Here is a 133,840-nt window from a genome sequence, read left to right on the forward strand (position 1 = left end):
TGGCTATAATGGGTTATGCATTTTCCTAAATATTTATAGCCATGTTTATAATGCCTTATTAATGCATTATAATATGTTATGAATGTGGTTATAGAGTCTTATAGAGATGACATTCATAGAAAGTGTTACCAATCTTTTTTAAAGTTCTCCAAAAGCTCCATTTGTGCTAAAAGTATTAAAAATGGACGAAAAGGTCTGAAAAGTTGGAAAGTCAGTAATCTTTTGTTAATATCTGAAGCACAGTTGGACTACAGAGGCCACAGAGAGGCCGAAGCCTCGCAGCTCCTCCTTCAGTGTTTATAAAAACATTCCAGCCAAGCGAAAGAGCCAGCGAATCCGAAACCCAAGACTTTGTCCTGCTTCTCAGTCACTTCCTCTCCTGTGCTCACTTTTCCCCCTCTCGCACGCTCTCGCACGCTCTCGCACGCTCACACAGGAGGAGGTTCAGACCCTGTGCAGAGGCGTTTCAGCGTCCCGGACTTTTCTGAACATTTTGCAGAGCGTTCCTCGTCTGGATCCACCATGAAATCCGGCTTCCTCTTCTCTCTTCTTCTCAGCTTTCTGATTCTGATTTCTGACTCTGAAGCTCAGTATCACTACCAGGGCCTGATGAACTACCTCGAGAGCCGGATGGTTGCCATGGAGGTAATGATAATCATCTGTTTTGTTATGTTGTTATGTTGTGTTTTAACAATAATTAAGGATTTTTGCAAGGAAAGGATAGAGCATAGCAGCCTGTAAAGGTCTCCTTCTTTTAAAATCCACTTTTTTCTTGTCTAATTTTGTGAAATACAGTAGTATGGAGGACCGAAACCGCCAGAATTAAAAATAAATAAATAGGTGCATCTTAAAAAATGTATATCATTGAAAAGTGTTCTATTTTAAGAGTTCATTTCTTTTTTTGTTGATGATTATGAAGCTTACAGCCAATAAAAAAACAAAAATCAGTGTCTCTAAAAAATTTGAATATAATATTATAAGACCAATTGGTACTTTTTGGAGCAGTGTGGGCAGTGTGCCAAGTCCTGCTGGAAAATGAAATCTTCCTCATCTCTATAAAAGTTAAAAGTCAGCAGAGGGAAGCTGTAAGATATGAAGTGCTGTAAGATTTTTTGGGAAAACAAAACTGCACTGACTTTAGACTTGATAATAAAACACAGTGGATCAACACCAGCAGATGACAGACATGTCTCTTCAACCCATTAATTTATGCCTCTTTCTGCTGAGAACAACTTTTATGGAGATGCTACGGTGGCCGAGAAAGCCCAACGCAGTGCAAATTGAAAAGCGCTGCAAAAGCACAAAACACATCTATCAAAATTACAACACAGGCGCAGCAAATAGAAAAACGCGCTGCAAATACAACCACAACACAACGGAAGTGAGTCACAACACAACGGAATTTTCCCGGGGGACCTTAAAAGATGCTGTACCAGCTAAGCTGCGTCTTCAGTAACGTCTCGGACATCACTATGTGTACAAAGGACAATAAGTGGCAAACAAGGCGTTTTGTGAAGCAGAACTTTTAATAATATGCACACAACCGTGGTAATCACAGGTAATAAATATAACTTACTTTTCAGAAGCTTGTTTGCCTCTTATTGTCCTTTGTATACAGCTGGTACAGCATCTTTTAAGGTCCCCCGGGAAAATTCCGTTGTGTTGTGACTCACTTCCGTTGTGTTGTGGTTGTATTTGCAGCGCGTTTTTCTATTTGCTGCGCCTGTGTTGTAATTTTGATGGATGTGTTTTGTGCTTTTGCGCTGGGCTTTCTCGGCCACCGTAAGATGCAGATTTAATTTTCCAATTCTCCAAAAGTACCAATTGGTCTTATAAAATATTCCAATTTTCTGAGACACTGATTATTGGTTTTTCATTGGCTGTGAACCATAATAACAATAAAAGATAGAAAATAAAGACATAAAGACTTAAAATAGATAATTTTCCACTTTTTGAGATGTACCTGTATTTACTATTCTTTCATACTCAGTATTACAGCAAAAACAACACCTCAGCCTTGAGCTTCAGATGTGTTACGAGTTTTAAAAAGCGCTGTAGATATTGCTGAGTGAACAGATTAAGCGTTCTCTCTGTGGTATTTGCTCAGTCATGGTGAAGTAATCTCTCCTCTCTGCATGAAGAGATCTGACATTACGTGATAATTACAGTCTTAAATCAGTAGAGCCATTGCTTAATTAATCTTTGAGCTCCTCATGCTGAGTGTCTTTATAATAGTGGTGTTTTCCAGGAAGTGAAGTGAAAATAATGACCTTTAAATACATGAACAGAGTATTTAACTGTGATAAAAAAAATACCTTAGTCTCTAGACGGTTGTGTTACCTACTAGCTCACCGCTCTCCGCAAAACTAGCAAGCTGATTGGCTGTTTCTCCTGAAAGGCGGGACTTTATCCTTGAACTGACTCCATGATTAGCATTAAATTAGATTTAGATTTTCCATTCACACAGCAGACAGTGGTCTGTCTCCTCATTAATAACACAGCTGAGCTGATCAAAATGATTCGGGGCTACTGGAAAATGATTCGGGGCTAAAGCCCTGGAAGCCCATGCTAGGCGACGCCCCTGGCTATAACTATAAGCTATTTTCAAGTGGTGTACTCACTTTTATTGAATACTGTATACTGTACACACTGTAATACACTCATTGTATCTACTACAGCTCTGGAAAAAAGTAAGAGACCACTTCAAAAATATGATTTTCTTTGATTTGACCAAATTAAAAACCTCTGGAATATAATCAAGAGGAAGATGGATGATCACAAACCATCAAACCACCAAACTGAACTGCTTGAATTACTTAAAAAGTATTTTCGCACCAGGAGTGTAAAGGCATAAAGTTATCCAAAAGCAGTGTGTAAGACTGGTGGAGGAGGAGAACATGATGCCATGATGCATGAAAAAAAACTGTGATCAAAAAACAGGTTTATTCCACCAAATATTGATTTCTGAACTCTTAAAACTTTATGAATATGAATATTTTTTTATTATTATTTGCATTATTTGAGGTCTGAAAGCACTCATCTTTTTTTTTGTTATTTCAGCCATTTCTTAATTTTATTTTCTGCAAATAAATGCTCTAAATGATTCAATCAATATTGTTTATTGAGTTAATAAGGGGTTAATAAGTCACTAATACACCAAGATGTGCGCCATATTCTAAAGTGAGGTTCTGTTCATCACTAATTAGAGACTAAAAAGAACTGAATAAATATTTAATTTAATCAATCACAGACCCCAAATTAAGCACCAATAGCACTTAATAACACAGAATAAAGCCTAATAAGTAGTGAATGAATCATTTACAAATGTCTAATGAAGGCTTTATTAAGCAAATAATAAGACATTAATAAGCGCCTAATTTGTGGTCCTTAAAATAAAGTGTTACCGAACATTTTAGTTTTATTCTATAAACTACACTCTGAAAAACAGAGGTACGATATGAGTATTTTTTTAGTACTCAAAGGTACACTCTTCATAATTGTACCCTCAATGGTACAATATTGGTCTTTGCAGAGTCAGATTTGTAACAGCAATAAGTACAGATTTGTACCATTTAACCTAATTAAGGCTTTATTAAGCAAATAATAAGACATTCATAAACGCCTAATTTGTGTTCCTTAAAATAAAGTGTTATCAAATGTTCATTTTACTCAAACATATAACTATAAATAGCTAAATCCGAATGCAGGGGAAACAGTTCCTCACTAATGCTTCATTCATTTTGATATAATTTGTGTTCTTTTGCAGGAACGCATCGCTTTATGGCACGAGCAGAACAACCGCTACACCGCGGACCTGAAGAAGTTCAGGCAGCAGGCCTCAGACCTGCTGGAGAAACTGGGAAAAGACCACTCTAAACTGCGTCTGGACCTGGAGGGAGCCGGAGCCCGGGTGGACCGGGTCGAGCGAGAGATGGACTACATCGAGACCAAGAACCCTCCCAAACCGTGCGTGAAAGCAGCGGATAAGATGGTGGAGCAGGAGGCGGTGGTGAAGGAGAAGAAGAAGAAGGAAGAGTTCTTCGAGCTCTCGGGTGAGAAACGAGGGGCAGGGAGGGGGAGGGAGGGAAAAACTGAACGGAAAAGGCAAAGACTTTTGATCATGTACCTTCAGTCTCAGGCCTGACGGGTTCTTGGCCCTCAGACCTCAGGCTATATTTAGGAGCTCATTAAGTGCTACAGCAGTGTTGGCAGCATCCTCTCTGGAAAATCACTCTACTGGAAAATGGAGATGTGGAGAAAGAAAAGAAAGTAAAGAAAGTGGAGAAGACACCCTGAGCTGAGTCTTAGCCGTGTTTGTTCAACGACTACATTCATAGAAAACCAGGGAGCATCTTCTATATATATGCTTTAGAATATACAGATCTGAAAAAAATGAAGAGAGCACTTCATTTTTTCTGCTATTTATAGGTTTATGTTTGAGTAAAATGAACATTGTTGTTTTATTCTATAAACTACAGACAACATTTCTCCCAAATTCACAGTTTTTTTTTTCATGTATCTTGGCATCATGTTCTCTCTCCTCCACCAGTCTTACACACTGCTTTTGGATAACTTTATGCTGCTTTACTCCTGGTGCAAAAATTCAAGCAGTTCAGTTTGGTGGTTTGATGGTTTGTGATCATCCATCTTCCTCTTGATTATATTCCAGAGGTTTTCAATTTGGTGAAATTAAAGAAACTCATCATTTTTAAGTGCTCTCTTATTTTTTTTCCAGAACTGTATGTGGGCAAAATGACAATTATTCTCATAGATTAGATTCTCATACACTATTGCTATTAATCAATTCATTAATTATTTATTTTTAGTAATGTTAGTATAAAGTGGCAATAAAAATATTTGAACCTTTTGGGTGATCTCCATTCAAGTGGCTGGTTGACCCTCTGTCGGCAGTAACGTCAATCAGGCACCTCATGTAGCTGTGAATCAGACCTGTGCATTATTCAGGGGGAGTTTTAGCCCATTCTTCCTGCTAAACTGCTCTAGCTCTGTCTTATTCCTTGGACACCCTAACTGTACATCTCTCTCTTTAACCCAATCCATAGCGTCTGAGGTCTAGGCTCTGATTGGCCTCTCCAAAAGCGGGAGTTTGTTTTTCTAAGGCTATTCTGTTGCAGAGCTGTTAATGAGGTTCTGGGTCATTGTCCTGTTACAATACCCAACTGCTAGTAAGTTTTAGCTGACATACTGTACAGGCTCTCCCTCGTTCTAAATTAATCTTCTCCTTAATGATTGTAATGATTGCTGGCCAGGCAGGTATAGGTCTATGTTTTAATGGTGAGGGGCGGGGCTATTTTATGCCAGATGTGGTGCAGCAGTAGCTCAACCTTTGTTTCATTTGTCCACAAATTATTTTGCCAGTATCATTGTGGAGTGTTGATGTGCTCTTTCACAAACTTTAGGCTTCCTTCATGGTGTAGAAGAATTACTTTTGCTTCCTAGATGAACATTTCAACTGATTTTTTAGATATTTAAGACATGTGTGACGAACCTTTTTTAAAGCTCAGAAATGGATTGGGAGAAGCTCCAAGTAAGTCTAATGTGGTAATATCTCCAAATATGTGGTGATATCGACCCAAAAAAGTGAGCTCAAATCGTTGCTTCAAATGTATTTAAGTATATTGAGTCTATAGTTGTTGTTGTTGTTGTTTTTTTTTTATTCTAGAAATAGGTAACAAGACGGTGCTAACGCCTTGTAGCCTCCGACCAAAGAATTCAAATTATATTTAATTAAATTAAACGTAATATTTGTTTGTATTTTTAGTATACCAGATAGACTATAGTCAGTGTTGGGCACGTTACTTTGAAAAAGTAATTAGTTATAGTTACTACTTAGTAACTGAGTTACTAATGGAGTTACTTCACTATAAAAGTAACTAGTTACCAGTGAAAGTGACTATTGCGTTACTTCGCCCCGTAAAAAAATAAACCAAAAAAATAAATTATGTAATTACTATTATTATTAAAAAAATAACAAACGAAAATAAACCCAAAATTTTGACAAAAATTTAATCTAACGAATTTAAAAAAATAATAAACGAAAAACTCCACAGGACCAAAGAAAATTACTTGTAAAAGACTTGTAATATTGAAAAAAAACCCAGAAAAAACAAATAGCATCTGGGGATAAAAATGAAACAAACGAAACCACACTCAAAGGAAAAATGTATATATAAACAAAACAAAAGAATGGAAAAAAACAACAATCCATTAAAAAGAGAGGCGCAGCGCATTTTGCCTGATTTCTCTTGATTAATTATCAGTACATTTGTTGGCTTTAGTGAGTTTAATAACATGAATTTAACTATACTTGTCCGACCTTATTTATTAAACGTTTTTCACGCTACACGCCTTGCGCGGGGTGTATGATAGGGCCCTTTGTCTGTATGCGCAAAGTTAAAAAAAGGTAATTCAGCTGCTAAAGTAAGGTGCAGTAACGGGGTGTGGGAAAAGGTAACGGTGTTATAGTTACAGTCAGAATAATTAGTTAGATTACTAATCACTGAAAAAAGTCCCATCACTGACTATAGTGCAGTACACTGTGTAGTAGTGTAATATTATTTGGCATCTTGCCCTTTTGCCCGGGTCATGGGGGGCATTTGCTCTTCTTTGTGTTTATTTATAGAAAACAGACCAATTAAATGTCTCTGTGTTGAGAGATTGGGCCGCTGTGTTGTTTGGAGTTCTGCTCTCTGGACTGCGGAGGTCAGGTGAGGTTCTGTTCAGACTCAGCTCACATTAAAACAGCTCTGGGTCTTCTGTTCAGAGTCGGTCTCTCCTGTAGGAAGCAGATGGCACGTATCTCCAGGCTGCAATATCCTATTGATTAGGAGACGAAACAAAAGAGCAGCGGCTGCAGTGAGTCAGCCCGTCCCCTCGAGACGTACGCTGGCTTTATTCCCCCTTTAAATCTCATAAATCACTGCAAATGTGACACTTCTGCAACAGCGGCCTTCAGCTAAACCCTATACCCCAAACACCTTCAGTATACGTGATGAGTGTCGAGTGTTGAGACTTAATTTCTGACTTAAGGAAGATACGGACTCTTCTTTTTTTACTGTGATAATTTTATTTTGTTTTTTTAAAGTGTCAGTCTGTATTATTTAGTTTTTAAACTGACAGCGCAAGTATTTCTAAGTGGAGAAGAATATGGATAAAATATTAATCAGTTTTCGAGTTCTTCTTTCGTGTCTTTACGAACTTACGTCACACATACAGCCTCTAAAAACTACAGGAAATAATTAGAGGTAGATATACAGCTCTGAAAAAAATAAAGAGATAACTTCAGTTTCTGAATCAGTTTATCTGATTTTGCTATTTATAGGTTTATGTTTGAGTAAAATGAACATTGTTGTTTTATTCTATAAACTACAGACAACATTTCTCCCAAATTCCAAATAATCCTCAAATAATGCAAAGAAAACAAGTTCATATTCATAATTCAGTTTAAAGAGTTCAGAAATCAACATTTGGTGGAATAATCCTGGTTGGTTTTTAATCACAGTTTTTAATTTCATGCATCTTGGCATCATGTTCTCCTCCACCAGTCTTACACACTGCTTTTGGATAACTTTATGCTGCTTTACTCCTGGTGTAAAAATTCAAGCAGTTCAGTTTGGTGGTTTGATGGTTTGTGATCATCCATCTTCCTCTTGATTATATTCCAGAGGTTTTCAAATTTGGTAAAATCAAAGAAACTCACGATGAAACTAATTTAAGTGGCATCTTATTTATTTTTACAGAGCTTTTTAATGTATAGAAAAAGCATTATGTCATCTGCATATAAAGATATATGATGTACAGTGTTATATACACTGCTTTGTCTGAAAAGGGCAGGAGAAAGGAGACACCCTCATCGTGAGCCACATCCTAAAGAAAATGGGGTGCTACTTTAAAATAAGACTACCTTTATAAAGGGTTTATAAATGGTTTACAACTAGTTTATTAATGGTTACTAATTAGGTTGTAAATGCGTTAAAAATCAATCATTAATAATCAGTTATAACACATACATAGAAAGGGCAACAATATAGATGGCTGTGGGTTCACTATTTGGCAAACAACAGGTCATTGTTGCCCTTTCTACGTATGTGTTATAACTGATTATTAATGATTTTTAAGGCATTTACAACCTAATTAGTAACCATTAATAAACTAATTGTAATTAACCATTTATATACCCTTTATAAAGGTAGTCTTATTTTAAAATGGTACCGAAAGTGGTGTACATTTTTGATTACGGTCTCTTCTTTAAGTGTGGTTTGTGACTTTTAAACCCAGGAAAAGTCCTGCGGTGATTAAGGACTGCATGGTAATGTCCTGTTGTGAACAGTGATTTCTGGTTCTCTCTTAATGCCACTTTCATCTTGTCCTCATTTCCTTCAGGTTAATATTTTTCTTTCCTACATTATTCACAGTAAAATAAAATAAAAGCCAGGCTTATTTGGCTGCTTTCAAGCGTAAAATTCGCCGCCTCGGGAAAGATAAGTGCTGAAGAAGAAAATCATCAAAAATCATCAAATTCCCAAACTTCTCTTCAAGGTGTTCAGTGACCTGAATTATTTAATATTGTTGTGTCCTTTATTCTTAAAGCAAAGCCGGAAAAAAAAAACTAATGCAGTTTATAACTCTAGAGTTCAGACTTCTGACCTGCTTTCTGAATTTAAACAGAGGAATACTAATTATCCCTGTACTTTTTATTATTATTCATATTTTCTCTCTCTTTTCTTTTAGCATCATAACTCATCCATTTCATTTTGTGTTTTCTTTAGTAAATGCACTTTTCAAGTTGATAAAATACTATTTTGGAAAGTGTGGATCATGTCTTTAACATACGTGTAGCTTAAATGTATTCTTGTCTTGCTTTTCAAAATAAAAGTAAATATAAAACCTACATTTAAATTAAAATTTACCTCAGTAGTGCTATTCTTTTTTTTGTAATCAAGTTTTTATTGAAAGTGTTGTAGACAACACAGTAGTGCTATTCTAATCATGAATTTTCCTCAGTAGTGCTATTCTAATAATGAATGAATAAGACTATTTGAGTATTAGATTGGATTTAAAAACTACTGAGGAAAATCCATGATTAGAATAGCACAGCTGATGCACTTTTACGATTATAATCGCACTGCTAAGGTAAATCCATAATTAGAATAGCACTGGTGATGCACATGTATTATTACAATAGCACTACTGAGGTATTATTAGAATAGCACTGCTGTGGTAAATCCATGATTAGACTAGCACTGCTAATGCACATTTATGATGAAAATTGCACTACATAACTCATCATTGCTAGATCATAATTCATTTTTGTTAAAGATGGCTGCATCTTCTGTGGGTTCTCATTGTCCTTTCTTCACTTTGCACCTGAATCCTGATTTATTTTTAATGTTTTATATTTTGTTCTATTTTTTCTCAGTTTGCATGGACCTTGTCTCGAGCATCCGAGCCATGAAGATCCTGAAAAGGGTGGGAAGCCCCAAAGGAATCTGGACCAAAGACGCCCGAACCGCCAAGGTCTACATCTTCAACGGAACGTCCGAGGACACCCTGTACGAGTTCAACTCCAGAGAAGAGCTGTCCACGTCCACAGGACTTTCTAAAGGGAAGCAGATCACCCTCCCGTCCGTGTGGAACGGAACCGGTCACGCGGTCTACGACGGGTTCCTGTACTACGTGAGCGAGAGGTCCGAGTTACAGGTGGTTAAGTACGACCTGAAGAACGGCTCGGTGACGGACAGCGCCGTGCTTCCCGTGGAGGCTCAGACCCCGGTCTACAGCCTGAACCCCGAGACCACGGTGGACCTGATAGCAGACGAGGAGGGACTGTGGGCTTTATACCCAGCCGGGAACACCATCAACCTGGCCAAGATGGACCCGGAGACTCTGGACATTGAGCAGATGTGGGACACGTCCTGTCCCCGGAACAACGCGGAAGCTGCGTTCATGGTGTGTGGCACCGTGTACGTCGTCTACAACACCCGACCCTCCAGCCGCTCCCGGATACAGTGCGTGTACGACGTGGCCGACATGGTGACCAACGACGAAGCCCCGCTGCTGTACTTTCCTCGCCGCTACGGCGCTCACTCCAGCCTGAAATACAACCCCGCAGAGAGGCAGCTGTACGCCTGGGACGATGGCTACCAGATCCTCTACAGACTGGCCCTGAAGAAGAAGCTGTGGGCAATAGCGCCCCTACCTGAGGAATAACTGTTACTACCACAAAAAAAATAAAAAGCACTGCAAGAAAAACGCCTGACCAAAAAGATTGTTCATAAATGTAACTATTGATGTAGTCACATTTTGTAAAATGATATCTAAAAAAAGAATAAAGTATATTAACATTTCAAGTTATACTAGTCTGCCTAATATATTAGTTAGTTGTTATAGTTAGTGAAGTGTAGCTAGAATGTTTTCTGAACATTGCAATTAACGTCCTTAGAACATTCAATCTATCAATTTTTCTGGATATTTTATTTTATTTAATGTGTTTTTTAACTCAGAAACCGGTTGCTTCTGTCTGATTCACCGGTTGACCAATCCTGCTTTAGAGTGAGAATAGGACCTCCTATCTAATTAACATACAAATGCAGTAATACAGAAATAAATAAATAACTGAAGAAATGTGGAAATAAATCCATAAATAAATAAACAAATGTAGAAATAAATAAGTGTTGAAATAGGTAAATGAATAAATAAATACATGCAGAAATTAGTAAATAAATGAATAAATGCAGAAACAACCCCACATAAAGGTTAATGTGGGAAAATATGGAAATAGATTGCCGATATAATTTTAAGTGTGTACCTTTTCATGACAAAAACGTATTTATTAATGAATTTATTCATCTATACAATTATTTATGTGTTTATTTATTTATTTATTTTTTCATTTAAATTGTGCATTTATTTATTTATACTTATGTCATTTTTCATCCTCCATACTGGGGATGTGGGTATTTTGGTGAACACGGTGCACAAGCATGATGTGGCCAGCGGCAGCACATTTGCATAAAAGTGTCAGAGCCCTTAAACAGCTCCTTCTTCTGAAAGGGACTGAAACTGGTGAGAATAGAGCTGATAAAATCGCTCTTTATCTTTATTTGAGAGTGATTAATGAAAAGAACTCCATGAACATGTTGTGCATATCTATAGTTCATAGACCTGCAATATTTTAACTTGTGAACAAATATTTCAAGCCTTTACTAATTTAATTTCTTTACTTTTTGAGTGAATTTCATTTCCAGGCTGAGCGTGTGATGAATAATTGAAGTGCAAGGAATGAAACGACTGAACCGACAGCTTTATTTCCGTGTGTTTGAAATACAAGAACATTTGTTGAACAGTTTTATTACAAGTACAAATCGTCAATATAAAACCGGGACGTCATTAAACTGACAGGAGGAAGAGGCTGATAAACCACACGAACCATGAAGTAATTTGTACCCATTTCACAGATTCCACCTCACAACAGGAACACACTGTGTTTATATAGTCTGAGAGCCTGAGGACATCATCAACGCGGTTGGAACAGGTAGGAACCAGAACGGTACATTAAGTCAAGTCATCAAGTCAAACAGTTACCTGGAGTTGTTCATGGATCTGATGAAATATTCAGTTGAGTTTATTCAGTGTACAGTAATGTGTAAACCTCAGCAGTGGTGATATAATGGAGAATGGGTTCTAAAAGCCCAATTCGTCCAAAAATGTCCAAATCAGAGCATCTGGACTTTACTCTCTTTGTATTCGAGACCCTGGAGCATCATCCACCGTATCATAACACTGGAAAAGTCCTTTTTTTTGGTACATCCTCTCCAGCCCTCGGGATTCACATCCTTATGATCTTCTACAGATGGAAAAACCATCGGATTACCGTCTGCTCCCCACTGTGCCTTCTGATGATTTAAAATCTGTAATGCAGGGTCTCTACAGCCAGTAAGAAGTTTTACAGCACATAAGAACTGCTGGGTTAAAATGATCATACACTCAGAAAATGTGATACAAACTTCTGATACCACTTTATGGTATAAACCAATGGATAACACATGAACAACAATCACACTATAGCTTATCGTTTGTAATGTAGAAGACTGACTGACTGGCCACACTTTATTTGGATTATTTAACAAATTATCAAACCCAGATGTTCAAACCCAGTGGATCCAGAGTTGGGATTAGAATGAATTAAAGTGAATTTAATATACATCTCTGGAAAGAAATAAAAAAGGAACTTAAAAATTATGAGTTTCTTTGATTTTACCAAATTAAAAAACTCCAAATCCAAAAGCAGTGTGTAAGACTGGTGGAGGAGAACATGATGCCAAGATGCATTAAGAAAAAAATTGTGATTAAAAACCACCAGGATTATTCCACCAAATATTGATTTCTGAACTCTTAAAACTTAAATATAAATATGAATTTGTTTTTTCTTTGTATTATTTGAAGTCTGAAAGCTCTGCATCTTTTTTTGCTATTTCAGCCATTTCTCATTTTCTGTAAATAAATGCTCTAAATGACGATATTTTTATTTGGAATTTGGGAGAAATGTCTGTAGTTTATAGAATAAAACAACAATGTTCATTTTACTCAAATATAAACCTATAAATAGCAAAATCAGAGAAACTGATTCAGAAACTAAAGTGTTTTTTTTTCCCAGAGCTGTAAAATCATTGATAAAACTGACAAAAAATAAAGTACAATGAAGGAATTGCTTAAATTTAATAAACTGTATGCTAAAATCATAAAAAAAATAATTTAACATTTTATTTATTGAGAAAATCTGTACAAATCTCTACATCGATCCCCCTTTAAAAACAACTATGGACTGTAAAATTGAGGAGGGCTGAGTGTCTCTTATCTGAAGAAATAGATTAATTTAGATTCAATTAAAATCAGGTGCCACTTTAAAATAAAACTCCTTTATAAAGGGTTTATAAATAGTTTATAAAGGACTATTAAAAAATAATAATAATAATAAGCACTTACAATACATAAATGCCAATGAATGCCCTTTTTATGTATGTGTTATAACTGCTTATTAATGCTTTATAACATCATTAATAACCATTAATAAACTCCTTACTCCTTTATAAACTATTTCTAGACCCTCTATAAAGGAGCATTTCCCTAAAGATAACTGGGATGATCCTCATTTTAAAATTGTATAATTTTATTTTAATTTTTTTCCCCACTTTCTCCTAATTTAGCTAGGCCAATTTTCACACATATTCATCACAACACAAGGATTCATATACCTAAATCAATAGGGTTCAACACTCAGCACTGTGTGTAGTTTACTCAGTTTTTTATATGTTAATGCCCAGTTTTAAATCACACTGATAATGCAATTCCAGTTTTAGCTAAATTGAAAAGGATTTGGGTTAAAAGTGAAATTATTTGAGTTTAGGATGGAATTACTTATTGTAAAATAAGTTGTGCTAATAGAGAAATTATTTGGGTCAAATTCTAAATGTAAATTTCACTTTCAATCCAGACTTTCAGAACTTTTTCACTGTAAAAAAAATATGCAACAGAACAATATGCAACATGAACAACAGCGATTCATTTTTGTGCTCTTATAACTTCAGTATAAAATCCATCTAATTTACCACTAAAACAAAGTCCAGAATGACAGAAGTAAGAACTGCTTTTGTTCAGAATCACAATTAAAACGTTAAACTAAGATTAAAGACTAAAAAGTGATGCTAAAACACAAAGAGACGATCAGGATGGTCATCATGTTACATCTAATCACTTTAAACCTCGAATGCCCAGGATACAGCTACATAAGGAAACTTCTGTACACAGATAAATGTGGAGTGCTCCCATTCACTCCATATCATTTACAAATACAAATATATTCACCATATATAAATAAAGACTTCAAGTGTTGGGATTAGGATGCGTCTTCTGCTCTGAGGAGCTGAGGGTCTTTAGAGGGTGAGGAGAGAAAGCTCTGGAGATCATTGTGCTCTTCTGAAACTGGCGAATGTGGCGAAAGCCTCTTTTTATGACATACGAACAACATCATTTCTCATCATTTACGACATCAACAAACTCGGGATGGACTGGGGGTTTTATTTATTTATTTTTTTATTATTTGAGTCTCAGCGATTCATGTCTTTTTTCATTCACCACACCGTTCACCGAGACGGATAAGTAGAGGAGGTGGTTCATTCGTTCAATTGTTGAGATCAACAATTGGCGTTCCAATCTCTTCCTCTTCTTCTTCCTCCTTCTTACTGCTATCAGCGTTTTCGCCGCTACGAAACTCTCACACTCTCGACACACTCTTTTTTCCTGTAGTCAGCTGTGCTTGAGCTCTGTCCATTCATTTTCCTCCAAATCTCCGGACCCTCGGCTCTGCGAGATAAGCTAATCCTCCATTTTTCAACCGTCCAAGCTCTGAATGAAGTGATCGTCAAAGAGCCGGCAAGGAAAAAAAACGTTAAATCTCCACTTCTTCACATTTCTCTGTAAAAATCTGTGGTCAGATTTCATTCGCCTCACTTATCTCGCTTTTTTAAAAGCTTTTTTAACGGTGGAGAAAGGAAGCCCTTCTGCTTGACAATTCCATATAGCCGTAACAATAGGCCTGGCTCTTTATTTTACTCTTCTTTATTTATTAAAAATACGAGAGAAAGAGACAGAACAAACGAGAGAAAGAAAGAAAGAAAGAGTCTCTACGACTTCTTGTTCTTCTTCTTCTTCTTCTTCTTCTTTTTTCAAGAACTGACAGAAAATCAGCTTTTGAGCTTTTCGACTCAAGGGATGTTTGAGAAACTGGTCTCAGATCAGTGCTTAGTGGCCGTTGAAGCTCCTGCAGTAAATCCTTCCCTCTCCGTCAGGGAAAGGCGAGACCTGGAGACGGCCCTGGCTTTGTTTTCAGTTTAGTTTTTTACATTTTTAACAATTTTTTGAGCACATTTTCCTTGAGCACTCAGACAGTCAGTCAGGGAAAGGGTTCCGGGTCCTCTGGGTGAAGATGTGCTTCTCCTCATGGGCTGGCTGGAGCTTTAGGGGAGGGGCAAGAGCCCTGACTGTCAAAACTGGCTGTCCTGGTTTTCCACTAAAATAAAGAAAATAAATAAAAAATGAGAAAAAGAAAGAGAGAAAGAGAGAAAATAGAGATCACACATCATCATCAAAGCAAGCAGAGAAAACTGCAGAGTTTAATTTCCCCATAAGAAAGAAAACAGAACCAAACGCAGCCATAAATAGATAAGAGCGTACCAGAGGATTACACTCACTGAAATCATCAGATACATCTTTTTATTTTTTATTTTTTAATCATTATGATTCAGACACGTGTCGGAACAGAAGATAACACCCGCTACGCCAATATTTGACTATATTTGAATGGAGAAATTATTTGAGTTTAGGATGGAATAATTTAGTTAGTTAGTGGAAAAGTTAGTGGAAAATGAATTGAGTTAATGGAAAAATTATTTGGGTTTAGGATGGAATAACTTGAGTTAGAGGAAAATTAATTGAGTTAATTGAGAAATTATTTAAATTGGGAGAAATTATTTGAGTTTGGGATGGAATATCTTGAGTTAGAGAAAAATTAATTGAGTTAATGGAAAAATTTTTTGGATTTGGAGGAATTTATTGGGTTGGGAGAGAATTAATTGAGTTAGAGGAAAACTAATTGCGCTAATGGAAAAATTACTTGGATTGGGAGAAATTAGTTGGGTTTGGGATCGAATAACTTGAGTTAGAGGAAAATGAATTAAGTTAATTGAGTTATTATTTATATTGGGAGAAATTATTTGGGTTTGTCCTGGTTTCCACTAAAAAAATAAATAAATAAAAACGAGAAAAAGAAAGAGAGAAAGAAATAAAAGAGAGATCACACTCTCATCATCAAAGCAATCAGAGAGAACTGAGAACTGCAGCGTTTATTTTCCCCATAAGAAAGAAAGCAGAACCAAACGCAGCCATAAATAGATAAGAGCGTACCAGAGGATTACACCCACATGAGATCCATCTTTTTTATTTATAATTTTTTAATCATTATCATTCAGACACGTGCCGGAACAGAAGATAACACCCGCTACGCCAATATTTAACTATATTAGAATCAGGGGGGGGGGGTAACAGGATGGAGTCTCTGATGAGACTTTAGGTTTTTAGAACATTAGAATAGATGTTTAATTCTGTTTCCTCCTCTCTGAAGCTCCACTGGGTGAAACTATAGATATAAAAGAGATCAAAATAAAATTAACTCACCTCTTTCTCTGATTTTTTGGACTCCAGGAGGGGGTGCCAGTGTGCAATGGGTTTTCGGGGGTACGCCAGCATCTCGTTCCAGTGGTCTCGACCCAAACCCTCGGCTCCACAGCCCACACGGTTCACTCCAATTATCTCATTATGACCCACCCTGGAGAAACAGTGAGTGAAAATATTTGAGGATAGAAGAAAAATATTTGAGTTAGAAGAAAAATATTTGAGTTAGAAGGAAAATTCATTAAGTTTAGAAGGAAAATTCATTAAGTTTAGAAGGAAAATTCATTAAGTTTAGAAGGAAAATATTTGAGTTAGAAGAAAATATTTGAGTTAGAAGGAAAATTCATTAAGTTTAGAAGGAAAATATTTGAGGTAGAAGGAAAATATTTGAGGTAGAAGGAAAATATTTGAGTTAGAAGGAAAATATTTGAGTTAGAAGGAAAATCTTTGAGTATAGAAGAAACATATTTGAGTTAGAAGGAAAATCTTTGAGTATAGAAGAAAAATATTTGAATTAGAAGGAAAATATTTGAGTTAGAAGGAAAATTCATTAAGTTTAGAGGGAAAATCTTTGAGTATAGAAGAAAAATATTTGAGTTAAAAGGAAAATATTTGTTTTTTTGGGTTTGGGGCAAAATAATTCTTGAAATAAAATAATTTCAGTGTAGAATAAAAACATATGGGTTACATGAGAACTGATTTGGATTGGGAGACGTTATTTGGGTTAATAGGTAAATATTTGAGTTAGCGGGGGTTTATATGGGTTATTACTTTTGTAATTGTAAGATATTTAGGTTTCTAAGTGAAATTTCCTCATTTTTATTAGGGGAACTCCACAGCTGCTGCTGCTGCTGCTGCTGCAGGCTATAGCGTGCTACAGTTTCCTGCTGTACGTCAGACTCCAGCTCTTCCTCTGAGATGTAAATGATGAAATCCTCCAGATGCTGCTGATCTTTAATGCGCTGTGTTTCCTGCATCTGAGAGTAGACAGGCTGTAAACATGCGGCGGCCGGAGCTCTGCTGCAGCGCATTTACTGCGGTGGGAGTCCGGACCCCCACTGCTGCTGCGCGCTGTGCTCTCAGACTACTGACTCCTGACCTTTTACTCCCTCTCTACATCTCTCTCTCTCTATATCCCTCTCTCTCTCTTTATTCCTCTCTACATCCCTCTCTCTCTCTCTCTTTATCCCTCTCTCTCCCTCTCTAAATCCCCCTCTCTCTCTATCTCTCTCTATCTCTCTCTCTTTCAATTTCAATTTAAAATAGCTTTATTTGCATGAATTGCAATTCACAACTTTCACCAATGCAATGAAACAAGCACTTAATATACAAAAGGTAAAAAAAAACAATACATATAAAAATATACATTTACATATCTTTCTCTCTCTCTTATTCCCTCTCTCTCGGTTCTCTATCCTCCCTCTCTCTCACACATTCTCTCTCTCTCTCTCTCTCTCTCTCTCTCTCTGTCACTTTCTCCCTTTATATTTTTCGCGCTCACATTCTCTTTCTCCCTCTCTCTCTCTCTCTTTTGCTCATATTCTCTCCCTCTCTCTCTCTTTCTCTCCCTCCCTCTCTCTCTCTCTTGCTCTCTCTCTATCCTTCTGTCTCTTTATTTATTTTGCTCACATTCTTCCCCTCCCTTCATCTCTCTCTTTCTCTCTTTCCTCCCCCTCTCACTCAGTGTAATGGTTGAGACGACCTGAAAATGACTTTTTAATATTATAACATGGTTTGGTTATAATAAAATGTTGAGAAAAGTCAAAAGTCTCTCTCTCTCCCTCTCTCTCTCTCTCTCTCTCTCTCTCTCTCCCTCTCTCTCTCTCTCTCTCTCTCTCAGTCTGGGATGCTCAGCGTCTGACTAGAGGCATTATCTCTTCAGAGCAGCAGAAAATAAAAGGTCACAGCACATGTTAAGTCTGAGCACGACAATACACCAAGCGCATTAACGATATATTACAGCTCATACATCATAAGGTCGTTATCCAGCTCCGGGTTTAAAATACGGAGAATAAAAGGGAATACTGGGGTAATTTAGTCTATGTGGATTATTAGCCAATCTCTCTAGGAAAATTGTAACCCTTATAATACAGAGTCCTCACCAGAAATTACAAAATCATGGTGTAATTTGATATTAAAGGGCCAGCGCCTGTGCAATTTATATAGTATTTGCTACCCTGAGGTTAATAGACTATATAGCTTTATACACTATTTTCAAATGTTTTTGCTGGACTTGCATATAAACTTGAGTGACATCTATGCTTAATCTTTAATACGGTTTCATATGATCTCATGAAAATGCATGAAAATGCACGAGGTTGCATGAAAACTATGACTAAAAATCCGGGTTTTTCCACCAAATATTGATTTCTGAACTCTTAAAACTCTTTTCTGTCCACTGTGGGTGGTAATGATGGTGACCAGCGGCGTCTGGCTGGAATTGTCTGTGCAGTTCAGCGCAGTGTTTTTAAGCATTGATGAGAAATGGAAATTTAATTTATTAATTGATTAATATTAGTCCTGTCTTTTGCCATATCATCATGTGTGTAATTAATTATGAATAGTAATAACACTCATCTTCTAGGGGTTAATCGTGTGTTAATGGAGTATTTCATGGCACACACACACACACACACACACACACACTGGGATACGTACAGGTCGTAGTCCATGACGGAGATGTGGAGGCTGACTTGGTCCATGCTCTCCGGGGGAATGTCGAAGATGATGGCCTCGTTGTAGGTGGGGTTAAGTGTGTTCTTTTTGATGGTGGTCTTCTTCTTTTTCAGGCGTCTCCCGTCGCAAATAAGAGACACTTTTACATACGGATCTGTGGAAACAGACGGATATGATGAGGGGAAAGAGAGCGATCTACTGATCCACCCACGGCTCTCAGAGCTTCGGCAGCTGATGGCAAGCTGCATGACTAGGATTCAATTCAATTCAGCAACCTCCTGATCATAGTAGCAGTGTACACGCACTGAGGGCACGCAATACGCACAACGCTTCTGCATGACTAAGATAGGTTTGAATGGCTGACTGTTGACTGTTGTCAGGGTTTTAATCAGTCAGTGGCGCACCTGTATTTAACGCCGCCAAGATAAAAACATGACATAAATTTACCTGAACACACCTCATTTTCAAACCACCACACCCATCAGTGTAGATATATTCATAAACTCCGACTCTAGTTTATTAATGCGGGCACACGTGAAAATAGACTGTGGACGGGGTGTAAGATAGCAACGAGCCTCTAGTAAGTTGCTGTTCTTTACAAAAGAGACAATAGTTTACAGATTGTTTTGATTATTACAATATTTTCAGTGTTTTTTTCATACAACAAAGAATATTGTCATTTCAAAAATACCTTAAAATATTGTGATACTATTAAAAAAGCTCTAAAAAGGTGTCTGTCAGATTGATGTGTTGTTTTCCTAATTGATAACCTCGTAAACTGAGCAAATCCCAAGTAATAATAATAAGAAAACCTCAGTAAACGTCAGAATGTTCGTTAAAAACTGCGTAAGAGATATTTAAAGTCGTGTAGAGTCTGCTAGTTTAGTTCCACAGCAGTGTCTGGTTATTTTTAGCCACAGGGAACCAACAATCCACTAATTGGTCTGGAAAACCTCGTATTCAGTCTGTCTGCTGAGGAAATGAGTAATGGGAAGTGATCGCTGTAGGCGGGGCTTTTTCACCTTTAAAAAAATGAGCCAATCCATAAACTCTGTGCAGATAGAGAGGATTCATGGTGAATGTGTGGATAGACAGGCTGGCTGGTGGGAGTGCAGAGCACTATGACTAAACCGGAGGACGCCCGGTCTAATACTTTAATAATAATAATAATCAGACCGACAGGTTTAGAGTCTAACGCTGGAAATCTGTGCATTTTATGACGCACATTTCCCACACAAAAAAATATATATATATACATGTTCCAAATGGTTCTTTAAGAGTTTATAATATTATATACTGTATATCTGGGTCCACTGGAAGCGTTTCTGCCTGTGAGCTCTGGTTAGGGGTGGCCGAATAGAGGCACCAGCAGCTTCAAATACCTGTTTGCTGCTTTCTAACAGCATTTAAGCAGCTGCTCTCTTAATCTGTATGATTATCAAGCTTCAGTTTTCATAAAATATCTAATGTTTTCATACCTTGTTCAGGGCACTGCCCTATTTGACCATTTTCAGCAGCAGAGAGAGCCTTTTTCTTTCCCATATTGCTTGAAACCTGTGGCTTGTGGCTTAATAATTATGGAACAGTGCATTTTGAGTTTTCTATTTTGCTACTCCGCTGTATATTCCCCATCACTAGTTAAGAAATAACACTAAGAGGGTTAGCAGAAGACTAGCACACGCCTCCTCCGACACATGTGAAGTCAGACTCTGCCTCTTTTTTTTAACTGCTGCTGCTGCTGATGCAGCATTGCCGAGTAGCATCATCACAGTGCTAACGCTCGGAGGAAAGTGCAGCGACTCGGTTCTGATACATCAGCTCACAGATGCAGCCTTGTACTGATCCACATCACCCTAGGAGTGATGAGGGGGAAAGAGAGAGCGCCATCTACTGTACTGTACCCACCCAGAGAGAGAGAGCAAGACCAACTGTGCTCTCTCAGGACTCTGGCAGCTGATGGCAAGCTGCATGTTCGGGATTCGAACGATCATAGTTTTTTATTTATTTATTCATTTTTAATTACGTTATCATTGAGAGGTTTGTCTTGACTTATATGAGGATATATTGTGCAGTTTGTAAATTGTGTTAACCCTTTCAAACCTGAATTATTTTCCAGTGATGGAAAAATATAAGAATGCGGTTTTCTGTCTGTAATGCACTCAAAATGAGATTCAGTGGAAAAAAAAAAGATGAATACATCAAAATCAGACATATTATTTATATTTTTATGTTAATTTCAGTAGAAATTCACTTGTTTTACTGTTTAAATAATATAAAGTAATATTAAAAAAACACATAATGCTGTTTTACATTAGTGCTTGTAATTAGTTGTATTTTAATAAATGTCTATTCTGATGGGAAACAGGTCTCAATTTGTGTTAAGTGCAAAAATATGCATAAGAAAAAAGAAAAAAACACGATGTCCATTGCAATGGACACAGGGTCTGAAAAGGTTAAATATTTTGATAAAACCAGTCTAGTTCACAAAATTGTTTTTTAGCAATTGAAAAAAACTGTAAAAACCTTAAATGACCTAAAAAATGCTGAGTAGCTGCTTCAGCTTTCAGAAGAGAGATATAAAGACGGAGCGTCTGAATGGATGAACAGAACCTCTCTCAGTCTGCTGTCCCCCTCTTTACCCATCTCTACACATTTATGTGATCTGAGACAAACAATATCCAGTGTGAATCCTGCTCTCAGCCCGAGCGGAACAAACGCGCCGGGTTCGCTCCGGCAGCAGAAGAGCTTCAGGCGGGTTTTAATAGCTACGCTTTACTGCATGTGAATTCAATTTGCCAGCTATGCGAAACGTTTGCTTTTCATCTGAGGAGAGTCTACTGCGTGAAATCCCCGCGCCTGTTTAACTCCTGATATTATAAACCGCTCCGCTCTCGTATTCATCACTTAGAGCTTGTTTTGAATGTCGCTTCGCATTTGCCTAATGCGTATTATTTTAATGATGGGAGAAAATACCAGAATAGAATTAGCTCAGTATGAAAAATGTCATTGCTGCCAGAATTGCAGTAACCGAAGATTCAAAGCAGATTTAGAAAATGACATTTTTCATTACAGAGCTTCAGCAATCCATTTACAGAAGTGAAACACTGGTAGAAAAAATACTTGTACATACAGTTTGACATATACTAATGTCATATATTTGTTTATAAAGCATCTGTCTCTGTTAGGATTTTGGAGAGGAGAACCACCAAATTATGAAATTCAGGGAGTAAAATAAAAATAATACTCCAGTAGATACATATATAGCATTTAAGTACTTAATTACAGTAGTACTGTAGTAAAAATAATTCTCCAGTAGATACAGATACAGTATTTTAGTACTTAAGTACAGTAGTGTTGTGGTAAAAAAATACTGCAGTAGACACAAATACAGTATTTTAGTACTTAAGTACAGCAGTGCTGTGTTAAAAATAATATTCAAGTATTAGATTACATATACAGCATTTTAGTACTTAAGTACAGTAGTCAAGTAAAAAAAAAATACTCCAGTAGATACAGATACAGCATTTAAGTACCTAATTACAGTAGTGAAGTAAAAAAAAATACTCCAGTAGATACAGATGCAGTATTTTGTACTTAAGTGCAGTAGTGCTGTAGTAACAATAATTCTCCAGTAGATACAGATACAGCATTTAAGTACTTAAGTACAGTAGTAATGTAGTAAAAATAATACTCCAGTAGATACAAATACAGTATTTAAGTACTTAAGTACAGTAGTGCTGTAGTAAAAATAATACTCCAGTAGATACAGATACAGTATTCTAGTACTTAAGTACAGTAGTACTGTAGTAAAAATAATATTATAGTATTAGATTACATATACAGAATTTAAGTACTTAAGTACAGTAGTGCTATAGTAAAAATAATACTCCGTTAGATAAAAATACAGCATTTTAGTACTTAAGTACAGTAGTGAGGTTAAAATATTACTGCAGTAGATACAGATACATTATTTTAGTTCTTAAGTACAGTAATGCTGTAGTAAAATTAATACTCCAGTAGAGTACAAATACAGTATTTTAGTACTTAAGTACGGCAGTGCTGTGTAAAAATAATACTCCAGTAGAGTACAGATACAGCATTTAAGTACTTAAGGCTGTAGTAAAAATTATACTCCATTAGATACAGATACAGCATTTTAGTACTTAAGTACGGTAGTGCTGCAGTAAAAATAATAGCCCAGTAGATACAGATACAGTATTTTAGTACTTAAGTACGGTAGTGCTGTAGTAAAAATAATATTCCAGTACTAGATTACAGATACAGTATTTAAGTACTTAAGTACAGTAGTGCTGTAGTAAAAATAATACTCCAGTAGATACAGATACAGTATTTAAGTACTTAAGTGCAGTAGTAACAATAATTCTCCAGTAGATACAGATACAGAATTTAACTACTTAAGTACAGTAGTGCTGCACTATAAATAATATTCATGTATTAGATTACAGATACAGTATTTTAGTACTTAAGTACAGTAGTGCTGTAGTAAAAATAATACTCCAGTAGATACAGATACAGTATTGCAGTACTTAAGTACAGTAGTACTGTAATGATGTAAAAAAAATACTCCAATAGAGTACAGATACAGTATTGCAGTACTTAAGTACAGTAGTGAAGTTAAAATAATACTCCAGTGGATACAAATACAGTATTTTAGTACTTCAGGATCGGGAGTTTATTGTGTAATCTGTATTTTACTGCTTGAATAAGAGTATATAATATATAAGTGTATATTTTTTACCTGTTTCTTTTCCAGTATATATTTAAAATCAGTGAAAGGTGTGAAAAACTCTACCTGAATATCCGGTGATGTCCATGGCCTTGAGGTTCCTGCACTTGATAACAGTCAGAGTGAGTCTTCCAGCAGTGGGCAGGTAACATAGTGAGAACATGATTTCCCCCAGGTCCACACTCTCCTGTCAGAAACACATGGACACAAATATATATATTTATATATATATTTATATCTACATATACATGCGCATATATTACTCAGTATAGTAAGAAGCAAGGGATTGATTTACAATAAGATCTAGTGGCACAGAAACACTGTGTGTATATTTCCATTCCATTCCATTGCAATATATATAAGTAAAATTTAAACATATTACTTCATGTATGTAACCCCATATTTTAAATATGCTTACAGTAAAATTATAATATGTTTAATGAGTATTACAACTGCATCATTACACTATTATACATCAGGTATATTAGGAATGTACTAAGAATTAAATATATGTTAAATATATTTAGCTTAGAGTTCCTGTTCATGTTTTTAGGAGTACGTAGCACACTTCTACTATACTTATATGTAGGTATACAAATATATTTGAATATAATGTACTACAATTTTTATCACGTTACAAATGTACTTTTGTAATTTTTTTTATTATATATTTCAAAGTTATTTAACACTGCATTTTATAATATAATAAACGTATATTTATATATTTTTCCTAATTATAATTAAGGCGTGAAAAATACACGGTTGACAGGATGTAAGATAGCTAAAACACTAGTTTTCACCATTAAAATGAATATAAATAAACTGTACATACTTCCTGCGTACTCGCTGTATTCAATAATGTTATCGAGAGTATATTTACTTGTTTTCCTCTGTGCTCACTCAAGTTTCAAATCGAGGAGGATCTCATTAGGACAGCTCTGCAGTTTCTATGGATATATATTTACGCACAGGGTGAAATGATTAGTCCTGAGAAACGTCTGGGACGTGTATCTGCAGCTCTGCACTTCTGGTTGAGATGGAGAGTATAGAGTTTAATAAGCCTGTGACTCAGAGCTGAGCTCTAAAGTCGGGATGTTTGGACAGACAGAGTCACCAAGACCAATTATCTGTTATTCCTCCCTGAGAAAAGATCTTCTCCTGGACACCAAACGCCGACTCCGACCAGCCGCTAATTAAACAGCTAAACTTCCAAATGCTTCAGATTCGTCATCGTAGTGCCGCTTCAGCCAATCAGCTGTCGCTTTCTTCACAAATAATCCGGACCTGTTGGTTGGAGCAGGGTCAAACTGCATTAAAAAGCATTAAAAGTCAAATTTAATACTTTTTAAGACCTTTTAAACATATAAATAAATATAATTTAAGGCTCAAAATGTAGTCGAGTCAAAGTAACTTCTTAAGCAGAAAATAATGTATTGTATTAAAAATTAAAACTTTCGATTCCGTTCCATTTTAATGCAGAATATGTAAGCATATAGCTCACCGCTAATGTTAGCCAGCTCTATGGTAACCTTAGTTCTCTCTCCACTAATGTTAGCTAGCTGTATGCTAACCTTAGCTCTCCCTGTTACTGTTAGCCAGCTCGCAGCTGTTATTAGCTAGCTCCCCACTAATGTTAGCTGGCTGTATGATAACCTTAGCTCTTTCCCTGTTACTGTTAGCTAGCTCGCAACTAATGTTAGCTAGCTGTATGCTAACCTTAGCTCTCCCTGTTACTGTTAGCTAGCTCGCAGCTGTTATTAGCTAGCTCCCCACTAATGTTAGCTGGCTGTATGATAACCTTAGCTCTTTCCCTGTTACTGTTAGCTAGCTCGCAACTAATGTTAGCTAGCTGTATGATAACCTTAGCTCTTTCCCTGTTACTAGCTCTCCACTAACTGTTCAATTTCCTTAACCAATTTTGTTCCCTTTTGAAGCAGAACATGTTAGCATGTTAGCTTCCTCTCTGCTAACCCTAGTTTTCTCGCTGTTAATGTTAGCTAGCTCACTGGTAATGTTAGTATGTTAGCTAGCTTACCGCTAATGTTTACTCCACTAACCTTAGTTCTCTCCCCGGTAACATTAGCTAACTCACAGCTAATGTTAGCTAGCTCACAGCTAATGTTAGCTAGCTCACAGCTAATGTTAGCTAGCTTTCCACTAACTTCAGTTCTCTCCTCAGTAAAGTTAGCTAGCTTGCAGCACGTTAGCTAGCTCACAGCTAACCTTAGTTCTCTCCCCAATAACATTAGCTAGCTTGCAGCTAATGTTAGCTAGCTCTCCGCTAACCTTAATTCTCTCCCCAGTAACTCGCTGCTAATGTTAGTATGAGCTTTCCCACTGGCATTAAACGCACCATCTAAAAATGTAATACCGTCAGCAAATTTACAGTACATTTAAGACAACTTAATAATCTTAATTATCAAAATTTCAAGGTGTAAAGTATTTTAAGATTTTTTAAGGACCCGCCAGAACCCTGATGAACCCGCGTGATGGCGACGGTTTCAGTAGCTGAGTCAGCTCACTTTGTCTGGATGCTGTAAGATGTGAGGGTAAAGACTGGGCGGGTATCTGTCTGAAGTTCCTCAGTCTCATTCTCTCTGTACAGCTTTAGAGCTGCCGGATATTCTAATCACTTTAAATGAGCCAGCTGAGCCGCTCTCTGATGGACACGTCCCCCTGATTCCTCTCCTGCAGCAGCTTAGCGTCTCTCTGCACTGTGAGGTGATTTACTGCAGCGAGAGGAGCCGTGTTTAATAAAGCTGCCTGCTGGAAGCAGCAAGTGCCACACTTTAGGAATAAATGCATGTTTAAGAAAAGTACCTATAAAGTGCATTCATCTTTTTATGAAAATAGTCAGGAATTATTGAATATTAAATCCAGTTACTGACTATTTAAGGCGAAATATATGCAGAAATATAAGCTGCTTTTCTAAAACTACATCCAACAGTTTATTTAACCCTTTAACCAGCTGTTAACTTGTGGTTTCTTAGACTGGTAACTCTGATAAACGTATCCTGTACAACAGAGGAAACTTCCTGGAGCAGTCCTGATGAGGGCCAGTTCATCATCATAACGTTTTTGTTGGTCTTGACATTTTACAGCTGTTAACTGTGCAAAGCTGATCATCTAAGCAGGAGGTGCTACTTTGAAAAATCTAAAATCTAAAATATTTTAAAAAACATATTCTGGTTTGTTTAACACTTCATTGTTTAGTAAATAATTCAGTATGTTTTTCTTCATAGGCTACGTTCACATTACAAGTCACACATTGCTCAAATCAGATTTTTTCTCAGAACTACATGCTCAGGTCGAGGACGTGAAAAAAAAGGCCAGGTGGTTTGCTTTTGTTGTTTTTTTTGCAGATATAGCTACACAGCTGCACCAAGAGATGCAGTGTGGGTACGAGAGAGAAGCAGGTAGCGATAATGCTAATACTAATGCTAATGCATAAAAGCAAAAAGACGCATGAATTCTGGATTTGACCATGCACATTCATGTCGCATGTCCGTGGATTAGATACGTATCCGATTTAGGACTACATATGAACGTGACTCACATCTGATTTGAAAAAATCGGATTTGGCACGTTCACACAGCCATGAAAAAATCCACATGTGCCAATCAATACCTCGGTTGCTAAGTATAATATGTCAATTGGCCTGTGCTGTTTGTGCCAACATACTGTCAGACAAATTCCGCATAGATGATGTCAAGTCTCAGCCAATGCTGCCATCCCTCAAGGCTATGTCTCCAGTATCTTTATTTATGAGACATATCTGCACTATATTTCTGTGCATATACTTTTCCCTATGGAAGACAGTTGGACCTGAAGGATTATTTTGTAACTCTGCGGGAACATTTGCACTGTTTGCACCAAAATAACATGTACAGTACCTTTTCTGACAGTACACCAACCACGACACTCAGCAGTGCTCTGATACATTCAGTCCTATTATTTCCCTATTGTTATCTGTGTGTGTGTGTGTGTGTGTTGAACTGCTAGAAAGCAATGAGGGGTGAACGGATAGAGGTGGAAATCTCCAGCTGTGAAGAAAAAACATCATTCATCACCTCAAAAAAGACTGGAGTGATATTAAACTGACAGCATGACTGACTATATTATATATATATTTCTTCATATCAGAACATGCGGATCAACAGCCAGAAAGACTAACACTGGATAACATTGAACAACACTTGATTGGCCGTATTTAACGATCTATAGCTCTGGAAAAAAATAAGAGAGCATTTAAAAATTATGTGTTTCTTTTATTTTACCTATTTGAAAACCTCTGGAATATAATGAAGAGGAAGATGGATGATCACAAACCATCAAACCACCAAACTGAACTGCTTGAATTAATTTTGCACCAGGAGTAAAGCAGCATAAAGTTATCCAAAAGCAGTGTGTAAGACTGGTGGAGGTGGAGAAGAACATGATACCAAGATGCATGTGAAAAAAACTGTGATTAAAAACCAGGCTTATTCCACCAAATATTGATTTCTGAACTCTATGAATATGAATATGAACTTTTCTTTGCATGGCTTACTTTACTATAATATTGTGGTTTGATTGATTGTTCAGGATGTTGAGTTTAATATACAGTAGTATATAAGCATTATAATACAGTATATAAGATATATGCACTATTTTATATCTATAATATCATTTTAGCGTTCTATAACTATGTGGTGATTCACCAAGTGTAATTCAAACATCCAAAAACTCACCAAAACTCAGTGGTCACTTTATTGCTGCTCAGAAGCAGGAATTTCATCATCAAAGGAGAGTTTTACTAGAGAAGCCCCCAGATAAACGAATCCAATAAGATAGAGCAGGGCTGTAGAACATCCGTTCAGTGCTTTCTCTCTCCAGAATTCCCACATTCTTTAAAATGCTAAAATCAGCTTCAGTAGAAATGTTGGTTTTCTATACTTTACTGGAGTAATTATTACTTTTTTGACAACGTTTAAGATGGATGATCACAAACCATCAAACAAAACTGAACTGCTTAAATTTTTGCCAGGAGTGAAGCAGCATAAAGTTATCCAAAAGCAGTGTGTAAGACTGGTGGAGGAGATGCATAAGAACATAATGCCAGATGCATGAAAAATGTGATTAAAAACCAGGATTATTTCACCAAATATTTATTTTCTTTGCATTATTTGAGGTCTGAAAGCTCTGCATCTTTTTTTTTGTTATTTCAGCCATTTCTCATTTTCTGCAAATAAATGCTCTAAATGACATTTTTTTCTAAAGACACACCAACATGCTCTAAATTCAGCTGCACGATCTGCAATCGACCGATACGCTATAGATCCCTTAAATTACGGCCGTAGGGTGGGATGTAATGATGGCGCCCATTTGGGAAACCCAATTGGTTCCTTGTAACTACACAGTACAAACCCACTTAGAGCCCATGCTCTTCTGAGAATGCTGGCTGGGAGTCAAAATGCTAAAAACCCAAGCCACCATCTTTCCAAGCTCCATTTGGCGCCTGCATCCTGTACCTGTCTTTTTTAGCTAAAGAACATGTGAAGGAAGATTCTCTCACAGGCTTTTCTGAGGGTTAAAACAATATATTTTGTATAGTTATACCCAGGGTGGCACAGTTGGCAGCCAGATCTCTGAAAGGCTCAGTGTGCCTCTGGTTACAAAGATAATAGGAATTGATTTGACAAGGTGTTATTTTTTCCCGGTTGTTGTTCTTCTTGTTTTTGACAGAAAATGTCCTGGCTTGTGCATCAGAAAGCGGAGTGGGCTTTGAGGGTTTTTTTAGGGGGCTGTAAATGCCAGACACATTAAGCTCCCTGGCTTGTCGATGAGATGATTCATGACGAAGCAGTCACTGTAATGAGCGTGAAGCCATCTAAACGCTATCTGTGCTAGCCTTCTCTGGGACTGTGTGTTTAATTTGCTTCCATAGGTTCTTCTCTATAATTTAATGGACCAAAGGACCTGATTTATTTTGTCATCTGCTAGCTTTGATTTCTTGGCAACAACATTATCAGGACATGCAGAGTAGCTGCGTCTTCATTATAATTCACTCTTCATTCCAAATATGGTAATACTTGCTAATTTACAGTGCTGTGCACAAGGTTTAGACACCTGAAAAAAATAAAAAAATGAAAAAACATTTTAACCCTATCAGACCTGACTTATGTTCTAGTGATGATTTTTTTTTTTCTTTTTTTGTTGAATCCTTGTCCAGTTAAACTCTAGTTACAGACTAGTGGACTACTGAGTGGTCCAATGGATTACCAAGTAGAGTAGTGAACTATTGAGTACCCTAGTGGACTACTGAGTGGACTACTAAGTGGACGATGATATGGACCAGTGGACTACCAAGTAGACTAGTAGACTACAGAGTAGAGTAGTGGACTTCCGAGTAGAGTAGTGGACTACTGAGTGGACTAGTGGATACTGAGTGGACTAATGGACTACCAAGTAGACTAGTGGACTACCAAGTGGACTATGAAGTAGACTAGTGGACTACTACTGAGTAGACTAGTGGACTACAGAGTAGACTAGCGGACTACTGAGTAAACTTGTGGACTACAGAGTAGACTGGTGGACTACAATGTGGACTAGTGGAGTACTACTGAAAGGACAAGTTGACTACCAAGTGGACTTCAATGTGGACTAGTGAACTACCAAGTAGACTAGTGGACTACTGAGTAGACTAGTGGACTACCAAGTAGACTAGGTAGACCAGGCAGACTTCTAAGTGGACTAGTGGACTACTGAGTAAAGTAGCAGACTACCAAGTAGACTAGTGGACTATAGAGTAGAGTAGTGGACTACCAAGTGTATCAGTGGACCACCAAGTAAAGTAGTGCGAAGTCTAGTGAACTACTGAGTGGATTACTGAGTAAAGTAGTGGACTACCAAATAGAGTAGTGGAATATGAAGTGGACTACCAAGTGGAGTAGTGGACTACTGAGTAGAGAAGTGACTACAGAGTAGAGTAGTGGTCTACAAAGTTTTTTTTTTCAGTGAAAATCACTCTTATTTCTGAGATAAATAATTTTGAGTGATGTGTTTAGGTGCCTAAAACTTTTGCACAGTTGTGTTTAAGTATTTGTTCTGGTGAATTAAGCTCACAGGTGTGAAAAAAAACAAGATTTACTGTCTTGTTCTTTGTTCAGACCAGCTGTAAATGTCCTGAATCCAGTCTCGTGATGGCAGTGACTGGTGGACGCTGGCCCTCGACCCCGTCCAGCTTTTGTCTTACAGCTCTTCCCATTAAGCAGCTAATTGAGTGTAAACAGCTCATTTCGTCAGGAGCTTGTGGGTCATTGTGTTCAGATCTTTCATTTCTCTCACTCCTGGAGAAAGTGCAGGAATGCAGCGGCTTCCTCTCGGCAGCGTTTAGTGTCTCGGACTTTTCAGCCTTGCTGGATCAACACAATGTGTGCTTTTGTTTGAGGGGCAAACACTTCATTGACACCAAAGCAATAACTGCAGGCTTATCGGGGCTGCTTAACTACAGTCTCAACGGTAAATCTTACTATACTTCTTCCACAAGAAACCAAAAAATTTATTCATTTAATGGTAGATGATTAAATCATCAATATCTGTATATTATTGGTGCACGACTTGCTGGATCATCTGTGACCAAGACAGCAAGTCTTTGTGATGCATCAAGAGCCACGGTATCCAGGGTAATGTCAGCATTAACCACCAAGAAGCACCAAAACAACATCCAACAGGATTAACTGTGGACGCTGTAAGAGGAAGCTGTCTGAAAGGAATGTTCGGGTGCTAACCCGGACTGTATCCAAAAAACATAAAACCACGGCTGATCAAATCACACAGAATTCAATGTGCACCTCAACTCTTCTGTTTCCACCAGAACTGTCCGTCACCACAATCAATTATTGTGCTCTAAAACCAGGTGTTTCAGTTGTTTGAATCATCGTCTTGGTTCTATTTCAGTGTTTCTCAGTTTAGTCTCAATGTTCCACATCAGTAGTATCCTGTTATACTCTAAAAAGAGACAGTAATTGGATGTTTTTTTCTGCATTAAAAAAATAAATAGAATACATGTTGACTCATCTTTTGAACCTATAATCTATAATAGAATCTAATGAACGTTTGCGGGAATAAAATCACTATCTGTAGTAATCAACCTTATGCTGCTACAGCTGGAGCAGATGGAGATCAGGTTGATAAATGGAGCAACAGCATGATCACAGAATTAAAAAAGGCGTTTTTACCGTGGTGGCGTACTGAATGTCCCTCCAGATGGAAGTCTCCCGCGAGAGATCCGAGTCCTCCAACAGGTTTTCCAGCACCACCTCGCCGATCATGTCGTGGCGGGAGAAGCGGTCGAAGTCGAAGACGCTGAGGTGGAGCTTCCTGGCGGGAAGCTCGTCGTAGGAAACCGGGAACTGGAAGGACTCGTTGAAGGTGGGGTTGAGGGTCTTGCGGTGAACCCGCGTCTGGAACTTCTTGCGGTCGGGCAGCAGGTAGATCTTGACGTAAGGGTCCGAGCTTCCGCACAGGTCTTTAGCCGGCAGGTCGAAGGCTTTGAGGATGTTCACCAGCAGCATCTCGTTCTCGTAGTCGTAGCGCAGCGAGAAGTTGATCTTGCCGCAGTTCTTTCCTCCTGCGTTCTTGGCCGACTCCTCGCTCTCCAGCGTCGCCTGCTTGTACAGCTCCGGCTTGATGCGGCCGATGCTGGTGGGCTGCTCGTCCACGTCCACGTAGTCATTCCCCAGGTCCAGGCTGCACACCTGCATCTGACGAGGCAGGTGACGTTTGAAGGAGCTGTGCCTGCGGTCGCAAGAAAAAGTAATGTGAACTCTTCTGATTATACTTGGATTTCTGCATAAATTGGTCATTAAATGTGTTCTGATCTTCATCTAGGTCACAACAATAGACAAACACAGCCCTCTAAACCCCTTCTGTTATGTTACAGGTCAAATTGACTTGATTAAAAATTTGAAGATCGAAGAAACATAATTTAAAACAGTATAAAACATCTTCTGTTAGCAATAATTAGTGTAATCAATATATAACCCCATGCAATAAACAAAAACTAAAACGAAATTCAATGTAATGTTTTTTTTAAATGTTATGTAAAGCTATTATGTAATATAATCTAATATGTTGGTCTTTCGAAAGTAGTAAAGTAGTGAAACAACAATAATGTTTATGTTATAATTGTGCTTCAGTGACACTGGAGACTTCCATGGTGATAACTGTGCTAGATGTTGAGCAATAGGGGGGCTTAAGCAAGGCCTGATTAGCTAAAGAAGGTGATTTTTTACTTTCTGGACCTGGACTTCCCCCCTCTGTGTATAACTACGTGTTTAAATAGGATCTCCGGTGGATTGGGTGTTTTACAGAGACTCTAAGACTAGGGCAGAGCAGGGCATTATTACACATGTTGTAAAGTAACAAATGACAGTTATTAAGACTGTTATTAGTGTAAAAATGTCTTTATTTTAAAATGTTTCTAACTGTTGTCCGTCTCGCTGCCTCGCAGTGCTGTTTACCAATCAGAGGCGATATGTTTGCATGTTTGAATATTCATGAGCAAGAGCTGAATATTATTTGGCACCCAAAAAACTGTTAAATTATTACGTTTCTGATCCTGATTCAGAACTTTTATTTGCTATTTGTAAGCTAATTGGTTTAGCATATTTCATGGAGTCTTATAGGGTTGTGTTTTAGGATCTAGATAATTGATGTTGATTAAAATTGAAGTGAAGAGCTCTAACGGTTCTAAGTGTTCATTTTTATTTTAGCACTTGTTAGCCCTGTCTTCCAGTCACCTAAAAGAGGTGAGGTTGTCTGTTAGCACATTTTGCTAGCAGTGTGAGGTCAATTTAAGTTGACGGTCTGTGAGTTTGGGGGATTTGGGGATTTAGAAATCTCCTTTCATCCTTTCAGCTCCTTTCAGAGCGGATAAATCTGAAGATTTTAGCGAAATCTATTAAATTCTCTTTACTCTCTTAACTCATCGGCTCTTTTCTGTTTAAGTTCTGTGTTTCTTTGGTTTTCTGATGAATAAATAAGAAGATGAAGACTGAGTTTGCCACTCTGATACCTTCTTGATTGTATTAGCCTTCATATCAGTGTCATGGCCGCTCCCCAATCAGGAATTTAGTTTAATATAAATTATGTTTAAGAAGACGTATTTTACAAAACGTCTTCATAAAGTTCTGTGCACACAATCACTTTTACGTAAAGATCTATTCTTAGCAGTTTTAGTCCCTTTCAGAATGAGCCATTTAAGGGCTCTGTCACTTTTATGCAAATAAGCTGTTACTGGCCACGCCCCATGTGTACGCTGTGCATTTACCACACATTAGTGTTAGCTTAATTGCTTAAAAACATCAACATGATGCTAGTACTGCGATAGAAAGAAGCACAAAAATCTGCTTTTGGGAGACTTGCCAAAAGACACAAACACTAGGTACAGATTCCTCCCTCAGAAGAAGTCTGCTGGCTAATCCCGGGTGGTTCTATGCAGGTTTCCTTAATCTTTTCAGACCTGAATTATGATCCAGTGATGGGAAAATATAAGAATGCTATTTCTGCTTGTGATGAACACAAAAGAAAACTGTGATATATTTATTATCCCAATATAAACTGTATTTAAAAAACAAATCCAATGATTTAAATATTGAATTGCTTTTTTAATATCCATTGCATTGGAAACCTGTGCTTAAGAGATTTTATTTTAAATATTTGATATTGATATACCTTTTTTTGTTAAAAGTCATCCCTAATTATGATAAAAAGTGTTCCAAATCACATACAATTGGTAAAAATGGGCTTTTCTTTGCCTCATTGGCCCTGAGTGGAGTTTAGTTTTTTTTCAGTGCAGTGGGTGGGGCTAAGCTACTGTTTAATTGCCTTATAAACGTTTTTATTGGCTGGTTTATGCTATATTCAGATAAACAATATGTCTCAATTAGTGTTATGTGCAAGAAAACATTTAAAAAAGTTATGTTGCAAGGTCTGAAAGGGTTATTGTAACATCAAAATAAGGGAGGAGCCAACCAAACGGCTTATAGAAGCAAAAGATTCCTCTTTAACTCAAATAAATTGATTTTTATTGTTTAAAGAGGCACTTTGCTGCTATTTAGCCAACCCTGTGTTTTATTAGAAGGTGAATCAGTTCAGTTTATCACTTAGTGGAACTGTAAAAAGCAGGATCTCATTAGTAAACGCTGTAAAGGAGAACCTCCTCAGGTAAAAGCAGCCCAGCTCAGACAGAGATGAACTGATCAGCGAGGAAACGTTGAAGCAGGGAAAGAAAGCAGAGGGTAAAAATACTCCTCTCTCTGATTTTTTTTACTAAGAAATTCAAGAAGAGAAGCGACAAAGGCAATGTGGAGCATAAGTGACATCCTATTAAATTTTAATATAATATTTCAGACCCAAGCAGGCCGTATTAATGCCTGATACGCATCCTTTTATTCAACATTTAACAGTACTATTAACAGCACTGTCAGCTCCAGCGGTGGTGTAATTAATTTCACTGCGATGGCTTTCCTTCTCCGTCCGTAATGAGCAGCAGCTGAAGATTTCCGAGCCAAAATCACAGAGAGCTTCTCCAGGGAGGCAGCAGCATCAGCATGAAGCTAAATCAGATCTTACACTTCCACGTGCAAATTAAACACGGCAGGGACTTTCTGGATGCAGCGAGACGCGGCTCGGGTTCAGTTTCTGTAGAGATTAAGGATCTCCTGATTAAAATTAATGTGTGCAAACAATATTACGCCTGAAGTTAAAGGAGAAATCCAGTGTGAAATGGACTTGAGTTGTAGTAAAACACGATAACGAGGGCCAATTTTCGTAACATAGCCTACCTCCATTCTCTCCCAGCATTCTTAAATACAGCACTTTTATCCAATGCTTCCAATAGGCTTACAATGCAAGTGATGGGGGCATAAAATCAAAGAATAGAAAGAAATCACTATTTTTACACTCTATTCTATTTTAACTCTTAAATTTAAGCTTAAAGTAGCTCTACACTTCATTGGTTAAATTCTGAGAGCGCTGACAATTTCTAGCTACAAGCAGACCCACACAAAAAGAACATTTAATAAATTAGAAGGTGCACTCATCAATAAACGTCTATTTTCTGGTCTATTTCCATGCATAAGGTACATCAGAACACAAGAAAGGATGCCTGCTTGGTAGTGAGCAAGGGTGTCGCCATGTTTTTCTTCTAATTTGGAAGCTGGGAAAAGCGTCTAAGTAAATAAAACTGTAATTCCAAGAAAAAAAATATATATATATATATTTATAAGTCAAACGAGTGCTGGATGTTAATCTACACATATTTCTCTCCTAAAAACTCACTTCCATTTATTTACAGTAAGCTTAGATTTCCAATATATTGTCTAAGGGTGAGTTTCAGTGAAGTTTCTCCAGCACTAAGGCTGGGTGCAGCAGCATTAGCACTAGCATTAGCCACAACCCTAGCGGGACATAAATGCAGCACGTAAATGTAGCTTGTTTTATTCACAGCAATCACGCAGACTACTCGCAATATACTAATATTTTTCCGGATTATTATTTTTTTACAATACTAAAATGACTTTTTCCAGTTTTTACTTCATTTGTGTTCCTTAAACAGTTATTATTATTAAATGACAAAAAAGATAGTGTCACGTTTGTCGACCCCAGTAGGTTATATATGTATGTTATATGTATGTAACAGGTGTGTAGTGTATGTTATATATGTGTGTAACAGGTGTGTAGTGTATGTTATATATGTGTGTAACAGGTGTGTACTGTATGTTATATATGTATGTAACAGGTGTGTAGTGTATGTTATATATGTATGTAACAGGTGTGTACTGTATGTTATATATGTATGTAACAGGTGTGTAGTGTATGTTATATATGTATGTAACAGGTGTGTAGTGTATGTTATATATGTATGTAACAGGTGTGTAGTGTATGTTATATATGTGTGTAACAGGTGTGTAGTGTATGTTATATATGTGTGTAACAGGTGTGTAGTGTATGTTATATATGTGTGTAACAGGTGTGTACTGTATGTTATATATGTGTGTAACAGGTGTGTACTGTATGTTATATATGTATGTAACAGTGTGTACTGTATGTTATATATGTGTGTAACAGGTGTGTACTGTATGTTATATATGTATGTAACAGGTGTGTACTGTATGTTATATATGTATGTAACAGGTGTGTACTGTATGTTATATATGTATGTAACAGGTGTGTACTGTATGTTATATATGTATGTAACAGGTGTGTAGTGTATGTTATATATGTATGTAACAGGTGTGTAGTGTATGTTATATATGTATGTAACAGGTGTGTAGTGTATGTTATATATGTATGTAACAGGTGTGTACTGTTTGTTATATATGTATGTAACAGGTGTGTAGTGTATGTTATATATGTGTGTAACAGGTGTGTAGTGTATGTTATATATGTGTGTAACAGGTGTGTACTGTATGTTATATATGTGTGTAACAGGTTTGTACTGTATGTTATATATGTATGTAACAGGTGTGTACTGTATGTTATATATGTATGTAACAGGTTTGTACTGTATGTTATATATGTGTGTAACAGGTGTGTACTGTATGTTATATATGTGTGTAACAGGTGTGTAGTGTATGTTATATATGTGTGTAACAGGTGTGTACTGTATGTTATATATGTATGTAACAGGTGTGTACTGTATGTTATATATGTATGTAACAGGTGTGTACTGTATGTTATATATGTATGTAACAGGTGTGTACTGTATGTTATATATGTGTGTAACAGGTGTGTACTGTATGATATGTATGTGTGTAACAGGTGTGTAGTGTATGTTATATATATATATGTGTAACAGGTGTGTACTGTATGATATATATGTGTGTAACAGTGTGTACTGTATGTTATATATGTGTGTAACAGGTGTGTACTGTATGATATGTATGTGTGTAACAGGTGTGTAGTGTATGTTATATATATATATGTGTAACAGGTGTGTACTGTATGTTATATATGTGTGTAACAGGTGTGTACTGTATGTTATATATGTGTGTAACAGGTGTGTAGTGTATGATGGTGTTACCTGGTGGAGGAGGCGGGCTCGGTGGTCTGCCGCTGCATGCGCTGGGTGCGTCGCAGGAAATGCTCCCTCATGGAAAGCTGCACTTCTGCGGGAATGTCAGGCGACGTGTGGCTGATCTTCACCGCCGCCTCCAGGAAGCCCATGGGCGACAGCGAGTCCTTCACTTTCTCCGACGCCATGCTGATCAGCGGCTGCTGAGGGCTGGGCAGGAGCGAGAGCGGCTGCAGGAGGGGCAGCAACATATGAAGATTAAAAAAAATAACAATAAAACATTCACCTCAAAAACCATCAAAAGCATTACAATGATGAAACTGGCCCTCATCAGAACTATTCATTATAGAGAAACACTAGGGGTGAAACGATTATAATAAATTATTAGTTAATAAATTATTACTTATTTTTGTGTTTTATTTATTTATATTTGTGTTTTAATTTGGAAATGTATGTTGTGAATTTAAAAATTAAACCAATTGGTCATTCATCATTAAGTGACATTTCTTGTTTTTTCTTGTGATTTTTAATTGCTTTTTAGGCAAGCAAATATGTTTTATCCAATTACTCGATTAATCGAAACGATTTTTCAGTAGAGTACTCGATTACTAAAATAATCGATAGCTGCAGCCCTAGAGATTATTAAATATTAAATTGCATTGTTTGTAATAGAGGCAGTCTTGGTTTTCCCTCTTTTATTAAATATAATATACTTTTTTTTTGTTTGTTTTAATTACTTTATTATTAATATACAGTGCAGAACATTTTATAATAATGAAAAAACACAGAATTTAAGGTTTGTGCAAACTTTTGACTGGTACTCTACATACAGTATGATTATCATAAAGAATGATTGCAGTATTATAACATATTTATATATGTTAAAACTCATTATTACTAAAATCTGTACTTTTCTGTAATGCATTATACAGTAATATGCTGCTCAATCCTTTTACAATCCTTTATTGCCATTTTTTTAAATACAGTGCAGCACAATATTGAGATACACTGATTATTTATAAGGGTTGATTCAGTTCAGCCTTGCTGTTGCTTCACCTCTATTTCTCAGCATTGGGATTTTGTTTTAGAGTTGATTCTATAAAGTCTCAAAAGTAGAAGAACAGCAGCTCCCAAACTTAGTTTTTTGCGCTGATCGATTTTATATTGAACGAGTTGCAGTTGCAGTTCTTGAAGGAACTCAATAATTCATAGTTGTATTGACATGAGCTTTTAAACTAGACTACTTTTACTTCAGCTTGGCTTCCAGCATGATCAGGGATCCTGTTTGGAGTAACAGAACATGTGACGCTACTTAAGCTGTTTTTATTGTTTTGCTGATGCATCATCATTGTCGAGTAGCATCACAGCGCTAACGCTCGGAGGAAAGCACAGCGACTCGGTTCTGATACATCAGCTCACAGATGCAGCCTTGTCTGTGCTGATCCACATCACCCTTTAGGAGTAGTGATGAGGGGAAAGAGAGAGCGCCATCTACTGTACTGTACCCACCCAGAGAGAGCAAGGCCAACTGTGCTCTCTCGGGGCTCCGGCAGCTAATGGCAAACTGCATGACCGGGATTCGAACCAGCTATCTCCCTATGATACACCACGATGGATGTCATTTTTAATCACTAAAAAAAATCAGTCACTGCACACTCACAAGTCGCTGCACTTCACTGATTAGCATCAAGTAACAACTCTTTCATATGGGTCCAGGCTACGTTTAGGCTACGTTACCCACCTCTGGCTGCAGGGAGGCGGGGCACTCGTCCGGGGAAAGAGCGGAGCCGGAGGAAACCGCCTTGTTGCGCCAAGGCACCCAGCACAGCTTCCACGAGGCTAACGCCACCAGCAGCAGCAGGGCCAGACCGCACGCCACCAGCACGCCAACGGGGAGGCCAACGGTGACGTCCGAGGCTGGGCAGAGTCGGCCGAGCGGAAGGAGGGGACGGGCAATATGGACCAACAGATGGCAGAAACAGTGAGACAGAAGAAAGACAGGCATATTAGCTCCAATGAGATTGATCTCACTCCGTACATTAGCTGTTAAAGTAGATTGTTTATTACATCGGACGTCCTCTCAGCTTTGTCTCAGTTTGTCAGGCAAAGTGCTCGTTGTCGTTGATTGATACAGTCTTTAAAAACTCATAATGGAATATTATTATCATATTTTAGCATGTAGTAGTGGTCTGTAATGACAGTTTCTATAACGAGGCAGGAGAGCACTTAGCCATAGACAACAGTTTATTTAATGCACATTCTCTGCATGGGTTGTAATAACCCATTTATAATAATAACAAGACATTTATTACAGCTACATTAGTGAGCGTCTTGAAGACAAATAAGAAAGAAATAAAAATATGACAAATATTATGTTGGGATTTTGAGAGCTTTTTAAAAAGTTGATTTAGGTGTGTTTTAAACATAATATACTGCTATCCCATTACTTTTTATTTTTATATTTTTACAAAGGGTTTGTCACACCTAGCCACCGTTCCGCTGTACTGAGATCAGCCTCTCCTGATTACTGAGACTCCGCCCTCACTCATCTTGTGCTAATCTGCTAATTACAGTTGTGTAATTAGCATATATACTGGGACTCTAGCTCTGTTTCCCTGAGTGAGATAATACCACTCTGTGTCTTTATTGAGCGTTGTTTACCGTTTTTTTTTTTGTTTTTTTTTCGCATTTTTGACTATTTACCTGTTTTTTCGAATCTGAATTTGCCTCGTAATTCTCTGCATTTGTATCCCATAACCTGGTCTGAGTGTTAAAGGGTTCCACAATAAAAGAAAGACCCTGAAAAACAAGGGTCAACCAAACTATCTACTATAGTATATAGTAAAGAACTTTCTACTATCTATGGTGTTGTCCACATAAGAATGGTTAAGCACAAATACATTTTTATATTGAGATGATTGGGTTGATTGTGGTCTTTAAAAAATGGCTCAATAAATGCATTTTGCCTGGGATCTGTTAGATGTTCGGATATAATAAGATAACTTGTTAGATATAGTTTATAACTTGTTATCTGAAGTGCTGAGAATGTTTAAGTGTAAATATCTGCATGCACACTTGCAGACGCTGCAGTAGAGGTAATCTGCGGGCGTCAGTTTCCAAAAAAGAGTCTATAGAAAAGACAAGGTGATGATGTTAAAGTAATAATAATCGCACACAGGCGCTCGGACTGTGCAGTACGCGACGCGACGCGTTCTCTGAGATGTGATTAAGGTTATCGCTGAGGCGATATAACTATAGGCTTGTAATCTATTTTCTAAAGAACGGCGGCGAGACAATGCTGCACTGTCAGGAGGATTCTGGCGCTCTGGTGGACGTGGGAAGAAGAGGCGGCTGGAACTCATTTTTTTTATATCCTCGATTAAACGGAACGTGCTGAGAAGCGAACGGATAGAATAGCAGGAGGCGGAGAGAATCGGAGAGTGCTGACAAGCACGGCGCAAACATTCATTTCAAATGAAAAGGTGGAGGAGAAGTGGCGAGGGATCTGTCAGCGCCGGGCCGCGGGGAGCTCTAACCGAGACGTTATTATTTTTTCATAAAAATATTCTAGGAGCGTTAGCCTTGATTTTAGACAATATAAATCCTCTGTTCCCCCCACTGGCTTTGATTAGTCTTTGATTTATCTGCAGTAATCCACACTGAAAAAGTCCCTGAGCTCCTGAAACAGACACACATCTCGAGAAAACTGAAAGTAACGGCCTTATATTTAGTTTTTTTAAAGATAAATTTAAACAACTTGCCCCTGCAGTCGCTGTCTTCTCTCGAAGGTTACTGCTGTTAACATAAAGTTGATTTTGAGGAGTATAATCATTCAAAATTAATCAAATATAGACTAAATACCTCATATCTCAAATAGTCTGTACTGAAATTTGACTGTATATTGTGTGATTTCTTTACTTAGCTCTATAATTAAAAGTTTAAGAAGCAATCAGTACTCTGGAAAGTTGTAGGTTGCCAGCCCCGCCCACTCCTCCACAGACGCCACGCTCTCTCGGGTTGCCAAGCTGAGGACACCGAACCTACACGAACGAGTGCAAGCCCAGTTCAATTAAACTTCTACCCTGGCAAGCAATGATATAAACCAGCTCATGTTTAATAAGTTTAATATAACTTAGACCAGTGGTCTCCAAATATTCTTCTGGAGAGCCAATCAGGGACGTCTTAAGGCACTAATTGGTGGATCAAGTAAAGTCCTTAAAGTTTGGATCCCAACTCTGTTAGAAGGTCATCTTTTTAGGGTCTTAAATAGTGTATAACTAGGATACAAGCATTAATAAACCCTCACACAAACTGAATCTGAGGTCTATGAACTCGCTGCCTTATCAAATTCAATGTTTGGATTAATAACAGGATTAATAACATCTTACTCCATACTCATTATTTGCCTCTTGGTTTTGGGTCTGAAATTGACCAAAAAACACTCACAAAATCACTGAAAATGTAGTTTCTGTCTCTCTTTCTTTCAGTAGATGAAAGTCTGCTTCTTCTACAGAGTCGTTAAAGTTTCATAACGTCCCTTTAGCCGTGATTTCGCTGAATTTTCCCTTTTTCGAGCCGTAAGCCTTTCTGTCAGAGCCTTTATTGTGATGGAGTGTCCAGTCCGTGGGTCTCGGGGCTTATCCTGGTCAGGAAAGGGATTTCTGGGACTGAGGATTTATTCTTCGAGCGGATTTGAACCATCACCCTGCTCCTGACTTCTCCTCGCCCCTTCGAAATTGTGAAATACAGTGCGCCCCTAACAGCACACAGATTTATTCAGCTTCTGATTCTCCATCACTGTCGGATCAGCGCTGGCTTTAACTCAGCTTATTAACAAATCCTTATTCAGAGCACTCGCTTATAGAACCACTATCAGAGAATACTGAATTTACTTCACTTTATTGAAATTGAGAAGAACTGACCCGTATTAAAAGTTTGAAGATCTAAAAAAAAAAATATATATATATATATATATATTTTTTTAGTATTAAACTTCTTCTGCTTTCCTTAATTAGTTTAATCAACATATAATGTGAAAATAATAAAATAATATCTCACATATTTGCAAAAATATAAACTAAAAAAAAAATTATGTTTCAATGTTATATAAAACTACTATTTTATATGTTGGTCCTTTTTTATTAAAAAACGAGTGAATTATCCTAATTAAACCATCAACTGTTCCTAGAGGTAAAAAACAACATTGCACTAAATATTGATAGAATAATTAGTAATGGAGTTAGTAATTAAATATTCACATTTTGAAATATTCATATATATATATATCATCTGCATATCTCTCATATATCTATTCTATATGTGTGAACAGAGAATTTCTAATTTTTGGGGTAAATTGATTAAATTGATTAACTGTGCTACAATAGTACCTTCAAAAAGGTGGGATCTACTGTTATTCATAATAAAATATAATATAATATATATATATATATATATATATATATATATATATATATATATATTAAAATATTAGATATTAAAAATGAGACCCCTTAAAAATGTGGAATATAATCAAGAGGAAGATGGATGATCACAAGCCATCAAACCACCAAACTGAATTGCTTGAATTTTTGCACCAGGAGTAAAGCAGCATAAAGTTATCCAAAAGCAGTGTGTAAGACTGGTGGAGGAGAACATGCATGAAATAATATGCATGAAAAAAACTATGATTAAAAACCAACCAGGGTTATTATTCCACCAAATATTGATTTCTGACGGCATTTTCATGTGGGCAGGTGGACAAATTGGATTTATAGATTATATATGGAAAGGACCCAAGACTTATTAATACAATACAGTACAATCAATGATGTTTTTTTTGCTTGGTGTATATATAATAATTCCATGTTCTCGCTCTGTTTCCTGTCGCACACACAGCATCACAAAGAAGCTTTTCTGAAAATGCCAGCAGAGCACATTTATACTACATTTACTGCTGACCTTTATTGTGTCCATGCCATTTATCGGTTTCCAGTGCTGAACATGTATTTATTCAGGTTTTAAAAATAAATTATACTTAAACTGTAAAACCTGTCTGATACCATCATTATGAGTCAATATAAAACTGTGACATTTGAGTTTTATGAGAAAATATGGTGAGTAAATTGGGAAGGGAAGCTTCTATTATGTAAAAACAACACAGAGACTGGAGCAGTATTAGCATTAGCTGCTAACCACGCTAAGCGCTAACTCTTCCAATGTTCAGAGGTGAGTATATCAGCCTGTAGTCTGCAGGTTTATAGTGTTTAAACAAGCTACATGGGAAGAACAGCTAGCTAGTATCACCCTGGCTTACCACCAATGCTAATGCTGCTGCACCTAGCCTTAGTGCAAATCTGGAAATCTAAGCTTACTGTAAATAAACAGAAGCACTTTACTCATCCAAATAAACAGTTTTAAGAAGAGAAATATGTGAAGATTAACATCCAGTGCTTGTTTGACATTAAAATAAAAAAGTTTTTTGTTTGTTTGTTTACTTATCATAGCTTTACTTAACTAAGAACCATCCCAACACCACCCAGTGATGAGATCTGCTAAATCTTGGCATCATGTTCTCCTCCACCAGTCTTACACACTGCTTTGGATAACTTTATGCTGCTTTACTCCTGGTGCAAAAATTCAAGCAGTTCAGCTTGGGTTGGTGGCTTGTGATCATCCATCTTCCTCTTGAACTTAAAAAAGCTAACAACTTTATCATTTATAGGCTTACTTACTAATTCTGAAAAGTCTACAAGCTTCTCCAGAGCATTCCATCAAGCACCATCTTCAGCTTTAGATTCCTTGAGGAGTTCTTTTTTTTTTCAGTGAGTCTTCAATTCAAACAGTTTAAAGGTACTTAAAAGAGCTTAAAAGTCTAGAAGTGGTTCTGATAGGCTCTTCTGCACTTCCTAAGAGTCCACTTTGTTCCTGCAACCCAGTGAAAAAAAAACAAGGCCTTAAATATCTTTTCAAGTCTTCTCACGGCTACAGGACGCTACAAAATAAAATCCAAGTAAAGATACAGATACAGGCGGGAGGCCGCAGGTTTGAACCCCCGCGCATGCAGCTTTGCCATCAACCTGCCGGCGCTCAGAGGGAGCACAATTGGCTCTGCTCCCTCCGGGTGGGTACAGTACAGTAGATGGCGCTCTCTCCCCTCATCACTCTTAGGGTGATGTCTGCAGCACATGGTGTCTGTGAGCTGATGTATCAGAACCGAGTCGGTGCTCTGCTTTCCTCCGAGCGTTAGCGCTGCTGTGATGTTACTCGGCAATGCTACTAGTGATAGGGGGAATCCTAATGAGTGGGTTGGGTAATTGCCTGTGTAAATTGGGGAAAAAAAGTGGGAAAATTTTGGAAAAAAAAGATACAGATACAGAATTCAAACAGAAGGTTTTTCACGTTCGTCTTTGTCTTTATACCGACTTTATTCCCGAGTCAGTAGAATTTTTGTAAGCTGTTTCTAATATAAATGGAAAACAAATTGAGCAGAATGATGATGATGATGATGATGATGGCGCTGGATCAATTTTCCCAACACAAAGCCATCAGCTGCTCTGCTGGAGGAACAGTGAGCCGCACTGATGTGAACTCTGCACTAAAACACAATTATCTTTACATATTTCTCTCACAGTGATGGACTGAGAGTAAATGGGCTCTGCTGGATGAACGTTGGTGAGCTCGTCCTCAAGAAGAAGCAGAAGAGCTCGAGATGAATCGCCGTCCTGAATTAATCTCCAAGCTGTGGGGGTGGAGATAGCAGATGAAAGGGGCGGGGCTTTAATTTCCTCGTTTTTGCAGCTCCTCTGGAGTCGTCGGGTTCGCCCGCTGTCGGGCCGCGGCTCGGGGCCGTGCGAGCCGTTTCACAGGGCCCACAAATTTAATTACGCTTTGTTTTTGAAGCCGAGTCAGAGAGAGCGAGCCGGGGCCCGAGGGGGCTTTCTCTTCAAGTGTCTTCTAACGTAACCTGGTTTCCATAGAAACGTGGCCATTAGACGCAGTGCGCCCAACCCGCTCGCCTGCGAATCAACTCATCTTCAGTAAACACAGAGCGGCCTGTCACCAGCATCACCATCACTATCACCATCACGTGAGACCAGCCTATAGACGCACTGCAAATAGTGTAGATACTGTCTATAAGAGATGATTAGAAGCAGTAAGAACAGGAATTATATCAACAAAAACAATACCAAACAAAACCGTACTGTAAGTCTCAAAAGATGTTTCTATAAGGGTTTGACACAGTAAAATAAGCGACATACAGAATCGATGGCTTTTATTCACACAAAAATCTAATATATCAAATATCATAAATCCTAAATCAAATATCCAATAAGTACCAGTCAAAAGTTTGGATCAAGGTTATTATCGTGAATAGAAACGAACAAAATAACGAAAAGTGAAAGTGAAAAAACATATTCATTCATGGAAACTAATTAAATTAAATAAACGTAATTAAAAGAAAAAACAGTAAATAACTTGAACTAGCCGTGAAATAACAACAACAACAAAAAAAACAAATTGTCACACGTACAGCCTCTAAAAGAGGATCCGGCTCAATTTTACTGAACGCGAGCGGCTGGTGGAGCAACGGAGACTTCAGAAGAGGAAACTCAGAGCTCAGTAGCTCCTCCATTCACTCATAGTAAAACCAAAGAAACGAAGGAGTGAAGTTACTGACTGAGCTCTCTCTCTCTCACTCTCTCTCTCTCTCTCTTTCTGACTAAACATAACCTGGAATCGGATTCATCCGCTCTGAAAGGAGACCACATCACACCCGCCTAGTTTAAAATGATTCTTGTATATATATATATATATATGGGTAATTGCACCGAGCATGCGGAAGAATCATTTTAAACTAGGTTTATTTATAGATTTTCATATGGTTGTCTACCTTTGCTTATACACAAACAGCTAATCTACTTGGTGTCCAGAACAACGCTGGGGGTTTATCTCTGCTTTTCTCGATTTTTTTGGCTCCTGCTTTTACAACAGCTAATATTTAAACAGCACGACTGCAGCCCTGCTGATGGAGCCGGGCTCTACAAACAGGTGCATTATTTTACCATCTCCTCACTAAATCTCCAGAACAAAGCCTCTCATGGTGACAGATAGCCGGCATGAACTGGGAAATGGGTCTCAGAGGAGAGCACTTCACAGGCTGCGTTCAATACCTGCAGAAATTACCATTCCAGTCTAATAAAGACCAGCAAACACCAATAAAACACCAAATAATTACTGTGAGGAATATAACTATTAACACTGCTGATACCAAAATACATCCCACCCAAATACTGCAGCATTTATAACACAACAGGAGCCAACTGCATGTGTACTGAATGCCCACAGGACGCCGCCCACAGGACACTGACCACAGGATGCTGTCCACAGGATGTTCACCTTCAGGACACTACCTACAGGATGCTGCCAACAGGAAACTGCTCATAGAATGCTACCCACTGGACGCTGTCCAAAGGATTCTGTCCACAGGATACTCACCCTCAGGACACTACCTACAGGATGCTGCCCACAGGACACTACCCTCAGTATGTTGTCCACAGGATGCTGCTCATAGGACACTGCCCACAAGACGCTACCCTCATAACGCTGTCCTCAGGACACACAGGATGCTACCCACAGGATGTTACTCTCAGGATGCAACTCTCAGGACACTGCCCACAGCATGCTACTCTCAGGATGGTACTCTCAGGACGCTGGCAACAGGATGCTACTCTTAGGGCGCTGCCCACAGAATGTTACCTCATTGGACGCTGCCCACAGGATGCTACCCTCAGGACACTGCTGACAGGGCATACTCTCAGGACGCTACTCTTAGGATACTGCTTACAGGACACTGCCCAGAGAATGCTGTTATCTGAATATTTCGGTTTAGTGAACAACTCACAGTTCAGCAGTGATACTGAGGTGTTTAAAAACTCCAGCAGCACTGCTGTATCTGATCCACTCATACGTGGAAATGCCCACACCTGTATCTGTTGTGAGGTGCTATCTTGTGAGCGATGTTGATCAGTGATAGTCAGCATGCTCATGGCAAGGCGACATGAATTATCTGAGATCTGATAGTGGGCGCCAGACGGATCCGTTTTTTTAGAGCAAATTTGCACCTTTTAAACTGTGTTTTTTAACTTTGACAAAAACACAAATTGTCTAAATGGCTCGAAAACTGTGCAGATTTCTTCTAATTCACCCGTGCTTGTGTTTCTTGTTAAGAGAGCATGCCTCGCTGTGTAACTGACAGGGTTTTCATGGTTCTGAGGGAATGTGTAATCATTGCCGCGGTGCTACTATCCGTATGCATAAACAGCTTTTGCAGAAGCAGCTCATAAATTGCCTGAACACTCAGGCTGTAATTGCACGTCTCACACTCTGCATCAAGTTGGAATTGCACTGGAAGTCTGAAAGGGAAAAATTCAGACGTCTGCAGCCTAAAAGGCAGAAATCGCTGTGGGATTTGGAGCAGCAGGCTCTTTGGGGAGTGGGCAAATGATGGATTTAGGAAAGAGACTTTGCACATTTTCACAGCTAAAAGTCTGGATCAGAGTCAAAAATATTTAAAAAGTCATGTTATGTAGAGCAATGTGTTCAGTTCCAGTCAAAAGTTTGACTTTAATGACTTTTTAAAGAAATTTACTTTGAAATTATCCTCAGGTGCAGTCGCAATAACGTAATATAAAACCGTTTTGATGAAACTGCTTTCATCAGGACCACCCCAGGAAAGAAAGACCAAGGGCTTTATCTTACACATTGCATTGTGATGCTCATTGCTACTGCCAACAGTCTATTTTCACAGTTTGCACCTGTGTCGTTTAAATAGCAAAGACGCTTAATATATTGAATATATCTACACTGATAGGCATAGTGGTCTGGAAATGAGGTGTGTTCAGGTAAATTTCTGGCGTATTGCTATCTTGGCAACAGAAAACACAGGTGCTCCACTAGCAGAATACAACCCAGACAGACGTCAACAGTCAGACAGATCTTCTATTGTTTCTTGGTTGATCATAAACTGCTACAACTTCTTGTAATATTTCCTGTAATCATTTTTAACAGCAAATTTCACCACCTAACAAAAATACATAAAAAAGCAAAACATATTTTTTATGGACTATTCTATTAAGTATTTCAAGTTTATCACATGTTACGTAAATGGAAGTCAAATACACAAATTGCAGATTAAAATATTTACAGCAGCTTACACTTTATATAATTTATACCATGATATATGATATATATCTGGCCTAAACAAAGTTTTCAAAAAACGTATTTTTCGCACTGTAAGGCACGCTGGATTATAAGGTGCATTATGCGACACTAGTAAGGAACATGGGTGTTGCCAGCTAAATTAAGTAAACAAAACTGTAATTCTTAAAAAAACATTTTCTTTTAAAGTCATACGAGTGCTGGATGATAATCTACACAGATTTCTTTCCTGAAAACTGTTTATTTGGCTAGCGGTTCATCCAACACACAGACTACAGTCTGATACAATTACCTCTGAACAGCGAAAGAGCTAGCGCTTAGTGCATTTAGCGGCAAATGCTAATGCTGCTCTGGTCTCGGTGCTGGAAAACTAAACTGAAACTCTTATAGTGTAAAAATGGTACTTCCTACAAAATGAAATTTGAAGAGAAAGCCAAGAGAACATCGTCTCCACAGGACGTATGATGATGCTTTTAGGATTATTCTATTTTAGACTGTTGGTGCTACCGTCCAGCGCTCTCCACAGAAGCAGCAGATATCAGCACTGTGAGGAAATCTCCACACCACACCTGCACCACTTTTATACAGCTCTATTTCACGCCTCCGTCTCCTCGGCACACTCAAATCCCATAATCCCCCCGATCCCCCCGTACTGAAGACCCGCCACATGCCCGTCCACAGCGCTCAGTCCAGCGCAGCGAGTGTTAGCGCCTCCACGCTAATATCAAAGCTAACACACAGCCTTCCACTGAGCCCGGAGATATCTGCATGCTGCGGCTCACTACAAAGCACCAATATGTCACGTCGCGTGAGATACGACGCTCAGGCTGACGTGACTTTGTGATGAAAACAAGGCTGAGAAACAAGAGGCTGAAAAAGAGATCTTGAAGTCGCGTCAGAGTCTCGACAAAGTCTCTCGACTGTCGTGTGCTTATATAGTACACACAAAACTGTAACATAAACATCATAGATCCATCGTCTCGCTGATGAACTTCCTTTGAATACAAGCCAATCAGAAATCACATTTTAAATCAAACCTAAAAGTGTCTTGTGTAATAATAATAACACAATCAGGATATATCATCAGATCTTAAGGGAATAAGCACTGGCAGCTCTTGTCAGTAGTTACCGTGCTGTCCCCCGTCTCTTCAGTCTGTCCAGCTTACAGACGCTCCCAATCCAACACATGAAGCTTAAAGCATGAAAAAAGAGGCTTCAGTTAAAATACAGCAGAATTCTGAGTAAAAATCAGGGTTTTACTGGTGGATCTGGAAAGTCTGGAAAATAAAACCGTCCTTAGAGTGCCTGATATTTTGTGGGCAGGAGTAAAGGCTTAAAGTCACCCAAAAGCAGTGTGTAAGACTGGTGGAGGAGAGCATGATGCCAAGATGACTGAAAAAAACTGTGATTAAAACTTTTAAAACTTTATGAATATGAACTTGTTTTCTTTTTTTTTTATATTTTTATTACTGAGATTTGTATTTGTTTCAATTAAGGCACCAATTATGTTCCAATCATTTAAACCCTGACTAAATGGATAATGAATAAATAATAAAGTGATAAAGCAGCTGCTGGTCTGCCCTGACTTTGCTGAAAAAAAATGTGACCTACAGTTCGCAGACTGAAAAAACATATTATATATATTTTCTCAAGCATAACTAACAAAGCAATAATATGAAGAATACTATGTACTAAATTAGAGCTGGATGTAAAAAAGCTACTGCAGACCGATTTTAAACAATACTGGATAGAGTAGTCTGCTCTCCGCCCCCTTTTCCCTCAATGAAAAGCTCACATGGGTTGCCAAGTTGAGGACACTATATCTGAACAGATCACAGTTGAAGGTAAATTCAATATAGTCAATATAGATGCAAACTTTCAGTTTCTGGTAAAAGTATGTTTCTGTCACACTGATAGCAGGTCGTATTAGTATGTGTAACTTTATTACACACAAAATATATTTTTATTTAAAATGCAGATGACATAAAGTATTTTAAAGGCATTAAAGCTTCAATAAAGCTACACGAAGTAGACTATTCACATTTTTCACGTCTTATGACACACTTACGACACGTTCACTCTAGATTGCTTAACAAATAAGTGATTATTTATGAAATTAAGCAGAACAGCAGTTTGTTTAAGCTTTAAACAGCACTTATAATACTTTATAAGTAATAAATTGCACTTTTATAGATGGGTAATTATAGATTTTGGGTAATATTGTTTAGACAACATAGTAATGTTATATAGGCTGTTTTTGCCTGTTAAATTCAGATCTGCCAGAGTCATTTTGACTTTAATTGACTTTTAATATCTATACCCTACTAGCTAGTGTTCGGGATCAATTATCTTGCTAGCTAAAGTTACGTTTAGCATGCTCAGCATCTGTCTTGTAGTCCTTCTGGGATCTAAGCTATATCTATTTATCAAATGCATGGCCAATATTTACTTACTTTTACTTCATTTCTGCTTATAGAGCTACTTAGAAAGATACCAATGCTGCAGTATTATGGGTTTGCTTAATATTGTGTAACATACCCGCCAACCCCGAGTGAGGAAATAGCAGATAGCTCTAGGAAATAAAGCTCTGCTGTCTCTGTTAATATATCCTACAGTGCAATGTTCTCGCATAAGTGTGCATGTCCAACCATGCATCTGATGCCTGTGTTGTTCATCACTGTGTCTAAACTCAACTCATCAGCTTGATGTTCTTGCTACACAAGGTGTTACAAATCACGGCTAACTCTGCTACCATTTCTCACCCCCCTCTCCCCATTAGTCAGAAAGTGCCGGCGCAGTCTGTTTCCGGCGTGAACCGCGCTCGCCGCAGGCGTGCTATGTTAATTACACAGCTGCTCCAGCGCAGAGATTACGTTCAGGGAAGAGCTATTGCCAGAGCCGTCGGCTGCGGCTGATAAACAGAGCACTGCTGGGATCGCCACAGGTGATTCTTTGACATTCTTTTGTTCTTCGCCAGAGAAGGAGATTGTCATGTTTAATTGTTCAGTAGAGAGATGCAGGAGGAGCTGACAGTTTAATAGATACACTAGATCGCCAAAAGTATCCTGCGCTGCTGGACTGCATCGCTGTGTTTGGTGATGTGAGGTTTGGATGTTTTTTTCCATTGAAACTCTCAATTTTTATGAAGTTTTTAACAATTTAATGTTCTTGTTTATGTTAATCTGAAGCTACACAGAGCGCCGCCCACATGGCGCGGCTAACAGGATGCGGCTAATAGAATGCTGCTAACATTTTCCCGACAACAGGATGCCACAAACAGAACGCTGCCCACAGGTCGCAGCTCACAGGATGCAATTAAAAGGACACTGTCAACAGGGTGGCGTTAACAGGGTGCTGCTAACAGGATTCCCCCACTGAACGCACCCCAAAGGATGCTGCCCACAGGACGTCGCTAACAGGACGCTGTTATTACAGGACGCAGCTAACAGGATGCAGCTAACTGAATGCTGCTAACATTTTCCCGACAACAGGATGCCAAAAACAGAGCGCTACTAACAGGACATGGCTAACAGAATGCTGCTAACTTTTTGCCGCTAACAGGATGCTGCTAACTGGATGCTGCCTACAACATGCTCCACACAGGACGCAACTAAAAGAACACTGTCAACAGGACGCCGCTAACTGGACTCCGCTAACTGGACTCCACTAACAGGACGCTGCCCACAAGATGCCCCTAACAGGGCACTGTTAAAACAAAAAATATATATTGATTTGTTTTATTGATTGACCAAAAAAGTTCACACTACTCTTATTAAAACTCAAGGGCAGTTAATGTCACATCTGTAAGCTGAGGGTTCTCTATTTTTTTTATTTTATTTCATGATAAGAAAATTAAATGTCACAGAAATGATTTATGGCCAGTTTATATCAAATCAAATAATAATCAGTATTATATTTTTGCAGAATATTATTTACAGACAATACACCCACACACACACACACCTACACACACACCTACACACACACACCTGTGTTTCACAGCGCTGTGAGGAGTGTGGGTTTAAATCTGCCTACTGAGATCCGGCTCTGTAATTTTCGTCCCCTCTGGGGAAGCTGCTTTACCTCCACCAGAGCCTGACAGCTCTTATCAGCGGCTGCGTACGGGAGAGCTGCTCTCGGCGAGGAGCTGCAGGTACGAGTTTTTGCAGCTGTGATATTCTCTGCCTTTGGGGTATCATGCTGGGGTGCTTCTAGCATGCAGTCAATATTACACAGAAAATAAAAAATCAGGTTTACTCAGAGAGAGAAACTTTTACAGAAAAAAAAAGATTTTCAGCGCCTATCAGGTAATGCAAACATATTATTTTTTCACATTGGCGTATTTTACGTACTATAAAGAGCACCGGATTATAAAACGCATTACTAGTTACTAGTGACACTAGTAAGGAACAGGGGTGTTGCCATGTTTTCCTTCAAATCCAGCAGGTCTTTCCACTGAGTGGCGAGACCTGTAAAGCTATGGTAAGCTAAGTAAACAAAACTGTAATTCTTAGATTTCAGAAGAGTCTGAAAAGTAAAACGCTGGATGTTAATCTAAACTGTTGATTTAGATGATTAAAGCACTTCCATTTATTTACAGTAAGCTTAGAATTCCAGATTTTCACTAAAGCTGCAGCATTAGCGGCTAACCGCTAACGGTAATGCTATTGCTGCTCCAGCAGTGCTAGCCGGGGTTAGCAGGAAGCTACAGGCTGAAAATACTCACCTCTGAACAAACAAAGAGTTTGTTTGCACTTAGCGTGGTTAGCAGCTAATGCTAACACTGCTGGAGAACTAAACTCTGTACTTCAGTGGCTTGAGTGGCTTTAATGCTCCTTATAATACCTGACTGACAAAATGATACTAAAATAATTCATTCATCTGAGAAAAGCACTTGAAATGTTTGTTATATAAAGAGAATATTCCTGTTTTGGAGGCAGAAAACGGACAAATAGGGACCTGAATGACAGTTGGGAGCACAGATTTGCAGCACGTAATTATTAAATATGGCCGCTCCAGTCAGTCTTATGGGTTGTTTGCCCTCCTGTGTGTCTGAGCTGGTTCCAGTATGCCAATTAAGATGGAGAAAAGGAGAAGGACAGGTGGAGTTATTACCCGTCTCTGCTGCCCACCAGAGCAGCTACAGCTGTGTGAGAGGAAATTCATGCTGCCGTGACTGAAATTCATACCGGTCTCCTCCCACTTTATGAGTCTTGGCAATAACGCAAAGGTTATTTATGTTATTTATGCGAGTGTTGTCGGGCTGCAGGACTTCAGAAAGGAAACAGGACACTCTACAGTAAATACAAAGAAGGGAGGTAAAGTTTTATACGGCTCCTGCATCATAAAACGCTCATCTTAATCTGATAAGGTATCACAATAAAATATTGGGTAAAAGCACATTAAACCCATTTAACGTGTGGCTGGACTTTATTGCCGGTTTAAATGGGCGTGATTTGATCATCAGTGCAAAACCAGCTCGCTGTAAACTGCTGATGGGCTTTAATAGATCCGGTTTGAGTTGTGTTTTTTCCCCATCGGAGAGACGGCGGTTTACGAGGGTTATGAAATACGGTGCACGCGCTGCGTCGGCACACGCTCGCCTTCGCTTTTGATTGCATCTCCATGATTTGATTCCGTCTGGGTGATCTGATTGCATTGACCTCGGTCGACTCTAATCGTTACTGGGTTCCTGACACATGCCCAGTTCAGATGCTCTGGTTCAGTGTACTGTACCGTGTTTAATGAAGTGGAAGCAGACGCCTGCAGTAACAACTATTACTGTAATCAGAAGGTTAACCTCGGAAATGGATGGTTTCTGGCTTTTCTCCCAGCTTTTTTGAGACAGTTTTCACTACTTTGCATGTATTCATTTACAGGTACCACTTTAAAATAAGGCTCCTTTATGAAGGGCTAGTTTCTGAAGGTTTAAAAGTTTATACATGGTTATAAATTAAGTTGTAAACACGTTAAAAACATTAATAAGCACTTACAACACATAATGTCAGTGCTGACACTGTCAGACTCCAATTCCCAGCATGCACTCACACCAGACATCCATGACTCTTGGCGTTCATGCTCTCCGAGCTTCTGATTGCTCACACCTGGTCTGTCCTGTATATACACCCCTCTGTTTTATCTACTTGTTCGACCTGTTTTTGTGTTTTTGACTAATCCTTTCTATCATATTTTTACCGTTGCTCAACCTATTTTTGTAAGCAGATGACTCTTTTTGCCTAGCCCTTCCATATTGAAGTTCATCATGTGTGACCCATTTTGCCCATGCTAAAATATATTATGTATAGTATGTAGAGATGGTTTTCTTGGAAGCATGGGCATCATTGGTTATGTTCCTGGAAGCACCAGCACATGTACTTACAAGTGTAATAATAATAATAACAGCAATGTTTTTAGACAGTCCCTAAATCTAAAATGAAGGGTTGAGAAAATCAGAAATATATTACATTATCACAGATGGGAATCGGCTTAAGTATATGGATCAATATGCAATTCCACGGTTGGGAAATAACAGAATAGATGCATCAGGTAAACAGAGAAAGCTGCAGTGCATTAAGCCTGATAAATAACAGCAGGGATGATCTTAATCAGACCACAGATACATCTGCAGAAACGGCATCGCTGGTAAGATTGCATTTACATCCACAAATGGGAAAACAAGATAGACGTAAGTTGTAAATGTACACTCATCGTCAACAGAAACGTGCAACGCAAAATGTATTAGTTTTTAAATTTTAACCCTAACTCCAATAAAGTGAATGCTACAGCACAACACAAAAAAACACTTGCATCAAAACCAATTTTATCAATCTATCACGCTACGGCAGCTGATGGCAAGCTGCATGACCGGGATTCGAACCAGCGATCTCCCACTAGCGATCATAGTGGCAACTCCTTAGTCTGCTGGACCACTCGTAGCCCCTGAAACAAGTAAACAAGTTTTGCTTATTTATTCCACAAAAAGTATCAGTATTAGTATTAGTATAAGTATTATTAGTATTACTAATACTACTAGTATAAAGACATGTAGTAAACATATCTAATAATAATTTTTCTTCCAGTAATTTTCAGACGGTCCCTAACTCCAATAAAGTAAATGCTACAGCACAACACAAGAAAATGCTTGCATCAAAACCCATGTTATTAATCTATCCCACCCTTATCCCCCTTTAAATAAGAGGAATCACAGAGAGGGCAAAGCCAATTGTGCTCTCTCAGGGCTCCGGCAGCTGATGGCAAGCTGCATGACCGGGACTCGAGCCATTTTTTTAAATGATTCATTGCTGCCGATCATCATCTTTCTGCCACCTTTTTTCTGAATAGCTTTACCACCAATTACCACACCCGTTTCTTCAGATCTCTGGTAATTACTGTATGATGTATGAGGTATTTGATGTATTTAATCATCTCATTCAGACTGAACGGCATTTTAAGCGTAACCTTTCAGCCCCCTCACCTCAAACAGCTCCCGATCTGCTGCTAATTTCCTGCGAAATCTCTGCTAGACAAAAAAAAATTATTTTGAACTTGACATTTACCCATTCCAACTTTCCGTGCGGTTGGTGGGGAGGGTGCTGAGGGTGACTCGCGTGGCTTTGTTTGCCCACCGGCTGCTGTTTCTGCCTGTCAGCTTCTGCTGTCAGTCCTGTCGATTCAGGTCCGTCAAGGCCGGCGCGTCTCCATCGCCGCAGCTTCGGGGCTTCGCTCAGTCCACATGTTGAGGAGGCAGAGCTGCTAAACCTGCTAGCATGCGGAAATCCCTTCAGCTCTACTCCAAATGGGCTGGCTAATCACTTCTACTGGTGGCTGAAGGCCGTGACTTCCTCTGTGGCCTTCAGCCGTTAACATGGCGCTGGACCAAGACATCAGGACGTCACTCCAACGCCCTGGGACTTCTCCTGACAGCGGGATCCAGCGAGCGAACATCACGCTGCATCAGGCCTGACAAGAAACGTGTGGAGCAAACGAGGACCAAACACTTCCACAGTGCTACTTTTTACTCTACTACGAAGTAGTAAAGGTATTTCCATCGCAGAAGCTGAAATTGGCCTTAAACTACTGTATTTTCCAGACTATAAGAAGCACCGGATTATAAGGCAGAGAAATTAAGGGTGCGGGAACAGCACTTTATCTGAAGAGCTCCTGCTGCTGTTCCTCACTGTATGAGAGTTTTTTTATCCGAGTAAAATAAAAAACAACAACAGCCAACAGGTGGGGAGGGATGTTTGTGGTGAGTGACATTCTGGTTGATTCATTTTTTTATTTTATTCATATTATGCCCAAAACACACCTATGATTAATTAAGAGAATTAGTACATTAGCACTTTTCCTGTCGTTGCGATAGCAAAGACGCACTGACACACCCTAAATCAAGCTGCACGGTTGACAGCTCTCCGAAGGAAGTGGAAGAGGAAGAGAAAGAGGAAGTGTGACGTGTACGTTTAAACATTTCCTGGGCTACGCAAAGTCAATATCAAAATTTGATCTTTTCATTGTTATTACTAATAAAAAGTTATTATGTTGAAAATGTTGGAAATCTATGTAACAGTGCTGTAAACAGCAGTTAGCAGAAAACGTTTTTATGCATTAACCCAAAAATAAGTTTTTATTTCATTGCTAATATAGCTAAACACTAAAAGTAGTTTACACAATTCTATAGCAGTTTGTTAATAGCACATTTTTACAATAGCTATGTAATATAGCTAATATCGTCCATTTTTATCCTGGTGTGATAAATGCTGCACACTTATTGGCCAGAAACACTCCGCTCTCAGGCTGTATAAAACTCCCAACAGGTCCAACTCAACACCCGGCATCGCTACGGCCCATTAAACAATGATCAATTAGTATTGATCAGCGATGCAGATGCGTTGTTCACTTGGTGCTTCAACAGGGCTTGTCATAACTCTGATCATCTCAGTGTGTTGGGATCAGCTCAGCAGGACCCTGAAGAGTGTGAGGCAGTTCATTCTCACACCTCGAAATATGCTCATTTGCATAATGTAGTATTGTCTGAAAAGAACAATACAAGGATCAATAATAAGATAATGATTATTAACTACAAGAATTAGAACAATATTAAAGGAACACTCAGTAAAAAATGCGAACAAGTGTTTAAATGGCTATAGGGGTCCAATTCACAAACAATGGATAGAGTTTTCTGCCCCTTCTACTACCTTGCTCCTCCCTAGATGGAAAGTTTACGCAGGTTGCCAGATTGACACAAAGTGGCAAAAGCGAGGATGAGTCTTACTCTGTAACTGTTCAGTGAATACATGCTTTTCAGTGTTCATAATGCCCATTTCTACATTTTTCTTAAAAACCTCTGGAATATAATCAAGAGGAAGATGGATGATCACAAGCCATCAAACCACCAAACTGAACTGCTTGAATTTTTGCACCAGGAGTAAAGCAGCATAAAGTTATCCAAAAGCAGTGTGTAAGACTGGTGGAGGAGAACATGATGCCAAGATGCATGAAAAAAAAAACTGTGATTAAAAAAAGGATAAAAAAAGGAGACATTTCTTGATATCATTTTCTGCAAATAAATGCTCTAAATGACAATATTTTATTTTGACTCTTGAAAGAATGAAGCTTCTTTTCCCCACCAAACTGGAATTAGTTCATTTACATCTCAACCGTTCAGCTCAGCAGAAATTCTGAAGAATCAATGAAATCCCGCTTTAAATTCCGCTTGGTTTATGAGGAAATCCGTTTTCTGGATAAATCAATGCTGGAGATCTGCATCACACTGCGCAGACTCTGGACAGACGGATATCCAGCCTGGATGCTGCGCTGGACTCCACCAAAATCCAGCCCATGAATAAAAGATGCACCAAAAAAACAGCTTTAGGCAGAATTTTAAAATTCCCAGCGTCGAACACGGGAACGATTCCAGTTTTCTACCACTCTGGCAGATTCTCGGCACACTGTAATACACATGAATTCAATTTTCCAGCATTGTGGTTCAGACAGAGCGCGGAGTAATTTCCTCACCATGTATGAGAATCGATTCCAGAGGCGGCGGAGTCGACATGCACTACATGCTTTATAGTGCTGAAACCGGCCGACCGTTTAACAGGGCACTGGGGGGTACACACACACACACACACACACTATCACACACACTGAGAACACACTCAGAACACATGCCTTCCCTCATCTACAAGCTGCCATCAGAGACTTTACGATTGTCTACAGTTTTTTAACACACTCACACAGAGCCTGAGAGCTCTGTGCAAACAACAGCATCTCTAAAGAAGATCTACACTACTGATCCATTCACTCAGAAAACACACTGTCTGAGACACCCAGCACCTTCCCAACAGTACAACGTTAATCTGACACTGTTGTACTCTGACGTTTAACAGACGTAAAAATTGTAGTCTGGAATAGAATGAAAGTACTACGCATTATTGTATACCACAATTTGAAATCAACGGAATGTCTTAGTCTATAAATAATAAAGCTACATGGAAAGTAGCGTTGCACGATATATATTGTTTAAGCATCGTCATCCTGATGTGCTCATGTGCAATAGTCAACAATCGCAGGACTTGTGATGTCACTTAAGGCAATTAAATTAAACACGTCATGTTGCAGTGTTTTGATTCCTGACACAAGAAGAAGTAGATACACAGTGCTGTCTCTGTGTCTGTGTAAGTGACAGGCTGCTGCTGCCTGAGAAGTGCGAGGGGGAGGAGTTGCGAGATGGGGAGGAAGGAGTTAACATAAGATAACCGCATGGCCTCCATCCACATGGTTGGGCACATGCTTGTAAATGCACGTTTTGAAAGCTGTGCAGAAAAACGCTCTTATTTACCTTTTAAAAAAGACATTTAAATGCCTGATTAAAGGACCGATTACTGCTGTTTTGCTGTTTTTCTTGGGTTTTGAGAGCTCAGCGCTGATTTAGCTCTCGATCAGTCCAGACGTGAGTTTAATATTGCGATATATATCGCCGAAAAAAGAACATTTGCAATGTAAAGTTTTTCCGATATCCTGCAGCCCTAATTAAAAGTTATAATGTTGACATTATGGCTACGTTCACATTACAAGTCACATTGCTCAAATCTGTTTTTTGGCTATCTTGACGGTAATGTGAACGAATCTGTCTCTGAAATGTCGCCAAACATGCTGCACATTGATACACAGTGTGTAAATGTCTCCTTCTTTACCAACAACAAATAAACTGGTATTTGAGAGACGACTCGTAGCTTTATAAAGGGAAATAGGGATGCGTTATCAGCTCATATGTTGAAAAAAACTGATTTGGCTGATGTTTGATGTTCACACAGCAATGAAATAATTGGATCTGAGCCACACTGAGCAAAAAATCAGATTTGAGTCACTTCAGCTTGGTAATGTGAACGTATTTTTTGCGTTCTTACAATACTAAAGTCTATAGTCTATAGATCACTAAAATAGGGCCCATAGTATTTATGAATTTATGACGTTGCCCATATATTGAGATTTTGGTCATCATATCTAACAACTTTATATCAATATTCCCTGCCGATATGATGTCAGAATGAGACGGTTGAGGAAGATGGATATGGTTGCCTCACACCATGACTCAATAGCATATAGCATATAGCATTTCATATCAATCCATACACCCATCTGTCTTCTTATTGGCTTCTTCATGGTCTGAAGTCAACACAATGGTGCATTCACCAATGGTTAATATCACAACTTAAAACCAACAAAATTTATATATAGTGGTTTCTCAATCTGTGTAAATATATATATATATATATATATATATATATATATATATATATATATATATATATATATATATATATATATATATATGTCAGCTGTCATTGTTATTCTATAAACTGACATTTGCATTAGTCATTGTCTCAATGTAGAATTTTGTTCACTCTACAGCACAACAAAACTACATAAAGCCAGATTACGTCTATTGACCCTCGCCAGCTGGAGAGGAAGAAAAAGAAATAAAAAGAGAGAGAGAAATGGATGGGAAATGAATGAGACAGGGAGGGACGAAACCAAGCAAAACAAATGGAGAGAGAAATGGAAATACAGATGGACTGAGAGAGATGCAGTGTGACACAAAGAGCGAGAGAAACAACTGAAGCATAACAAAAGAAATAGAAACAGCAAAGACAGAAAAACAAAAAAAATGGAGAAAGAACAAGAAGAGGATGTATATACAAAGAACACAGAGACAGAGCATAAAACAAAGAGTGTGAGAGAGTGAGAGATCAAGAAACAGAGGGTAATTCATTATAGAGCAGTTGGTAAAGACAGAAATAGTGGAGAGAGGGCCATTCCATTGCTTTGATACCGAGATTCCAATAGAGCAGTCAGGGAACAGAGAGGTAAAGACAAAGCAGTCAAAAGAAACACAGGTAACAAACAGTAAAGAGAAATAGAGACAGAGAAGCAGATAAAAACAGAGCAATACAGATAGATAAACCAGTGGTAGAGCAGCAGAGAGAGGTATGATAATGACAGTAGAGAGCAGTAGAGAGATAATGACAGAGCCGCTAAGAGAGATAACGATAACTATAGAGATAACTATAGAGATAATGACAGAGCAGCAGAGAAAGACAGAGAACTATAGAGCAGCTGAGAGAAAGAGTGATAATGAAAGATCAGCAGAGATGAAATAAGTTACAGAGCAGCAGAGATAAAGAGAACTACAGAGCAGCGAAGAGAAAGAGTGATAACAACAGAGCAGTAAAGAGATAATGACAGAGCAGCAGAGAGAGACAGAGAACTATAAAGCAGCTGAGAGAAAGAGTGATAGTAAAAGATCAGCAGAGATAAAGAAAGTTACAGAGCAGCAGAAAAAAAAAGAGATAAGGATAACCACAGAGCGGCAGAGAGAGCGATAACAACAGATCAGTAGAGATAAAGAGCAATACAGGGTAAGAAAGAGAGAGATGAGAAACAACAGAGCAGAAGAGAGAGAGAGAGAGAGAGAGAGAGAGGGAGTGACCTCCTGGTCACTGTGATCAGTCCTCATCATGTCATTGCTGAGCTGTAATCTGCTGTGTGTCGGGCAGGGCAGAGAGAGGCTGGTATAAAGCCGCTCTGGATTGTGAGAGCCGCTCTGAGCCCCCCTGCTGCTCTGTGGACGGGGGGTGAGCCGGGTGTGTTTTCATGCAGCAGGTGAGCAGAGCTTCCAGAGCCGCCGCAGCAAGAGCAGCGCTGCACTCGTTCTCACAGTGAGTTTTATAGAGCCGCAGCACACACACCTGCACTGTATCACCAGCACTGAGCTTCAGGGAGCATGCATTATTCAACAGCATCGATCCACGACAGAGCTTTACATCCGGCTAACAAACAAACACACACACACACACACTGCTAACTTCACTCTCCAATCTCCAATAATTCCAATCAATCACAGTTAGCATTCAAACTAAACTAGCTTTATTATTCCTTAACTCACCTGATCACATTTAGTAAATCCATTTAATTAGCGTATTTATTCATTATCACACCTGATTACAGTTAGTTAGCCTACTAAATTAGCTTATTTACTAATTAGCCAACCCAATCACAGTTAGTTAGCCTACTAAATTAGCTTATTAATTCATTAACCCACCTAATCATAGTTAGTTAGGCTATGAAGTTAGCTTATATAGCAATTAGCCTAACTTAATCACAGTTACCCTTCTAAATTAGCTTAACTATTTACTAACCCACCTGATCACAGTTAGTTAGCCTCTTAAATTAGCTTATTTATTCATTAGCCCACCTAATAAATTATCTTATTCATTCATTAACCCACCTAATCACAGTTAGTTAGCCTACTAATTGAGCTTATTTGTTCATTAATCCACCTAATCACATTTAATTATCCTACTAAATTAGATTTTTAGAAGTTAGCTTATATAGAAATTAGCATAATCTAGTCATAGTCTACTAAGTAAGCGAATATTGCAACTAGCTATAGCTTACCTAGTCACAAAAAGTGCTTTAATAACTTAATAACTACGCTACTTATCACATTTTATTTGCACATTTTTGTCTAAATTTTCAATTAGCTTACATTATTATTAATTTTACCTTATAAAATCAGCTAAAGTATAGTTATATACCCAAAAGCCTTCATTTAGTTTCCCTTGGTTTTATACAGGAGTGTTCACCTTTAATGTCTTACAACTGAATGATTAGATATTACCAACACTGATCTTACATTTGTTTAAATGAATAAAAATAAATAATAAATAAAAAAAAACATGGAACACGTGTATCAGATTCTAGGAGACATTAGAACGAAGTCGGTGTAAATTCACTTAGTTAGTCCTCTTGTGAGCAGATCCACAGCAAATTCTGTGTTTGGTTGACCAAATAAAATCAAATTTCATGCACTGTCAACAGGCACTTTTAAAGCTCTACCTGCACCATGCTTTTGTTTTCTGAGGAAACTGCCACTTCCAACTGTCCGTCTCCAGCAGGGTGAGAGGGCAAGCGATGACAATGAGAAGAAAACAGTCCACACTGCACAGCAGTGTTGCAAAACACACACACACACACACACACTAATACTAATATTCACATGGACACCATGACCAGCATGACCAAACTAATTGGCTTTCATGACCAACTGTTCACCCTATCATTACAAAACTGGTCATCTGGCATCACCAGCAAGACCCACATGATTAAGAGTGTTACTATTAGGCTCTACCTGCACCATGCTTTTACTAACTGCCAGTATCCAGCAGGGTGAGAGGTCAAGCAAATGACTGTGGGAAGTGAACAGCCTTCAGTGCACAGCAGGTAGATATACTACTACAGTGCCGCAACACACACACACACACACACACACACTAATATTCACTTGGCCACAGATCAGTGCATCCCAGTTACACAATCTGCGTGCTCAGGTGGATAGGAGATCAATCAAATTCACCTGCAGCCAGAGGGGGGGATCAATGTGATAGAGTAAAAGACAAAAAGAAGGGACAAGTACACACACATAACCGTGCACACTCTTAGCGAAAGATGTATTAGAGCATCTGTAAGGACAAAAGAAATCAAATTAATAATAAAATTAAATTCTAATAATCTTACTCTGATTTCTGATTGCAAAGTGATTGACCTGATAATACCCCAATAACACACACACACAAATACACACAGTTCATGCCATAAACACACAAAAACAAACGCAAAAGTGAGCACGTGCCACAACTGCGCATTTCAATTAGCAATATCAAAGAGATATCAAAGCAACGGTGCACGTGCGTAATTGTTTTTTTTTGTGTGCATTTTTGTTGTGCATTACTATCCAAAGCATCAGCTTCTGTCTCTTCTGCTCCACATTGAACTGCAACATGTTACACACACACACACACACACACACATACAAAAGTGAGCACGCGCCACACCAGCGCATTTCAATTTTCAAGAGACAGCAAAGCAGCGCCGCACGTGCGTAATTGTTCTTTTTCCCACCTCACTATTACCCCTTCTGTCGCTTCTGCCCCAGATTGAACTGCAACATGTTATACACACACACAAACACACACGCACGCACGCGCGCGCTCGCGCACACACCACACACACACCAGCTCGAACACTCGCGAATTGAGGCAAAACACTGCACCGAATTGCGCGCGAGCCGTCAAAACACGTGTGCGGTCCACTCACCGGCGCTCGCGTCTCTTCTTCACACTTTTTGTCTCCTCTTTTTTTCTTTTCTTTTTCTTCCTTTTCCCTCTATCTCTCCTTCTTCTGTCTCTCTTTTCCCTCCTTCCTCGCGACACCAGACTGGAATGATCCCCTCTCTCTTTCTCTCTCTCTCTCTTACTCACTCACTCTCTCTATCTATCTGTGGAGCCCTGCGCGCGATCCAGCCCCCCGTTTCTATGGCATTCAGAGAGAGAGATAGAAACAGAGAGAGAGAGAGAGAGAGAGAGAGAGAGACAGAGAGAGAGAGAGAGAGAAACAGAGAGATACTGCAAGCAGACGTCTGGGGGCAGCTCCACGCGCACTCACTCTCAGGCGCGCGCGCTCCACTAATAGTCCCCTCTCCTCACATCCACCCTTACATACGGGTCATAATCAGAATACTGTGCATTATTACTAAAACATTATTTACTTAATAGTATAATATTTATAATATAATAATAATATTTATTATAATAAATATTTATAAGACTTTAGTTTACACAGGAATCATATTTTTCAGCTTAATCACGGTCACTTTAACGTTTAGCAGTTTAATTTTCTGACTGTATCAAGCTACATTCAAAAATAGAAAATTGGGTAAAAAACAAAAAAAAAAGAAATGGATTTTCATGCATTTTTTTCAATTATCTATTTTTTTCAACCTTTTACAAACAGAAGATATCAAATCTACTCCTCATATTTGAGCTAACCAGCTGTTCAGGTGCAGTTTAACCTGATTAATTACCCCAAAAAAACGCTCTTAAAGGAAGGATTTCAACTAAAAAATAGGATCTGGCTTAGTTGTTAGAATATTTTACCATCTTACCGTTGGGAATCTCAGGTGCTGATATTGGGCCATTAGGTCTGACTCACAAACTGAGCTCTAAATTAAATTAATTTCTAAAGCATCTAAATGTGCTTCATGATTTTACTCCAGTGCTGAGGAGCTTCACAGCCATCGTTGCTCACAGTGAGGCTACTCCAGAATGTTCTGTTCTGCTGGCAGTGCTCTTCTGTGGAGAGTACATGGATATGTGGGCTGAATTTTTCCCACTGATATCAGCAGTAGGTGCATCATAAAGTAGCAGAACTCATGAACCAAAAGACGTCTCAGGATATCTTTTGACAAACAGTGTAAATCCCACCTCAACTAACCAAGCTAATGAGCGTTTGCTTGAGGCAGAGTAAAAATGTTGTAGGCGCTGTGTGTCCATTAACTATCAGTAGGGTGGATTCGAGGTTGGGGTCTCATTTGTTACGTGCAACTTTTATATATAAATAAATATAAAAAAATAACTCTTTAGAAGGAAGCTGAGATGTTTATAATAAAGTTAAAAAATGTTTTTTAACACTTCACCTCGGCTCGGAACCGCCCACAGGCAGAGCTGAAGCCGGGCGGCGACGCCGTCTCGTCAGATAGGAGATAACTAACAGCGCTAGGAACAGCATGCAGTTCATTCCTCTGTTATTTGTGCGAATCACACATCAGTGTTTTTTATATGCTTTACCCAGTTATTCAGAGTCTATGGAGGAACACCACCAGCCAAGTACAATTGAGATAGGTAGGTGTGTTTGTTTAGAACAGTTCTGTTTACACTAGTTAAAAGTAAAAATCAACAAAATCCCGGGGTGGATTTTTACTATCTGGACCTGGACTACCCACCTCTGTGTGTAAGGAACTATAGGTTTAAATAGGATCTCCGGTGGATTTGGCATTTTACAGAGACTCTCGGACTCTAAGACTAGGTCAGTGGCCGAACTGCACTTAGCAGGGCATTATTACACATGTTGTAAAGCAACATATGACATTGCAAAGACAGTTATTAGTGTAAAAATGTCTTTATTTTAAAGACACTCCCCCACCGGACTAAAGCAGTGTTATACCAGATCAAATGCAATTCATTAATACTAGAGCCACAACTAGACATTTTAAAACGAAAGAAAAAAGATGGAACATGTTAGAACATCTGTAAACGTACAGAAAAATGTCAGTAATAAGATTGTGTTCTGTTTCAGTCTGTGGGGGTTTAGAACATATTGCTGTTCTCTGTTCTTTTTTCCTCTTTGCCCTCCCCCCACTCATCTCCCACAGCTCTGCTGTGATTACCATCACTCCATCTACTGCATTCAGCAGAGCGCACCAGCAGAACCCTGAAGACCACACCACATTTCTCCTCCTCCCTCTCTTGCTTTCTCTCTCTCTCTCTCTCTTTCTCTCTCTTTATGTTATCAGTCTCACCAGGGGGTGCACCTGCTGCACCACTGGCTGAAATCGCTCACAAACCGTGAGTAAAATGCACAACACTTCACGTGAGCCTCAGGTGAATTCTGCAGCACAGTGTTTACCAGATGTTAGCGTGTTAGCTTGTGTTGTGCTTGGCGAAACAAGAACAAGCTAGTTCACTTGAATCTCCCTCATCTGCTGACTTGCAACCAATGCTAGTTACAGATCCCTCCCTCAGAAGAAGTCATCCTGCTGTGTGCTGAGATCTGAAATTCTCAACCAGCAGACCTAAATTACATTTTTAACTTTAACTTTTAACATTTTATACTACATTCTGCTCTGTTATACAGCCTTATATTGCAAATTATGAAAAAAAAATGGAAAACATACTGGAAGGGTCTAATTGGAAAGTTACATGAGTGTGCTGCTTAAGTGGGAGATTCCTGCCTAATTTTCAGGGGGGATCATTGGAGGTCCAAGCTTGTTGGCCCACCCCTAGAACCATTACTTCTTGAGCTGCCTCCCTGTCTCCATGGTCCAGTGTGCTTCCCAGTTCCGCTCCATGACTGGCTTTTCCAGTGCCAGCTCTGTGGTTCCCAGTGATACATGGCATACCTCCCAGTTCCCTACTAAAGTACTGGCTCCCCGGTTCCCAGCACCATGGTCGCTCCTTTCCTTCCAGCTCCAGTGCTGGCTTCCCGATTACCGGTGCATCCCTGTGCTATGTCTGGCTGCTCACTTCCCTGCTCCAGTGCCAGCTTCCCAGTTCCAGGGTCTGATGCCATCTCTCCATTTTCCTACTCCATGGCTACAGTAGCTCCCAGTTCCCTGTTTCATGGCTGGTTTCCATTGTTTCCAGCTTCAGTGCCAGCTCCCTGGGTTCCTTCACTCACTCTACCCACTTCTGTTGTAACCCAGTTTGTAACCCTGCATGTAATAATCGCCCTCAGTTACCTCTAACAATGAATAATTAATTGCATGGGATTTATGGTCATTAATAACTAATGTATGTCTGTCACTGTGATAAAAACATCTTCAGAACCTTTGTTCTGATACCTGCACAGAGATCACTCTTTATATTTTAAATATTTCTTCTGTTTGAGGCCTAGGACCCTATATTAGCATTCTATAGTGCACTGGTCAATTGTGCATTGTGCAGTTTGATTTAGGTCGGTGTGTCTTTGGTATTGTGAGGAGGCAAAAAACACGTCTCGTTTGTGTTTGTTTTGGGCGTGAAATAACGTGAAATAACGTGAAATAACCCAATCAAGGTTTCAGTTGTGACTGTTGCCAGGGTTTAAATCGGTCAGTGGTGCCAAAATAGCAACATGCTAGATATCTACCTGAACACAACTCATTTCCAGACCACCACTGTCATCGGCGTAGATATATTTCCTAAACTCTGATGCTATTTTAACGTGGGGGTGCAAGGCGTGAAAATAGACTGTTGAGGGTATGTAAGATAGCAACTAGCATCTGGACAACTGTATAAGTTGTGTGGTGTTATCTTGTGAGTGAATTTGAACACTGGCCAGTTCAAATGAGGAATGACAGTGGGTTCCACAATGATGGGACATTAAATTTCTGAAGTTTCACAGTTCGATCCACAGCTTCACTTGTGTACCGGGAATACAATAAGGGAATACAAAAATCATTGTATGATTTGTAAATAATTAATTTGACACAATAGAAATCAAAACTCAATATTTAGTACAGAAATCTTTTAGTGCAGTTACAGAGTTTAGACGTTTCCTGTAGTTCTTCACCAAGTTTGCACAAACCCTGCAGCAGGGATTTTTACCCACTCCCCCATAGAGATTTTCTTCTTCCACAGAGGTTTCAGTTCACAGGGCAACATTGAGTTTTACCTCCCTCTAAATAAGTTCTACTGGGTTCATGGTTGGAGACTAGGATTAGGCTAGGCCACTCCAGGACCTTAAAATCCTTCTTATGGAGCCATAAGCCCTCCTTAGTTGCCCTCGCTGTGTGTTTTGGTTCATTGTCATGCTGGAAGACCCAGCCATAATCCATATTCAATGCTCTTACTGGGGGAAGGAGGTTGTTGGACAGAATCAATACGTTGCATTAGTTTCTGAACCCTTTCCAGAAAAGAAAGAGAAAGTATGACGTATGATGTTTCTCTATAAAAATGACCACAACCAACACACCAAACTAGCTGTAAAAACTAAAAAAAAAAAACTAAAAAAAAAGTTTGTAAACCTCTGATTGATCAGACACGTAGAATGTGTCAGCACAGTAGAGGAGATTCACGGCAGGCTTAGCGTAAAAAAGTTTTCTCCACACTGTGACTCACTACATAATGTGGTCAAGGCTTCCTTATAGAGCATTTGAAAGGAAGATTTGTTTGATAAATGTCAGCCCGGTGCATGGGGGCTATTCAGCGCCTCGGCCACGCCGGCTAAAAAGGTTACTAAATCAAAGAAGAACGATCTGAAGTTTTCCACTTATTGACTTGAGGAAAGGCGGCGTGAGAGTTTGTGTTAAAGCTCCCCGTGGGGAAGCCAATATGTTGCCAGCATGCGAGCCGGTGGGAAAGTGTGATCGGTCGGGCGTTACTGGAGACGCACTACGAGCTCAATCCATCTTTCTAAAGAATGATGGATCATCACCCCAAAACATCGTTTCAGGCACTGAGGGGGTAGAGGCCATATTTTTCACACCTGAGACCAGAAAGAGACCCAAACGGTTTGTGAGCAAGTGCCTTCAAACAGAGACTGAGAGAGACTGAGACTCACGGTTGGAGATTAGGTGTTTCAGGGACTCAGCAGGTGAGAAAAAGGGGAAAATCTCCATCGGAATCCACTCATTCATTCAAAGGCTGCCTTCAGGGAGGCTTAGGGCCGGTCCAAATCCACCAATCCCTCGACAAAGCCGGGCCAGAGCTCTCTCTCTCTCTTTCTCTCTCTTTCTCTCTCTCTCTCAGAAACTGCAGACTGAATGTGGAGGACACACTCAAGCAAGGAGACAGTATGAAGAGTGCTGAAGGACCAGGGGGAAGATTACAGAACAGCACGGCATGAAAAGAGCTGCACAGAGACGTATAAAACCCCGACTCCACACCGGCGCGGGGATTTGACAGCATGGCGGCGCAGCGCTGTTTGTCTCCAGGCGGCCTTTGAACAAACACTCGTCGCCTCCGAACACTACGCCGGCCTTTTTTCTCAGCATGCAAACAAATGGATGAAGGTCCTCCACTCTCGGCGGACATGACGGTTCTTGTAATCAGTTGATTGCAGCCTTTCTTTCTCTTTCTCTTGATATGAGAACATGAACGGTCCTTTTTCACAATCAATCGCCGTCCACTTTTGTATTGTATTAGATTGTATTAGCCGTCCTCCGGTCCTTCATCAGTGGTCAGTCTCTAAACATAGACCTCTTTTTTTCTGTCTATTGTTGCGTTAAAGCACATTTTGATGCTATGGTTTGATTAGGACATTAGGTTGATTCTGCTTAAATACAGTATATCCCCATATTAGATTGCTGGTTTGAATCCCAGTCATGCAGCCTGCCATCAGCTGCTAGAGGCCTCACACAACACAATTGACTTTGATCTCTCTGGGTTGGTAGATGGTGCTCTTTCTCCTCATCACTCCTAGGGTGATGTCGATTAGTGCAAGTCGCCTGTGAGCTGATGTATCGAAAAATTTACCTTTTTCTCCCGATTTAGCTAGGCCAATTGCAGATACAGCTCTGAAAAAAATAAAAGTTTCTTTGATTTTACCAAATTGAAAACCTCTGGAATATAATCAAGAGGAAGATGGATGATCACAAGCCATCAAACCAAGCTGAACTGCATTTTTGTATTTTTGCACCAGGAGTAAAGCAGCATAAAGTTATCCAAAAGCAGTGTGTAAGACTGGTGGAGGAGAACATGATGCCAAGATGAATGTTTAAAACTGTGATTAAAAACCAACCAGGATTATTCCACCAAATATTGATGTTTTTGAACTCTTAAAACTCTTCGTGAATATAACCTTGTTTGTTTTTCTTTTGTTATTTCAGCCATTTATTCATTTCTTTGCAAATAAATGCTGTAAATTACGATATTTTTGTTTGGAATTTGGGAGAAATGTTGTCTCTAGTTTAAAAAATAAAACAGCATTTTTCATTTTACTCAAACATATAGCTATAAATGTGATTTCTTCCTTTTTTTTCAGAGCTGTATCCTGTATATCACGCCTCTTGACTCTTGACAGCTGCCTTTTTCATTCTCCTCACCAAATAAAGTGAACCTCTGAACTGCAGGACACGCCGCTGTGACAGGGTGTGAACCGGCTGGAAATTGCAGTGGGGAACATCTGACAGCGGACGTCTCGCTTGTAAAGGAATTCCATACGACACGGGGGAAGCAGATGCTCTCGGTCAGTCTCGCCCAGTCTTTTATAGACTCCCAGCTTCAGTGATGCGCTTTAGACATGAACCCTGATGTGCTTTAGAGGAGGCCGTGTTTTTCCTTTTCTGAGAGCATGAGAAAGTGTAGTGGTCAGAAAAAATCAATTGTGTTATCGTGATCCAGCCAGAGGAAGCCCCAGCAGACTGCTGTAATGTTTGTGTAATTCTCTGGCAGTAATAGACCTGGGGACTATCCAGTGCTATCTCTTTCCAGATCTGTGAAGATGTTTATTGAGCAAGCTCCGAGGCTTCTATAACGCTGTGAACTGCTTTTCTGAGCACAGTAATTAGAAAAAAAAACCTGCTGATATACAAGATACTCTCACATATAACATGTAGAGCCTGTAAGATTAAGAACCATATCAACATGAAGGAAAACAACTGCGTAAGGTGCAACCGAGTTTCTGTATATAGCGTATCTACAAAAAACACAGGTGCACCACTGACCGATTAAAACCCTGACAACAGTCAGATTTTCATTACTATTTTAGATACATTAAAAAAAGCAGAGAGCATTCCCATTTCACTTATTACACATACATAAGTACACAAGGCAGCACAAACCCAACTTTTGTATTTTATTTTACTAAATAAAATAACATTGCTGTTCCCGTAAATGAGCTGCTGGAGCTCCTTCACAGCGTCAACCAGCAGCTCAGTTTCCTCTGCTGAGAAGTGCAGAAGTGCCATGCCAATAAAATAGCAATCCATCAAAGTCAAAGCGCACCTGACTCCTAAAGGGAATGACAAGTGACATTCTGATTGGTTTATTCCACGCTAGGCCTGAAACACACCCTTGTTTAAATTGAGAGAAAAAGTACATAGTCTTTTGGACGCTTTGAGCCACGCAAGGTGTACTTTTCCCGTCGTTACGATAGCAAAGACACACTGACACGCTCTAAATCAAGCTGTGCAGTTGAAGACTTGCCTATATATCACTAACATGGGGCCCAATATATGTTATATCTGATCTCCTGAAAAAGTCTTGCTTAAAAAAAAAACAATACTTTAAAAAAGGTACTTTATTGTAGCTTTGGATGAGAAAATACAGATCTGGAAAAAATTGAGAGACCGCTTCAGTTTCTGAATCAGTTTCTCTGATTTTGCTATTTATAGGTTTTTGTTTTAGTAAAATGTATTTTTTTGTTCTATAAACTACAGACAACATTTCTCCCAAATTCCAAATAAAAATATTTAAGTCATTTAGAGCATTTTTTTTTTTTGCAGAAAATGAGAAATGGATGAAATAACAAAAAAGATGCAGCGCTTCATATTCATAAAGTTTTAAGAGTTCAGAAATCAATATTTGGTGGAATAACCCTGGTTGGTTTTTAATCACAGTTTTTTTTTCATGCATCTTGACGTCATGTTTTCTTCCTCCACCAGTCTTACACACTGCTTTTGGATAACTTTATGCTGCTTTACTCCTGGTGCACAAATGAATTCAAGCAGCAGTTCAGTTTGGTTTGATGGCTTGTGATCATCAATTTGGTAAAATCATAGAAGCTCATCAACATTTTTAAGTGCTTTCTTATTTATTTATTTTTATTTTATTTTTACTTTATCTGGACCACCAGTCATGATGAAGATCAGGGGAAAAAAAACTGTGCTGAACATCTAAACACAATGGATTACACACAGTCGAGCGTACCGGCTCTCAGGAGAGCAGTGTAGAACACAATGTTCCGTCTGTTTCTCCTGGCAAACGTTTAACACGGAAAGCCAAACAGAGAGACAGACAGAAGGACAGACAGCTAGACAGACAGATAGACGGATAATCAGACATGTGGATGAGAGGGTCCCTCTCCCTCTGCTCTCGTCGCTGACCTCTTGCTGCTGTTTAACATGCACAGCGTGACCTCCCTCCCTCTCTATCTCCATCCCTTCCTCTCTCTCTCTCTCTCTCTCTCTCTCTCTTTCACACAGCGGTTTAATGGACTGAGCGTTCACTCGCTCAGTAATTCCCCCCCCTCACATTTTCACATTACGCCTCTCGCTCCTCGATCTTATCCGGCCGGACGCGATCTGAAAGAGGGGGGTCTGGCAAGTGCTCTCCAGCGCCGATTCAATCCGCCGTGCCTTTATACGCCAGCCAGCGCCGGGCCTGTTTTACCCACTCCACGCCGCCCCACCTGGCCCTGCCGGATAATACAGCTGTTTTGTTTGGAAATGAGCTCTGGTGCTTAGCCGTGTAAACAGATGTGAAAGAAGCCTCGGCTCCTCTTTGTTGCTGTTAAATGAGAGCGTATCGCGATTCACGCTCCCGGTTTCCTGCAACGACGACGACGACAGCGACGTGCATGCGGCCGCATGTTAAGAAGCGGTGGCGCGTGACGGCAACACTTCTTATCTCGTACTTAATTACACGCACCAGCGCCGACTACCTTGTTCTGAAAGACACTCATCTGGAAGACGATGATTTATTCTCCGAATCCTGCATTTCATTAGGCTAGAAGGAGTTTTTTGTTTAGCTGGACTGAGGACTAGTGCTGGACCATATGACTAACTATTATATACAGCTCTGAAAAAAATGAAATACAAAACATTTTTGAATCAGTTTCTCTGATTTTGCTATTTATAGGTTTATGTTTGAGTAAAATGAACATTGTTGTTTTATTCTATAAACTACAGACAACTCTTCTCCCAAATTCCAAAAGTTCAGAAATCAATCAAATCAATATTTGGTGGAATAACCCTCCAGTTTTTTTTTCATGCATCTTGGCATCATGTTCTCCTCCACCAGTCTTACACACTGCTTTTGGATAACTTTATGCTGCTTTACTCCTGGTACAAAAATTCAAGCAGCAGTTCAGTTTGGTGGTTTGATGGTTTGTGATCATCCATCTTCCTCTTGATTATATTCCAGAGGTTTTTAATTTGGTAAAATCAAAGAAACTCAACATTTGTGAACATTAAGTGGTCTCTTATTAGAGCTGTAGATATATAAACTAGGGCTTTCAACGTTTAAGTAGCATTAGCGCACTTGTTTAATTCGGAATCAGTAATGCGTTATGTCTCCAACCTCTGCCATTATCCTTCGCCTGACCCCGCCCATTACTAATTTACAAATGAAATGTAAAATTTACTGATGATCAGTGATGGTTTGGATGAAGAGATATGTCATCCGCTGGTGTTGATCCACTGTGTTGCTTCCCTCTGCTGATAACTTTTATGGAGATGCGGATTTCATTTTCCAGCAGGACTTGGCACACTGCCCACACTGCTCCAAATGTAACAATGGGTCTTACCAATATTATATTCAAATTTTCTGAGATACAGATTTTTGGGTTTTCATTGGCTGTAAGCTTCATAATCATCAACAATAAAATTAATAAATGCTTAAAGTAGATCAATAACTCTGTGTGTAATACATCTATAAAATATATGTGTCACATTTTCAACTGAATTTTTGAAATTAAGTATTAAGTAAAAAAATCAATTATATATATTTTTTTGAGATACACCTGTATTTTCTACTGCGATAAATATCGATATTGAATTATTCTCCAGCCCTATCATAAACCAAGTCTGGAACAGAGGCTAAGAGAGGTCCCAGAGAGGACAATGTGCAGCACGCCCACAAATTAGCATCAAGATTTATCGAGATGAATGTAATTGCATATTAAATATGAGGCGATTTACCGCTGACATGTTGCACAAGCACTCCTCTCAGTCTTCTGAGGGGGCGGGGCTGAGCTTGATTATGAGTGGGACTCCAGATCCAATCCTATCATCCCCAAGGTTTCATCATTAAGACGGCCAATCCCCATTCAGCTCATTACACTGCAAATACTTGTATGTCATGGCAGATCTTTGCTGTATTAAAGTGTCTCTCAGCCATTTGCGCAGCTCCGGCCGTCCCGACGGGGCAATCATACCGGGGCGTGTAGCAGATAATGGGCTTTAATGGACTTTATCAGGGACAGATCACTGATCAGGACAATGAGGCCCGGACCTTCTCCTCACGCCTGAACACTAACGCGTGTTTGTGTTAAAACACATCACTTGTGCAACTATTTTTTATTTTATTTTAACTGATATAAGTGTAACTACACTAGTAAAAAAAGGAGATTAAAGTATACTACTAAGCATTATTATGCTATAGTGCACTTAAGTGTTCTTGTAGCCACATTATTTTTAATCGATATATATTTAAAGATAGAACAACATAGAACAACTTCTTATGTACTTATTATACTTTAATTGTATAAAGTATAGTGTATAAAGTCCTACCAAAAGTGACATTTAAACATTTAAACTACTTAATGTATGTAAACCTATATTTTAAATATGCTTATAGAGAAAATATAATACATTTAATGAGTATTACAACTGTATCATTATACTGTTATACACTGAGTATAGTAGGAATGGATTAAGAATTGATGTAAATATACTGTATTTACATTTGAGTATGGTACAGTTGTTTTAATCCACACTAGAGGTGGGCGGATCGATCCAGATATCGATACTATCGATATGATACCAACGGTATTGGTATTGAGCAATACTCGTATAAAAAGATCTATACTAGTTTTTTTATACATATTTTAACACTCTATTTATTTAAGAAAAAAACAGAATTGGACTGAAAGGGGAAAAAATATTTATTTTGTATTGTTTCTATTTAAAAAAGAAACAAAGAAAGAAAGAACTAGAAAAGATGTCTAGTGAGGGAAGATTCTATTTTTTTGTTTTGTGGTTTCTCTTTTTCTACCTTAAAATTTTTTTGTCAATTTTTCCTAATGTTAAGGCAAATTTTGTTTTGTTACGGTTCCATTGGTTCTAAACGTCTAAAAATGTTGATTGTGATAATAATAAGTATTCAGCAAAATTTTATCCTCAGTCTTTTGCATCTATGAGGCGTAAATGTTAAAAATATAGATATCGGTATCGATATCGGCAATACTGGCCCTGCATTAACTTGGTATCGGATCAATTCCAAAATTCCCAGTATCGCCCACCTCTAGTCCACACGCCCTTAAAGAAATAAAACCTGGATGTTTTAGTAAACACCTTTTAATTAATATGATTTGACCTGATGACTCAAGACCTCTAGCATGAATCCCACACTAGCAGATAAGCGACAATGGTGATAGTGAGGATAAAAGACTGGGGGGGTTAATTGCCCAGCTGGGCAAATACGCCACACTACCCCCATAAGAGTCCTTGGTTAAGACTCCTAACCCTGAATCCGCCGATCTGTATGAAATGACTCAAAGGTAGAATGACTCTCTGGATAAGAGCATCAGCCTAATGCTGTAAATCATACAGGAAGAGCCAATTATTTTTTATGACCTGAGGCCGATACGATTCCAGCATCCCCACCGCTCAGAGCCGTAAATAGTGGGGGGTGAGTCACCGTTCTGTCTGGTTAACGAAACCCAACCAGTTTCATATCTCACATCTCCTGCCTCCAGACTCCAGAGTCGCATCTGAAAATGAAAGATACGGCGGCTAGCTGAATGTGAGAGATCTTCTTAGCACAGGTATGTAAAGGCTCCCTACCCCGACTCTAAAACCACCTGATTTATAAAATCTACATTCCCCTCTAAAAGTATTGAAACAGTGAGATCAATCTCTTTATTTCTGCTGTAGAAAACACCTTGGGCTATATTTTAGTGATCTATAGTGCACTGGTCGTTTGCGCAATGCTTTGCGCAGCTCAACTGTTTGGAATGTCCTGAAGAAGAAAGTCGTCACTGGTGTACTAGGTAAAAGAACAGGTTGAAGATATATTACATTATTACATTCCATTTCTGTAAATAAAAACCCTAAAATCTTTTTTCTTCTATAAGTTAATGTACATAATAATTTGTAAGCTGCTTTAGACAAAAGCATCTGTCAAATATAATATAATGTAATGTAATGTAATGTAATGAAGGGCTCACAGTCTACTGTACTGTTCACAAAACCGATTGGTCCCACAGTTCCAATACTTTTGGAGGGAAAAGTATATCGAATAAAAATTATAATGTAAAATTATTCAACTTTTTATTCAAATTTCAAATATTTCTGTTCATTAATTATTGAATTTATTTACTGGTTCTTGGTTTTGAGTGCATTAAGGACATGCTAGTAATGCTAGGTGGCTAGTCAAAACTTGAATGAACTAAACAAAGGAGAGGGTATGCATGTATATAGACATAAAGAAAAGCAGGTGAGAACAATCAATAGCCAGGTGACTGAGATTGTGTAAGTGTCATGTGATGATAGTGTCAGCGGCATTTTGGGAAATGGAGTCAGTTCGGATCAGCATGAGAACATTAATAAAAGTAAAAAATAATGAATAATGAGTTTTATCAAGTGAGCTTTAAATAAACGCTTTAAGTTAGACATCAAATTCTAAATCACATTACGAAAAAAATAAAAACCTCATCCCTGGTGTTCCCCTCGTGCTTTTGGGAGTAAAATTGAATAACAGTGTCTCTTGCAAGAACGAGGAAAGAAACAGTAAAAGAGAGAGAGGAATATATGGCATGTGTTTCCTGCGAGCCACACAACAAGAGAGCGCTCAGAGAGCATAAGGTCAGTAGAGTTTCTGTCAAATAAAGATTAATAGCTATGCTAAAGCCATTATTTCACTCCCAACCTTATCTTCCCTGTACAAACGTGAAATATAGTCTCAGTAACACATTCCCACCATATACACACACAGTAACAATAGATCGTGCTGCTGTACACTCTGGAATAATCCAAACAAAGGTCTCAATCCTGTTTTGTGATGCTCATTGCTATTTTACACCCCGCAAACTGTCTATGTTCATGAATTTACAGTTAAAATAGCATTGAAGTTTAGGAATATATCTACGCTGATGGGTGTGGTGATCTGGAATTGAGGTGTGTTCAGGTATATTTTTGGCATATTGCTATCTTGGCAGCGAAAAAAACTAGTGCTACTCTGACTGATTAAAACCCAGACAACAGTCAACAGTCCGACGTCCATAAAACCCCATACGTTCAATAAAACCCCTATCCTGATAAATCTCTTCATCCAGATAGAGTGAATCTGATTGTGATTGGATGAAGAGAAGTATAAACATAAACATATACCATTCCGACTCCCTATTGGTTTACTGTATACTGTGATTCATCACACCTGCACACGTCCCCCACACACACACTCCAGCAAGAACATAGCAGACGTACGTAGCCTAGTATGAAGGGAAATACAGGTGCGCCACTGACTGATTAAAATCCCGACAACAGTCAACGTCAGCTTTCCAATTCTATCTTAATCATGTTCTCTAAACACACACACACACACACACACACAAATAAATGCACTCAACAATAAATAGAATAAAGAATAAAATAATAAAATACTGTTCCTTTAAATAAGTGGCTGGCATGCCTTCACAGCGCGAAAGCACAGGTCAGTATCCTCTGCTGAGAGGCACAAAAGCACCATGCTGTTAAAATATCAATGCGCCAAAGTCTCTTAAAGGGAAGGACGACTGGCACACTGATTGGTCTATTTCACGTTACGCCCAAAATTAACCATACCTGTGATTGATTAAGATAATTAGTTCATTCCTTTTGTGCGTTTATGAAACCAAAGACACACTGACATGCCCTAAATCAAACTGCTTGGTGTGCAATTTACTGGTGTGCTATAGATCACAAAACATATACTAAACAATACACTAGACACTTTTAAATTCAGACTAAAAACCTTTATGTTTGATCAGGCCTTCAGCTTAGTTTAAAACACTGCAGCTCCACTTATTTTAAATATATATATATATATACATGCTTGTTTTAATCATGTTTGAATCAAATTTTATTCATGCTTTATTCTTATTTTATTTTTATTTCCATTTTTATGATTATTCTTTTACACGTTTCTTTTAATTTGACTTCTTTTTGCAATTTCTAATTTGTGAAGCACTTTGAATGACCGTTGTGTTTGAAAGATGCTTTATAAATAAACTTTCATGCCTAAAACTAAAGCTACTGCACATGGTACCGACGCTCTGAATCCAAAAAGGCTCTTCATTTGATGGAGTATCTCTTTAAGTGAACTCCAATTTGGCTCCCCTCTCAAAATAAACAGTTTGATATGTGTTTAATTAAATTCAATCGCCCTTTTCAGGGCCCGATAATGTCCCTTTACATGCTCTTTAATCCTCCCATCAATTTACAATTACTGTCAGGTACTCCCGGCCACTGAAGGGTCATTACTGCTGAGATTTCTAAAAACAGCTCGCCAACCGCCACACCCATCCCCGCTCTCGGACATATGGCTCTGTTTCTCCCGCTTCCACAGCTCTGGGAAATAATTCAAAAGCTCCTGTTCTGCTGCGTCCTGACAGAGCTTCCCCTCGTTCTCGCCGTGTTTCTCTCACTGGAGACATGTTTCCCTAGGGGGACAACAAATGGCACTTTAGAAGAAAACACAGCTTCCCGAGCGCACCGGATTCCAGGAAATTGGAAATGATAACGTCTCTAATGACGATGAAGCGCTAGCAGAGCGGAGAATCACGGCGTGTCTCTCAACCCCAGCGTGAAACAGAGGAGAGAGGAAGGATCTGCTGCCAACCGTGGGTTCGGATTTGCATTACACTGAAACACAATATATTATACATATTACACCCCATGTAACGAATCTACAAGAATTTATCATTCTTACATGACAGTTCTGCAGTACAATAACACTGTGCTGGGTCATATCTAGGGTTTCTACACAACAAAAAGTCAAGTGTTGGAGTGCTGAACTCCCACAGAGTTGATTTCAACTCTTTCCCAGGGTCATACTTGTAATTACTATGTATTATTACTGTGTAATTACACAGTAATAACACATGTAACTACAGTGTAACTACTAACGAAGTACACATTGTTACAGATTAACTACAGAGGTACAGTTTATGTAATTACACATGTGTATTAAGGTTAATTTTGACTTGTGTAAGTACACATGTGTACCAGGGTTACTTACACATGTAATAGAGCAAGCGTAATTACACATGTGTAACAATGTGTGTGTACTTACACATGTGTAATAGTGTGTGTAATAAGTTGAGTATAAACTTATCCAACAGCTATTGTCAGGTATGTAATTAGGGCTGATTGAGTACACACACATTGTTACACATGTGTAAGTACACTTGCTCTATTACTTGTGTAAGTACACTCACCCTGGTACACGTGTGCTTACACAAGTCAAAATTAACCTTAATACACATGTGTAATTACATAACCTGCACCTCTGTAGTTAATCTGTAACAATGTGTACTTCATCAGTAGTTACACTGTAGTTACATGTATTGTTACCGTGTAATTACATAGTACTTATTATATTAGGTAACACTTTATAATAACGTTCAGCTATTACCTTATATTATTATTATTATAAAGTGGGACCGGCCATTCCACCGAATAGGAGCCATTTCATTTCCAAATAAAACTAATTTTTAATCTTTTTTCAACTCTGAATCTAAAAACACATATATTTTACCATTTAAAACATGTACTCAGTCTCAATCTCAAGCAGCTTTCCTTCATTTTTTACACGGTTTCTAATCTGAAGATGGTTACAAAACCAGAAATTTAAAAAGCATGTTTAAAAGCAAGTCGACCAATTCCTTTGATTTTCTCTCAAGAAAGTCTTTATTTTAAAGAAACGGTTATAGACTGCATGTTCAAATAATTGATATTTATGACAAAACAAAATCACTCCTGTTACAAGCACTAATTCCTGTTTCTATTTATGTTTTGAGTAACAGGAAATAAAGTAACAGAAATGAATGTTTAGCCATTTTAAACTAGTTAAATATTTAATACCTTAGACCCAGCGTTCCTTTTTAACTCATATTTGTATTTGTATTTGTTTAATGCACTGAAAAGTTATAAAAACAATGCTAACAATAAAAAGAGTTACAATGAAGGAGATTCACCTTCCGGCAAGACGATGACCCTAAACATAGAGCCAGAGCTACAGTGTTAGAATGATCCAGTTAAAGTCCAGTCCTGATCTAAAATGAAAATCTCAGTCTCTAGATTTTTGTACTTCGTGACCAGTTGTTGTTCATCAGTAAAGCCACTAAAACAACTAAATTATTCACTTTAAAAAGACGTTAAGTTGTGTAATGTGAGGGTAATGTGAAGAGTGCAGTGATCTGATGACTGATGAAAGTTGTGTAGTGTGATCCTGGTGTATTAAAACACATTTTAAAGATGTTTCAGCAGCACCTCCGTAACAAAGCGTTCAGATCTCAGGAGCTCCAGCGGTGCTGATTGGCGTATAAATGGCCGGCCTGTTCGTGGCCCTGAAACACGGCCGTCTTTTGTTACTAATTTGGTCTTTGAGGCGTGCAGTGTTCTCCACCAATTAGTGCAGAAGGTGTTGCAAATGCTACTGTCCCCTTCATTAATCTGTCAAGCAATTACCCCCGGGCCTTTGTCGGAGGTGTCTGGGCTAACGCCATTACTGCAGTTTTGCAGTCTGGGAATTACTGGAGAGCAGAGGACTGACACGGACAGCTCAGTGTTTTTCTCCTGTTTTGCATGATCCATTTCTCCGGGGAGGATCGGGTCAGCGGTGAATCTTCATCTCCTGAGCTCTCTGAGAGGATTCAGAACTGATAGACACTCAAACTGATGCTGCAGATATAGAAAAAACATCTGGTTCCCTTTATGTTTAGTGGAATAGTTCTCCAAAAAACTACAAATACTAATTTTCCTTGAAACCCAATTCTTAACTTCTAATAACCTTGTTACATGTGAAACATATTCTGTGTAGCTGTTTTCTTGTGTTGTGTTATTTTTTCTCTTTTCCCTGGTCTTCCTCTGCTTCTTTGCCTATCTCTTTCTAATAGGTGGATTGCAGTGCCATTCCAACTCGACCCTCATTGACCTCTACTGTTCTGCCAATCAGAGAGCTCTGTTGGTCCAAATGGGGGTGGGACCACCTGTTTATAAGCTGTTCCAGGAAGTTGGCCGCTCTGTCTCTCTTTTTTTTTTTTGACTCATTTGTGGTGCTGGGTGCTGTCCCCCTGTGTTCTCAATTTGTTTTGCCTACTTTTAGGCTAGATTGTTAAAATGGGATGCTTTAACCCATTTGTTCTGTTTTCTCCCCTCTTCTAGGAAGGGAGAACAGGTTAGATGTGCGCGCACCTACATTGTGCACACGTAGTTACCTGATTGTCTAAACACACCAGGTTAGAGGGCGGGTACCACCCCCTGTAGTTATATTAGCCTAGCCTAGAGTAGTAGTTAGTACATTTTTTTTTCTTTCCTCTTTAGTTAGTTTAGAATTTTCTTAGTAAAACTTAGTGTAGAATGTTTTATTATTTTCTTTTCTTTGGTATCGTCCATGTTCTCCTCTTCCCCCCCCAGTCACCCCCCTTTTATATTACCATGTTTGTCTTTTGTAGTTTGATCCTGTGATTAAAGTACAAGTAAGAGTCTATGCTGTCCCTATCTGGGTTGTTTGTCATGAACACCTCACAACTGTTACAGTACCCACACTTTTAATTCCCCTAGAGTATGTTTTCCAGCAGTGGGATTGTAACAACCTCTAATAACCTAAAAAACTGTTTAAAACAGTGCTGTATTTTTCATGCTATAAGGTGCACTTAAAACATTTAATTTTTCCAAAATATCAACAGTGCGCCTTATAATCCTGTCAGGTATTAAGGAGCAGTAAAGCTACTCAAGTTAAGTACAGAGTTATACAGGAGTTTTAGAGTTTAGAGGTGAGTATTATTGGCCTCTAGCCTGCTGCTAACCCCGGCTAGCACTGCTGAAACAGCATTAGCATTACCTGCTAACTGTGCTAAGCGCTAGCTCTTTGGAGGTTCAGAGGTGAGTATATTGGCTGTAGTCTGCGTGTTTGCCGTGTTAAAAGAAGCTACGTGGGAGGAACCGCTAGCTAATATCACAATGGCATACCGAAACACTCAAGGTACCTCAGGTTAGCCGCTACTGCTAATCCTCCAGCTTTAGTGGAAATCTGTATATCTAAGCTTACTGTAAATAAATATAAACTATTTACTCACCCAAATAAACAGGAGAGAAAAACTTCCAGGCGAGAAATCTGTGCAAATTAACATGGATCGCATGTTTCACTCGTCAGAAGTGTTTTTTTTTTTTAGGAATTACAGTTTTGTTTACTCAACTTACTTTACTTAAGGTTGCTGAATTTAGAAGGAAAACATGGTGAAACCCTTGTTCCTACTCTTAGTTACTAATGTTGCATGAAATGCGCTTTATAATCTGATGCGCCTTATGTATAAAAAAATAGACAATAAACTATATTTTTTAAAATAGTAACAAGTAATTACTGTAACTCTTGGTGGGTTAACTGAAAGGCGGAAACAGAATTCCAGGAGACTCTACCTTATAAAACTGATCGAGAAAATCCAGCAGAGATGTGCAAAACTTGTTGTCAAAGCAAGAGTTTTTCATCATAGTTTGAATGAGTTTAGTATTAATCTACAATGCAGAACATTTAATGTAATGGAAAATAATGGAAAACCACTGAATTTATGGTGTCCAAACTCTTTTTGGTTGTTCTAAAAGCACTCCAAAGTAACTCTTCACAGTTACTTTTGTTTAAATTGTTTAGCTTGCTTCTAAAGGCTCGTGAGTATAGCTTTCCACATGGTTTAAAGCATGGTGGCTTGGCATACTGATGCAGTGTCTCACCATAACATTGGACCTCTTGGGATTTAAACATCACCCACGTTCTAAGTCTCCTGGTTTAGATGCTCCAGCACCAATGTGATTAATTCCTCAAAGGGCACTATGCAAGTACTGTGCAGAGCAAAGCCAACAAAGCTGGAACTCTGGAGCTCTGTCTGGAGAGCTGTCTTTACCATCAAAAATAAAAAGATGCTATTCCCCTGGTGGCTTCCAGCCCTGTGGGAACCGCTGAGGTGTTATGGACGACCAGGCGAGGCTGTGAGACAACTCCAGCAATAAACAGCCTGACAGAGCTGACGAGATTATAGTAAGCCAGCTCCTCATCCTGAACAAGCGATTGTATAACTGCTAATTCTTTCCACGCGTTACTCGAGCGCATGCAAAGCGTTATTAAATCAAGCTTTTGTCCTTTGGTGGATTCTTCTCCGGCTGGCCCACCGCCTCGGTTCTCTCTCCATCTAATCCCCGGCTCAGCGCGAGAATACCCAGACACGTGTCTCACCCAGCCATACGATCTGTATGTGTTTTTGCTGCACAGCAAAATTATTAATTCTGTTCCAAATGGCAGCATATTTCTCCCGCGCTGAGAAATCCCCCTGTTGAACAAACACCCACACAATCATTTCAGCCCAGCGGGACACAAATAAACACTGTAGGAGTTCACAACACCCGAGATTAGACTTGTTAACCATTGTAGAAAACAGAGGAGAGGCTATTGTTTCCGTAAAGAGCAATACAGAATGCTAACCAAGCGCAGAGCTGGCTGGTGTCTATTAACTAAATCCTTGAACCAGCCTTTTTATGTTTTTTTGCGTATTTTTCCTCAGTTTTTGTCAGTTTCCCTTTTCACTTTCACTTGTTATATAACACAGTAACAGTTGCAACACAAAAAAAAGTATGTTAACTCTTTGAGATTATACTTGGATTTCTGCAAAAATCGGTCATTGAATGTGTTCTGATCTTCACCAAAGTCACAGCAACAATAGACAATTGTTGTTGATGTTAATTTCTATGTTTTGGGTCGTTGTCCTGTTGCATCATCCATCCTCTGTTGAGCTTCAGTTGGCAGACAGATGGTTTTAAGTTTTTCTGCAAAATGTCTTGGTTAACTTGGGAATTCATTTTTACATTGATGACGACAATCCGTCCAGAACCTGAAGCAGCAAAGCAAAGCAGCCCCAAACCATGATGCCCCCTCCACCATGTTTCACAGTTGGGATGAGGTTTGATGATGGTGGACTCATTATATTTAGCCAGTACTGATGTGGAACATCAGGATTCTTCCTCACCTCATTGATCATTCTGCACTGCTGTGCTCTTGCAGTCACCTTTACAGGACTTTACGATGTCTAGAGAGAGTAGCTCAAGTAACAGCGCTGGCTTTTAAAGATACTTTTGTAACCCTTTTCAGCTTCATGCAAGTCAACAATTCTTGAACGAGGCATGATTCACATCAAGCAATCAAGCTTCTTAAGAACAGCAAACTCCTTAATTAGCTCTTAGAAAAGTCATTAGCCTAGAGGTTTGCATACTTTTTCCTCCCTCACTGTGAATGTTAACATGTGTTCAGTAATAAAACCATGCAAACATAAATCATTGTTTGTGTGGTATTAGTTTAAGCAGACTGTGTTTGTCTATAGTTGTGACGTAGATGAAGATCAAAACACATTTAATGACCAATTCATGCAGAAATCCCAGTAATCCCAAAGAGTTCACATACTTTTTTTTGCAACTGTATTAGAAAAAGTATTGAAGTAAAAATTACTAAACCAGTTCTGATACCTTAAGTACAGTGTTCTTGTTCAATACTGAGAATTTTAATCATGGCACCATATTCACATTCACCGCAGCACCCTACTAGTGGGTAATTGCCTTGCGCTGCATAGCTGAGGAGGGAGGTACCGGCGCAGCGATCAGAGCCGCTGGGGATTTGCTCAGAAAGCCAAATGCATTGATCATCTGAATTAAAGTGTGAAAAAAAGGACCATCTCAAAAAGTGAGAGTCCTGCAGCCTGCCCTGAGAGAGGCATTGATATTCGTCTTTGACTTTCATCTTTGGCACATTTTCACAAAGGATGTGCTCCACTCGGAAGGCCTGTGTTTGAAGAGTCTGTTCCTGCAAAGTTGGGAGCATGAAATTGTCCAAAATCTCTTGGTCTGTTGAAGCGTTAATAGATCATTTTAATAGAACTAAAGGATCTGAGGTCAACTCTTAAAAAAAACTAGCCTAATACCATGATCCCCCTCAACCAAACTTTACACTTGGCATAATGCAGCCAGACAAGTATCATCATCCTGGCAACCAACAAACACCAAACCCTAGAGTCGTCCATCAGCTTGCCACACTTCTCCACTGTTCAAGAGTTAAGCTATCTTACACCCCATCAACAGTCAAGTGTTCTTTCAAACACTGCAGATACTTTTTCCAATTACATTTCATACAAAATGTATGTTTAATGTTATATTTATAACATTAAAGTTACAAGTGTTTCACTCATTCATTAAAAAGATCACGTTAGCGAGGTGTGCTTCTCCTAAGCCCCGCCCACCTGTGAAAACTGTGCCAAAACTCAGAAGCAAAAAACTGAAGCAGAAGCAAAAAAATCCACAGAAAATTCACACAAAACACAAAAATAAAAGCAAAGACTGACCAAATGCAAACTGAAATGAAATCATTTTCAAATAACTGCAAAGGATAATAAAGTATCCAAGTATGTTTAAAAATATATATTTGCTATTTCTTTTAAATTTGCCAACATACAATTTTACCTTTTGATTCTTAAAAATTTGATTGTGGATTTAATTGTTTTGTGTAAAACTTTTGGCACAAAATTCCCTCCATAAAAGGACTTCTCAGCTTAAACATTTGATAACATTTTATACTTGTCTTCAGTGCATTTATGGGTAGATGGATTCTACCATTTATAGTTGATCATATACAGGGGTTGGACAATTGAACTGAATCACCTGAAATCATTTTAGTGTGGGATTTTAGGTTTCATGGCTAAATCGGAGCAGCCTGGTGTTCAATCTTCATTAATTGCCCATTGCACCAGTAAGAGCGTGAAGAGAGTGAAGGTTCAATTAGCAGGGTAAGAACACAGTTCTGATCTAAATATTAAAATATTACAATGCACACAACATTATGGGAGACATACCAGAGTTCAAAAGAGGACAAATTGTTGGTGCACGTCTTGCTGGAGCATCTGTGACCAAGACAGCAAATCTTTGTGATGCATCAAGAGCCACGGTATCCAGGGTAATGTCAGCATACCACCAAGAAGAACCAACCACATCCAACAGGATTAACTGTGGACGCTGTAAGAGGAAGCTCTCTGAAAGGGATGTTCGGGTGCTAACCCGGATTGTATCCAAAAAACATAAAACCGCGGCTGATCAAATCACGCAGAATTCAATGTGCACCTCAACTCTCCTGTTTCCACCAGAACTGTCCGTCACCACAACTGGGGTTTCAGTTTCATTGTCCAAACCTTGTATCTGCATGAATGATTTATGATCAGAATATGTAAATAGCAGCTTCTACTCCTCTGTTTCTCTGTCAGCTGGACAGAAAGGTGTTTGAGTTTAACCTGTGGATTAGGGATTTGATTGGTCGGCCAGTTTAGGCCATTTGTATTCACTCTGCATTTAGCGGAATACCCGAGAATAAGATAACATGTCCCCGTCCAGCACAGCGTGTACTTAAATTGGACAGATTGGTTTTCACACGTCTCTTTCCTGTCAGAGACTTCACGCCGTCCCCACCTCCGTCCACCCCCCCCCCCCCCCCCTCGCGTGTGGACCCTGTAACAATTACCCCGCCTTCACAAAGACACCTAATAATCATGCAAATTAGCCACTGCTGCTGCTGCTGCCGCTGGACTTGTTTTGCCGTCACTTCACCGCTGCACCCGGGTATTACCGCACGCATGGAGCCGGACTGGCTGCTGCCCAGTAACCCCCACCTTATACTGGTAAAAGTGTTTCTGAATCAGATTATCTGATTTTGCTATTTATAGGTTTATGTTTGAGTAAAATTAACATTGTTGTTTTATTCTATAAACTACAGACAGCATTTCTCCCAAATTCCTAATAAAAATATTATAGTCATTTAGAGCATTTATTTACAAAAAATGAGAAATGCAGAGCTTTCAGACCTCAAATAATGCAAAGAAAACAAAAACAAGTTCATATTCATAAAGTTTTAAGAGTCCAGAAATCAATATTTGGTGGAATAACCCTGGTTGGTTTTTAATCACAGTTTTTTTTCATGCATCTTGGCAACATGTTCTCCTCCACCAGTCTTACACACTGCTTTTGGATAACTTTATGCTGCTTTACTCCTGGTGCAAAAATTCAAGCAGTTCAGCTTGAAATGTGGTCAAATCAAAGAAACTCATCATTTTTTAAGTGCTCTCTTATTGTTTTTCTAGAGCAACCCACAGTGACAACTCATCCAGGAGGTCAAATTCTACGTACTTTTTCACAGCACTGTATGCGAAGTAACAGGTATACAATACAGGACTACAGTCTGTAAATATGCTGGAACTACAGTCTCCTATATACTTAGTAGAGGTCAACAATTAATAATTATTAATAGATGTATTAAAAATGAATAACGTTATACTTGATCAGTGTAATAGCAGTTATATATATAAAATTTGGTGTAATTACACCCTTATAAATGAGCTGTGTAGTTAAAATGTTCAGGAACGAATGAATAAATAACCATAAATAAAATAAAACTCTTATTTTAAACAGTCAGCAAGTTTTTTCCCCATATATTATACAGTAATTAAGTAAAGTAATTATTGTGGTTGGACAAGTTGGGGCTTAAAAAAGAAGAAAACTGTAAGTTTGTGTGTTTGAGAGTGTGTGTGAGAGTCTATGCATCATCAGGAGCTTATTTTTGAGGCTGGTGCAGAAGAGGAGGAAGAGGAAGGGGGCGTATCCTCAGCGCAGTTCGGTTAATTTGATGCTTTTGAAGTTTACCTGTGATGCACAGCTTCTCGCTGTCCTCTCAGCGTCGCACAAAGCAGCAGGTGCCCGGCGTGTAATGAATGATCCGGCGATGCTAATGTCCTCCGGCGGCAAGAAGTTCGGCTTAATAAAATCTAACGTGAGACGGGAGGGATGAGAAACAACCTAATAAGAGCTGCTGCTGTAACTCCAATTTCCAGCCTCACCTGTGATTAGACGTCTACAACGTGAAAAACGCGACACGAATATTCAATGCAGATATCATTCCTCAAATCTTTCTCAGGTTTAATTTTCACTAGAGGTCATTTTTTATCATATTGTAGGTCTTGTAAGTGGAATCGTGGCCTGTATTTACTCTCTGCTTATTTATTAAAGGACTTTTAGGAACTTTAGTTGTTAGAAAATGAGACCTCTTGTAAAAAAAAAAGTGGATTTAAGTAAATTTTTTTAAAGTATATTTAACATGGAAAAGTATGTGCTTTTTAAAATTAAAATATGTACTTAAATACATACTACATTTACTATTTAGTATGATATTTGGAACAACGTATGGCAACTTTTCAATTGTAGCATATTTCAATTGTAATTAAGATGTATTTAAATACAACATAATAGCATTAGTTTGTGCTTTTGAGTACTTTTTTCATATAACTTATTTTCTATTCCATGTGCTCTAAGTGGAATTGTGGCCTGTATTTACACTTTGCTTTATTATTTTTAACCTTTTTTATTTATTAAAGGCCTTTTAGGACCTTAAGGTGTTAGAAAATGAGACCTCCTGTAAAGAAAAGTGTATTTAAGTATATTTTTTTTAAAGTATACTTAACATGGAAAAGTAGATACTTCTTAAAATGAAAACATGTAATTAAATACATGCTAAATGTAATATTTTGGAACAACCTATGGCAAATATTTAATTTTAGCAGATTTAAATTGTAACTACGCCATATTTAAACACAACACAAAAGCATCAAATAGTGCTTTTTTCGTATAACTTCTGTGAAGTAGATTGAATTTTGCGTTTTTAAAAACATCATTTTTAATACACTTAAAGTATATTGTAAATTTACTATTTTGCGTATTGATGCACAAAACATAAAAACTACACTAAAGTGCATTTTAAGCAGTATGTTAAATAAAAAATGCACTTTTAGTATTCTTTACCTAATTACAAAAAAACAGCACAAAAAAAGTGTCTCACTGTGATCCATATTTATTGGATCTGTAGGCAAGCTGTCAACCGTGCACTGTGCAGCTTGATTTAGGGCGTGTCAGTGTGTCTTTGCTATCGTAACGACGAGAAAAGTACACTTTGCGCAGCTCAAAATGCGCAAAAGGCATGTAATGTCTAATTCTCTTAGTTAATCATGTGAAATCATGTGAAATAAATCAATCAGTGTGTCACTTGCTCATCATTCCCTTTAAGACTCAGGTGCACTCTGACTTTGGTGGATTGCTATTATAACAGTGCAGCTACCTGGACGTGTTCAACGCTTCTTGAAACACCCCAGCGGTAATCAGCACTGATCAGGCTCAGCTGTGAGACACAGTATAAAAACCCCAGTCAAACCACAGCTCTCTGTCGCACCTTTGTAGAGGGGTGACTGGTAAAAATGGAAAAACAAAAAATGTATATATATATATATATATATATATATATAGAGAGAGAGAGAGAGAGAGAGAGAGGTCAGTTTCTTCAAAGCTGAGTTCAGTCTCTGTTTAACATTTGAGAATAACGTTCCGTCCTGTTGAAGGTAAGAGCTCGTCCTGTCTGTAGACGTCCTCAGACTGTTAATGGGACTGTCTCTGTCCATCTATCCATCATTTCCCAGCAGCAGTGTCCTCTCACTCTCTAACAGCAGGTATGTCCTTCCAATGAGACACATAGAAGCCCTTCAATCCGGCGCATGTTCAGCCTTCAGATCACCTTCAAATTATACACAATTATACACCGTCTGCTCCCGTCCCAGAGTGTCCAACAGTCTGACTTTTATATCCTTTTATAGGTTTTTATATCTTTTATTTTCACCCTGAATTAATAGATTTCTCTTTCAAACTTACATTTGGACACTTTTTACCATATCTTAGATCACCTGACGTCCACTTAAAATATAAAGCTCATTTTTAATCACATGCTTTTGTGATGTTTTATTGTTTTACTGTGTCCTCTATTGTTCTTGCATTGTAGTTTCTTTTCCCTTTGAAGCCCATTTATTACATCTGTGTGGGATTATGTGCCAAAAATAGTCGTGATTCAGTTTTACATAACTGTTACCCAACCTCTCCTTATCTCTTAGAATTAAACAGGATGTTTTTGTTACTGTCTTTATTGCCAATTTGTACTGTATACACAGCTCTGTACTTAAAGATAAGAGAGCACTTAAAAATGATGAGTTTCTTTGATTTTACCAAATTGAAAACCTCTGGAATATAATCAAGAGGAAGATGGATGATCACAAACCATCAAACCACCAAACTGAACTGCTTAATTTTTTTGAGCACCAGGAGTAAAGCAGCATAAAGTTATCCAAAAGTAAATAAATTGATTTAACCCTCCTGCTATCCGCCAGTTTAGTAACACCCTTTATTCTCTGGGTCAATATGATCTCAATTTAAACAATAAAACAATTAAAACCTCCAAAAAATGTATATAATTCCAGATATTTAAACTTTTTTTTGTTTTTTTTTTTATGTTAATTTGACAAATTATCAGCAGTTCTGTTGTTGTTATTATAAGTGTTTTATTCGTATTATAGAAGTATTTATATTATAAGTATTGTGCTGTGAAGTCAAGGCATAGAGTAAAGGAAGAAAGATTTTATTTAGAGAAAGATTCTAAAATTGAATGCTATAGAGAACTCAACATTATTATTATTATTATCACACAAATATGTGTAAAATATTGAGATTTTGTATGTTTTATGCCAATAAAACAGCCTTAATAAAACAGCCTTAATAAAACAGCCTTAGTAAAACAGCCTTAATAAAACAGCCTTAATAAAACAGCCTTAGTAAAACAGAAATTGAAATTAATATATTTTAGAAAAATCTTATTTTTTTACAGATTTTTTGTCCTCATTAAATTAAGAGAAGATGCTAAATATGAATCACAAAACTAATGTCAACCATTTTTTTCAAGGGCTTTAAACCTTGAATATAATAGATAGAAGATAATAGGAGGGTTAAGACTGTTATGTAACAGACATTAGTTTAAGTTTAGATGACTGTGCCAGATATGTTTGTTTTTAAGGAGGAAAAAACAGTGTTTCCATTGTTTCCAGTGTTTTCCAGTGTTCACGTTTTGTCCCTTTCATGTACAGAACTCTCATTATTCACCTAAGCCAAGAAAAACACTATACTTTTTTCTTACTATTCTCTGCTTTGCTTTAATGTTTTTGAAAGCTGCTGTATAAGAGAGTAATTGGCTGTGTGCTATCTGCGCTGTAAAGCAGCGACGCAGACAGAAATGCCGCCTCTGATAGCTGAAAACAGGGAAGACGCGTCTCTGGCTTTGTAGCTGCCAATAGAAATGACTTCAATCAGGCCTCACAAACCCCTTTTTTTTCCTGGAAGTGAACAGAGCACACGATAAACAAAGCTTGCTTGAAAGAGCCAGACGGAAGATGAATGTATTCTGCAGTTTGTGCTTTCAGAGTGAGAATGCGTTTTTCTTTTTTTTCTCTTGTTTCTGTTGTTTTTCATGGTTTAAAAAACGATGGATTCGGCCCACGGTGATAAATTCCTCTTTTTTTACATGGTGTGAGACTTCCTGTCTGAAACGTGAGAATGCAGAAGGTACATCTCCCTCGATTTAGACGTTTCCTTTAGGATCAGGTGGCCAGGGATCTGAGGCGATGCCGTTTCTGTAGCTGTAAATCTCTCTCTCTCTCTGAGGAAGAGGATGACAGGAAGATGAGGAAGAAGAGGAAGAGAGTCGATGTTTAGCCTTCGTGTGGCTCTGGTGATTCACAGCGACGGGCTAATAACACTTTGTGGCATTTAGTGCCCCCCCAGCTTAGCCGAGGCACTCCGGCCTCCTTCCGCTGGCCTGCTGAGCCTAATGCGGAGTGACATAGGATTTTTGTCCGCGTTCGCGTGACACACTGCTGCCAAACGCGGATCCGTCTTCACGACGGCGGAGAGTGACAGGCATGGAGTCGGAACAAAAATATCCGCTCTCCTGATATTCGCTCCAGCATTTTATCATTTTACCTTTTGAAACAGCAGCTTGTTGACTCCAGAGTGGGTCTATTTAAGGGTACGATTCTGTCACGGCTGTGAAAGTAATATTTATTGTAAATAAGAAAACAAACAAAAAATTAACCTTAAAAACAGGAACATAAACGTAGACGAAACAATTGCAAACAATGTACAATAACTGACAAACGAACACTGAAGACACAGGGGCTCAAATACACACACAAGCCAGGAAAAGAAACAAGGAACACCTGGGGACTGGTAATAAAGGGGCGGAGCCAATGGATCACTAAAATAGGGCCCATACACACACACACACACACACACACTCAAATAGAACCTTTATTCTAGAGCTGCAACCAATGGTTATTTTTCAAGTCGACTACATTTTTTTAATCATTTGATTATCTGGTGAAACAGCTGAACATGGAGGTTTTATCGATAAATGATTGATTTTATCAATCATTTATGATCAATAACATATTAATCATAACATTTTGACTCCTTTCAACATAATTTGAGCTGCTGCTGATAGCTGCAGCATTGCCGAGTAGCATCACAGCAGCGCTAACGCTCGGAGGAAAGCAGCGCAACGACTCGGTTCAGATACATCAGCTCACAGACGCAGCCTTGTGCTGATCCACATCACCCTAGGAGAAGTGATGTGATGAGGGGAAAGAGAAGAGTGCCATCTACTGTACTGTACCCACCCAGAGAGAGAGCAAGGCCAATTGTGCTCTCTCTCTCTCTTTTGGGGCTCCGGCAGCTGAGTTGATAGCAAGTTGCATGACCAGGATTCGAAGCAGCGTGTGTAAACGCTTTAGATATGATTATGAGCTCTCACAACAACATCAATCTGTAATACTGGCAGCTGTAGATGATTATAAAATAAATAAATAAATAAATAAAAAAAGCTGTTTTCCACAAAGAAAAAAGTTCCTAAAGAAATACGGTAAGAAAAGTTGCTTTTTTATTCCAGACTACTACACTTTGCTTTGGACGCTGCCCTCAGGCCATAAAACTCATTAAAGTTTCCACAGATGTGAAAAACAACGTCTGACCCAGTCTGAAGCCAAGAGACTGCACAACTACAGGACACAAACGCGCAAAACAAACGGCCCAAAATGTTCGCCTCGAGCTGAACTCCAGCAGCTTCAGCAGCTTCTCTCTGGAGAATTCCCCATTCTGAAGCTCATTTACTGCATTTATTTAAACTCGGCGAGCGCTCCGTGGTTCCGGATCCGCCCGTGTGTGATCGGGGGCCGGAGAGAAGTTCATATCTGTCAGATGTGAGTGTTTACCCTTTGCCTCGCAAAGCTGCACCTCACAAGACATTTTCGTCAAACATCAGGCCAGCTGACACAGGCGGTTAGTCACACACTGAGTAACTCTGCCCTAAAAACCCGTAATGTTCAGAACCGCCGGATATACAAGACGCTCTGCAGCTTTACTGACCCAATAACACAAAACTATACATCTGAGTCACAAGTGCCTTAAATTAGCGATCTTCTCTGTGACCACTGATCAATGAACGTCTATTTTCTGGTCTATTTTTTTTACATGAGGCACACCGGATTAAGTTGAAGTCAACAAAACTAGACTAGACAATATTTTGTCTAAGGGTGAGTTTTTTAGTGAAGTTTCTCCAGCACTAAGGCTGGGTGCAGCAGCATTAGCATCAGCATTAGCACTAATCGCAGCACCTGTGTCGCTAGGTAAGCCAGGGTGCTAGCGATCAGCTAGCGATTCGTCCCACTTTTCATGAAAAAAAGACGCAGCCTACAGTCCGATATACCTGATATACCCTGAACAGCTCTTTTTTTAGTGAAAAGAGCTAGCTCTGTGGTTAGCGGCTAATGCTAATGCTAATGCTGCACCCATCCTTATTGCTGGATAAACTTAACTGAAAATTCACCCTTATAACACTGTACTCCAGCCAAGTGGCTTTACTGATCCTCCTTTCTGCTTTTCTGTCAAATATGTACTTTTATGTCAAAATAAATGATGTACAAATCAGTTATATACAATTAATCCAAGCTACAGCTTTGCATTTAACATTTAACCAAACTGTTTAGTTCCTCAACCACATAATTATGAATTATGATCTGGTGGATCTAGTTGGAGCTAGAGATCATATTAGAACTATGGATCTGGATGGAGCTATAGATATTGTTGGATCTATGGATCTGATTGGAGTTAAAGATCCTATTAGAACTATGGATCTTGTTGGATCTATAGATCTTGTTGAAGGTATAGATCCTGTTTGAGGTACAGATCATGTTGGAACTGTGGATCTGGTTGGAGTCATGATTGTAGTTGAAGCTATAGATCCTGTTGGTGGTACAGCTATTAGTTGGAGCTTGCTATGCATGTAATTTACAGTAATAAAATCAGCTAAAGTTGCAGACAATGCTTAAGCCCAAACGTTCTGCTCTCACAGAATAAAATAAATACATTATTAAAAAATGCTTTAAAAAAGATTCGTAACCAAATAACCAAAGCTTTAAGCTTTGAGGACAGCTTTAAACAAGTCAAGAAATTAAAAAGTAATACTAGAAAGTTTGATAATATTTTGCCAACAAAATCTTAAAGAAATTCAAGAACTTCACTTTGCCAAGATCTTCTGAAAGTGAGGTTTAAGCTATCAGATCAGAAGCTGTCAGGTCATTAAAGTAGAACAGAATACTGGAAACAACAGTGGAGTTTATCAGGTTTGGTTGAGACTGGAGTTCTGGTTGGAGATCTGGTTAGAAACTTAGAAATGATGGAAACTGATGTAAAGTGATGGAATCCGTCGAAGCAGAAGATAAACATACACAAACTGATACAATACTAAAATCGAATATACAGTATAGTTAAAAAAGCTGATGGTATTTACCAAGAGGGTTGAGACTGGAGTTCTGGTTGGAGATCTGGTTCTAGATAAAACTTTGTGTTTGTATTTAAATTAAAAATAATGGAAAGTGATGAAAACTGATGGAAACTTATGGAATCAGTCAAAGTAGATGACAAGCAAGTAAAAGGCACAATCAGATACAATGCTACAATCGAATATACAGTATAAAAGCTGTTTTTACCAGGAGGGTTGCGGCTGAAGTTCTGGTTGGAGATCTGGTTCTATATAGAACTTTGTGTTTTCGCTTAACTTAGAAATTATGAAAACTGATGAAAAATGATGGAATCAGTCAAAGTAGAAGACCAACAAGTAGAAGACACAATCAGATACGGTGCTAAAATCGCATAAACAGTACAGTTATAAAATCTGATGGTATTTACCGGGAGGGTTGAGACTGGAGTTCTGGTTGGAGATCTGGTTCTAGATAGAACTTTGTGTTTGCGTTTAAGTTATAAATGATGGAAACTGATGTAAAGTGATGAAATCAGTCAAAGCAGGAGATACAATACTAACACAATACTAAAATCGAATATACAGTACAGTTATAAAATCTGATGGTATTTACCGGGAGGGTTGTGGCTGAAGTCCTGGTTGGCGATGAGGAAGAGGAACTCCTCGCAGGTGCCGGGGTCTAACGCAGGACTGTCCTGGATGCAGAGGTCAGCTATGAGGGCCACGGCTTTCTGACACAGCATGTCATGCTCCTTCCCACCAGCGCTCATGCTCCCGGACACATCCTCAGCTCCGGAGGGATGCGCTGTATCCTCACCGATGCCGGGGCTCTGTCTCTCTCTCTGCTCGTGGTGACTCTCTGTGTGTATGAGCAAGTCTTCTGAACAGAGATTTATCTGTGTGTGTGTGTGTGTGTGTGTGTGTGTTCTACATGTGCGAGTACAATGAACGTGTGTGTGTGTGTGTGTGTGTGTGGCAAGTGTGTCCAAGTGTGCGTGGGCTTAATGATTCATCGGTGCCCTCAGGTATTCCACAGACACAATTATTGCATCACTTAAAAAAAAATCTCAAGCAATAGAAAAGCAACAGATGAGCCCGGCAGCGCGGGAGGCAGGCAGCGATCAGTGCCCCCCCTTGATGCGATGCCACCCCCCCCTGCCAACCAGCTTTCCCCTGTACCCGCCCCCCCCAGCTCTCCCTAATGAAAGGTCTCTCCTCCTCAGCAGTGGGCTTGTTTTTCTCAGGTCACGCCGTCCCTCAGCGCCCGTGTCCCCTTTGGCACCTGTCCCCAGAGCTCTGCACCCTGCATACGCCTGCTGAACTGTGTGTGTGTGTATGCAAATGTGTGTGTGTGTAAGTAAATGTGTATGTGTGTGATTGTGTGTTTATACAGTACATTATCTCAAGAACCAAATTTACCAAATTGAAAATTTCCTCTGGAATATAATCAAGAGAACCAAACTGAACTGCTAGAATAATTTTTTTGCACCAGGAGTAAAGCAGCATAAAGTTATCCAAAAGCAGTGTGTAAGACTGGTGGAGGAGAACATGATGCCATGATGCATGAAAGAAAAAAACTTGTTTTCTTTGCATTATTTGAGGTCTGAAAGCTCTGCTTCTTTTTTGTTGTCATTTCAGCCATTTCTCATTTTCTGTAAAAAAAAAAAAAAATACTCTAAATGACTTTTGAGGAATTTGGGAGAAATGTTGTCTGTAGTTTATAGAATAAAACAACAATGTTCATTTTACTCAAACATAAACCTATAAATAGCAAAATCAGAGAAACTGATTCAGAAACTATTATATAAGCATAATAATATTTATATCAAATTATTATTATTATTGTGCATATGCTTTCTCATCGGACACTTTAGAATTAGAAACGCACAGCATGTTCTAAATGTGTGTAATACTGTACGCATTAGCTGTACGGCCAACCAACAGCTATTTAAAAAAAGCTCCACTAAACACACACACACACACACACACACACGTACAATCACACACTTAAATTACAGACACTGCAGCTACTTAGCCCTGCTCTCTAGTGGCAAGTAACTATTAGAGGAACACAATTATACAGTAATGGGTTGGTAGCAGTGAGCATGCACACACCCATCTTATATCATTGTAGTCCATGACCTATATGTACATTTTCACACCTTATTTTCAGACGTTTTCAGACCTTAAATAATGCAAAAAAGAAAACAAATTCATATTCATAATATTCAGTTTTAAGAGTTCAGAAATCAATATTTGGTGGAATAATCCTCTTTGGTTTTTAATCACAGTTTTTTTTTCATGCATCTTGACGTCATGTTTTCTTCCTCCACCAGTCTTACACACTGCTTTTGGATAACTTTATGCTGCTTTACTCCTGGTGCAAACAAATCAAGCAGTTCAGCTTTGTTAAGGTTTGATGGCTTGTGATCATCCATCTTCCTCTTGATTCTAATCCAGAGGTTTTTAATTTGGTCAAATCAAAGAAACTCATCGTTTTTAAGCGTTTTTATTATTTTTTTTATTTACAGAGCTGTATATTATCTCACAGTTTTTGTATTGTAAACCACAGTGTCTATTTGGGAATTTGCTCGACTTTTCCAATTACCCACTCTGACACTGGTCGTTCATCACTTAGACGTTGCAAGATTTTTTAATGAATACATGTAAAGAAATAAAAAAAAAACAGTTTAGTGAAGCAGTATAGTGTCCATATATCAGTAAAACACTACAAGAATTGGCAAGAAGCTGAAAATATGGTTATATCATGGTTATATCATAGTTATAACATGGTTATATCATGGTTATAACATGATTGAGGGCCCCTAGCTAGCCTTAGTCAATAGTTTATCCCTGTTTAAAGTAAGATTTTACCAAAAGTATTTATATTTTCACTTTAATTCAGGATTTATTCACTTTGTCCACCCTTAATGAATAATAATACAAACAGCAGAACTGTACACAGTGCCAAACCCCCACTATAAAACTTTACTCTCTTTAATTCCCGGCTGAAATCCACATCTGAACGCTTCAGATCACAGCAAAACTGCAGCTAATGCTTTTTTAACACTTCATTCAACACTTATTCACTCCTATCAGAGCAGAGCAGAACCCACACGCTCCCCTATTCCACTTTTATCCCCTGATAAGTTACACTTGCCAATTTGTTATGACTGTAATGTTCTCTACTCATTTAATTGTTTAAATCTCGCAGGAGGCTTTTGCATGAACTATACTGCAATTTAATAGCATTCCAGACAATAGAATTAATGCCTCGCAGTCCCAGGAGCGCCGGTCTAATCAGCCGTTTCTGCTTGGTTAATTTTATATGGCGCTTCTCCAAAGACCAGCTTCTGTGGAAGTTCTATTGGCTGTGAGAAACGTAGAAATCACTGCTGACCGGCAATGATTTCAGCTCCCTTTCCAACACTCAGCCCGTTTTCTTACTTAATGAGAGCAGAATTAGCTCAGCAAACAAATAAACACACTTTTTACCTTCTTCAGTGGAGCGCTTTCACATTACACTGATTTTCCTAAAAGCAGTGGCGTGCAGTTAATATAGCGGGTACCCCTTCTGCAACACCCCACCCCTGCCGACCTACACATAGATGAATATTACAATAACTACATCATATTCTCTGTCTCAACCTGGTTATATGAACTTAATTCACATTAACAGCACAAAAATACAGCTACAAATAACAAAAGTACCATTTACTGTACAACAGACCACAACAATCAGTGCTTAATTTTCCTACAAGTACAGCCAAAGTTTAACGATCACTGATTTGTACGCCTACAGTAACTTTATGCCAGAGCAGCCAAAACATTAAGTACACACGAAAACTCACCAGTCAGACGGTGCTATTTAATATGATGTGACACGATATCTGTCTCATTTGCAGTCATAGCATCTTAATCAGAACGCTGCTGAGAAGGGGTTAGACAGCCATGGCTCCGCCCCATAGTGAAAATAATTAATCTGATTGGTTAGATTTTCCTATGACTTTGCTAATAGACTCTCTATTACTACACCATTCAAAATATCAGTAGAAGGGTCACGCAAACACAAGGGGGCTTAAAACATTTTAAAAAGCAATTTTGATTGGTTAGTCAGATTAAATTCAGTCAGATATGCATCTTATAGCGCCTAAAAAACGCAGTGTGGAAATGTATGTACAGTATGACTGTGCCCAAGTATTAATTGGCACTCTGTCCTTGGTAAATGCTTTCGTTGCTGATCCAGTCTTCCAGATGGATGGGGTTGTTTCTGGTTGAGAGTACGCTGTGCGCTATTGGCTGCCGCTTCTCACCGGTGTTCTGCTGAATGCTGAGTATGAATGGTTGTACGTAAAAACATGTAAAATTGTAAAGCATCCTTGGGTTTCTAGAAAGGCACTATATAAGTTGAACTTCATTTATTCATTCTTTCATTCAATCAAATCCATATCAAATGCAGTTAAATGGGTCCAAACATCCATATCCTACAGGTTAGTGAATCTCTCTATAGTTTCTATGGGGCATATGGTTCATTATTCCATAGTTCCTGTCCCATAACTTTTGGCATGTTAGTGTAGGCGTTTTTCACAAAGCTTATGACCATATGAATCATATGAATAAGAGCAGTATTATTAGATAAATGTGTTTCTCAGCAGGACTTTAATTCCTGAGGTTTCGAGTTATTGAGTCGTTTTTCTGTGGCAGGAAAATTAAGCAATAATCAATCAATCAATCTTTTTCGAGACGCAACACATCATGAGCAGCATACTGTAGGATTCATAGAAACAGCAGGTCCACTGCTCTTGCTTTTTGCTTGATGCCTATACTTATATAAAGTACTTATAACTGGAATACCATTATTCAATAAATGGAAATATGTACGATATATCAAAATTAAGGGGAAAACAAATTAAAAACACTTAAAAACTTTAATTAAAACATTATGGGCACTATCGTAAACCCTGTGCAAAGCGTGACGCGATGCTCATTGCTATCTTACACCTGGTCAAAAGTCTATTTTCCGGCCATGCACCCGCATTATTAAATTAGCGTTGGAGTTTAGGCGTGGTGGTCTGGAAATGAGGTGTGTTCAGGTAAATTTCTGACGTGTTTTTATCTTGGCAGCAGAAAAAAAAATACAGGTGCGCGACTGACTGATTAAAACCCTGTCAACAGTCAGCCGCCCAATCACCAACCAAACATAGCTTTTACATTAACAATAAACACAGAATTAAGAATAAAATAAGATTTCTGTTTCCTTAAATGAGCTGCTGGTGTATCTTCACAGTGTAAATAAGCAGGTCAGTGTTTTTTTACTGAGAGTTTGCTAAGATGCTCAAAAGCGATGCGCTGTTAAGATACGAACACGCCAAAGTCAAAGCCAAAGAGTTCACCTGATTTTTAAAGGGAATGACAACTGACTCACTGTAAATAAGTAATTAGGAGAATTTGAGCCAAGCGAAGACACTGAGACACGCCCTAAATCACTATAAATCACTAAAATATGGCCCTTGTATGTTCACCCCATGACCAGTGATCAAAACAAGGCATCTGGTTGCATCCTATGCATCCCTGAGTATGAGAAGTGGTGTAAATTGCATTGAATAGCTGTGTTTCATGCATCAAATGCAGCTCAACATGTTTAAAAACCATCAGTAAATAAAAACAATAATAGGTACGCCTAGCACGTATTAAAACGTGCAAAAGTAAATTCTTGACTTGTGTATCAACTTCTCACACGTCTCAGTCAGTCCAGCAGCAGTCCTGGTGAAAACTTTCTCCTGACTGGTCTGAATTGATGGTGAAAAGTCAGGAATGACAGGCATTAATGGCTCTGTCAGAGAGAAACAGTTTGGTGACACTTCAGTTATTCATGCTCTCTGGTGCCAGCGCTGATTTTCTGCAGCTCTTTGTCACTTTCCATTTCCGTCTCAGTGCTTCTGGACTTCCAGCAGACCTCGCTTTACCTCCGGAGCTTAAACAGCTCAAACTGGAGACAATTCCACTTCATTCAGACTAAAAAAAAGAGTTTATAAGAGTTTATAAACTCAATATAGTAAATACAGACTGCGGTTAAAAGAAAATGGGAAATTGTTATTTTTAATGTGATTTTTAGGCTGAAATATAGCAAACTAATAGTTTTAACTAGCTTAAATATATCTAACTATTAGGTTTGTTGTTTAAAGTTGGCCTGATTAAATAAACTGTGTGGGCAAAATGTACAAATTGTAGTTTAACTTTAGTTATAAGACAAAGTTGATTACTTTGCACTACTGCACATGCTCAGTTCGACTCTTTAGATAAAAGGGATCTCTCTCTTTTTCATTCTCTCTCTTTCTTTCTCCCTCATTCTCTTTCATTCTCTCTCTCTTCCTCTGTCTATCTCTCTCTCTCTTCCATTATCTTTCATTCTCTCTTTTTTGTTCTCTTCCATTCTCTCTCTCACTTTCTTTTATCTTTCGTTCTCTCTCTCTCTCTCTTTTGTTCTTACTCTTATTATCTCCCGTTCTCCTTTTCTTGTTCTTTCATTTTCTCTCTCATTCTCTTTCACTATCTCTCGTTCTCTCTCATTCTCTTTTGTTGTCTTTCATTCTCTCTTTCTTTTTCTCTCTCAGTCTCTCTCTCTCTTGTTCTCTCTCTCTCTCTCTTTCCGACTATCTCCCTCAACCCCAACCCAACCCACCCACCAAAATCCAACCTAAATCCAAAACACCCACTATCCCAAATCCAATCCAAGAAAATCTAAGCCTAATCTAAAAAACAAATAATTCAATTATCTATCTATCTATCTATCTATCTATCTATCTATCTGTCTGTCTGTCTGTCTGTCTGTCTGTCTGTCTGTCTGTCTGTCTGTCTGTCTGTCTGTCTGTCTGTCTGTCTGTCTGTCTGTCTGTCTGTCTGTCTGTCTGATCCAGTTTGGTAAAGTATCCAGATTTAGAAACTGAACATATTGGAGTTCCTGGCTGATCAGCACATCTGGTGCAGGTGGGAAATTGTATAAATTATATATTTTAACTCCAGAGCTGCAGTAGTTTAGAGGAGATACAGGAGGGGGTTAAGGCTCTGCTGCAGGTGCTCTGCTGCTTCTATAAAAGGCTGTAGTAAAGGTTTGTGGGGTGAATTTCTTGGTTTTGAGATGGAAATGAGTGTGATGAGTGTGAGAAATCTGTGTGAAGTGATGAGGCCAGAGCTGCAGGTGCTTAATCCAGTGATCCCGTAGCAGAGCCGGCCAGTTATTCAAAGCCATGCTAATCAACATCACTCCTTCAATCACGCCCAGCGGCGCAGATGTGTGTGTGTGTGTGTGTGTGTGTGTGTGTGTGTAGGAGAGAGATATCCAGTTTGAACCACAGCAGAACCTGAGGTCAGATCTCAGATGTGTTTAATTTGAGAGTTGTGTTAAAGCAGGTCAGAAGAAGGAGAAGAACCCCGAGGCTTTACTGAACTCGACATTAAACACGACCTTCAGAGCTTCTGAATCTGCTGAACAGCCAGTTTATCACTTCACTCACCCTCCAGCTACAGTCTCTGGCCACTTTATCAGAAACATTTACCACATACAGAGTACAGAGAGCAAGCATAATATTATAACCACCTGCGTGTTTTATATCCATTTTTCAGCTTCACTGATCATTTATTTAACTTTGTAGATCTATAATAAATAATTACAGACTGTAGTTCTGTATCTGTTTCTCTGTGTACTTTATTATTCTCCTCCTTATGTTCACGCTGTTCTTCAATACTCAGAACCTAGAGGTTAAAAAGCTCAGAGCTCAGAAATTACATTTAAAAAATGCTTCAAGGTATTTTAAATTAAAAAATTTCCAACCCTAAAATAATGTTGCAGTTAGAAAGAAACTAAAGAGTGTTTGTTATCTCTGTTGCATTTATAGAGAACCAGTCAAAAGTTTGGGCACACCCCTGTCATTGATTGGTTTTACTCTTAAGGAGTCATTTTGTAAACTTAAAAGTGTAAAACAAACCAAAATACTCGGTGCAATAGAGGTAAATCTTGGTATTCCTTTCCTGGTTCGTTCCTGATGAGTGCCGGTTCCATCATTACGTTTTAAGGATACTTTTAAAAATGTTTTAAATCTGTACTTTTTCTTTATTTAGTTGAGTAGTTTCTGCTTCTCATAATCTGGATTCGAACATTTCTCAAATATTCACTATTCACTGTATACCTGTAACTCTACCTCTTCACTACTTTACTTTAACTGATGCTCTCAAATACATTATTAAGAGACAAGAAATTCAAGTAATTAACTCTTGATGAGTTCAGCACAGCTGTTAACTGAAAGCCTGAATTCCAGGTGACTCTACCCTTATAAAGGTGACTGAGAAAATGATGTTCAAAAGATGTATAATGTGTAAAGCTGATTATCTCAGCAAGAGGAGCTACTTTAAAAAATGTAAAATATAAAATATATTCAGTTTTCTTAACACTTATTGTGTTTTTCTTAAATAATTTCATATGTTTTACATTTTTATAGTTTGGATGATTTTAGTATTAATCTACAAATCTTCCTCAGTGGTAAATCTTTATTGAGAGAGAGAGTAAATCAGTGGATCTGCAGTATACTGAGCTTTTTTCTCTCCACTGCTCTGTGTTCTCGTCTAACTGCAGCCTTTTCCGTTCTAATGAGTAGATTACACGCTCACAGAACCTTTCACTACTTATACTCCAACCACACAGAGAACTGGGTCTGGGTCAGAGGTCACCAGAATATGTCCAAACAACCTGCTTCACTTTGTACAGAAGTACAGAGAGCCCAGTTTAGCTTTAGAGAGAGTATTCTATTATGATCTTTAAACAGAGGCAGTTCTGGAGGACTTACAGGGTCCAGTGCGTAGAAAACGCATTGACTCGATGGAGAAGTATAAATGCAGACAGCTGCATAGGGCGCTCGCACAGGTTACGCAATAGACAATGCATTGATTCGAGTCTTTACCCTTTTCCCTTTCCCATTTCAATGTATTCACATGAATATTAAAACTTGAATATGACACTCTAAATGATCTGTTTCATTCTCACCTCCCAGGACATCAAATGCCTTAAAACTGTGAGAATATGTTGATTTGTTGATGATGTAAATTGTTTATAAAAACAGAAAAAGCGTTAATAACATAAAATCTTTGAATGGTGATTTTTGTTAATCTGTTTGTATGAAATATGAGTAAAAAAAAACCTGTAAAAATTCTGTTGGCAACTGATGTAGAATAAAATATATATGAAACTAGAAAAATAGAGAAAAGAGAGTTAAATGTGAAATGTGATCATTTGTGCACTCGCAAAGACAATCAAAAAAGTTCAAGACTGCCCCAGGAAAGGAAGAGCAAGAGTTTCCTCTGTTGTACAGGACCAGGATAAGTTCATCAGAGTTACCAGCCTCTGAAACCGCAAGTTAAAAAGAGCATCTAAATACTTTATTTATTTTTGTTTGTTTAACACTTTTAACACTTTGAAGGTAGTACGTACTTCTTTCTGTGTTTCTTCATAGTCTAGGTCACTTTAGTATTCACTTAGGAAAAAAAGGGGAAAAATATATATATATATATAATATACATAAATTACATATGTTTAAAATATAGCAATATGTAGATCAATGCATATATATATATATATATATATATATATATATATATATATATATATATATATATATATATACAGTACTGTTCACTCATTATTTTGAGATTTAATAAATCTCTTTATTTTGAGATATCACATCATTTTTTTATATATATATTTATTTTTTGAGATGACTACTCATTACTACTACTCACTACTCATATGTGACTGTTTCTTATTATTTTTTTTCTTATTATTATTTTGAGATTCTTTATGCCTTTGGAATAAAAACATAAAAACGTACTTTTGTTGTTTATTTTGTCAGGAAATGAGCTTTCATATATTTATATTAAAACAATTCCTGTTTTGTGTTTCTTTCTTTTTGTTTGTGTTTGTTTTTATACGATATATTTGTGTAGTGTGATCTACGGCGCCAGGTGTGAAATCAAATCCCGTCCTGTGATTCTCTCAGACTCAGACCGTCACAGCAGTAATCAGCGTCTGCGTCTGGAGGAGCGTAATTTATGACAAAGTTATTTCCCTGTTTTTTTTTTCCGGCCGCCGTCGACGCTTTCTCCTTTATTCGGCGTCTCTATTGAAACACAGTGGGCTGATCATAATCACCCCTTTTGATGGTTGAGAAATGAAAGTGAGGAAGAGAAATCCGGCAGCGACTTTGATTTAATCCGACAGGAGATCAGAGAGAGAGAGAGAGAGGGAGAGAAAGAGAGAGAGAGAGAATGCAAATGGTGCCCTGCACTCGGAGAGAGGACCGCCGCCGCCTCTCATCCTCAAAGACGGCGGCGACGACAAGGACAAACAAGCATCGAGGAAAGGGCTTATATTTTAAATAGGTTTTTGCTTTGAATGGGCCTATTTGTTGTCGTGTGGTCTGTTTGCAGCATCGTTTTAGCAGAACTCCAGCTCGTTCCGTTTTCGTTAGCGCCTATTTACGGACGGAGCCCTGTCAAATTAGCCCTAAAATCCGCCCGAGTTCCAAATGGCCTGGTAATGAAATACTCCAAACCCCAGACGGCGAGGCTAAGCAGTGTCTGCCGTGTCAGAAAGCCTGTTGTTGCTGTCACTGTCGCACAGAGGACTGTCAGACGATGCTGAAAAGTCTGAGTAATAAGAAGGGTTCATTCTCATTTCCTGAAGGTGGGAGGCCGGATCCACCGACTAATGTCCAATCATGCTGCCATGCTGAAATCTGGAGAGCTAACGTTTTAATCTGAAGACTCGTCAGCCTGTCACGCCTCAAACATCCATCCGTCAGCGCTAAATTCTCATTATATTTCATCTTAAATCGAGAGCTCAATTTGCTGTGAAAGCTCATGTACTTGTAGAAAAATTCTCATCAAAAGCTCCAATCTTCAATTATATCTTTTGGATATAGTTTGGATGACTTTAGTATTAATCTACAATGCAGAACATTTTAAAATAATGAAAAAAGACTATAATTAAGGTATTGTTTATAGTTATAATAAAATAAAACAGAAGCTTGGAAAGCTATCTAAACAGAGCAGTTGTATTTGTATATATATTAAATTGCAGCTCAGCCAATCCTCCCTTCTGCCCCACCCTCTCTAAACCCATACATCATCCAGTGCCCCTGGCTCTCAATGTCCTGCACTTTCTACACTGTACTGATTATATATGGAGTAAATTTTGTGCCGAAAGTTTTTTACGTAAAAAAATTTAATCTGCAATCAAAATTTAGAAAATAAAAAAAAAAAACATTGTATGTTGCATATTCAAAAGAGAAAAAAATTATAGCAAATATCTATTTTTTATTTCAGTTTAAATTTTTTTTGTGTTTTTGTTTTTTCGTGAATTTTCTCTGGATTTCTTTATTTTATTTTCCTGTTAAAGACTTTTGCTTCTGGAATCTCTCCTTTGCTTCTGCTTCAGTTTTTTGCTTCTGAGTTTTGGCACAGTTTTCACTGGTGGGCGGGGCTTAGAAGAGGGCGTTCCCCTTGAATCTCCATTGGTCAGATGGTTTTGGACAAACTGCTGCAGCAGCAGAAACTTTTTCAAATTAAATTGTATACAAACGTTATATATTTAATGTTATATTTCTTCTCTAAGAAAGTGTTTCACTCCATTAAAAAGCTCACGTTAGCGAGGTGTGCTAACTAAAAGAGAAAATTACCCCTAAATCCCTTTCAGATCCCTTCCAGATAGGGCTTATGGTAGATTTTTTTTGCTTAATAAAAACATTTATATTTTGTCCTGTTTTTGCCATTGGATTTTTTGCAGTGTGTCTGGTTTTTGCCTCATTAATGTCTTGCCCGATGCCTTGTCCAAATCCTAAACCTGAGATTATTTAATATATTCAATAATCTGGGTGACTCTAATCTTCACAGATAATATTTATAATATTAAGTTCACCAATTCAGCACCTGCATCCCAGGGTCAGGTACGTCACCTGCATCAGCTGTGACTTTGAGCACTATCACCCTCACTGTAAAAGAGACGGGAGTGTCCTGAGTGTCCAGAGTGAGCAGGACCCTCAGTAGTGCAGTGACGGGTTCAGAGAAGGGCTGGTTCTCAGTTGTTGGTCCCCGCAGTGCAGGGAATAGGTCAGGATACTGGAATCATCTGCTTCAAACACCAGCACTCCCTCTAAATGCCAGCTCATTAGGGCCAAATGAAAAAGTGTCTTCCTTGCTGCACATTAACATTTTATTTTTCACCCTAATGGACATCTCTGGGGTACCGGGAGGCAGGAGCTGACTTTATGAATAATCTTCCATTAGCAGAGCGGATAGCTGCCCTCGCTTCTGCAGCTCAGAAACAACACTCTGAGGAAAATAGAGAAGAGGAAATAAAATAGAGGAGAAATGCAAACATGTTTTTTTTTTTTTACAAATAAAATTTCATTAACTTTGTATGATTTGAACATTTTTTGTATTGTTATTGTTATTTATATATAAACAATGCAAAATAAATAGCCCAAAAAATATTTATTTATAGAATAGAGAGAGTTCACTGTTTAACATGATAATGAATTCAATGAATCAAAAATTAATTTAATTCAAAATTAAGTCATTAAGATTGTATACTCAACCTGTAAAGAACTCATTTATACAGTACCAGTCAAAAGTTATTTTTATACTAAAGACTCTATTTCCCAGCATTCACACATACCAGACAACCCTTATTCAACTTATCACATGATGCTACGACAATCCCGCTCCCCGAGCTACTGATTGCTCTCACCTGTTCTCCACTGTATAAATACCCCTCATTTTGCCTAGCTCTTCGCTGAGTATAGTTTAGTTTCTTAGCTCTTCTTTTGATTTTTTAGTTTATTGATGACCTAGTTATCAATCTTTTTTGTATTTTTTGCTTCTCTCTTGCCTTCTCCGTTGTTTTGCTGGATCTATCATTTTTGCCTCGCTCTGGTATGTTGTTTATACTGTATTTGCTCCTATTTAATTACTGCCCCTGCCTGCCCCTCACTACTCTTGTAAGCCCATCCCCTTTATCAATAAACTTTGCGACTTGTATATGTGAATGTCTGTCCTGTATCTGACCTGTGTGACATAATGCATTTTTTTTATTGCTGAAACTGGCACTCATCAGGACCAGCCTTTTTTTACACTGGAATAAATTTTTTATCATTTGTTTTTTTGCACTATGAATATTATCGTATAGTATTGCCAATTCAATAGGACTATTCTATGAAGCAGATAAACCGTATAAACACTGTATAAACACAAAACATAACATTTTACTCCATTCCAACAACTTTTATTATTTTATTATATTCTATATTCATGAGTGAATATCAGTTTGCAGTTTGCAGTTTGGAGTTTGTTCTGATGGAGACCTTTTGCAGCATTCAGAGGTTATTGTTATTATTATTATTATGCTTTTATTTATTGTGCCTTTAAAAATACATCTAATCACACAAAATTAAACTGAATTACCATCAAAAAAGGAGAAAATACAGAAACTGTCTCAAGCGTTTACTGTCACTCCGTGCTTTAAGGCGACTGCATTGTTTTTCAGTGTAAACAGCCCTTTTATAATGACAGCATTACCGCTGGAGCAATGTCAGACCAAGCCTGTTACCATTTTACGGCCTTTTTCTCTTCCTCCATATTCATTCTTATTACGAGTGTCCCTGCGTCAGCAGCGCAGAGTGGCACCTGAGGCCATGGAGGACCTTCATCTCTGAGCATCAACATGTCAGATCCACCCGGGCTGCCGGAGTAGAGTCCGCCGCGGTGCTTCCAGCTCAGCGAGGAGCTCTCGTATGAATTTATATCAGAGAGAAGAGAGAGAGAGAGGGAGAGAGAGAGAGAGGGAGAGAAACAGAGAGAGAGAGAGAGAGAGAGTGGCTCACGATGCTGTATCTTCACTGCCCAGACTCCCAGACTCTCAGACTCTCAGCTAATTTCTGGAGTTTAAAAATCTGGAGTTAAATAAAAATGTGTGAAAGTGTTAAACTGTGTGAGATTATTCTCCAACTTAAACTTAAACAAGTTGAGTTGAGTTGAACTCTTTGGTGGTGTAGAGTTTATTTCAGAGTTTATTCCAAGGTGTTGAGGAGCGTGACTGAACCCTCTAATGGGCTCTAATGGGCGTGTCCTCCAATCCCAGCTCACCATCAGTGTGTAGTCTTACCCACCAGGGCTTCCTTCAATGATATTTTATATAATTGTGGTTTCCTAGCTGATGTGTTGTTGGCTATAAGAGCAAGTTACCACATTCTGCACTGTAAATTGTGACAAAGTGCTGGTAATGCACTAAAAGCAGAACTGCAATGCAGGATTAAAGTTGCAATACAATGAACAAATATACACTGGGATACACTAGTATGAAAGAGTATGAAATTGTTATTGTAATCAGTAGTGATTCTTTTTGCTGCCATTTTTACTTTATTATATGTTCCAATGTTTTAAAATATTATATATTTTTTATAGTATTTGTTTAATAACACAAATTTTAGTGTTATTTGTTAACACTGTAAAGGAGTTTATGATAAAATGAACTCCAGCAGCTGAGAGCTGTATTTTACTCTAGATGGGATTAATATTTTAACTATATTGAACACAAAAGTTCAGATTTAACTCCTGAACAGAGTTAAAAGAGTTAAAACTCCCAGAAAAGAGTAACTTTAACTCTGTTATAGAGTATATTCGATGGTCACACACATATATATATATATATATATATATATATATATATATACTTAAAATGAGTTGATATTAACTCTCAGGGAGTGTTTTCTCCAGAGACTCCCACACAGCAGCTCCTGCAGCCGGAGAGCTGGAGTGAACGATGCTGTTCGGGCTGATTTTTAATACATTTGCTCATGGCTTCATTATAATAAGGAGGCTGGCCAGAGACTGAACCAGCAGATGAGTTTCATTCCTCTCCAGCAGCATCAGAAGATGATGATGATGATGATGATGATGATGATGATGATGATGATGATGATGATGATGGTGATGAGGGCCTGAGTGTTGGGATCCCAGCAACATTCTTCAATTCTTTATCAGCAGGTGGAAACAGCTCGATTAGGACGTGAACTTTTTGGTTCTGGAGTTCACTGAGCTCCTGAGAAAGACCCATTCTTTTACTAATGTTCCTAAAAGCAGTCCCAGCATGCCTAGCTGCTGCTTTTATTATTATACACCTGTAGCCACGGAAGTGATTAATGAATTAGAACACCTGAGTTCAGTGATGGTTAAATGATCAAAAACACCTGGCGGAAGAAACATATGAAGTACTCACCATGGTTAATAATATTAATATTGTTTCTGAATCAGTTTCTCTGATTTTGCTATTTATAGGTTTATGTTTGAGTAAAATGAACATTGTTGTTTTATTCTATAAACTACAGACAACATTTCTCCCAAATTCCACATAAAAATATTGTTATTTAGAGCATTTATTTACAGAAAATGAGAAATGGCTGAAATAACAAAAAAGATGCAGAGCTTTCAGACCTCAAAAAAGGCAAAGAAAACAAGTTTATATTTATAAAGTTTTAAGAGTTCAGAAATTAATATTTGGTGGAATAACCCTGGTTTTTAATCACAGTTTTTTTTCATGGATCTTGGCATCATGTTCTCCTCCTCCACCAGTCTTACACACTGCTTTTGGATAACTTTGAAGCAGTTCAGTTTGGTGGTTTGATGGTTTGTGATCATCCATCTTCCTCTTGATTATATTCCAGAGGTTTTTAATTTGGTAAAATCAAAGAAACTCATCATTTGCAAATGCTCTCTTATTTTTTTCCAGAGCTGTATAAATTAGATAACCCAAGATTATGATAGATTAATCTAAGTATTGCTTTGTCCTGCACTCGTGATATCATGGCAGTCTGTCTAGCAGTTGTTGATCAGTGGTGGAAATGAGCAGATTTTACTGGACCCGGTTTGTACAGATTGTTCTGGTGGTCGCACTTGAAAGTTGCCATGTTTTGCCCATTTCTGAGTAAGCAGATGCAGATTACTATGGCAACCAATGTGGAAATGTGTGGAAAAGTGAGTAAATGCAACCACAGTTTGAGGGCTACAATATTTAATCCCCAAAACAACCTAAAATGTTTGTTTTGATCATTTAATTTGCTAGTTAATTAGTTAAGCCTTTTTGGAAAAACAAGTTCTAGTTTTGGCTTAAAAAAAACTCTGGAATATAATCAAGAGGAAGATGGATGATCACAAACCATCAAACCACCAAACTGAACTGCTTGAATATTTTTTGCATCAGGAGTAAAGCAGCATAAAGTTATCCAAAAGCAGTGTGTAAGACTGGTGGAGGAGAACATGATGCCAAGATGCATGAAAAAACTGTGATTAAAAACCAGAGTTATTCTATTAAATATTGATTTCTGAACTCTTAACACTTCAAACTTTATGAATAAGAACTGATTCATTTCTGTAAAGCTGCTTTGCTACAACATCAGTAATAAATAAATATATGTAAATATATAAATGAATGTAATTTAATCAGATTTGGTTTAGTGATATGGGGTAGTTTGATCTTATCCAGATCAAATCCTCATACTAAAGACATGAATTGATATAATAATGTCAATAATACATGAAATAAAATGCTACTGAGTCGTTATACGATACATAATCATAACAAGCTCTTTTTGTCGCAGAACCGGCTGCAGAACCGGCTGCACATTTCCAGCATCTCGGCTGTTATGAGAAGTCATGATGAATTACTTTAATTTAACCGCTGGACTCTTTTCAGACTAATTTGTGTCTGAGGAACAGGGCTGCTGGTGTTTGCTGAAGTGCTCTGGTATCGTGTTTTGCACAAGTCGCACGAGTTCTCATATTAAAGTCGTCTAATAGTAGATCCCTGACTGGATCCATTAGGCAGTGGAATAAAGCACCAGCTATTTATATGGAGAGACGTGTCACATATTCACAGCGCTTTCTCTCCAGGAACTTTTCCCTTCTTCCTGCATGTCTCGCCAGACTGGAACAATTACGACTGATGATTGAAGCCGTTTAGACGCTCCTCTGAGTTAAAGTACGGGTCTGAGCTGAAGCTGAAGTCCATTAACGGTTTCGCGGCCATGGAGAGACCTAATTCTAGATCTAATTCTGTCTTTTCCAGTAAGAAAAAGTTGTATTTCCACCATATTATTGATATTAATGTTGGACCAGTGGATCAACACCAGCAGATGACAGACATGACTCTCTTTATCAAACCATCACTGATCATCAGTAAATTTTACATTTCATTTAAAGTAAATCAAGAGATCAGAGTCTGGAGGAAGAGTGGAGAGACACACAGTCCAAACTGCTCGAGGTCTAGTGTGAAGTTTCCACCAATCAGTGATGGTTTTATAAAGAGACATGTCCATCATCTGCTGGTGTTGATCCACTGTGTTTTATTATCAAGTCTAAAGTCAGTGCAGTTTTGTTTTTCCGCAAAATCTTACAGCACTTCATATCTTACAGCTTCCCTCTGCTGACTTTTAACTTTTAAGCAAATGAGGATTTCATTTTTCAGCAGGACTTGGCACACCGCCCACACTGTGTACCAAAAGTACCAACTGGTCTTATATATTACTTAAAATTACTTAAAAGAGATGTAGGGCAGTATCGTACACTTTCCACAAGGCTTGATGCGGTGCTCGCTGCCTTGCGCCTGCGCCGGTAAAATAGCGTTAAGAGTTTAGGAATAAATCTACACTGATGGCCATGGTGGTCTGGAAGTGAGGTGTGTTCAGGTAAATATCTGCTGTGTTTCTATACAAATGCGCCACTGACTGATTAAAATCCTGACAACAGTCAAAAAAAAAAGTAGTTTAGCAGTCCTAGTTTGAGTTTAGTTTGAGTAAATGGCATTGTAAATTGAGGAGAAAAAATGGTGTGTCGATGTGTCTTTAGTATTGTGAGAGCACAAAAAAATACAGTTTGTGCATCTCAAAATGCAAAGCAAAAGGCATGTACTAATTCTCTTAATTAATCATGATGGGTGTGGTTAATTTTGGGCATAACGTGAAATAAACCAATCAGTGTATCAGTTATCATTTCCTTTTTTGGATTTGTGTGCTGCACGCAAACAGCGATCCTAGATAGCTAAGATACTATTGACTGTTGGGGATGACTGTTGATTGTTGTCAGGGTTTTAATAAGTCAGTAGCGCACCTACTGTGTATTTCCTAATGCCAAGGTTTTGTGTTTTTTGTAGAAAAACACCAAAAAAATCTACTTGAACACTCAAATTCTGATTATATTTTAACTGCACAGGTGCAAGTCGTGAAAACAAACTGTTGACAAGGTGTTAAGATAACAATGAGCATCTCGACGTGCCTTGAGCAGGGTGTCTGATAGAGCCCTATGATTTTTTTTAAATATTTCCTTTATTCATATTGTCCTAATGTCACCAGGCAACAAGTCGCTCAGAAACTTAACAAACACAGAGTGCCCGGCTCTCCGAGCTCAACTCAAGGGTTTGCCATTTCTCCTCTCTAGGTGCTGCCATTTAATCGGCCTCCACATACACAGAGCCAGAGCCCAGAAACACCCAGGTGACACGTGAAGAAAAGGTCACGCAAAAATAGAGCAGGGAAGGAGAGATAAACACGGTAACTGTTTTCCAGCAGCTGGAACGCGATGCAGGAATGAAGAGAAATGCCACGGGAGAGAGAGGTCAGGCGAGGGATCGAACTCACTCAGGTCAGATAGATCCACTGACAGCTTCTCGGCTCTAGATTCTCCTGTAGATAAAACCTCATGCTCAGAACAACACCACAGAATTCAGATACATCTTATTAAAGGCATATAAGAATTTGCATGGTTTTTGGTAGACAGTCATAACATTTTTTCAAGGATTCATTAGTTGATTTTTAATAAATCAAGTGTTTTCCGATTACCCTCAAATAGCATTTTTATCCAACGTCATGAAACCAGCTCTGAACTGGTTTGCGAACCTAATTTTGAACTTTTCGATGCGTTTCCACCAACGAAAGTAGGTTCTGGAACCAGGAACATTTGTGAACATTCGCAGCTGAAACCAAAGTATACGAGGTTCTTCAGCGCGTAACCGTGATCGCTTCTGATCACCGTCGCTGTGCAGCGCCCCCTGTTGATGGCGTATGATGTAATGTTTTTTTAACGGTTCTACTAATTTCCACTGGTGGAAATGTTGACTTGTTTACTATAAAAAGCTCCACAAGCCCAAACGTAATAGATAGATAGATAGATAGATAGATAGATAGATAGATAGATAGATAGATAGATAGATAGATAGATAGATAGATAGATAGATAGATAGATCTCTTTCTTTTCTGGGTCAGTACTGATAAGTGCCAGTTCCATCATAACATTTTTTATAGTCTTTGCGGTGACTGCGCTTGAGAATACTTTCAAAATTTGACTTAAATATTCGCTATTCACTGTATACCTGTAACTCTACCTCTTCACTACTTTACTTTAACTGATGCTCTCAAACACTTTATTAAGAGACAAGAAATTAAAGTAATTAACTCTTGTTGAGTTCAGCACAGCTGTTAACTGAAAGAAAATGCAGAGCAATACAGCAGAGATGTGCAAATTTGGCATCTAAGCCAGAGGTTATACTTTTGAAGAATCTAAAATATAAAACATATTCTGGTTTATTTAACACTTCATTGTTTTGTAAATTATTCCATATGATAGATCCTACAAGATGGTTCTCTTGGTGTTCCAGACCTCCTCTTGACCTCTATTCGTAATTACACTATGCAGTAAAGAAACCGCTACCTGAAAACGCTCAGCTATTTACTTGTAGCCCGAGGTTTGAGGAGACTATTTATAGAGCTGTAAAATTTGCATCACTTGACCTTTCCTAACGATGATTGTGATCAGTGGGATGGTGAAAAAAAAACCCATATCATACCAATCACACGCCTGTACAGGATTATCACACTGACCTCAAACTGCATTAATTATCTGATGGACAGAAGCTCATATCATTGCAGAGATATAAAGTAGAGTAAATATAGATCTAGATCTTCAATCTGATTTCTCTTAACCTTTGAAGAGGCAGAGCAGAATATCTGGTCTTAACGTTGCTCTGTTTTATTCTGGTGTTGGAGGTGTTGGATGACCCTGAGGATGAGATGAGATAATGAAGTTCAGATGGAGCGCGAGGAGAACCTGCCTGAGGAGAAACGTGAGATTGAAACTGAGTGTAAATGAGAAGAACCTGGCTGTGCTAAATGATGCAGTATTACACACTCATACATTCACACAGAGGACAATTCTAGATTTTAAAACTGTATTTTTGGTACACTCTAAGAAGTGATTTTGTGTTTTAGTCAGGAGAACTAATTTTATTTATTTATGTTATTTTATTTATTTATTTATTTTTTATTTTATTAAGTTGAGTGAATTTACCGGCCAGTACAACTCAATAAAATGAGTTCAGAGAACTTTAACCTGAAAACTTAAAAATGCTTGATAAACCAATGAGCTATAGGCTTTTGGCACCATATATTTGCATATTGGGTGTGGCCTCTCCCTTACTTACCAAATGTTGGTTGTTTTTTTTGCCATCAGCTGCCAGAGCCCTGAGAGAGCACAATTGGCCCTGCTCCCTCCGGATGGGTAGATGGCGCTCTCTCCCCATATCAGTAAAGTTTTTGTGTGTGTCGGTTGCCCAAAGCTAATATATGTGTTCATTGCCAGGCCTCGGTGTTGTAGCCTGTAAGAACAAGTTACCTTTATTCTGTGTTCCTAATTGTCACAGTATACTGTCTTGAACCTACAACCTACAAATTCACTCTTTTCAGAGTTCACTCTTATGCTGCCCCAGTATTATGCTGTCAGTGTTGGCAGTTAAAATATGCTAAATATATTGAGAACACCCATATGTATAGAGTTATTTTCTATTTATATATATTGATTAAACTATTGTTGTCTGAAAAAACTGAAAAAACTTAAAATATTATATATTTACTCTTTTACCTAGAAATAATGTCATGTCCAAATTTATAATATTCTAGTTGATATAATTATAAACATTTGGGATTTGTTTTTTTAAATAGCTAAACTATGGGGAATCCAACTCAAGCTAGAACTTTGAGAACTCTTCCATTCCTGGGTTGGTCCTGATGAGTGCCAGTTCTATCATTACTCAAATAGAGCTATTCACTGTATACCTGTAACTCTACCTCTTCACTACTTTACTTTAACTGATCTCTCAAACTAACATTGTTAAGAGGCAAGAAATTCAAGTAAATAACTCTTGATGAGTTCAGCACAGCTGTTAACTGAAAGCCTGAATTCCAGGTGACTCTACGCTGCTGAGCGTTTACCACAAGTTGGCATTGGCTTTTGCTAAATGGCACTATTTAAAAGTTCTTACATCTCCCTCATCTGCTGAGTCGCCACAGACAGTAGGTACAGATCCCTCCCTCAGACAAAGTCTGCTGGCTAATCCTGATGTGTACAACTTTACTGTTGTACAAAGCTCAAGAAATGTTAACTCTTGATGAGTTCAACACAGCTGTTAACTCTACCTCATAAAACTGACTGAGAAAATCCAGCAGAGATTTCTATATATTTACGTATCTGCCTGACTGCATTTTCAAGTTTCTCCGCAGTCCGCGGTGGGTGTTCGGACGTGATCGCACTGTTGAAGTTCTGTCCACTTCTCTCCCGCCAGCAGATAAAAAATTTGTATTCAGATCTAATCTGATCCCTCGAGTGATGATTAATTTCTGTAATCAAGTTATTGTCTTTCATGATTCGCCCTGGGAGCCGGAGGAGTGTCTTTATGAGGCGTCGATTTAAACGCTCTGAAGTCACTTCACACTCTTTATAAGTGCCCATGTGCATCTCAAGCCTTGGCGAAAGTACTTTGTCCGAATTAATAATTGGCCGCCTCTTTTCCCGGCGCACAGAGACGAGTTTCCAGCCTCCATTTTAATGAAGGAGCTTCTTTTGCTGCTCTGTGAGCAGAAGCGTGATTGAAGGTTCCTCCGGTGGGCAGGGCGAAGCTGTTCCCGCTCTCTCACGCTGGGAGGGACAGACGGCTGGGGAAGACTCCCAGGGCGTAATGTCTTGTTATTTCCTACCGGCGGAACCAGATCAAGCCTGGTGGCAGGAAAGAGCAGTCATGCTGCCATTGTAATGTTTCACACTCAGGGACCGTGCGAAATACTTCTAACACTCTTCAACCTGTCATCGCCTCTTTTTACCAGGTGGCACCACGTCAAGGTCTGAACTTTTTAATCTGACAAAGACTGAGGCACCGAGACGTTCTATAGCTCTGGAAAAAAAGGCCATATACTGTATTTAGTTTCAGATCAATCAATCAAGGATGAAGCTGTTTTATTTTTTGTGATCTGGTGCCGAATATTCTTGGCTCAGTTCTGAATTTGAATCTAGATTCAATTCACTATGTTTCTTGGATGATCACAAGCCATCAAACCAAGCTGAACTGCTTGAATAAGTTTTGCACCAGGAGTAAAGCAGCATAAAGTTATCCAAAAGCAGTGTGTAAGACTGGTGGAGGAGGAGAACATGATGCCAAGATGCATGAGATTGAAAACTGTGATTAAAAACCAACCAGGATTATTCCACCAAATATTGATTATTTCTGAACTCTTAAAATGAACTCTTGAATATGAACTTGTGTTTTCTTTGCATTATTTGAGGTGTGAAAGCTCTGCATCTTTTTTTTACATTTCAGCCATTTCTCTAAATGCTCTAAATGAAGATATTTTTATTTGGAATTTGGGAGAAATGTTTTCTGTAGTTTATATAATAAAACAACAATGTTCATTTTACTCAAACATAAACCTATAAATAGCAAAATCAGAGAAACTGATTCAGAAACTGAAGCTGTATAATCCCAACATCCCAATTGTCATTAAAAACTTCATGCTTTTTAAAACAGATCATAAAAATTGTAATTGCTTTAGGGAAAGTTGTGGGAAAAGGGCAGCACTTCATTATACAGAATACTGTACTTTGCTTTAAGCCTCCAAAAAGATTGTCTAAGATTTCCTTATAAAACACTTATAATAATAAATGATGAATACATTTACCAAAAATTTGAAAAGAAGATGTTGCTAATTATTGAACATTTAAGGAATGTATGCTTAATGATAGTGTCTGTAATTTAATTGAGAAAATATATGTATGTTAAAAGTATCACATTCTCACTGAAATTGATAATAATTCATTTCTCTGTTCACTTCCTGCAATTCCAATTCAATTCAACTTCAAATTCAAATGAATTTATTAAATTGAATTAAATTCAGAAACAGACCTGGTGCAATCAATCAAAAATAAATGTAATCCTACATTTTCTTTTATCTGTGTTTTAGAACTGCAGTTGACTGTAGATGGTCACTTTTAAAAGTAATTTTAAATTTTAATTTTTTTATAAAGTTGAGCAATGGTAGATTTTACTTATTTTATACTCAAAGCAGATAAAAATAGACTAAAGAAGAGTTTTTTTTTTCTAACCCAAAGCATTTCATCCTCTCTCTTTATGATTCTTCCTGACCTTTAGATCTGCAGCAGCTTCACTGGATCAAAGTTCACGCAGAGCTAAGACCCTGCTGCAGGTGAGAGAGACAGGGGGGCTGCAGTGATGCCTGACCGCATCCACATTACATCCCCGCCATATTCAGCAACCCGTCTCCTGTTTACATCCGGAGCCTTTTCAGGGTTCTGGCCTGTCAGTTCTTCTGCATCCTGCGTTTGACAAGATGCCTTGGAGACTGCAGCACCCGGGACTGATCTGAGACAACAGGCAAAAGAAAGAAAAAGAAAGAAAGAAAAAACAAAAAAAACATTGTTTTTGATTCAATAATCTTAGTTTTTTCATTGTTCCCAGAATTCTAAAAGCAGTGTATGAAAAAATGCCTTTAAAATGCAAAAAAATATATTTCTGCATCCGGACTGCAACTAAAAAAAACAGGAGCACCAGTGAGGTTTTTTTTAGGATTTCTCGGTCACATGACATCGCGTTCAGTAGGGGTGGGCGATATGGCTCTAAAATAATATCACGATATTTCAGGGTATTTTTGCGATAATGATATACTTGGCCATATAGGAAAACTGAAAATTAATTAATTAATTTCAGGAATATAGTATAAGAGTATAACAGTATAATCATAATGCCGCAAAATAAATAATATAGCATAAAATAATATAATGCAGCAAATAATATTGCAGAATATTTAGTGCATGCATATAAACTGCAATCCTCTATTATCACAATATGAATTTTTAATATCACGATATTTCTGTGTCACGATATATTTTGTATACGATATAATATTACCCACCCCTAGCGTTCAGTAGCTCCTCCATTTCCACTCGCTGTTGTGTTTTTAACGTGGATCTCCATGGAAACTGTGGCGCGCCCAAAGTGTAATTACGTAGATGGAGTTGAATTTAAGGAATATATCTATACTGATGGGCGTTGTGGTTTTAAAATAGGTGTATTCAGGTACATTTCTGGCATATTGCTATCTTACAACAGAAAATACAGGTGCTCCACTGACCGATTTGAACCCTGACTACAGTCAACAGTCAGATGTATATAGCTATGTTAGCTTTTTGTAAATTTCTAGAAGAGCAAAGCGTATTTTTTACATCTTCATGATACCAAACACACACTGACACGCCCTAAACCTTGGTGCACCATGCATGGTTGATGGTTGTTACCAATGGATCACTAAAACAGGGTCCTAAAAAAGTTAAAAAAGACCTACATATTTAAGGTAAGATTAATTTATCCATGCTGTGTTTAATTTAAAAAAGACTCCACACTGGGAAATAAACAATCTGCTGCCACTCACTAGTTGTACGTTTTGATGGCCAGTTGAAAATATGAGCGTAAAAACAGACACATTTACAGGTTATGATATATAAGAATTGGGTATCTGTCCTCTACTACTGCAAACATGGGTTTAAATTGAATTTTCAGTAATGATGTGTCACATTTGAGACGGTTCAGACGCATCGTTTCTGACATCTTCATTATCCAGAAATCTGATATACGTTTAAAATATGTTTAAGCAAGATAACACTGTGAATAAATATTCCAGTTGATTGTTGATTCAGCAGATGACGGCTCAATCATTAAACTATGCTCGTCATGCTTTCAGTTTTATTCTAATTTGTTTAGGATGTGCTCTCTTCCCTTCCCACTGTTAGCATTTCTCCCCGAGCTGAATCCATTTGCATACATTTCCAGATTATTCTAACAGTGTAAACAAGGCCTAAACTAAACACGCCTCAGGTGGCACATTTTTGGGCAGGAGAACAAACTTCACAAAGTGATAGATCCTTTCCCCCGAAGTACAAGAAGTAAAATTTGTTTTTTTTTATTTGTGCACCAGTGGATTTACCGGAGGAAAATTAACTTTCAGACTGAGAGCACAATTAATACATTTGGCTGTGAGTTTATTCTCTTACTAGAGAGCAAGAAACTTTCACTAAACTCAGACGTCCCAAGATGCAAAAATTAATTTCAGGGAGGCACCTCCGGACCTGGACTTAAAAACTCTGCTCTAGATGATTAAAAAAAATGTGGAAACATATCTAGATATGTCAATAATTTGATTAAGGCTTGTAGTATGAACAAAGCCTTATTCGGTTTAAATAGTTTATTAAAAAATTCATTTTAATTATGATGATTATTATTATAATGTAAGTACATTTTATTTTCAATTTTATTACAATATTATTTTATTTTAATTTTTATTATGATTATTATTATATAGTGTAAATACATTTTATTTTAAATTTTATTATGATAATGATTATATAGTGTTGTCATGGTCAGAACAGAATAGCAGACAAGCGCAGATACTGATAAAAACAATGTATGTTTATTATAAGAATAAACAGATGTAATCAGGGTCGATACAGAAATAAGGGTAATCACCAGTAGACAGAGCAATGAAGACAAAACCATACCATAAACGAGAGACAGTCCAGAGTTCATACACAAACAATCCAGTATCAGAGATAATCCAAGAGGCGGTGGTGAAAGTGCAGTCCAGGTCATACACAAAACAATCCAATATCAAAGGCAGAGGCAAGAATCGGCGTCGAGAAAACAAAAGCAAGCTCATACACAAAGTAAACTGAGACAAGAGATAAGTAACGCTTTGTACGAGGATAACCTACAATACGCGGCGTGGTAGTCTGTTTGGCGTGCACCTTTATAGTGCCAGTAATCAGTATTCGGGACTTCCTGGAGGAAGCAGGTGAGGTGTCACGTGATCAGGTGAGTGCGTGATGTCAGCGGGTGGTGCATTCTGGGTAGTGTAGTTGTTAACCTGAGAACCTCCGTTAGAGCTGGGTGTGGAAGGGACAGAGGAGCTAACAGCACCAGACGTGACAAGTGTACATACATTTTATTTATTTTTTTATTATGATTATTCTTATTATATGGTGTGAGTAGATTTTATTTTTAATTTTATTATGATTATTACAGACTGTAAATACAGTTTAGTTTCTTATTTATTATAATGATTATTATATAGTGTTAATACATTTTATTTTTATTTTTATTACAATTAATATGTAGTGTAAATACATTGTATTTTATTACATATTTTATTTTATTTTTTTTTTTTTTTCATTTTTTATGAGGATTACTATATAGGGTAAATACAGTTTATTTTCATTTTTTATTATGATGATTATATAGTCTAAATAAAGTTTATTTTTTATCATTATCATGATTATTAAGCAGAGTGTAAATACACATTTTATTTTCATTTTTATTACGATTATTATATTTATATTAGTCAATATTATATTAGTCAATATTTTTTAAAGATGATTACATAGTGTAAATATAGTTTATGTTTTATTTTTATTATAATAATTATTATAGTGTAAATACAGTTCATGGTTTTTAATTTTTTTCGATGATTATATAGTGGTAATATCGATTATTTTAATTAATTTTCATGCTACAATGTGACAAAAAACTTGGGTTTGAATAAGGTAGATGATTTTCTATAGGTAATACTGTATATACTGTGCTATCAGTTCAGAGGATTGTATATTAATTTCCAGAGCTGCTCTTCTGCTGCAGATCTGAGTGGTGGTTGATAGTGATTCAGTGACTCAGTGGAATAGTGAGTAAGGCTGGGCTGTCCTCTCGTTTGCCCGCGGTGATTTAGAACATAGAATAAAGGATTGAAATGGAAATGAATGGATGTGTGTCAAGGGCTCGGCGGCGAGAGCGCCTCGCTGTTCTGATCCCTCTGTGTGTAAATGAGAGAGCCGGATAAATAACGATAGCGCCGATGCTAATGAGAAACAACAACTTCGGCTAATGAGAGGCAGCAACTTGGGCTTGAGCGCTCCCGACACAAGAGGGGGAAAAAAAACAGGGCCGCGTTTTTCATCGTATATTTTAACGCTTTGCTCTTTGGTCCGCTGGTAATGGATACGCCACAGGACAAATGATTTGTGTTCACAAATAAAAAAAGGCCTGTGCTTAAGGAGGGCGGCTATGCTAATGCTAAATCCCAGGGGCTCCTATTGCGTCTAGGAGCCATTATTTTGTGATGTTAGCTCAGTATATAGAGGGAGCAGCGAGATAATTAAGCTTCATCCTTAACAAAAATGCATGCTTGTGTGTTTTAAGGGAAAGTGTTAGCGCTAATGACTGCATTTTTCTAAATAATTCAGACATTATTTCATTATTTTCACCTCTGCTTCATATCAGCTTGATATATGTTGAGAAATATATCCCAAATTAGACTTCGAGTTTCATACTAGAGCATCATCTAGTATTAAAAACGTTTACTGACGCGTATTTTTCCCGCTTCGATTGTTAGTCTAAAGTCTCTTATTAAACCTCTTCACTGCGGTTACGGTTTCAGAAACGCGGCGTTCTTCCGGCAAGGGAGTTCGTTACTGTGAGGAGACAGATATGCAGCATTAGGAATGCATTAAAGCCGAAGGGAGGGTTAGTCATGCTCATACCAGAGAGCAGAATGAATAAACCAGGGAAACCTTTCACTGCAAAGTTTTACATAGCAGTAACATTACAATAGAAAGTCTGCTCATGGTATTTGATTTTGATTTATTTGCTTATTCGATGGAATAAAGTCATTAAAACGGACCTACACATCTCTCTCTATATATACTGTACTGTAAGGCATCTATTATATATAAAATTATTTGTTTTTGTTGTATTTTGAATTCACACTAGTCTGTTTCACAACCCTGATTGTTGTAGAGTTCCCCCGTTCTGTAGTTGGTACAGTCTGAGTGTAAAGTATTGTGTACATGGAAAATGGCTACAGATAAATGTGTAAATGTGAAGCTCATATGGGTTGCCAGGTTAAGGGCACAAAACCGGCTAATCCTACATACAAAAGCACAAGACAAGCTCAAGAACTTTTGCAGTGGTAAATCTGTTCATATAGAGTCAAACTTTCGATTTATGTCATATCTTTCTTTATATATTTTTCACAATGGTTGCTGCTGAAGTAGCATAAAGTAGCATGACAGCGAAAGCCAGCACTAGTCTGGATCACTTTACCTATCTTAAATAACACAGCTCTCTATATGAATGAATGATTTAGAACATGAGCATTAGAAAAATGGTAAAATTACTTAAACTGTGCATCCCTATGTGTGTTTGTAATAAATGCCCTAGCTAAGGTTAGATAACCTTAGCTGAAGCTCAGTGATTACCTGTTTAGGGGGGAATTAGCCAGCTCAACTTCTGTCTTGTAGTCCTTCTGGGCTCTAAACTGTCCTCATCTATCAAACAAGTTGCCAGTATTCACCGGCATTTTAATTCAGCTCTGGTCATTAAGCTTTTTAGAAAGCTGCAGCACAATGTTGTTTCTTTTCTTGCTATTCTGTTCCATACCTGGCAACCCGGGGGTAAGGGAATAGAACTGGGAAATGGACAGTTTAAAGAATTATGGATATATTGGCTTAAGCACTGCTGTTAAGTGATGCTAGTGCCTAAACTTAGCATGTTTTCTTTATTGGTAATGACACATCCTGATCATTTTATTAGCTATTACATAAAATAAAATACATTTATACATGAAACTGGTCAAACTATGTTTGGGATGTCAGTATATACCATTATCTTGTCTCCACCTTGTTTTTTTTTTTTTATATGATCAGACAAGCAACAAAGCGTTTCACTAGTTGTACTGTACTTGACTCTCTTAGTGACCAGTAAACTTTAATTTGATTTGATTTCATGCATGTGGTGATTTTTGGTGATACAGAGCCCTGTTTTATCTGTTTTATCTGACTGGAGAAAGTTTGCTAGAGGAAAAGCCTGACCTGAAGTTTACCCCTGGAAGTGTTAGCATTGAGCAGAGATGCATGAAATCATTGGGACGCTGCTGTCACTGGTTTGGTGACTCGTGCCTGGCAGTGTAATGGTGCTAATGGCATGTGTTAGCTTAAAGACGCTACTATTTTAAATTCAGTGTTGGACATCAGGGAACAAAGCTTGTCCCCGAGCCACGGGGCTTAATTGTGACCCCTGCAAGAATAATTGAGACAGTAATTGAAATCCCAGACAAAGTCACCTGTAATTATTGCAGGCATGCTAAGGACAGCATTCAGATTCAGCAGCCGTGCCGCCGTCGGATTGCTGGGGTCCCTTAAAAAAAAGACGTTTATTCAAGTGTATTATTAGTATACTTCTTTTAAAACTTAAAAACTTTAATTAAGCAGGTATGCTTTCAGTTTACGTTTTTGTACTAATCAGTGACATAATAAACATAATTATACTTGGCTTATAATACAGATATACAGAAAAGTCCAAGTATATTTGGCATTTACTTGTATTTAACCTTTTGTTTAAAATGTAATTAAAGGTGTCCTTCCGCTAAAATGTTTGTAAAATACAGTGGGTCTCTCTGAGTTGTTTATGATGCTGCTCATGATGAAACTCTTCCTCAACCTCTTCCTCACTGTCTGCAGTAGCTAGTAAAAGAAAATATACAGAAAAACAAGTCGATCAGGAAAAGCACTGTGTCTGGTCTAACCACATCTGTGTGTAAGTAACTATAGGTTTAAATAGGATCTCCAGTGGAATTGGTGTTTTACAGAGACTCTAAGACTAGATCAGTGGCTGAACTGCACTTAGAAGGGCTGAGTAGTCTAATAGTAAATCTAATTAAAGAACATTTAAAACGACCTACAGCTAAACCTAGTAGTTATACTTCAGAGAGCAACAATAATATATACAGTAAGTAAACTATTATGCAAGTATTATGTAAAGTTTACCTAAAATATATAAGAATGCTTTAAGTATAAAACCACTAGACTAGTAGTTTACAGAAAATATACTTAAAAGTGCATTTTAATAAGCTAAAAAGTGGAATAGAAGTAATAATTTCACTTTTAGCATAGTTCAAAGTTTATCTGAACTACAAAATTAAACATATATGTAAACTATGTGTGTTTTCAAAGTTTACTAAATGAATAATTTATAAAGTGTACAAGTAGTAAACTTGGAGTGCATTACTAGTTTATATCTAAGTTGATATAGTAAACTTTTAAGCATACTTAAAAGTATAATTTTTTAATATACTAAATTTGGGCCAATTTAGCCCCAAGAAGTATTGAAATAGTACACTTACAAATCTACTACAAGTATATTGATCTGAGTGTACTTACTACATAATATATACTTGGGAAATATACTATAAGTTTACTTATTAAAATAAACTATAAATATATTTTTTTTGCATAAGGGATCCTTTAAGTTTAAAAAGCAACATTGTCAGGTTTACTCACAACAGTTTTTGTGGATATGTTTATGTTGTGTTGATCTAAATATAGTTTTGTTAACCTAGCTTATGGTAATGTGTTTAATGTTCAATGTGATCCATTTACTCCATACTGTATATAATGTATATACTGTATATAAGGCCGCATCAATGATAAATTTACACATGACCTGCCTTTCAACCTACAGCTGACAGTCTATAGCAGAGTTATTGGAGTAAAAGACGTGAGGGGAATAGATGGACTGTTCCTGGCTGTCAAGAGGAAAATATATTTCACTGCAACCTTCTGAAGCTTTCAGACATCCAGAAAGAGCATCTGACCAAAGGTATCAGTGTTTCCTGTAGGATTCTGCATCACAATACGAGACACAACAGGCTTGCGAATGTTCTTTTCAGTTATAAAAACTACCTTAACCTAACTAGTGAACTCTTTTTTCTCGTCTCCCTGTCTTCCTTTTTTCTCTCTCTTTTTCTGGTTGCATCTCTTGTATCTTGTTTTAAATTAAAAGCCCTTTTCACACGTTTGTACATTTGAGCTCCACTGAGAAAGTACTCCAAGTAAAACATGGTGGTGGTAGTGTGATGGTCTGGTGCTGCTTTGCTGCTTCAAGGCCTGGACAGGCTTCCAGATCAGATACAGCAGTGCTGCTGGAGTTTTTAAACACCTTAGTGTCTCTGAAGGACAGTGAGAGAATAGACACAGTGTTTAAAAACTCCAGCAGCACTGCTGCTGTATCGGATCCACTCACTGTACCACCAGCTCAACACACACTAACACCTCATACACCACCACCATGCTAATCACTGCTAATCACTGCTGTATCTGATCCACTCACTGTACCAGCTCAACACTCACTAACACCTCATACACCACCACCATGCTAATCACTGCTGTATCTGATCCACTCACTGTACCAGCTCAACACTCACTAACACCTCATACACCACCACCATGCTAATCACTGCTGTATCTGATCCACTCACTGTACCAGCTCAACACACACTAACACCTCATACACCACCACTACCATGCTAATCACTGCTAATCACTACTGTACTGAGAATAAATCACTATGGTTGTCCTGTATGGTCCCGCCCATTAAAGAACAGTGTAAAAGGGGAAAACTACAGGACTACAGTCTGTAATTATAGAACTACAAAATATCTTACTGTATATGAAGGTGGAGAATGCATAAAAATGATCTAAAGACATTAAAATTAACATTTAAGAGAGTTTGCTAAGAAATACACTTGTGCCTTGAGTGTTGCCACTACTGCTAGCTTATTATTCCTTCTGTTCCAAATTCCCATACAAGTGTTTCTGTGTTACACTGTATTTCTATCAATCAACAGAAACCCGTTTAGGAACATTATGTTGGGGCTGGAAAGAGAACATGCTGAAATATTGGCTCTGCTTGGAGCAGAGCTGATTTATGAGCGCTGATTCTAAGGGATAAATGGAAGTTGAAAAATGGTCTAAGAAATGAATTACGGCGGCTTTCTGGGCAAACGACCACAACGTTGTAAGGGGACACATATAATACAGAGAAGAAATATGTTATAGAAGTATTTTATAAAATATGGATCATAATACCATTCATGTGTGACATAGATACCATTCAAGTGTAGGATGAACCAATAAAAGAGCATTTTCATTAGAAAAATATATCGGCTTTATATATGCTAATATATACAGGACAGGCCAAAAGTTTGGACACACCTTCTCATTCAATGCTTTTTCCTTATTTTTATGACTATTTATATTGTAGATTCTCACAGAAGTTTTTAAATGTGAAAAAGTGTTTGCCCCCTAAACATAAAAAGTTACATCTGCAATCAAGCTTTGCTGATAACTGGCAACGTGGTTGGAAATGAATAAGAGGGCAGTTATTGGGGGTATGTTGTATTTCCTTAAATATGCATATAAAAAGCACATATTAACACCTGTTTATGTAGATATAGTAGATATAGTAGCTATAGTAGCTATAGTAGTAGTCCAACTGTTCCAGTCTGGCCCTGGGCCCAACCATTACAGTAAGTGCATAAGCTTATCTAATTATCAAAGTCAAAGTCAAAGTGTTTTTTATTGTCATTTCAGCTATATACAGAGTACACAGTGAAACGAAACAACGTTCCTCCAGGGACCATGGTGCACATAAACACAGTGTAGACAGAACAATAGTGCAACAGTACAAAAGTGCAGACAGACAATACAACACAATACAGACAAAGAATAATAAATAACAAGACAGCGTGCAAATTATGCAGTGTGCAAAAAAGACCAGTGAGGTAGTAATTACTCTATTACACAGTGTGCAGTAGAGTCCAGTGAGGTAGTAGGGTTTTTAGTGCTTTCCATTTTCTGGGGTAAGTGGGGTAAGAATGACAGTGTGTGCATGTACAGAAAAACCATCAGTTCAGTCTCTGCAGTTGAGGAGTCTGATGGCTTGGGGGTAGAAGCTGTTGCAGAATCTGGTCGTGCTGGACCGGATGCTGCGGTACCTTCTTCCCGAAGGCAGGAGGGAGAACAGTTCGTGTGAGGGATGGGTGGGGTCATTCACAATGCTGGTTGCTTTGCGGATGCTGCGGGTGGTGCAGTATATAATATAATAATATATTATATATATATATTTTTTATACAGAAAAGTTGTGGGGTGGCCTGAGATAGATGGTAATGGTATATTTTGAACCCTATAAAGGGGTCACACACAGTGAAGGAGGTTAAGAACCCCTGCAGTAGAATAATACAAACGATACGCTATAAAACCCTGAAGCTACATTTCATTTTGTTCTGTTTTTGATTGATTGTAGTTGTTAAATCAGTGGTGTTTGAGTTCTGTTGGTTCTGTTCAGCAGAGAGCAGAGAGGATCAGGCCGGTGTGGTTCTGCTCAGAAAGGCAGTTTGACATTCAGACTTCAAGGTGAAGGTTAGAGCTGGAGTGAGGCCTGCTGTCAGTGGGGCTGATGAAAGCACCGCCACTGCCTTTTAACCAGCAGACCACTTTTATCTGGAAGCATGACAAGTTTCATGTAGTGCAGTTTTTACAGCCAGCGCCGGGGTCCAGCGTCAGGGTCCAGCCACTCACCCCGGACCCCGGACCCCAAACAACAAGCCAGCCTTACGACCATAACATCTGTCTAATGTGAGTTACCCCTAGTGAAAAAAAGCAGATTAAAGTATACTAAGCATTATTACACTATAGTGCACTTTTGAGGAGGTTCAAAGTTATTCTGTCTTTTGAATAATATTTAAGGAGCTTATTTTTCCACCATATTTTACAGTATGTCTTATAACAAGTAAATTTTTCACAAAAAATAGTCATTTAGATATTTTGGATATGTACATTTTAAATTTAAGAAGTAGGACAGGAAATGTACCAAATTCCTGGAATGTCCTATATACTACTTCATGTATGTCACCCCATATTTTAAATATGCTTACAGTAAAATTATAATACATTTAATAAGCATTACAACTGCATCATTATACTATTATACACAGAGTATATTAGAAATGTACTAAAAGTTTATGTTAAATATACAGTATGGGATCTATTTACATTAGAGTACAAATATTTGCTGTTGATTGTTCCTATCTTTTGTAAGTAGCACACTTCTAGCATACTTTGTTGGGTATATTAAAAATATATTTTAATATACTGTACTACAATTTGTAGTGTGTTACAAAATTACTTTATTTTTTTTATTAGTAGTAGTAATTTAATTTACTTTCTAAAGAGTTACATGATACATTGTACTTTAAATGAACTACTGTAACACCTGTTTTTAACATACTTTGTAATTAAAAATGTACAAAAGTATATTTGGAAATAAGTAGTTTAGAAGTATATTGAATTACATTAAACTAAAAATTCACTTCATAGTAGTTTATTTATTTAAAATACACTATATTGTACTTTTTAAGAAGTATGATCAAAGCATAATATTAATGTACTTTTAATATATTTTAAGGATGTACATAAATCTGTTAGTATATTTACAGCATTTCTCAATATGTTTTAAGTACAATTAAGTATATATATATATATATATTTTTTTTTTTTTTTTCATCAGGGACTGTTAGAGTAATAATGCACTGATCATGTATTAGGTTTCATTACAGCTCTTCATCACTATAACCAGCAGCCACTCACAATATGCAAATGAACCGAGCTTTGACTATCCCAGCCCCCCCATAGTGTGCGCACCACAAAGCTAATTATTTCTCACTCCCATTTCCACATTTTTGACTTGATGCGAGACTTGCAGACATGCAAAGCATTTCTAATCGCTCGCGTCAGGAGAGTAAATACACTGCAATAACAACTAAGTGACAATTTCCCACTAAATGGGTTTAATTAAGATTGCCATTAGTCAGTAATTGATGTAAACAACCCATGGGTGTCCTTACAGAAAAAAAAAATCTTGCAAAAAGTGTGGGATTATATATATAGTGATTACCTGAGAAAAACTGAGTAATTATATGAAAGAACTGTGCGTTCACACTGTGAAGGTACACCAGCTAAAACTCGAGTAAACTTTGAGTAAAATGAACACTGTTGTTTAATCTATAAACTACAGACAACATTTCTCCCAAATTCCAAATAAAAATATTCTCATTTGGAGCATTTATTTACAGAAAATGAGAAATGGCTCAAATAACAAAAAAATTAAACAGAGCTTTCAGACCTCAAATAATGCAAAGAAAACAAGTTCATATTCATAAAGTTCATAAAGAGTTCAGAAATAATCAATATTTGGTGGAATAACCCTGGTTGGTTTTTAATCACGTTTTTTTTTTTCATGCATCTTGGCATCATGTTCTCCTCCACCAGTCTTACACACTGCTTTTGGATAACTTTATGCTGCTTTACTCCTGGTGCAAAAATTCAAGCAGTTCAGTTTGGTGGTTTGATGGTTTGTGATCATCCATCTTCCTCTTGATTATATTCCAGAGGTTTTTAATTTGGTAAAATCAAAGAAACTCATCAATTTTAAGTGCTCTCTTATTTTTTTTACAGAGCTTTAGTCCGTTCACTGGGTGTCAGAAAGCTCTATTTTGCACACACCCATTCCCTATTCTCTATTTTAAGGGGTCATTAAACCACTGTTCCCAATGTTCAGCCCAATCTGGCTGCTGGTTTCACCATATGTGAAGAGATGCAGCAGCCAGTGTTGTTTCAGGGAGGCCAGGAGGCGAGCTGTTAGCATTCTAATGCTGATCACGCCCAGATGCTCAACAATGCTTCATAGCTGGCAGCTGGAAAAAGACAGTGTTTATTGGCCTTCAGCTTCCAAGAACCGGTGCTTCATCGTCCCACGCGAGAGCTAATACAGCATGAAACAGGCGGCTGGGCTGAGAGACGAGGTAAACGTGTAGAGAAGCAGATGAAGAGCAAGCTGCTGGCTGTGTAAACCAGATTTCTGCTTTTCTCTAAGCGAGTCGTTCATCATTAAGCAGTCATCGTCCCTGTGGCGTCCTCAGGGAAAACTCTGAACGTCGGTCATGTGATTCGCTCTTTCGCTGCCGGTCTGTCCGGTCTGATGGTTAAAGCACAAAGTCCTGCTCCCGAGCTCAAACGAATCCTACAACCCTCTCCTGAGAAAATAATCCTGCCCAGATAGGGCTTAAGGCACAACCCCAAAAGTCGAAAACATTGAGCGATAACGGAGTAGCAAACAGAAAATTACAGAAAAGTTGGCAATACTTCGCAAAGACAATGGATGTAAACGTGTAAAGAAACTGATGAAAACGAGATTTCTTCTTTTCTCTAAGTGAGTCATTCATCATTAACCACTAACCGTTAAAACATGTGATTCGCTTTTTTGCTGCCGGTCTGGCCGGCCTGATTAAAGCAGGAAGTCGTGCTAATGAGCTAAAATTAACCCTACCGCCCTCACAAAAGAAACTCTCCAATTCTGATTCATGATCCTCCAGCCTTCCAGGACGTGGTTGGATGGTTGGTGATGAGCGTCTCCTTGGAGATGTACATGGTTGTTCCGGACGGGAATAAAATCACAGAGGACCCGACGTAAAAGAGAAAATTAACCCAGAGCCCCCTGAGAAACTAATCCCATCTGGATAGGGCTTTAGGCACAACCCCAAAAAGGCAAAAAGAGTGCCCGATAACATAGCAAATAGATACATAGATAACATAGATAAGTAGCAAATAGGAAATTACAGAACAGTTGGCAATACTTCGCAAAGAAAATGGGTGTAAACGTGTAGAGAAACAGATGAAAACGAGATTTCTGCTTTTCTCTAAGCGAGTCGTTCATCATTAAGCAGTCATCGTCGCTGTGGCGTCCTCAGGGAAAACTCTGAACGTCGGTCATGTGATTCGCTCCTTCACTGCCGGTCTGACCGGTCTGATGCTCAAAGCAGGAAGTCGTGCTCCCGAGCTCAAACGAATCCTACGGCCCTCTTAAAAAGAACTCTCCAATTCTGATTCATGACCCTCCAGCCTTTCAGGACGTGGTTGGATGGTTGGTGATGAGCGTCTCCTTGGAGATGTACAGTGGCGGGTCTTTAATATATTCGTGTGGCTGCTCGCCGCCGCAGTGACGGCAGCCTTTCGGAGCCCGATGTTCGCCGCCTCGCTGATGCAGGAGCAATAAGCAGGTAATAAGGCAGACTCCTGGCCTCGCCTGATTACCGTATATATATATATATATATATATCACCCACACTTCGTAATCAACACCCTGACCTTTTTCAGCTCGGTTCAGATCTGAAGACCTAAAGTCCTTTCACTCCTTTATCTATTCTTTAGGCTCTTGAAAAAAACGAATTACTGCCCTTCAACTTACATACACACACATATATATATATATAACATCTCTGTCCTTAGGGTATCTGCATGGATGGGGAAAGTTAAATATGAGACTTTTTAAAAGCAGTCAGAGACAAATTTGAGCTTTACTATCTATCTATCTATCTATCTATCTATCTATCTATCTATCTATCTATCTATCTATCTCAGTCTTTCTCAGCATTTTTCTCTATCTTTCTTTCTTTCTCTCAGTATGTCTGTTTTATAGAAGATGTTTCAATTTGTTTTTCGAGGATTTTTTTTTTCCACGTTTGCTTGATCTAATG

At 38.2% G+C, this 133,840-nt stretch overlaps 2 protein-coding genes across 2 annotated transcripts; one reads left to right on the forward strand and one right to left on the reverse strand.

Annotated features, from left to right (window-relative positions):
- The first annotated feature begins 344 nt into the window (after window positions 1-344).
- On the forward strand, window positions 345-10,370 carry olfml3a (olfactomedin-like 3a). Its single transcript, XM_022677093.2, has 3 exons — window positions 345-645; window positions 3,767-4,052; window positions 9,440-10,370. The coding sequence occupies exons 1-3, from the start codon at window positions 523-525 to the stop codon at window positions 10,228-10,230; spliced, it is 1,200 nt and encodes a 399-aa protein (XP_022532814.2). The 5' UTR covers window positions 345-522; the 3' UTR covers window positions 10,231-10,370.
- Window positions 10,371-13,629: 3,259 nt separating this feature from the next.
- syt6a (synaptotagmin VIa) lies at window positions 13,630-96,995 on the reverse strand. Its single transcript, XM_022677094.2, has 8 exons — window positions 96,549-96,995; window positions 39,472-39,647; window positions 37,740-37,960; window positions 31,891-32,449; window positions 23,738-23,858; window positions 18,907-19,078; window positions 16,252-16,402; window positions 13,630-15,088 (listed from the first exon to the last, which is right to left on the reverse strand). The coding sequence occupies exons 1-8, from the start codon at window positions 96,703-96,705 to the stop codon at window positions 15,017-15,019; spliced, it is 1,629 nt and encodes a 542-aa protein (XP_022532815.2). The 5' UTR covers window positions 96,706-96,995; the 3' UTR covers window positions 13,630-15,016.
- Window positions 96,996-133,840: the final 36,845 nt, after the last annotated feature.

This window comes from Astyanax mexicanus, chromosome 13 (genome assembly GCF_023375975.1).
Source record: "Astyanax mexicanus isolate ESR-SI-001 chromosome 13, AstMex3_surface, whole genome shotgun sequence".
Taxonomy (NCBI): domain Eukaryota; kingdom Metazoa; phylum Chordata; class Actinopteri; order Characiformes; family Acestrorhamphidae; genus Astyanax; species Astyanax mexicanus.

What these genes read in the sequence shown, in the direction of transcription:
- olfml3a (XM_022677093.2), top strand. Translation starts at nt 523, where the DNA reads ATGAAATCCGGCTTCCTCTTCTCTCTTCTTCTCAGCTTTCTGATTCTG. An exon ending in GCCGGATGGTTGCCATGGAG is followed by an intron (nt 646 to 3,766) that starts GTAATGATAATC and finishes GTTCTTTTGCAG; the next exon opens with GAACGCATCGCTTTATGGCA. An exon ending in AGAGTTCTTCGAGCTCTCGG is followed by an intron (nt 4,053 to 9,439) that starts GTGAGAAACGAG and finishes ATTTTTTCTCAG; the next exon opens with TTTGCATGGACCTTGTCTCG.
- syt6a (XM_022677094.2), bottom strand. Translation starts at nt 96,705, where the DNA reads ATGAGCGCTGGTGGGAAGGAGCATGACATGCTGTGTCAGAAAGCCGTG. An exon ending in CCGCCTCCCTGCAGCCAGAG is followed by an intron (nt 37,961 to 39,471) that starts GTGGGTAACGTA and finishes CCCCTCCTGCAG; the next exon opens with CCGCTCTCGCTCCTGCCCAG. An exon ending in CCAAAAAATCAGAGAAAGAG is followed by an intron (nt 15,089 to 16,251) that starts GTGAGTTAATTT and finishes TCTTTATTTTAG; the next exon opens with TGGAAAACCAGGACAGCCAG.